Here is a 104,414-nt window from a genome sequence, read left to right as displayed (position 1 = left end):
TCTCTTCTAGTCACTCTGCCATATGCCCGCCTTCACTAGCTGCCTCCATTTCCCCCAGTCAACTGAAGAGGGTTTCCAGTTGATGTCACTGGACTTCATATCCTGCTTGCAGACATCTTTGTAGCAAAGGACAGGGTTTCCAACAGCCCTGGTTCCAGAAGCAAGCCCTCCGTACGGGATGTCTTTTGGAATGCGGGTGTCATTAAAAATATTAGTTTCAGCTCAAGTTATTGTTTTAAAATCTTGCTCGACTAAAAGTGCAGCTGAACACCCACAGAAAGCAGTTTTACGATAAAATCTATAAATGGTATATGCTCTTGCTTTACATGGTGCTTTATAATCACTGAGGTAGTCCCAAAGCAGCTAATTTATCTAGAACAGAGCTGCCATGCAAAGCACTGGTCAACTATTAGGAGCAACTTAGGGTTCAGTGTCTTCCTCAAGGACACTTTAGCCATTATGAGGGTCACATATGTTTTTACACATATGAAATTTGTCCTCTCCATTCGACCCATCCCCGAGGAGTAGTGGTCAGCCATGTTGTGGTGCCCGGGGAGTATTTGGGGTTAAGGGGCTTGCTCAGCATCCCACAGCAGTGGCTCAGGTGAGAGTCAAACCAACCCTCTATTTACAAGCCCAGCATCCTCAACCACTAGGCCACCACTCCCCTTAAATTAAACCCTCAACCTCTAGATCAGAAAGCAACCCCTCAACTACCTGAGCAACGGTCACCCAATAGAGCTTACTAGCTGCAATTTAGTCTTCACCACTGAAATTCACATGTCGACAAATCAAACTCCATTTTGCAAAAAAGAATTGTGACTATTGAAAATGTGTTTTCCCATTTCAGATATCGACTTTTTGGATACATTCAACATATCTGATCAAATGTTAAAGGGCTCTCCAGCAACCACTTTTAACATTCTATCAAATACGTAGCATAAGTCAGCATATACAGTAAATTGTGGAAATGTTTGATACATTTACAAATGCATTCTGGATATGTGTGATATCTGATTAAATGTTAAAATGGCTTGCCATAAAATAGTCCTGATATAAGGCTTACATAAAGACATTCAATGTTTGAGGGAAACAGTTGTGAAGTTGCTCTTTGGTCCATGATGACTTTAGTTGCCTGATGGTAAATAAAGCAGCGCTAACTCCACAGACAGAGCAGTGAGTGTGGGCTAATCAGGTGAAGTGCTAACAGCTGTGTAGATTTGAGCAGCTGGACTCTGATTGCTTGCTCAGGTCTCAGTGAATAAAAATGCTGCTCAGTCACTGACATACACATTGGTCTCAATCCAGCTTTCTCTAGTCATTGGGTCTTCATTGCGTGGCAGTGTTGTACAGACTGCTAGGCTTCAGGTTTTCAGAGATGGCTGCTGCTCTTTGTGTGAGGTAGGTGGCTGTTGGTTGGTTGGTTGGTTTGTCTGCCTTTGTGATGGTTGAGCAGATTGTTTCATTGACACATTGTGTTCTTTCAGAGTGCTGGTGCTCTCACTGTTTGCCCTTTGGCCGAAAGTGAATGGTAAGTCCTGCAACAAGCTTTCATGTGGCTTATTCTTTTTTAGAATAAATGTTTCTGTTCTGTAGGACTTGGTGGTGGTAAAAAGCCCTCTGCCGTTAGACACAATCATGAGCTGGGTCAGGTGTCTCCACGTGTCAGAGCTGCCTATTATATGTCTCGTGGATCTACTGGAGATGATGCGTCTGCCTCTGACCCCTCACACGCTAGACCAGTAGAAGGTTACCGTCGACCACGAAGTGTTCTTATTTCTGTACCTCGCTCCTATCATCAGGAAGAGCTCTATGGAGATAAACCAAGTGTGCTGCAAACAAAAGAGGGGATGTGGGACTTCCCTCAACTTCATTATGCCACAGTTGAGAGCCGAAAACCATGGCAACAGCTACCCAAGAAGCAGATGCCTCTGCCCAAAAAGGATGTTAAAGAAGATTGGTGGACTGGATTTGGTCTGCAACAAATATCTCCAACACACCAGGTGAACAAACCCCAGCTGCCCCCTTGGCCTACACTTCCAGGACAAAAGCAGCACCTGTCCCATTCCACTTACCCAGTGGACAAACCATTGCCCTCTTGGCACCTGCTTCCAGGACAGAAGCCAGTGCAGCACCCGTCTCATCCCACTTACCCAGTGGACAAACCTTGGCCCCTGCACCCAGGACAGAAGCCAGTGCAGCACCCGTCTCATCCCACTTACCCAGTGGACAAACCTTGGCCCCTGCATCCAGGACAGAAGCCAGTGCAGCACCCACCCCATCCCACTTACCCAGTAGACAAACCTTGGCCCCTGCATCCAGGACAGAAGCCAGTGCAGCACCCGTCTCATCCCACTTACCCAGTGGACAAACCTTGGCCCCTGCACCCAGGACAGACTCATCCCACTTACCCAGTGGACAAACCTTGGCCCCTGCATCCAGGACAGAAGCCAGTGCAGCACCCGTCTCATCCCACTTACCCAGTGGACAAACCTTGGCCCCTGCATCCAGGACAGAAGCCAGTGCAGCACCCGCCCCATCCCACTTACCCAGTGGACAAACCTTGGCCCCTGCACCCAGGACAGAAGCCAGTGCAGCACCCACCCCATCCCACTTACCCAGCAGACAAACCTTGGCCCCTGCATCCAGGACTGAAGCCAGTGCAGCACCCGTCTCATCCCACTTACCCAGCGGACAAACCTTGGCCCCTGCACCCAGGACAGACTCATCCCACTTACCCAGCGGACAAACCTTGGCCCCTGCACCCAGGACAGACTCATCCCACTTACCCAGCGGACAAACCTTGGCCCCTGCATCCAGGACTGAAGCCAGTGCAGCACCCGTCTCATCCCACTTACCCAGCGGACAAACCTTGGCCCCTGCACCCAGGACAGACTCATCCCACTTACCCAGCGGACAAACCTTGGCCCCTGCACCCAGGACAGACTCATCCCACTTACCCAGCGGACAAACCTTGGCCCCTGCACCCAGGACAGACTCATCCCACTTACCCAGCGGACAAACCTTGGCCCCTGCATCCAGGACAGAAGCCAGTGCAGCACCCGTCTCATCCCACTTACCCAGTGGACAAACCTTGGCCCCTGCATCCAGGACAGAAGCCAGTGCAGCACCCGTCTCATCCCACTTACCCAGTGGACAAACCTTGGCCCCTGCATCCAGGACAGAAGCCAGTGCAGCACCCGCCCCATCCCACTTACCCAGTGGACAAACCACTGCACCCTTGGACTATGCATCCAGGGCAGAGACCACCACATCCAGTATCCCATTTCACTTATCCAGTGGATAAGCCAAGCACTCAACAGCAGCTTTTGTTCACATACCCGGGGTACCTACCAAGTGTTCCTCAAAGCGAGTTAAAACACGTTGCAGTTTGCTTTCTATGTTAAAGACAAACCTTGCACTAATCGATCTGGATATCCCTTGCAGTTTCCCTGGCCAAAGCCTTGACAGTCCCAACATGTAGTCTTCTAAGCTCTCATGCAGAAGAGTATGTGCCAAGAAGTGAACCAGAATCACAGGTCTACAGTGCTGCTCAGAGACCGCATGTGTGGTGGCAACCAGGCTGTTTCCCAATGACTACATGATTCTTCAGCCTTTTCATTTGCAGGTTTCAAAGTGCTGGATGTTTTCACTGAATAAAATTATGACATTTCAGCTTTGTTTGTGTTGGTTTTTGAGGAAGACTAATGTTTAGGATACTATGTGGTATATTGAGCAGTAACTTAACTAGATGTTATTTCAAATCAGAATTGAAATAACATGGAGCAGTTATGGACTTGCAACCATTGACATTCCTATAACTTGAATGATTAATTAAGCTGTGAGCAAAAACAAAGTGTGGGAAATAACAAGTGCATGACATTGTGGGTGGTCAGGAGAACTGGTGATTGTGCGAAACAAAGAATTGAAAGCACGGTAACTTGTTACTGGGCCATTGTTGAATGTTGGGGGTAAAAACAAATTAATCAGTTACAAATTACACACCAAAAATTGTAATTCATATCCTTACATTGCACAACCTGAGTACTGTAATCTGATTACTTGGTGTACATTTAGGCGTAGGACTGCTATTGTAGAAGAGACTAAATACAACATTCTCTATAGGTGCTGATAATACACTTCACATTAATCTGTTTTAAATGTAATGTGTGAAGTCTACTAGTCTATTCAACAAACCATGGAGGACTTGGTTTGTAAGGAAACATCAGACAATAGCATTGCACTAACGTAGACAGTAGGCTGTCTGTAACTACACATTAATTGTAGTTTATTGACGAGTGACTTTATTACACAAGGTTTTTCTCAAACCGTTTAACTTAAGCACAAAAATAATCTACATCAAATCACTGTATTTAACAATGTATGTATTTATTTATCTGAAAACATCCTCTGTATAGCTAGTTATTAGTTTAAATACTAGTGAGATGTTCACACTGTGAGACGAGCAGCTGAACATCAAATTATCGCCTCAGGATGAATTAAAGGAAGCGAATCACACTGAAAACAAACCAATGAGCTCTGAAATCAATGTGTGCCATTTTCAAGCGTTTCTTAGTTTAAAGCTTACAAATATTTAGACAATAAACAGGCTTACAGGCAGAAACAATATTGATCAATAATCAATGTGATCAACAACTGCAATAAAATGGCAACTAAACAAACAAAACAAACCCTTAATAAATCAATGTCTCCCGTTCCACGTCTATCTGTTGCTGCTTGTTTTATGACATCATTAGATTGAGAGATCGACACAAATAGGTTTTTTTAATATTTATATTTGGGCTTCTGGGAAAAGCATAGCGTTGCCATGTTGGTAGTTAATAAACCTGCAAAACTGAGAAGTAACGTGTAATCCATTGATTTTATCAATGTACCTGTAATCCGATTACCAACTATTTAAACTGTAACTGTAACAGGTTACTGTTACTCATAATTTGTAATCTGATTACGTTACGCCGTTACTTCCCAGCACTGACTGCTGTAATGGTTATCTCATACAACTGCACCATAGACTGTTTGGTGCAAATTAGACGTTGCCTTCTGAATGCAAACCAAGGTGATAATATTTAGTCCAAGACTAAACCTGTGTGAAAGTAGTCTTACGGGGTAGTCATGTCTTTCAACGAAGAGGGACTGAGTAGGTCCATTTTTTTCATTACCTCACGTGCTTGGTGATTAAGGAGATGGAAAGTGATGCATATTATAGAAAAAATGATTCAGGATTTCTGAAAACTTCCACCTTTACTTTAGAAATTTCCTTCAAAACCTACTTATTGTGAGAGCTAAACTTTGAATTCCACACTGTTAATAACTGATCTCTTAGGTTTGTCATCATTGGAGAAAAATGTATGCATCCTGTCTTTCAATGTCCTTGGACAAATGTAAATCTACAAGATGTAGCAACAGTGCACGTTGACGAAGATGGCATTGAAAGAACTGGGGCATCAGGTGCTGGAGGAAGACTTTGAGTCAAGTCTAGGTTAAATTACAGAGCAAAGGGCTTTAACTGCTGCAAGTGTCCTGTGGTTCATTCATTAATTAATTAAATTAAATCGGGCTTTCGCCTTTAATTGGCCATGTAATGTTAGTACATTATTGGAATTTGTCTTCTGCATTTAACCCAGGAGCAGTCGGCAGCCATTTTGCGGCGCCTGGGGAGCAGTTCGGGGTTAAGGGACTTGCTCAACATCCCACAGTGACGGCCCCGGTGAGGCTTGAACCGGCAACCCTCCGATTACAAGCCCAGCGTCTTAACCACTAGGCCACCACTCCAAGTGTTTGTACATTTGTAGATAAGATTGCACTTTGCTCTGGGACATTTTCAGCTCACATTTTGGGATTCTATGAGGTAATCTTTCAATAGTGACGGATCTTCACTGTAGGATTACTGATAAGATATAATCAAGACTAACTCCTATTGGAACTATTTATCTCTGATTGGTAGTATCTAATTTTATTAAAATGTGGAAAAATAATCTTACAATTTCATTTAGCAGAAGCTGTTATCCACAGTGACCTACAGTACAAGCAGTTAGAGTTAAGGGACTTGATCAGCAACCAACAGTGATGGCTCAGGTTGGCTTTGAACCAGTGACCTTCTTGTTACGAACGTGCTTCCTTGACTGTTACACCACCAGCAGCACTTGTGGCCACTAGGGGCGCTATACCGGTAACTTTCATGCAAGCGCCCCTAGTGGCCACAAGTGCTGCTGGTGGTGTAACAGTTACCAACCAAAAGTTACACAGTGATCCTTTAAGCTATATCTGAGAAATTAAAATATTTATCAATTACAAACAATTCTATTTCATTTAGCAGACACTTTTATTAAAAAAGGACAGACAACACAAGAAGTAAGAGTTCAGGGACTTGATCAACATCCTACTGTGATGAACCAGGATAGATTTGAACCACTGACCCTCTGATTACACCATTAAAACAGTATAGTTGTGCATCTGTACATGGGCAACTGCACTTTTAAAATATATATATATATATATATATATATATATATATATATATATATATATATATATATAAATACAAAACTGTAAATAAGATACAATAATGTGTAATTAAATAAATACAAAACATATTTAGGATGATGTGAAGTTAAGTTAAGTGCGTACATTTCAACAAGTTTTAAAAAGGTGTTTTATCATGTGTTTATGTGTTAATGGGTTAAGTTTTGGTTCTGAAGTTGTAATTAATGAATTCTGTGACTTGTGTAAAAAATCAACACATTTTGTAAGTTGGACTTTATGTAAATAAAGCATTTATTTACATAAAGCAGTGGTTCTCAAATGTTTTAGGCTCTAGTCCCCCTTTCTCTTATTTCTGAATCCAAGCCCCCCCCTTTGTCCGACTACAACATTTTGTGTAGAAAACTATTTAAAAACATCTAATATTATGTCATAATGATGGAATGAATGAGTGATAAACATTTTAAAGAATCTTGTTTTGTAAATAAATGGAAATAAATAGTATTTATTGCAGTGGTTCTCTAGCTTTTTTGGATCGTGACCCCATTCTGATATCAACAATATCTGGTGACCCCAAACTAGATTTATATTTCACAAAGTGAAAGTATAGAAATACAGTTGTTTAGTATTGTGAGCTATTGTAATTAAGAATAATTACAAATTTCAAAAGGTTGAAACCTGACCCCAAGGTTGAAAAACACTGATTTAGTGGCTCCTCAATAGATTTAATTCTATAGTTTTTTATAATTTCCAGTCATATCACACCTGGTTTGGGACCAAGATTGACACTTTATTTGTTAATTTTCCTCTCTCTCTCTCTCTCTCTCTCTCTCTCTCTCATACCCCCTGTAGTGTCATTGCATACCCCGAAGGGTACACGTACCCCTATTTGAGAAACACTGACATAAATGATTACCCTGAAATATAAGATATAATTGACAAGACTCATTTGGGAACTGTTTTTGTTGTTGTTGTTGTTGAGGAGCTAGAAAAGAGAAAATGTAAGAGAATCTGAACATAAATAGTGATCAATGAGAGATAGTTCAGATAGTTCTTCCACTCAGGGTATCACATTGAGACAGATTTGAGAGCAGCACAATATTAATTATTTATTTTATTTTATTTATTGCTGAGATCAGGATCAGAGTTTATAGAACTCACACAGAACTCACTGTGAGACTTATTTCTCATATGAAAAACCATTGTGTCTCCATTAGTGCTCATTTATATCTAAGACAGGAATAATAATAATAATAATAATGCATCAGATTTTATATAGACTTTATCATAGACACTCAAAGTTGCTTTACAGAATTAAGGCATTATTCTTTCACTCCACAGTTAGTGGTGGTAAGCTACTATTATAGCCACAGCTGCCGTAGTGCGCCAGCGGCCCCTCCCACCACCACCAACACTCACTCACACACTACATTCATACTAGACAATGTGGGTGAAGTGCCTTGCCCAAGGACACAATGACAGATACCACAGCAGTGACTGTCCCCCACTGTGGTCTCCATCATCTACTGACCAGGACCAGACCTGCTTATCTTCACAGATCTAACCAGATCAGCCAATCAGAGGCTGGAATGGCGATCTCATCTTCAATTTTGCTTTGCTATGAGTTACTGATACTCAACTGTTGTATATTTTCCACTTTGTGCTGACACTCTTCTTACAGCTTCAGCGTAGCTTAAACTATTCTGAATGTTTCACCTTTTGAACCTTGGCCTGATGGTCAATAAACTCTACAAGCAGAGAGTGAGTGTGTGCTAATCAGGTGAAGTGCTAACACCTGTGTAGATCTGAGCAGCTGGACTCTGATCGCCTGCTGAATAAAAATGCTGCTCAGTCACTGATGCACACATTGTCTCAGTCCAGCTTCCTCTAGTCATTGCCATCACCTGTCAGCAGACTGCTGGGCGTCAGGTTTCCAGAGATGGTTGCTGCTTTTTGTGTGAGGTAGGATGGGTGGGTGGATGGATGGATGGATGGATGGATGGTTGGTTGGTTGGTTGGTTGGTTGGTTGGTTTCATCTCTGTGATAGTTGAGCTGCTTGTTTCATTGCCACATTGTGTTCTTTCAGAGTGCTGGTGCTCTCATTGTTTGCCCTTTGGCCAAATGTTAATGGTAAGTTCTACAAACATTCATGTGGCTGAAACTTTCAGTTTATAGTAACAAATGTTTCTGTTCTGTAGGACTTGCTGGTGGTGAAAAGCCCTCTGCCATTAGACGTCACCATGACCTGGGTCAGGTGTCCCCACGAACCAGAGCTGCCTTTTCTGTGTACCGTGGAGATGACGTGTCTGCCTCTAACCACTCTCAAGCTAGGCCAGTAGAAGGTTACAGTCGACCAAGAAGTGTTTTTAGTTCTGTGCCTCGCTCCCATCACCAGGAAGAGATCTATGGTGATGTACCTGAGAGGTCAGCTGTGCTCCAATCGAAAGAGGGGGTGTGGGACTTTCCTCAACTTCCTAAAGCCACATTTGAGACTTTAAGACCTTCGGATTGGGTACCCAAGAAGCAAATGCCTCTACCCAAAAAGGATGTTAAGGAAGATGGGTGGACTGACTTTGGTAAGAAACCACCCCAGCAACCATTCCGCCGTTTTTATTCAGGGCAAAAGCCGGCGCAACACCTGTCCCATCCCACTTACCCAGTGGACAAACCAGGCAAGCCACTGCCCAGTTGGCCCATGCTTCCAGGACAGAAGCCACCACAGCCAACCGCTCATCCCACCTACCCAGTGAACAGACCAGAACCACCCCAGCTGCCACCTTGGCCCATGCTTCCTGGGCAGAGGCAGCCACAGCACCCTTCTCACCCAGGGCAAAAGCCAGCACAGCAGCCCTCGTACCCTCAGCAAAAACTAGGACGTCCCACTTACCCAGTTGATAAACCTGGCAGACAAAACCTGCTCTTGTCCAAGCTTCCAGGCCTAAAACCACCACAGCAACCTTCTTACCCAAGGCAGGAGCTTTCCCGCCCCACCTACCCAGGGCAGAAGCCAGCACAGCAGCCTTCCAGGTTAACTTACCTGGTTGGCAAACCTGGCAATGAACAACCACTCATGCTTCCAGGACGGAAACCCCAACAAAAACCTTCCCATCCCAATTACCCAGCGCAGGAGCCTTCCCGACCCATTTATCCAGGTCAGAAGCCTGCACAACAGCCATCCCATCCCACCTACCCAGGTAACAAACGGCTACCTCCTTGGCCCATGCTTCCAGGACACAAGCAGGTACAGCATCCTTCTCGGCCGACTTATCCAGTGGACAGACAGGGCAACCAACAGGAGCCTTCATTAACCTACCCAGGACACCAACCGCCAAGTGTTCCTCAAAGCAAGGATAACACTTGGCTGTTTGCTGTTGACTCGGATGCCAAACCTCGTACTTCCATGATTCGCCGGTACCCTCATGGTTTTCCTGACCCAAGCCTTCAACGTCCCAACATGGTTTCTCCTCGCTCACATGCTGAAGTAAAAATTGAGCCAAGAAGTGGACCAGCATCACAAGACGGCCTTGTCCGCGGTTCTGCTCAAGGGCCTTACATGTGGTGGCAGCCAGGCCGTGTTAACCAACGACTACGTGGTTCTTCATCCTGAGTAAGTTTCACATTTTGACATTAAATCTTTTGAAAACCATATAATTGTGTTTGTTTGCAGGTTTCGGTATGATGGATAGTTTTGCTTTAAAATAAAGTATTAAAACCTATGAACTACAGATGTACTTGTCTGAATGTTTTTGGTGACCCTCAGCTTTTTCAAAACAAAAGCACTTCATCACATTCATTACCAAATGCTGATTTTGCTTATTAAGCAAACTAAAAATAAAATGTAATCTTCACTACTCCCTGTGTTTAGTCGCTTTGTTGCAAAGGCTTAATATTAGCATTTAATGTTAACTATAAGCAATAAAGTAGCAGCTTTGTTTTCAGCTTAGTAATATTTTTACTTTACTGTTAACTTTAAAGCTACTGACTATTCCACATTTATGAAACAAACTTGTTGTCGCAGTATCTGTCAATTTTTGCTCTATAGGAAAAAATTAACAATTTCTGAAAGTTTGATTCAGGAACTTAAAAAAAACACTGAATAAAGTTCCCTCTTGACTGCAACATTTTGCTCAATTCTAAAGAATCACCTTTTCTAAATGGAGTGATTTTTCTATTGCCTTCTGAATAGATTCCCCACCTAATGTGGGATTAAAATTTAATTTTTTTTTAAAATCCTTTCTGTTTTTTGGTCAAAGCTCAAACACACAGAGCTTACAATCAGTTAAAAATCCATGAAGAGTGATGTTGGTGTCGGTGCCTGATCCTTATAACTCCAATTTTTACCGACTTCATTTGTGTTGTGAAATTTGAATTTTGTGGGGTGTTGTCATCATTCTGTGTTGTAAGCCCTCAAACGTACCCCTGGAGTGCCATCACATACCCCCATTTGAGAAACATTGTTTTAGATATTACTGCACTTTAGGGTAATGTCACACACGTTAAAACGAACAGGGTGACAAAAAGCAAGTTCTATACCCCCCCCCCCCCCCCCCCACACACACACACACACAAAAAACTAGTATTTAGTTAAATGAGTGAATTTAATACTGTGTGATTTACTCTATGTTGTAGGAGTTATTTTTCTTAACTCCTCCTATGCTATTAATGCAGCGCTAATGACATGTACGTCATCTCATGGGGACAATGTCAAGGATGTACAGTCGACCTTTTTTTTTTTAAAGCCTCAAGGGTTAAAAACTAAAATTTTCTTTATCTATCGTAGAAGTTTGATGCTTAAATTTTATGAAAAGCTCATCTGAAATGGAGTTTTTTATTTTAACGGACCAAAGCTGTACGACCTACCAGTAAAAAGATCAGTAGGGGTCAAAGTTCACCAAACTTTATTCCTTGTAACTTGGCCACAAATTGAGACCCAGTGCTCAGACTGGTACCATTGAACAACATTTACTTTCAATGTGTTTTCTGTTTTTCCTGCATTTTTACTTTAAATTTAATTAGTAAAACAAACTTGTCAACAAATCAGATACAGGTCGTCATTTTTGCACATTTTTTTTTAAGTTGTATTTACAAGATGTTTAAACGGTACTTTTAATTCATGAAGTAAATTCATCAATCTTCTCTTTTCCAGTTTGTTTTTCTCGTTTATTCCCATCCCCAGCTCTGATAGCTGTTATTAAAGTGTCTCCTGGAGCTGTTTTGGTGTTGATGACTAACAGCCGTGCTCAGTGTGTTACATGATGCTTCTCCCTGTCATTAGTCACTGTCTCTGTCCTTAAACACAGCTCCAGCATCTGGTGTTAGAACATCTCCATTGAAATTACAGTGTGTCTCTACCAGCTGCTCTTCATCACTTTAATAAACTAAACTTTTTTTGTCCTCAGGATGAATCTGAAGATTTATTTACACCTTATTAATTATATTAAAGCTAATTAATGAATTTTGTTTTTCTTCATGTAGAACTCTAAGAACCACGTTTAAAACCATAATCACTGATTGTTTTATTGAAAAAAAGATTGATAAACAAAGCAGGATATTATCACCACAAACATTCATTATTTGTTAAATACATTTTTATGAAATTAAGAGATTGTTTATCATAAAATAACAGATAATGTTGAAGACTATTCCAGAAGGCGTTAAATACTTCACACTACAAGCAAGATTAGTAGTTAAACAAATACGTCTGTTCTAGGGTTAAATGGAGGATTTCTGTTGATAAAGAAATAAAAATTAGTGACTTTCAATTCTAAAAAAAAGTCATATTTTAGTTTTATGAAGCAGTAGAAATATTTGTTTAAATGTATTTAAAATCAGGTACATTTTACTTTTTTTTTTTTTTTTTTTTTTTTTTTTTTTTTTGCATTATTTGAAAAAAGCAACTAAAATCTAATGAAATGCTTGCATGTCATGTATTTATTATTGGAAAAGGTAACTTAGTTGAATTTTATGTTGGGCATGTCAGCATTTTTGCTTCTGCCTGTTTCAGTCTTTTATATATTTTTAAATTGTGATTTTTGTTTGAATAATTTTATTTATTTTTATTAGACAAACTGGAACACGTGAACTGACTGGTTTGTATTCACTCAAAACTTACTTATTTAACTTATAATTTATTTTAATCAAATAAACTGAGTAATAATTGTGTAAACATTGTTAATTATCAGATGATTTAATTATGTCTTTTTTTCTATTAATGAATTACTTGAAAATCAAAATTCCTTTTAGGAAACTTAGTCACTAGATGGCGTCATGGAGTTAAATAAAGGTAAAATAAGTGAGTAAACTCATTAAAAACGGTTTCAGTGTTTTATTCCCACAGGTTACACGTCAGGTAGGTTTGTGTCGTATTTAAAAGTTCATTGTTTAATTTGATTTGTAATTAAAGGTTCTTTGAGTGAAATCAGATTGATTTAATCTAAACTCTTTAAAACGTTTAATTCTATTTTATTTACTAAAATATGTTGATTTTAATTATATTAGTTGTTAATGTGTTATAATTTTCTTTTAATATTTCTATCTTTATATATTTCAACATGTAATACATAAGAAATGCCCAAATTAATAGAATAAAATGCAAAAAAAAAGTTGGTTTCTGTTTAGTTTTTTGGGGTAAAACATGTTTTTGTTTAAAATGTTTTTACTGACCTGATACTTTATTGCAAAGGTTCCAAACCATTTTCTCTAAAAAGTAGTTTTTAAATTATATTTGTTTTACTGTTACAAATACAAAGTGTCATTATGAATATAATTATTTAAGCTCTTTGAGCTTTTCCTGCACTCCTGTGATATTGTCACTATTTGTATATTTGCATTATTTTGCATATATTCTACTTATATTACTGGTGTTTTTCTATTTTTAATTATATACATTATGATATACAGGTGATGGTTTTCCTTCTTGGCATTTCTGCCCCACGCGCCGCCTCCAGCTGCAGGGTCATCAGCTGGTACCACCGTTCACGGACTCTTCACCCCCTTGCCAGTACTTCTCCCAGTGGGGGGGTAGTGGCTTACTGGAGACATCTCCCCGCCACCCCATGCAGCTGCCCTCATTGGGGTGTTGCACCCCAACTCTGATGATTCCTTCAAAGCCACAACCAATAACTCGCCTTCTCCGCCTCCTCCACCAGCTCCTTTATTGCTTTTTTCAGGCTTGTCCCCGACATTCCTGCGTGCCAGAGAAGATGGATGGCTGACTTCCCCACAAAACCCCTGCATCCAACTTCCATGGGGTGGATGGTTGTAGTCCGAACTTGCAGCAGAGTGCAGAGAGGGAGGTTGGAGTACTTGAGCTGCTTGAATTCATTGGCTGATGGTATTCCCACCTCCTATGGTACAGTGAGTTCAATGATGAAAACCCTTTTGACGGCTGCAGACCACATCACAATGTGGGGTCTTAAAGAGGTGTGTGTGATCACGGTTGGGAAGACAAGCTGCGTGTCCAGGTCGGCACGCATTTCCCATTCCTTCCCAGGAGTCAGTAAAGATGTCAATCTAACTGCCAGGGCTGTTGATTTTTGTCCCGCCTCTCCTGGTATGACAAACCTGATGTCTGCATGTTGTGAGTCTGGGGAGTTGTTTGCATCAACTCTACATCTCTCCAACTGCTCTGCCAGCTTCTTCAGCACCTGATTGTGCTGCCATCTAAGGCAGCATTGGTTCAGCGCAACGCTGCATCCCGCCAGTATGTGCTGGAGCCCTGCGCTGACCTTGTTGCACAGGGGACATTTCTCCTTGTGTCCAAAACATTGTGAGAGGTTTTGGGGACAAGGAAGCTTGTCATATGCTGCCCTGACAAGAAAGCTGAGCAGTGACTGTGGGGTCCGCCAGATGTCTGCCCAGGTCAGGACCCTGTCGATAGTGTCTTCCCAGCGAGTCCATGCTCCTTGTTTCCCTTGGGATACCACCTTGATGAGGTACCGGTCCTGCTCCACTTGCAAGACCTTTTCACCCATCGTTGTCTTTTTCTGCTCTCTTGTGGCTTTGGACCAAAACTCCACTGGCTCCCCATAGCCCAGTCCTGCTCAGTTATGTTGTACTCACCCCAGGACTTATATGTTCAAGTTTACTGATGGACTTGTCCACCTCTTCTGTGTGTCCATTTTTGCCCAGTGCGGACCTGCACCTCTCACTACCTCGTTCATGGACCCCCTCAGCTCAAATACACGTCGGGTCTTTTCCTGTTTATATCCAAAACGTATGGACTTCATAGGGAGCTGCAGGACTTTATTGCCAAAAAGACCTGTGTCTGAGAAGCATCGGGGAAGGCCAAACCACTTCCTGATGTAGGAGTTGGCAATGCTATCCATTTTGCTGGCTGAAGAAGAAGGTATCTCACTCACTTTTCACTTGTTGAAAGAGAGTGAACTGATAGCACCACACTTTCCGTTTACCAGGAAACTGGCTGCTGTCAATCTTTGTAAGCCCACCTCTCAGTTGCCTCTGGGACAACATTTCCACCTGCCAATCGGAGAGGTCGGCTATACACTCCCTGCCAAGGCTTCGGATAGGTTGTTGTTTTAACAGCGGTATCTTCTCCCCTCCAACTGTTCAATCAGTCCTGGCATTCCTCAACCCTCTTCTAATAGACAAGCTTCTGGACTTTGTAGGCTTGAACTTCATTCTTGCCCACATTATCAGCTCGTTAAGGGGCTTGAGGAGGTGTCGTGCATGGGGCGGTCTGTAGGATGGTTGTCACGTCATCCATGTACCCTCTCAGGGCGCGCAGTCTTCCTCCTGATGGTGACCTAATCCCTCTGGTGACTTGTCTTGCCCCGATCAGGATGACTATGAATGCCACTGGGGAGATTGAGCAGCCCATATCTATACCAACTTCCAACTGCTGCCAACCTGTCATCATTCCATCACAAGGGAAGCACACGTTGAAATTGCTGAAATACTCTGCGATGATGGAGGTGACGTAAGCTGGAATATGGAAGAATTCCAGTGAGAACTCGACCAGCTTGTGCGGTACTGAATCGTACACATTTGCCAGATCTAGCCACACTACATGCAGATCACGCTTCTCCCTTTTGGCACGTTGTATCTGCTCCCAGATCATGGCTGAATACCCAATGCATCCTGGGAGCTCCGCCTTTTGACAACTTGTGTCGATGTAGTTCTTGCTGCTCAAAAATCTGGCCGTTCTTCTTGCGAGGACTGAGAAGAAAACCTTCCCCTCCACGTTCAACAAGGCAATGCTTCTGAACTGGTCAATTGGTGGAATTCTGCTCCTTGGGAATGAAGGTTCCATATGCCTCCTGCCACTCCGCTGGTATGCATTTCTTTTTCCACACAACCCTCATTAACTTCCACAAGATCTTGGTCACCTGTGGACAGTTCTTGTACAACTTATAGTGGAGCCGATGCTGATCTGGCCTTTCTGAGCACATCTCTGAGCTCCCTTAACTGTGGTGGGAGGTGTCAAACAGGGTCCTTGGGGGGTTTGGACGTTATTATTTTACTCTATTCTTCAAGGGTTTAACGGGAACTTGACGTTTGTTCATACACATAATGATCAAAAATATTGAATTATGTATTTTTTTTAACCCTGTGCAAAATAAAGAAAAACATTTAAAAGATTAAAAATGTAAAAATATAATTTTATTAATATTACACATTTCAGAGTAGAGTAACTTTATTGATCCAGTATTTACTGTCATTACATTTGAGATAAAGTGAAGGAGAAAAAAAAACAGAAGGCAACACAAAATACCCAGAAGACACTGGGAAAATAGTGCAATGGAGATAAAATACGTCTACAATAATAAAGGCTATATAAAAAGAAAAATTATATAAAAATGTATTGTATATATAATATAAAGAATATATATACTGTGTTCTTATATAAGGATATATATATATTTTGAGGTGGGGGCAAGGAGAGATATACATATTTCCATACGTACATATTTTCAGGTTACCCCACATGGGGTCACGACCCCAAGGTTGAAAACCCCTGATTTATTGTAAGAAGGGACCAATTAAAAAAAAAAAAAAACATATGTAACTAAATATTGATCCAAACGTGGAAAAATGTTAAGATTCGTGAGTTATTGAGTAAAAAGATGGTGTATAAACACAAAATAATCACCGTAAGCATCAGGTGAAATAATCAAATGTTTCCTGAGGATTTATTTAAAGCCGTTTTTTAATTAAGAAGAATAAAAATCCTTTGGGGGCGGAGTCGCCTTTTACGCCCCGCCCCCTCCGGTGCTGCTACTCGGTGTGAGTACCGGAGGAGTCCACCGGTGACGTACAGTCCTCCACCCGCCATGCCGCGGACACAGCATCCACCCTCCGGGGGCGCGCACTGACCACTGGAAGCCCCGCAGCGCGTCCCCGCGGCACCGCCCGGTTCTCCCGGTAAATGAACCGGAGTCTATCCCGGTTCTCCTGGTTCCTCTGGTTCCTCTGGTTGATGGTCTGCAGCACAGGCCGCAGATGGAGACGGTGATGGAGAGAGAGAGCAGCAGCGCCCTGGGGGGGCTGTTCCAGACCACCATTGGAGACATGAAGGTAACACACACACACACACACACACACACACACACACACACACACACACACACTGGGTTGGAGGGGCGTGTCCTGCAGCTGTTGCACAAAAACCAGAGGAAAAAAAGACGCAATCACTGCTGTGCGCGACAAAAATAATGCTGATGATCATTAATGCTGATGATCAGGAGGAGGAGGGTGTGAGGATGAAGGTGCAGCTTTCTGTGGAAAACGATAAGAGATCAGATTAGATCAGATCCGATCAGAGGGAGCCTCAGAATGGAGCTGTGACCAGGGGCACGTCTAGGAAATCTTGGTTCGGGGGCCACTGCAGAATCACAGGCTGATTAAGGTGGTCCAGTAATAAAACAACCTGTTTACCTTAAATGATTTATTGATTTGCATCGTGTACATTTCCTTTATATGTTCAAACAATAAAACGTGATACATCAGAAATATGATATACAGTAAAATAGTATGTGTGAGTGGATCTAATGCTGCTGCTCATTGTAACATTAACTAAAAGAAAAAACATAAAACCTTATACATGTTTATAGTTAAATTATGTAAATCTACTGCCATGAAACTGTGATTAGGAAAGTGTAAAAAAGGAAAGAGTTCTGACCTGATTTGAAAATATTAGTTGCATCAGTAAAATAATACCACAATCACACAGAATATTACATTCTTTAGACTCATTTTGGTTCAGACTGACTTTAAATCAGAAACGTTTCATTGGCCAAGTACAGTATAAACAATATGAGGAACATGACTTAGTGGATGGTACGAAAACACAAAACAAACCCTATTTGTTCCCATGGAAACCATTACAGGACAAACTGTGTGATTAGTGATGATGGTGTGAATACCATTGGTTAAAGCTGCAGTACTCAAATTATTTTCTTTAATTAAAAAAAACATTGTTATTAGCATCATATAGTATATCGTGAAAGTAATGATATCTGAAAGAATCGTACGTCTCTGTGCTGTCTGTGCCTTATAATTAATTATTGTATTTAATAAAACCCCTCCAGCTCCAATCAGTGGATTTAGAGAAAGGAGGGGTGAGCAGAGCCCACCAAGGAGCCTCCTCATTGGCTGTCGCGATATATAGTGAAGCGTGTGCACGGTGCAGACTTGTTTTCAGTAAAGCATGGCTGCCAAACACCCACCAGCAAAGATGACTGTACCTGTGCTGCTGTTACTGTATTTACTGCTAAAAAACCCAAAAAGAGAAAATCAGAGGAAGAAAAGAAAGATGTTTGGATTCTTCAGACTGTCAGCGTTCAGCGCAACTTCATGCACTCAGAGGAGGAGACTGGGAGGGATTATCAGAGTGGGGGGCGGGATTTACCCAAATTCACCCATGTCCGTCTGTCATGGTTCAAGACTGAGCTCGTGTAACTTTTATCACTGTTTCAACAAAAAATGTATTTACAAGCTACACTTTAATTAGTCTGGAGTGAATCTGGACGGGGTGGACCCCTTGGCCCCGCCCATGGCGGTGACCGAATGGATCAATAAATAAAACATCCACTCATATTTACTAATTAATCATCTGTTCCAAAGCTTTTCATCCACAATTTAACAGTATTTATTATCAACAGACGTAATATGTTGTACTCAAGTAGAATTTTACTATTGATTGAACTTAAACTAAGAATATTCTCACAAATTTAAATTTAAAGCCTATTTTTACCATTTTTCTACAACTACACCAAACTCACCATATTTTAACCACTTTTTCTTGCCATGTTTTTGCTCCTTTTAATGTATTTTTACTACATTTCTCACATTTCTGACACTTCTACATCACATTTCCAGACATGTTCATCACTTATCAACCATTTCTACCACTTTTACACCTAATGTCACAGATGTTGATCCATTATTGTCACTTTTAACCTTTTTTCACCATTTTTCATACTCATTATTTACCAGTTTAAACTAATTGTTCCAATATTGACACTTTAAACTCTTTTCATCAATTTTTCTGTCTGTTTCTGTCCACTTTAATTTGCAACTGCGTGCGTGTAAAATAACTGCCTCCATCAGTGCACTGGTGTTATGGACGAACTGGTCTGTGTGATGTCATCAAACAAACGGTGACAAACAGGCCCCTGGTGCTGATGCTGCTGCTGCCTCCAGCTGTTGCCACGGTGACTGATGGATGCTGCGACCCTGTGTGTGTGTGAGATCCTCTGCAGCTGCTGCTGCGTTACCGTAGTAACAGTAACTAGGCAATGACGCTTAGCATCTCTGACAGGAAATGGAGGGACACGCCCACTGACCACACACAGGCACAGTTTGTGGTTATTATTGAAACACATTGTTTTTATTGTAGTTTTGTGTCATTTTTTCATCTTTTGTGTTTTTTTTTTTTCTTAACATTTTGTTTTATCTAGTTTGTGGATTCTCTGAGTTATTTTATTTATCATGTCAGGATATAAATCATTTTTTGAAGTTAGTTCACTGAAAAGTCCCCTCCAAAATAAAAGCATTGAATCATTTTCAAGCCTTTTGACTCTCAAGCTTTTCTGTCGACTAGGTTTAGATTGTTTTGTGAATTGTTTGTATTTCTTAAAAATCTATTTCTTTATCGAGTTTTTTATATTTAGAATTATGTATTTTTATATTTTTATTGAATTAATTGTTCACTTATTTGTGTCTCTACAGGGCAGTTATCCAGTGTGGGACGACTTCATCAGCAAAGCCAGCAAACTACAGTCACAGCTCAGGTAACATAGGTTAGCATTAGCATTAACATGACTACAGTCACAGCTCAGGTAACATAGGTTAGCATTAGCAATAGCATGACTGCAGTCACAGCTCAGGTAACATAGGTTAGCATTAGCATGACTACAGTCACAGCTCAGGTAACATAGGTTAGCATTAGCATTAGCATGACTACAGTCACAGCTCAGGTAACATAGGTTAGCATTAACATGACTACAGTCACAGCTCAGGTAACATAGGTTAGCATTAGCATTAACATGACTACAGTCACAGCTCAGGTAACATAGGTTAGCATTAGCATGACTACAGTCACAGCTCAGGTAACATAGGTTAGCATTAGCATGACTACAGTCAGCTCAGGTAACATAGGTTAGCATTAGCATGACTACAGTCACAGCTCAGATAACATAGGTTAGCATTAGCATGACTACAGTCACAGCTCAGATAACATAGATTAGCATTAGCATGACTACAGTGACAGCTCAGGTAACATAGGTTAGCATTAGCATATGACTACATTCACAGCTCAGTTAACATAGGTTAGCATTAGCATATGACTACAGTCACAGCTCAGGTAACATAGGTTAGCATTAGCATATGACTACATTCACAGCTCAGTTAACATAGCTTAGCATTAGCATATGACTACATTGACAGTTCAGTTAACATAGGTTAGCATTAGCATATGAATACAATCACAGCTCAGGTAACATAGGTTAGCATTAGCATATAACTACAATCAAAGCTCAGGTAACATAGGTTAGCATTAGCAATAACATATTACTACATTGACAGCTCAGGTAACATAGGTTAGCATTAGCATATAGTACAGTCACAGCTCAGGTAACGATCAGTTAGCATTAGCGTAGGACAGTGATGTACAAAAAGGATAAATGAAGGAACTTTAACGCGGCCAACAGTGATTGATAAGTTGTCATTAACGTGTCCGACAACATTTTTGAACGTAACACTGATTTAAAGATGTGAAATGGTTTTTGATGTTGTCTGCTGTGTTTCCAGGGCGACCGTTGTCACGGTAGCAGCGTTCCTTGATGCCTTTCAGAGGGTGGCAGACCTCGCAACCAACAGCCGAGGAAAGACTGAGCTTTAAACTAGTCAATGCTCAATGGCTTTGATTAAGAATCACTTTGTTTTGTGCTTTTGTTCTGATTTTGTAACATTGTTGTTGTTTTAATGTCATTTTGTTGCTGTTTTGTGGTTATTTCATTGTTTTGTGTCTTTTTGTCTTTTTTTGTATGTCATTCATTTGTGTTATTGCAACACATTGTGTACCTCATTTAATTCAGTATTTTTCTATGTTTTTGAGTTGCCAGTTGCAGTTTTGTGTGTTTTCGTTTCTAGCTTTTATTGTGGTTTTGTGGGTTTTTGGTGTTGTCTGTGTATTTTATTGTGAAGGGGATTAATTTCAGCAGCAGATTAGATTTCTGTTGGAAACAGGAAACAGTTTAGTTCTTTTTTTCCAAACAATAATTTTATTATTTTATAATGTTGGTCATATTTTTGTTGTTTTGTGTTCTGACATAATTAGTTAGTGTGTATTTCTACAGAGTTAGTGTGTATTTCTACAGGGTTAGTGTGTATTTCTACAGGGTTAGTGTGTATTTCTACAGTTAGTGTGTATTTCTACAGGGTTAGTGTGTATTTCTACAGGGTTAGTGTGTATTTCTACAGAGTTAGTGTGTATTTCTACAGGGTTAGTGTGTATTTCTACAGGGTTAGTGTGTATTTCTACAGGGTTAGTGTGTATTTAATTCATTAAAAAGAGGTGAAAGAACTATTTTTATCAGTGAGAGCTGATGTGTGTCCGACACAGAAGCTGTGAATTATTGATCAGTTGATCGACCTTTAGTGAATCCTCCGTCACCAACATGTGCAGAGACGGCAACTTTTATCACAGCAGGGCAACGGCAACGCTTAGTGTGAAGTTTCCTCAAGAACGGAGCTTTTATTCAAGTTATTTTGTTTGTTTTGTGTAATTTATTGTCATTTTGGATCATTTTGTTGTCGTTCTGTATATTGTTTTTCATTTTGTGTATTTTTGTTGGTGTTTTGCGTTTCATTTCAAATCATTTTCATGTAATTATTTTCTCCTTTCTTGTAATTTTTGTTTGTATTGTTTGTTTTTATTTTTGTTGGTGTTTTGCGTAATCTATTGTCATTTTGTGTGTATTGTTGTTTTGTGTGTTTTTAAGTCATTTAGTGTATTTTTGTTTGTTTTTTGCATAATTTAATGGAATTTTGTGTAATTATTTTCTCATTTTGTGTAATTTTGTTTTCATTATGTGTATTTCTGTTGTTTTGTACATTATCACTCATTTTGTGTGTGTTTGTTGTCATTTATTGTTTATTAATGTTCTAATTTCCACTGTTTTAGAAAGAATAGAAAATAATAATAAAGTATATGTATAATACATAATCTGAATGTATATAATAATGTGTTTTAGGAGGAACCAGAGATATCGGTTCATCTCTGACCAGGATGTGTTTGAGGCATCGCAGCATCGAGGCCAAGCTACGACAGTTCTCCATGTAAGTGTGTGTGTGTGTCTGTGTGTCTGTCTGTCTGTCTGTCTGTCTGACCCCTCGTCTCCATGGTAACCTTGTCTCCAGGGTGTTTCTGGACTGTCTGATCAACCCACTGCAGGAGCAGATGGAGGAGTGGAAGAGAGCGGTCAACGTGTTGGACAAGGAGCACGCTAAGGGTTAAACACATACACACACATACACACACAAATTCAAACACTTTCACTGCACAACTTATTCACTCATAGATTGTTGTCGTTGAACGTGTTTTGTCTCATTTTGTGTATTTTTGTGTATTTCTTTTGTGTTTTTGTTTTTGTGTTCTCATTCTGTCAGTTTTTTGCGTGATTTTGCACTTACTTTGTCTATTTTTTCATGATGTTTGTGTTATCATTTTGTTGTTTTTAAACTTATTTTGTGTATTTGTATGTTGTTTGTGTGTATTTTGTACACACACACGTGTTGTGGAACATATTTGTTGAAGTGCGTTTGTTTTTTTGTGGTCAGAGTATAAAAAAGCTCGTCATGAGATAAAGAAGAGGTCGTCAGATACGCTGAAGCTGCAGAAGAAGGCTAAGAAAGGTTAGCGTCTGCTAGCATGTTTCTGCTCCTGTTGATGACAAACGTTAACGTTGTTTTCCTCTCTTTGTTCTCACCACGATCGTCTCCAGCCGATGTTTTTGGTAAGTTTCGGTTCCTCCTGGATCCGCGTTGATCTGTCACTGAGTCACTAAACACCTTCTTCTTCTTCTTCTTCTTCTGTGGTGGTTTTAGGGCGGGGCGACCTACAGCCTCAGCTGGACGTGGCTCTGCAGGACGTGAGCGATAAAGTTGTGATGCTGGAGGAGATGGAGAAACAGGCTCTGAGGAAAGCTTTAGTGGAGGAGAGGAGTCGCTTCTGCTGCTTCGTTTCTCTGCTCAGGCCTGTAGTGGTCAGTAGATGTCAGTAGATGTTTGTGGGTGTGTCTGTAGATGTGTGTCTCACACTCACACACATGTTGTGTGTGTAGATATCTCACTTTTTTTCCTCCTTGCTCTCAGAGGAGCCTTGCTCTCCTTGTTTTTCCTGCTTGTTGCTCTTTGTCTTGTTTTTGTCTGGTCTTTAATCTAACAGGAGCCTCTATCTGCATCCTGATCCTAAATCTAAATCATGGAATTCACCTGCTGGCCAGGGGTGGTGAACTCCAGTCCTCAAAGGCTGGATTCCTGAGACTTTAGATGTGTCCCTGCTCCACCTCACCTTATTGGATATGAATGACCAGGAACAATAGGGCTGGTAGTCAATGTTGTGACTTATCTTCATTTGGCCTGAGATGAACAGCCTGTTGTCTAGGTCTGTTTTTTCTCCACACTCTTCCATGGATGGTATGTTGATTCCACGCTCTGAACTTTCCTTCACTTTCCCATGAACACCTGGGATCTTCGTCTTGATTAACGAAATCTCAAGGTCATTTCTACGGCAACGCCGTCCCACGTCATCGGCATTGGAGACAAACTGAGCGAGACTGCAGCAGAGTCTCAGAAAACAGGCACACGCTCACATGATCACTCCCACACTTTCAGCAGCAGGAGGCGAGGCCGTAAGGGCGGCTATGCGCCACCCTGTGACTGACCTGTGAACTACAGATCCTAAAGACCCCTCCCCCTGGTGCTAACGTGCTGTTGTATTAAATTGAATGTACGCTGAGGAGGTTTTTTTTCTAGTTTTATACTGTCCTCCTCAATAGGGAACCAGTTTAAAGCCTGCCTTTTCTCCTCCTGTTGTTCTGCCACTTTTCATCTAAAACACAGGGCGCCGCCCTTGTGGCGACCCACAGTTCTCCCGCTCCTGAATGAAATTTTGTGACTCTGTAACATGTCCAATGGCAAATAAAGATTCTGACTCCCACCCATGTTGTGCGTCCCCAGGAGGAGGAGATGTCTATGCTGGGTGAGATCACACACCTTCAGACTCTCACTGACGACCTGAGGATTCTGACCATGGACCCACACAAGCTGCCAGCCTCTAGTGAACAGGTTGATTCCCACGGTTTATCATCACTGGACTAACTTAACCAATCACCTAACTAGCTCTCTGTGTGTGTGTGTGTGTGTGTGTGTGTGTGTGTGTGTGTGTGTGTGTGTGTGTGTGTGTGTGTGTGTGTGTGTGTGTGTGTGTGTGTGTGTGTGTGTGTGTGTGTGTGTGTGTGTGTGTGTGTGTGGCGTGTGTGTGTGTCGTGTGTGTGTGTGTGTGTGTGTGGCGTGTGTGTGTGTGTGTGCGTGTGTGTTTCAGGTGATCGTAGATCTCAAAGGCTCTGAGTGTTGTTGGTCATTTCAAACTCCTCCTTCATCACCAAACTCCAGCGTGTGCAGGTAGTGATGATGATGATGATGATGATGATGTCACAGCGTGTAAACAGAGGCCGTGAGCATGTTCTTCCTCCTCTTCCTCAGCAGTCTGAACAGCGTGACCAGCAGTGACTCTCGCTCTAGCGGCTCTCTCTCTCTCTCCCACTCTCCTTCCTCTCACTTCCGTTTCCGCTGCTCTTCCTCCTCCTCTTCCTCGGCTCTTCCTCCTCAGACCAACACTCGTCTGTCGTCCGTCTCGTCCCACGATTCGGGTTTCATCTCCCACGACGCGTTCACCTCCAAACCCTCGCCGACCGCCACCATCCACGACCGACTGATGGTGAGCTGCGTTCAACGCACAACGTTATCCATTCAACGCACAACTTTATCCGTTTAACGCACAACTTTATCCATTCAACGCACAACTTTATCCATTCAACGCACAACTTTATCCGTTTAACGCACAACTTTATCCGTTTAACGCACAACTTTATCCATTCAACGCACAACTTTATCCATTCAACGCACAACTTTATCCGTTTAACGCACAACTTTATCCATTCAACGCACAACTTTATCCATTCAACGCACAACTTTATCCATTCAACGCACAACTTTATCCATTCAACGCACAACTTTATCCGTTTAACGCACAACTTTATCCATTCAACGCACAACTTTATCCGTTTAACGCACAACTTTATCCGTTTAACGCACAACTTTATCCATTCAACGCACAACTTTATCCGTTTAACACACAACTTTATCCATTCAACGCACAACTTTATCCATTCAACGCACAACTTTATCCATTCAACGCACAACTTTATCCATTCAACGCACAACTTTATCCGTTTAACGCACAACTTTATCCATTCAACGCACAACTTTATCCGTTTAACGCACAACTTTATCCGTTTAACGCACAACTTTATCCATTCAACGCACAACTTTATCCATTCAACGCACAACTTTATCCGTTTAACGCACAACTTTATCCATTCAACGCACAACTTTATCCGTTTAACGCACAACTTTATCCGTTTAACGCACAACTTTATCCATTCAACGCACAACTTTATCCGTTTAACGCACAACTTTATCCGTTTAACACACAACTTTATCCATTCAACGCACAACTTTATCCGTTTAACGCACAACTTTATTCATTCAATGCACAACTTTATTTGTTTAACGCACAACTTTATTTGTTTAACGCACTACGTTATCCGTTCAACGCACAACTTTATTTGTTTAATGCATAACTTTATTCATTCAACTAGCGATTGACCAATATAGGTTTTTAGGGCCGATGCCGATACCAATTTTTTTTCCATCAGCTTTCTGCCGATTTTCTTGAGCCGATATTCGGAGCCGATACTACTTTTGCTCGCTCAAATTACATCATAAAAATTACACAATGATAACAAATGGTACGAGTCTCAATTTTTAAAAAAGGAACATTTATTGAAATTAACAAAAATGACAAGTAAAAAATATTTAACAAATATTAAAAACAGGTGATGTAGAACAAGTAAACATAATACATTCTGAAAATATATATTTAAGCATAAATAAAATGACACACACTATTGACCACAGTAACAAAAATACACTATGATCAGATCTAACTTTTGAGTCTTTTCCACACACAGGGAGATTCATAGACATTATTAGTGATTTAGGAAAAGAGAAATGTAAATAATCACCAAATAACAAAAAAACTTTAAAGTGTCACTTATGATATTGAATGTATAAGAGTTTAGACTCCTGCTGATCAGTGTTACCACAACAGAGGGCGGTCATTTACACGCCCCTCACTGAAAGCTTATACAGTAGTCCCTCGCTATATCGCGGTTCCACTTTTTTACAGTGCAATTTTAGATGCATTTTTTACAGCGTATGAACGCGCATTGTGTTCTGCGTCCTGATTGGCTAATGCTGCGTTCACCCACCAGCGACACATCCAACACGGTGAGTTTCACTGGCTGCTGAAGCGAGAAGCTGAAGGTCATAGTGGAGGAAACCGACGCTCTGCATTTCCTACCGTCAGCCTGTTCCTCTTTTTTTCATATGTCTGACTGACCTCACTGATTACCCTCTCACTGGGAACAGAGGACAGTTTGTCAAAGCTCTCCTTCAGTCAGCGCAGTGCTCTCATGTATCTCCAGACAGGTCGTTAAATACAACTGCGACGCCGACAACACCACGAAACACCGTCGGTATTACTTAATCCTATGACCAGTGTTCGTAACAGCTACCGTATGAATACATGTAGCCACAATGACGAGCAGTTTTATAGACGAGGCATTCGACATTCCCGTTTACCATTTGGACCCAAAAACTTTCTTAGCGTATAGTTTCAAATAAAACACATGTAGAACATGTATTTGGTGTTCATGTTTCCACTTTTAAATTGTACGGTAATATTTCGTCTAAGTTAAACAGTTAAAGGAACGCTTTGAAAGTTTAAAACTTATCGTTGTGTTGGAGAGCTTCCTCCACCGTTCTCCTAGTGGGGGACGGGCTCTGCACTCTGCATTGCACAGCAGCCTCTCCAGCAGCAGCAGCAGCCTGTGGAGGTCTCTCTGTATATAATGGGTTCGGCCAACGAAGCAGCCAGCATCGGCCGATGCCGATACACGTAAAAAAATTGGCCGATTAATTGGTCGATCACTACATTCAACGCACAATTTATCCGTTTAATGCACAACTTTATTTATTCAATGCACTAATATTCAAACTAATAGTTTATCTGCTGTGGTTTGGTAGGACTGGACAAAAGCGGGTCCGTACGACCATCCTGTGCTGAGGAAAAACAAAGAGAGGAGAGAAACTACAGATCCCAGCAGCCACCTGGGCACTGCTGATGTCACAGCAGGGGTGGAGCCTCCAGGGGTCAAAGGTCACATGGTGACTTCACCAAAAGTCAGATCGGTTAGTTTTAAAGAAATCTACTGTCTAACTTTTAGGAATAGGAATATGTTATTTACTCATACATTAATAAAAAATAATGTCTGTGTGTGTGCGTGTGCATGATCCAGCAGGCGGAGCGTGACACTCACGAGGAGCTGGTCCGGGTCCTAGCTCGAGGTCTCCATCTGGACATCCATGACTCCAGCAGAGACTCCCTGCAGGGATCCAGTGGTTACAGCAGCCAGACCAACACGCCGTGCTGTTCTGAGGATGCCATTCCCTCACAGCGTACGCGCGCGCGCACACACACACACACACACACACACACACACACACACACACACACACTGAGAGTGGCTTTAGCATTGACAGCCTTCGGTTCAAAGTTCTGAACTGATTCCATGTTTCTGTTTCCAGTGTCTGACTGCGACAACTTCTCCGTCGTTGCGGATCAGGACGCGGAGCAGCAGCCATCGACGACGGACTTTAACAAGTCCTCCATCGTCCCCAGAAACAGTGACATTATCCAGTCCTACCGTCGCATGTTCTCATCAAAACGTCCCGCCTCCACGGTCGGTGCAACCCCCCACTCATCCGTTCCCGCCGCCACCCCCGGGGTCGCGACCATCCGGAGGACACCATCCTCCAAACCCAATCTGCGTCGCCCCAACCTCAGCCTCGGCCCCATTCCCATCAGGCCCCCCATGATTCCAGTCAAGACCCCCACCGTGCCAGAGCAGCCGGGGTTCCCCTACGGCGGACCTCGGACCCCGACCACGCCCTCGTCCCCGGGCGACGATCTCAAGCTGGTGTCATCCAGGTCCGCTCCGTGGGAGTTCCAGCATGAAGAGTCAGATCCTCCCACGCCTCCGCCACAGCCGGGCAGGTGGGGGTCGGAGCGGGAGATCCGTTTTCTCCCGGAGCTCCTGGAGGAGGCGGAGTACGGGCAGGTAGAGGACTATCTGGTGGCTATCCGGCGAGGAGTCAAACTGAAGAACACGACGACTAACGACCGGTCGGCCCCGATGATTCACTGAGGCTCCTCGGACTGAGAACCAGTTTGTTGGAGGGACACGGAACGGTTGAAAAACTGCAAGAAAAAGCTTTTGAATAAGTGCCATAAACTAAAGCACGTTATGATTTACTATGTTAGACAAACGAACGGCGTATTCCCAAACAAACATTCCGTTCCTTGACTGTATCAACCCCCAGGGGGGCGCAAGTGTCAGCCAATCCCACCCTACATGAACTCAACCTCAGCCTTGGCCCCATTGCTATCAAGCCCCCCACAATCCTGGTCAAGCCCACTAAAGAACAAGGGTTCCCCTACAGCAGTACTTAGTGTCCCTGGGTGGGTATGCCCCATCGCAGACCGGTGGGCGTGCGTCTGAATTAAGCTGAAGAAAGATGACGACTAACGATGGATTGTTCCCGACGTTTTACTGAGACCGCTGTTCGGACTGGGACCAGTCTGTTGGATGTACACGGAATAACACAAACACTGCTTAGAACAAGTGCCATAAACTAGAGGTAGTTAGAAGTTACTACGTTAGACGGGTTTGTTTTAGCAATCAGATGAGAAATGGAGGTCAAGAAGAGGAGTCACGACCAATCGGTCCAGATGATTCACTGAGACAGATGTTTGGACTGGGATCAGTTTGTCGGAAAGACACGGAACGCTCAGAATAAGTGCCATAAACTGGAGAAAGTTTTAAGATTCTCGAACAAATCTAAGTCAAGAAGACGAATACTGAGCTATTGCTAAAGCTTTTTAATTGAAAAGAAAACGTAATGATTGGAGACGTGCTCAGAAAGAGTGCCACGAGTGCCATAAACTAGAGACAGTTCATCACGATAACTATGTCCCACGTGAGTTTTTTGGCGATCCAGCCAGGAGTCAAACACAACATGATAACTACGTAATTTCCAGATTATAAGTCACGACTTCTTTCATTTAAAACTGAGGGTGCGACTAATAACAATGTGACTTATATTGGATCCAGTAGTGCCACCTAGTGAGTAAAATGTGAAATTAATGTAAGTGTTATATAACATAATGATGTGATTGGTAGTAACCGTGGCTCCTCTGATTGTCTGTGAGAAGAAAAACAGAATAACAGAAACAAAAAACAGAATGAACTTCCTGAGACATGAAAAAAATTATTATTCATTATTTTTAGACAAAATTGAGCAGAAATTACAATCTGACACTGAATATAGCCTGACATGTAAATATCTATGACACAGACCCCCATGTTTTAGGACAATATCACTCATTTCCACCATATTTTTTACTGTAGAACAGGTGGACTAATGTTAGCTTAATGTTAGCGAGTGTAGTTAACGAACGGACGTCAAATCTGGCGTGTGTTCCTGCTTTGTACAAATATGAAATTAATGACAATAGTTAACTCTATTTACCGTATTTATTAGCATGTTTGGAATGATTTGAGGAAGTTTAACTGCCTGTAATGAGTCTGTTTAGAGAAAGACGAGGAAACAGAAATGTGTGAACTGAGAGAGAACCACAGGTTGTGGAGCGTAGCTTTTACGTCCCTGGAAAGAAAGAAACTTGTATTCTGGAAATTACAGTAATTTGGCGCTGAGTCAGCTCAGCTGGAACCAGTAATGTCATGTTTAATGGTTGTAAAGCTGCTGTAAAAAGGCTTGGAATGAGTTTGCACTTTCTAACTTACTTACTTTGTGTGTGTGTGTGCGTGTGTGTGTCCTTTGTGTGTTAGCTGTCTGTCAATGTGTGTGTGTGTGTGTGTGTCTATGATTGTGCAGGTTTTTAACTGACGTGTGTAGCCGACGCCCCTCTGAGCGAATGACGCTGAATGTTGGAGCCTGAAGAGAGAGTGGTGTGTGTGTGTGTTGTGTGTGTGTGTGTGTGTGTGTGTGTGTGTGTGTGTGTGTGTGTGTGTGTGTGTGTGTGTGTGTGTGTGTGTGTGTGTGTGTGTGTGTGTGTGTGTGTGTGTGTGTGTGTGTGTGTGTGTGTGTGTGTGTGTGTGTGTGTGCGTGGGCGATTTTTTCTTCATGCTGTAGATGTTTGAACTAAAGAAATAAAAGATTTCAAAGCATTTTGTGTTTTTGTTGTTTTATTTTTTTAAACACTTTTTTTTACAGTTTTTCTTGATTGCTTTGATGCAGCGGTTGACTCAAACTTCACATACACACACACAGTAACACACACACACACACAGTAACACTCATGGTCAAAATGACATTTTTTTTTACAAAAAGCTCTAAAGCTAAAATATTTAAAATATGCAACTAAAGCAAATTTTGCCTTCAAACAACACATGTTGTAAACACGTGTGTGAGCTCTATAAATAAAATTATTTATTATTAGCTCTAATAATCAACCATTACAAAATAAAGTCACAAATGCTTTGATGAAAATTGTATTAATTCCACTGATTAATTGATTGATTTTCAAATTGTGGCTGAAAATGGAAATACTGTAATTATTACACAAAATACATGTAAACCAAAATAAAATATGAGAATATAAGAAGTTAATAAAATAAAATCAACGACAATACAGCATAGAAACCTATTACTGTAGAGCAGTACATATATTTATTTATTTATCTGAATAATATCCAGGAAGTTTACTATTGTTTAAAAAACACCACATCCAGGCAGGACACATTGAAAACATATTTATTATGTTTATACATATATAAAAATAGACATTAGATTTTTACAATGCACTTATGTACCAAGATTAATTAAATAAATATCTAAGAAAGTCAGAAACCATAAGTTGTCATACAGTTTGCTGTGCTGTATGGGGATGCTCCAATCGCTCTGAAAAAGGAGGTCAAATGTTTGGCTTCAGAGAGGATGTGATTAATGTTTAGCATTAATCAGCAGGAGAGATCTATATATAATAATAATAATAAACAGGATTATAACAATAAAGATATCTGTGAGGTGATCATATTCAATCAGTTCATTTGCACTTTTTCCACAAATAACACAATTGAAAAGCTTATTGTTTGATTAAAAAAAAGAATATATGTATCCTATTTGTGTAGATAAAACTGTGTGAAGTAAACACTGTGTATCTGATAATAATCCCTTCATTTTTTAAGAAGAATTTAGAAATTTTTTCTCTTTTTTCAACATGAAAACAACAGCAGTGGATCTCACAATGACAAAAAATTATAATAATAGTAGTAATAAAAAATGTAAAAAAAAATAAAATGTACTATTTTAGAGGGGGATAATGAACTAACATGCCTTAATGCACACGTTAACGGGTTTAGATGCACTGATAATAATAATAATAATAATAATAATAATAATAATAATAATAATGTCTTACTGTTCAAAAGTGCATCACAAACCGTCTAATCCGCTCGAGCTCCATTGACTACAATAGTAAACTGATCACTTCCGGGAACTATTGAGGCTCCATGAGCCGCCATTGTTGTAAAAAAAAAGAGTCATTGAAGTGAACGGAGTTGACGCTACTCTCTATATATACGGCTCTGGTGAGCTCCTCCCTCCTTCCTGCTAAGGGGAGGGGCCATGTGGAAGCCCCTCCCACTTGTAAGTGTGCACACCTGATTGTGTTAATGACTCTAACCTGTTATTGTGGAGCTAATGCAGTGGCAGCAGCTACATTAGGACCGAACTTTAATGAATAAAAACTGTTTTTATGTTTGATGAACATCTCATGGTAAGAATCTAACTAACTAATTGTTCCAATAATGACACTTTGAACCATTTTTTATCACTTTCTGTCTGTTTTTTTTTTTTTTTACTCTAATTTAGAACTTTTAACCGATTTCTGTGGTTTTCAAAATCCTATTTCACCACTTTCATTACTTTTTTTCTTGCCATATTTTTGCTCCTTTTAATGTATTTTTGCTAATTTACTCCCATTTTTCCATCGCATTTCAGTGACTTTTCTGCACAAGTAGTTGTTTAAATAGTAGTTATATACAATGATATATATATATATATACACAACTACGCACACATGTTAAAAATACCAATAATTCAATATAAATGTTTAAGATTTTAATTGAGAGAAAAAAATGGTGCTGATGTAAAACTGTAAAATAAAATGTAAGACTTGGGAAAAGGTTAAAATTTTAGTTTCAATGATTGTGATTCTAATTGTTCTTGCGTTGTTTTTTCCTTTTGAGATTTTTCACCTACAGACAATAATTTTCACAATTTTTTAAGTTAATCCATTTTTTAATGAAATTTGTAAAATCAACAAAACATTTATTATTTATATATATATATAAAGAAGTTTTTAAATGTATGTTTTTTTCTTTCTAGAAATAATATAATTCAGCCACTAAAATTATTTTTTCTTGCGTTATCGTATCTTTCAGTGTCTGATTCTTATAGATTTTTCCCTTTTTGTTTCTGTTTTATTGGTGGTAATTAGTGCAGCAGATTAATAAAAACAATAGTTCACTTTGGTATAAAAACATGACATTTGGCACAGATATTCTCTGAGTCACTATTTGGGATAAAAGGCGTTAGTCACTGAAAGATTCAATATGGCGGCCATGTTTCAAGATGGCCGCCATATTGAATCTTCCGTGGCCTCCAGTGGGCGCAATTCGGCCTCTAGTTAAAAACAAACCACATATTCGTACACGGGGGAATAAAACGCGTCCATTGGTGCCAGCAGCAATTTTTTTGCACCGCGATTGAGTGTTTTGCCTCTAGTGGGCGCCAACTTGAAAAATTGCCGCCATATATAATTTCATATACTCTCTTTCCCAAAGTCATGCTTTTATACCAAAGTGGGTCTCTTAAAATAAATGATTAATCCCCCAGACACAACAGGAACAGCAGCTACAGACACTTAAATTAATTCTCTGTAATTTTATTCAGTGTTTTAATCAAACCTACACACACACACACACACACACACACTAGATGGCAGCTTTGCAAAGCATTTCATTCACAACAGATTTAAACATCACCAAAAATAATTTACTAGTGTTTTTTTTATTTATTTAAAAATGCTTTTCTTTTTAATATCATTCTATTTTAAATTCACAACAAAACTATGAAAAATAGTTTTTTAAAAAAATATAAAAATATTCAATTACATTGGAAAAAATATATCATTTTTATAGTAATTTAAAAAATTTAATCATTGTCCTAATTTTGCTATTTAAAAAAATATAAAATAAATCCAACTGTTGAAATGATTGATCATTTCTTGTTTTCAGCTCAAAGTAAATGCTCGTGCTCAGAGTAATGTGTGTTTTAATGAACATAATAAATGATGCAGAGATGAAGGCACTGTTTGTTGTAAAATAATAAATAAATAGTGTTTAACAGAAACAGCTGCTGATCTCCTTTAAAGCTTTAAAATCAAAGACATTCATTAACAAATATTTAAAAATGTAACTATTTTTTTAATATATATATATATTAAAATAATGTTACTCTGACATTTAATTGACTAAAAAACACTAAAATAAAAATGTACGTTTTTAAAAAATTAACTTTTTTTTAAAATCACTTTTCTTTCATTACTTGAAAACATAAACACTGCCCTCTAGTGTTTGATATGTGATAGGGAAAAACAATCCCCTTCAAAATAAAAGCACCAAAAAAAAAACAAAACAAAAAAAGACCTGGGAGTGTAAAAGTACTGTATGTGTGACTTAATTATTATTATTATTATTATTTTTTAAATCTGTTTGGCTTCATTAAAACTCTTTAAATGAATTGTTGAAAAAAATGAATAATGTTTCTACTGTTGGTACGTAAACATTGTGAGCTCATAAATAAAAATCAAAGCGAATCTTTAAAACTTCATCAGAGGAACAAAAGCCTCCAGTGTGACAGCAGCAGGAGGTCAAACTGGGAACAAACCAGTGCACGTTCACCCTCAGCTCTGGTTCTGGTTCTCTGAGTCTGTGTCATCACCGAGAAAAAACAGAGGAAACATTCCCAGCAGGCAGCCGATGGACACCCCCAGGGCTTTACCCTGCAGGAGGACACACGTTACACACGTTAAACCTGATATATGGTTCTGTGTGTAATCAACGCAGTAGCGCTCTACGTAGACCCCCTCACCTACAACGTGACGGTTAACCATAGCGGTCAACAGTCTGCTAGATACACTTTTATACTTTATGTGTTGTATATGTTTATATTGAAAAATAAAGCACAGGTTTTTAAACAGTTGTTTTCATGTTTGTGTCCAACAATATATACGTATATATCAGGGTTCTCTCAGGAGCTGGTGACCGTAGGGACCCCCGTTGTTGTAATTTTATTATGGAGTGATGTCACCCCCTAAGTTCAGTTTTCAGCAGCACATGGGGGATTTTCTCTTTTTTCATTTTTCAATCGATACAGTCGTAATAATTGTTTCACTTGGACACACGAGTTGTTTTAACTCCTTTAATCTGATTCACTCAGAAACACACACACATCAGCCACAACGTCTATTTAATACAGGCCATCTGCTCAGATGATCCCATCATGTGCTACCTGTTTGGTAACCGTAATCACCGTCATTCTACATACGCGCACACACGTGTACACCAGCAACGTGTTGAGGGTTAAAAGACGTCAGATTAATTCTGGTCAGACGTGTTCAGGTCGTGTTCTCTTGAGTCAGGCCTTATGTTTTCAGCCTGATTAACGTTGTAATGTGTGTGTCCTCCGTGTGTGTGTGTTCCAATATTACTGCAGGTCACTCATTATATGGTAGAGGGGTCGTCCCTGATTGAGAGGTTGGGGGTTCTATGTCGGTCTATGTGTCGAAGTGTCCTTGGGCAAGACACTGAACCCCACGTTGCTCCTCGTGTGTGTGTGTGTGTGTGTGTGTGTGTGTGTGTGTGTGTGTGTGTGTGGATATGTAAAGCACTTTGTGACCTCTGTCTGTGAAAGGTGTTATAGAAATAAACATTACTTACTGTGTATTTATTAGTGGAGGATCTATATATAAATACATAAAACAAACCTGAGTAACTCTATAATACATTCATCATCACCTTCACCAATTCAATAAATAACAATTATCTTTATATTGAGGCTGGAACACAGATTAAAAAACCCAACCTTTACTTCACTACATTTCAACCTTTCCACTCCGGTGGCGCTCGCTCACGCCCCACGTGATCCCCCCATGCTGTGAAAAGTTCCTGGTGAGAACCCTGATACACAGTAGGTCAGGAATAACACAAATAAATTACATTTTAAAATGCTTAAAAACAAAAAGAAAATATTCAACATTGTTTTCTGTGACTGGAAGATAAAACACAAAACCCCCTAAACCGACCTCTGCATCACATTGACTACATAACTCCTGACGCACCAGGCTTTACACACGTTACAAACACACACACGCCGCTCAGAGGGGGCGGAGCTCACCATGTGGGCGCTGACTCTGGTCTGCCATTGGTCGGCCTGTTTAGGCGTCAAATCAGGAACCTGCATTCCTAATTTAGTCACTAAGGCCTCAACGTAACCTGCAAGACTACACACACACACACACACACATGTATTATTATTATTATTGTATTAAACAATCACCTGTAGAGGTAACAATGTTCACTATTGTGCCGTCTGTAGTTACACTAATAGTCCACAGGGGGGAGCACTGCACCAACACAGTAATAATCTCTCTATAAAAGTAAGTGTGTGTGTGTGTGTGTCATATCTGTGGTGTTCATGTGCTTGGTCCAAAGCTGTGCGAGGCATTATTTTGTTCTGTAATGCTACAGTTAATGAATAATTTCATAAAATTGTTAAACATGAGTGAAGCACAGCCACTAGAGTCACATGTTCTCCCAGAGCCAATCACTGAAGAGCTTGAGTAGCTACGTGAGCACCAGACGTCCACACACGCAGCCAATCAGACACAGGAGTGAGAGAGGAAGATAGTTTAAGGTTCTTTCACTAGTTTTCAGCTCCTGTGGAATTCTCTTTGGAGGAAACAGACTTTTTACTCTTCCTTATTTGGTGATTACGTTTCAAAACGTTTATTTTCATTTTAGTTTGAAATCATCATTTGAAAGCTCTCACGTCTCACACATTGGGCCTGATGTGAGTCACTGAGTGTGTGTGTGTGACTGAAACCACAGAGAATTAGTGAGTCACACACACACACACACACACAAGTTATTAGTCTGCTCGTTAAATTACATCTGTTTGTATATTAATTACTAAACTTGGATGATAATCACTCTGCACTAAGAAATGTTAAATACTAAATAAAGAGTTTTATTTGTACAAATTTGTGTCTTATCAGATTCTACCTAAACCACCACACTGGTACAAACTTTATTTATTAATTTATCATATTCATGTTTCATAGAATTAAACCAGATAAATCACACACACTTTTATTTTACACCTACAAATAAACCCTTTATAACACTACAGAGTACAGTATTTACACCTCTATGTACATACAACCTTCAAACACATACTCATTTGGACATAATTGACAACTCTACTTAAGCTCCTCCCACTATATGAATACATAATTCAGACAGGCACTGTACACGTTACTATAATGACGATGTGTATATATATATATATATATGTATATGAATAGATCAGTTAATGTTCTTACCCTAGTCCTGCAAGATCTGAGATCAGGTTTCCTAAAGCCGCAGCTGCACACACACACACACACACACACACACACACACACACACACACACACACACATTAGAAAGAAAACAAATTCATGTAAACACTTTTACTTACAACTTATCCACTTTTTTGTGTTTGTGTGCTTTTGTTCTATTTTTGTCCATTTCTCTCTTGTTTTTTTGTGTTTTCATTTTGTCTTTTATACTGTTTCTGTGTTTTTGTACTTATTTGTACTGTTTTTTTTTCTTGTTCCGTGTGTATTTTGTTGTGTGTTTGTGTTCTAATTTGGTCTATTTCTTTGTTGTTAGTGTGTTTTTCTTGTTCTGTATTTTGTTGTAGTTTTATGAATTGTAGTTGTATTTTTGTCGTCTATTTATTGTCATGTTGTGTTTCTATTTGATAGGAAATGTTTGGACACATCTCGAGTTCCAAACCTGCCATGGTGGAGATTCCCAGGGTGACTCCGATGGAGAGCTCGATCTGCGTTCCCTGTGAGGAAGAACAAACCATCATCATCATCATCATCATCATATTTATTTATATATGTGAAGTGAGACGTAGAAACACACTCACTGCACCGATCATTATGGCGTTGTCCAGGAAACCAAAGCCGACAAAGGGAAGAGCGTTGTGTAGTAACACTAGAGCAGGAGGAGAACATGCAAACTACGTCACACTGAACACATTAAAACAATCTTTTATTAATTTACACACCGTATCTGATCTGAGCTCCAGTCAGAGCTGTGACCTCCACCGTCTCTGAAACACACACACACACACACACACACACACACACACACACACAATATTTTAATAAAAACAATGATGTTAATAAACCCCACAAATGATTCTAAATGAAAAGAAAACCAAAGAAACAAACAAAATTTTTAATAGTTGGAAACTTTCCATGAGAATTTATTAAATTTAAGTTTAACCCTCATCATGAATGTTAGTGAAATATATATTTTAGTATAATCTAATATCTAAAATATCAATTCATTCCGGTTAATTCCATTAAATATTTATTGATTAAAACTTTAGATTTTAATATTCCCACAATTATCGATCTTAAATTGTATCAGAATGTTCCTGATGATATTTATTATTTTTTAAGATGTAATATTACTTTTTAAAGGCGTACTTTCCTTTAGCCCCGCCCCCTTCCATGTGACCTTTGACCTCACCCTGGGCGATGGCCATGGACTCAAACCTCTGGAGCTCCCGGAGCAAGAGGCTCCTCTCAGCGGGCTGCAGCTGGTAGATGAACTCCTTGGTCCGCTTGGAGGAGCTCAGCGGCTCCCGGGGCTCCTTCCGGCCGTGGGTGCCCATGGAGCAGCCCGGGGACCAGCCCAGGGAGGGCCGGGGCCCGGGGAGACGGAGCCCGGCGGCGGTGAGCGCCGCGCGGAGGCGAACCGTCAGCATGGTTCGGCTCTACTCGGTTTGTCCGTCTGAGCCTCAGCGGGAATCAAACCTGAGACTTTCTGCTCCAAACCGAGGCTAAAATCCTGCTTTTAATCCCAACTTTGTCTTATTTTCTCCGAACATGAAGTTCAACAAACGGCACCGGGAGCGGAAACGGGTCACAAGCACTTCCCATCGGACTTTCAAAATAAGACACTAAAATCACGTTTTATGATTTGAACGAGTTTACGAGTTTTCCTCAAATATTAAACGTCCATTGAATAATTACACATAAGAGGTTACAGATAAATATTAACATAAATGATCAATATCACATTTATATATATTTTTATGGCGGAAACCAGTCACAAGCATTTTTTCAACCGACTTTCAAAATAAGACACGAAAAAACACGTTTTATGTTTTAAACGAGTTTTCCTAAATAATTACAAATGAGAAGTTACAGATTAATTATTATCACATTTATATTTTTATATTGCTTTTTTTTTTTTGCAATGGTTAATACAACAATCTGTAAAAACTTTTTAACAAAAATGCAATTTTAATGGTAAAATTAAATTAGTATTGGTATCTGCAAACTTTAAAATTTAAAATAAGCACATTTTTTATTGATTAATATCTAAAATAATGCTTATTTACTTGCAATGTTGAACAGAAAAAAATGTTTGTAGTTTCATGTTGTTTGAATAATTTATCACTTAAATTTCTGTATTAAAAAAATGACTATTAATTGGTTTCAGTTTGAGTTTTAGCAAATAAATAGTAACATTATTTAGTTTTAAACAAGTTTTTGAAAGATTTCTAAAATATTAAGCAATGTTAACATCTAATCCTTTTCATAGGCAACTCAGATACTTGCTGACAGCAGTCCTCTTTTCATTGTTACCAAAGACAATCACCTCCATCTTGTCATGGTTTAGTTGAAGGAAGTTTTCACTCATCCATCAGTTTACTTTTTCTAAACAGTCACACAACACCTCAATGGGACCATAGTCATCTGGGTTCAGTGATAGATATAGTTGTGTGTCATCTGCGTAGCTCTGATAATCAACCTTACAGTTCTGTAAAATGTGTCCTAAAGGAAGCATATAAAGGCTAAACAGAAGAGGTCCAAGAACAGATCCCTGAGGAACCCCACAGGACATTGGTAATCTGTCAGATTCAAAGTTTACTATGTTTACAAAATAACTTTGATCCTCCAAGTAGAACTTAAACCATTACTTTAACATTTAGTCCAACCCATGTTTACAATCTGTGAAACAAAATTGTATGATCTACAGTGTCAAATGTAGACTTAGATCCAATAGAATGAGAACAGATACTTTTCCTGAATCAGTGTTCAACCTTATGTCATTGATCACTTTGATCAGATCAGTTTCTGTGCTGTGATGAGAACCAAAACCTGACTGAAATTTATCAAATATTTTGTTGAATGTTAAGAATTGACTCAGTTGGTTGAAGACCACCTTCTCAATGATCTTGGCCATGAATGGAAGGTTCTGATTGGTCTATAGTTAGCCAGTATAGAGGCATCCAGTGTTCTCTTTTTAACAGAGGTTTAACAGCAGCTACTTTCAGGGATTTTGGTACGGTGCCTGATTGGAATGATCAGTTAATTATCTGACACAAATCAGTGATAAATTACTTTACAACAGTTTTAAAGAAGTTTGAGGGTATTGTGTCAAGGCAACACGTTGATGGATTCAGCTGCTGAACAGTTTCCTCTATTGTTTTTGGGTTCACTGTAATAAACTCTAACATTGTAGTTGACTCCTCCCTCAGTGGTTGAAGCTGTTCAAGCTTTTTGTTATTTTGCTGGTTTGTTCTGATGTTTGACCTTATTGATTGTATTTTTTCATTGAACCAGCTGACAGTAATTCAGGGGCTATCTGATCTGGGGGGGTTGTGAGGTTTTCAATTACAGAAAACAATGGGCGAGAGTTGTTGACATTTTTGGCAATAATTTCAGAAAAGTATTGCTGCCTTGCTTTGAACAAGCCATCATTGAATTTACGCAGACTTATTTTGTATAGTTAGAGATTAATTTGGAGTTTTGTTGATCTCCATTTACGCTCAGCTCTTCTACAGTCAGATTTAAATTCTGCATTATCTCAGTCCTCCTCCAAGGTGTTTTCTGTGTTTGGTTTTCTCTTAGTTTTGATTGGAGCCACCACATCTATGACATTACAGACGTTTCTATTATACTCATCCAGAAGATCATCAACTGTCTCAGCACTCAATGTTGGTGTCATTGCTATGGCTTCCATAAACTGTGCACTTGTGTTCTCATTTATGTACCTTTTCTTTAAACACACATAACTAGGGGGAACAGATGTTACAGTCTCTAGGTCAAAAAAGACACAGAAATGATCAGATAGAGCTAAGTCTCTTACATCAACAGCAGAGATATCAACACCTTTAGAGATAACCAGATCCAAAGTGTGACCTTGAGTGTGTGTCGGACCAGTCACATGTTGTGTAAGACCAAAAGTATCCATTAAAGCATACAGTTCTTTGGCAGTATTGTCCATGTTATTGTCTACATGAATATTTAAGTCACCTGTTATTATTAAAAAGTTGTATTCAGTGCATACAACTGACAGCAGTTCAGCAAACTCATCCATGAATTCTCCAGAATGTAGAGCTAATAAAGCTAACATGTGCTAACACTGCAAACTAACATCACCAGGTTTGATGTTTGCTGATTAAAAGCCTTTAAAAAGAACGTTATCAGTTCAGTCGAGTACCAACGTGTCCAAATGCACAGAACGCTGCACTCACTTGTTTTTAATTCATTACTCGTGTTTATTCTGTGATTCAAACGTTTCTAATCAAAGTCTTTTTTTGTGACATTTTTTCCAGTTGTGGTGAAAGTAATGCAATAAGTTTCTCCTCAGTGTTTACTTAATGGTGTTGATGGTTTTTGGTGAAGTCTTCTCTAAGACGTGGAGAACCTGTATCTACGTCATTTAAAGTCACGTCTGTAAAACTACAGGACATTTGGTCTTAAATGTGTGTGTGCTCATTCTGTTTAGTTCTGAATATTTAATCACTCGTAGCGTTAAAAAACTTAAAATAAATGTTTATTTTTGTCACAAATCCTGCCCTATGCTCCTTTAAACTTAACTCATAGAATCAATGAACAGAATCTGACAAAATAAAGGTAAAAAAGTCATGATTAGCCTTATTGTCTTTTTTATTTAAGTATTTATTTATTTATTTTTAATAGAGGTTTTTCTTTTTCTCTGATGTTAAAATAAAAATGATAGTGATATGTGTTCATTCCTCACAGGAAAAACAGCTGAGGTCTGCGTAATATGAGCCACAAAGATACAAACAGGTAAACGTGTGTGTCAGCCATTTCAAAACAAAGCACAAAATGGAGGCATGTTATAATATTTAGGTGTGGAACATTATAATGTGTCAGGTTGACGTCAGTACAACAACACCTGAATCCTGTTAGTTCACTTCTTCTTCTTTAACACAAACACTTGTTTTAAAACATGATTTTAAAACTTTTACAAAGCTTTATTTCAATGTGTTTTATTTGTAATTTGTCTGAAAGTGTTTTAAAACAACAGAATCACTTTCACAAATTTATAATAATTACAACTTTTAAAGACTCAGGAGTATTTATATGTTCATGATAAAATAGAAATAAACTTGTTTTATTCTCTGATTAATTAATTGTCCACTTTACAGCAGGTTTAGGAGGAGTTTAACTAATTCATGGAGAAAAAAAAAACAACGCAAAATTATTTTTAACAATGGGAAAAAAATATGAACATAACTCACACACATACTGGATACAAGTACTTTTTATTACGTTGCATCTACTGCATATGTACATGACTTAGTTACCATGGAAACATGACGTGGGACACTAGTGTTGTGTTCAAGACCACACTATTCGAGACCAAGACTTGCCCGAGACCAGAATGCACCGAGACCAAGACAAGACCAAGACCGAGACAAACCGAGACCGAGACCAAGACCATAAACATTTTTTTTTCAATTTAAAAAATCTATAAATAAATAAAATGATGACAAGGTTCAACAGTTAAATAACATCTCTCTTTAATTTGAGTTTATTTTAAATACATTTGACGGACAAAAAAGGTGCCTGCAAAAAAATAACTAAAATATTAAAACTACTACTGCTACTGATAAATTCACAATTATTCTACATATTTGAAAACAATATTTTTATGTCAGCTGAATGTACAGTAAGTGTTTAAAAGTATTTCTGCCAAGAAATAATGATTCTTGATTCTGATTCTTTGAGTTGTTCAGGTTTAACAGGTCACAGATTTCATAAGATATTTTTTTAGTTTGAAAAAGCCTTTAACAGGTTATTTTTATTAATTCACTTAGTTGATATAGTTTAATATGGTTACTGTAATATAACTAGGATATTCATTAACAAAGGTTTCCAACTGTAACTGTAAAAGTGCAACTTTCTGAAATAAAACTACAAACAAGTTGTCATCAGTGTAAAAAACATAGATCTACAGGTAGATGTGAAACTAAATAATTGTTGAGAATTATTATTATTATTCTGGATACAGTGGAAACAGAAACTATAAAAATAATTATATTATGAACCTGTTTATATTGTGGGGAACATATTATAGACATAAATGTAATTAAAGTCTAAAGACACAAAAAACACCACTTTATAAATAAAATAGACTAATATAAAACCTCTTTACAGTTATTTGACTCATTCTGGGCTAGTGAAACTTGTGGTGATGACGCGCTGGTGACGACATAAACCAAGATGGCGGCGGCCTGGACTACAGCTGATATTATGTAATAAAGCCTTAAAAGACATGAATATAATGAAAAGAGTGAATGGACAGAGACATAAACATGTAGACTTTAACACAGACACACACAGACTTATTAAACACACACAGACTTATTAAACACACACAGATTTATTAAACACACACTGACTTATTAAACACACACAGACTTATTAAACACACACAGACTTATTAAACACACACAGACTTATTAAACACACACACACATCGGTAAACGGAACACGCTTCACCGCACGGCTGGCACTAGGACCCAGAAGCAGAGTAAGTGCGTCCCCTATCCAGCCTTCACAGGCTGTAATATCATCAGTTTATCATTTTACCAGTTATTAGAGCTACTGTCTTTACCAGGGAGATAATATTTATTACTGGTGATTGTTTTATGGAGTTTTACTGGGATTTTTACCGGTTATTAGTTCATATCTCCTTCTGCTCTGTGGTCCAAACTGACACCATAGCCACACACACACACACACACACACACACACACACGTCACTCAGTCACATTAAGGAAGGTTGTGGTCATTATAACAGGGTGGATTAAATAATGAATAAAGGATTGTTTTATCCTGTTCTTCTCTGTGTTATTATCACATTATAAAAAAGTTTAAAAATAGCAGGAATTAGTGCTGGTCTCTAACGGTCTTGACGGAAAATCCCGAGTCCGAGACAAGACCGAGTCAAAATGCTTCAGAGTCCGAGACATTTAAAATTTGGTCTCGAGACCAAGACCGGTCTCGACTACCACAACACTATGGGACACAGTTTTAGGAGCTGGGATAATTTAATTGTTAATTTTTGACAATTAAAAATAAGATTTGACTTTTGTTTTGTTAGAAATAAAAACAAAAACTATCTGACTGTAACATCCTAATCCTGTCCATGTAAAACGTTTTACATATTGTATTTATATTTTATTTATATCTATCATAATGTCTTATCTATCAGAGTTGGTTATTTAAACACTTATTTTAGGACATTCTTGTTGTTTTCACTACATTTTAGTTCTAGTTTAGTTTTACTTTCGTTTTACAACCTGAGATCCTTCCTCTCAGTTGGCAACAGATGACGCACCGCCCTCTGTGAAATCCTATTGGTGGAGAGAAACCATAAGCTCCTGTTTTTTCTCTGTTTTTTTATTCTCTCTCAGAGTTCTTCAGGAACAAGGAAACAATCGCTCCTGTTCTTCTGAACAAACGTTGAATCTTTAGAGAAATTTGAAGGAAAAAAAAGCTCCAAAATGCAGATTTCCTGTTGGTTTTGTTCACTTCTCTGCCTGAGTCTACAGTCTGTTCCTGGAACTTCAGGTAAGTTTGATTCAATCTGACATCGTTTCTACAATGATTTCTACTTTACAACCCGTGTGTAAACTCAGGACATTTGTTTTAACCACAAATCAGCACAAAAAAAGGATTTTAGAGTTGATAAAGAAACAGTGTTGGTCTACAAGTCCACACACAAACATTGACTTTGTGTTTAAATTCAAATGAGTCACAATGACACAAAAGCCTCTGCGTCATTAATTCCCAACAGGTTATTTACGGTAGTGTGACGTCACATTTACATTTTAGCTTTGACTGTTTTCTACTCAGAGTCAATCTGAGAGTTTGAAATAAATGTTTAAAAACATTACAAATTAATATACAATTATGATTGTAAAGTTTCTCATACTAAAAATATTTAGCAACAAACCACGTTTAAATAACGTATGTAAATTATTTCTGTTTTGACCAGATTTACAGCAGCAATATTTGTGGAATTTGTGACTTTTGTTTCTGGTAAATTCTCATCAATATTTTAAATCTAAATGTTAAATGTAAATGTGACACATTAAATCTACATCTAAATGTTACATTTAAATACAAATGTTAAATCTAAATGTTAAAATTAAATCTTTATATGAATGTTAAAACTAAATGTTAAATCTAAATCTAAATGACATGAGTGAAACTAAATATTTAGCTAATATGCTAATTCAAGGAAAGTACCCAAAAAAAAATTCCAGAATTTATATATATATTTATATTTATCATTTAAATTTACCATTGAAATTATATTTTCATAAGGGAAAAAATTTCACAAATGGTCAAAAGTAACATATAAAAATTCACATAATTTTTTTTAAACGTGGTTTGTTACTAAATGTTTATTTAATCATGCACAACTTTACAATGGGAGCCCCATACATTAGGGCCAGTTATAAACACTGACACATTCTGAGGAAAACATAATACACACTCCTCAACAGAATAACAACTCATTTAATGACAACTACATTCTTTATTTACTAATGCATTTACACCTTTGAAGGAATTTATACAACAAATAAAATGTTCATAAAATGATAAACACTTTATTGGTGTTTGGGTTGATTTTAATTAAAAATGTAATTTAAATATTTAAACTTATTTATTCAGACTTTTAAAAGTGTAAATGTTTTTTCTGTTCATTTAGTTGAATGTGTTTGTATCTTTTTAACATTGTTGTTTAACTAGTTGAGTCTCTTCAATAAAAACTTTCATTTTCATTTTAAAACTGAACATCATTCAACCACATTAACTGTGACTAAACTGTAGTTTCTCTGAAATTTATTCTATTAAAATATAAAGTTACAAGTTTGACACACATCTGATTTTAGTGTTTTAATATTTATACATGAATATCTACAGTAAATAAATCATTAGAAAATTGGCTTATTTCAAATCTTCCTATTTGAACTTTGTTTAAATAAATGAAATAAGATCATTTAACCACATTAACTGTGTTTAAAGTTCACTTTCTGCTCTCTCTTCTATTGGATTCTTTTTTAATGATAAACATTTGACTTACATCAGTTTTTATGTCTTTAAAGAATCTTTACAGTAAATAAATTATTAGAAAAGTGGAAAAATATTTAGTTTGTAAAAACCTGGGTTTATTATGTTTGTTGAATTTAGTTTCTTATTTCAAATACTTAAACAAAGACAATAAAAACAAGACAGTACCAACAAAATATAAATAAACATTGTAGGAGGAAAAAACAATGAAGAATAATTCATAATTTCTCACCACATGAAATAAAAAAGTAGGACGTCTTTCTTTTGGTGGACATTTCACTAGGTGGCGCTGTCCTATGTGATATTGACACCAATGAAGCCAATCAGCTTCCTGCTTTGCTACAATAAAATGTCTAATTACTCCTAATAGTCGTGAGAAAAGTGTCAGACACATAGTTTATAAAGTCAATGAGTTTAGTTTGATATGAATGTGTTTGTAACAGCAGAGATCACTGTGATGTGTGTGATTGTGTGGATACGTTCATGTTGTTGTTCAGTGTCTGAATTCATGACTCTGACCTTTTCTTACAGTGCTGCACACTCTGAGATATTTCTACACAGCTTCATCTAACGTACCAAACTTCCCAGAGTTTGTGGCTGTTGGTTATGTTGATGATGTTCAGATTGATCACTACGACAGTAACACCAGGAGAGACGTTCCTAAACAAGACTGGATGAAAGATGCAGTAGATGAACAGTACTGGGAGAGAAACACTGGTAAAAGAATGAATAAACAGCAGGTGTTCAAAGTCAACATTGAAATCTTAAAGCAGCGTTTCAACCAAACTGGAGGTTAGTTAAAGTTCTCTTGTTCTTTCTAATGCTGATGTGTGACAGTGTGTGTTAATGCTTGTTGTGTAGCTGTAAACACACGTGTGGACACACACTGAAAGCGTGTCCTTCAAACCCTGAATAGAAAGCACAGCATCACTAAGTGTGCTTAGATTCAACAAAATATTTGATAAATTTCAGTCAGGTTTTGGTTCTCATCACAGCACTGAAACTGCTCTTATCAAAGTGATCAATGACATAAGGTTGAACACTGATTCAGGAAAAGTATCTGTTCTCATTCTGTTGGATCTAAGTGCTGGATTTGACACTGTAGATCATACAATTTTGTTGCACAGATTGCAAACATGGGTTGGACTAAATGGAAAAGTAATGCAATGGTTTAAGTCATACTTGGAGGAGCGAAGCTATTTTGTAAGCATTGGAAACTTTGAATCTGACAGATTACCAATGTCCTGTGGGGTTCCTCAGGGATCTGTTCTTGGACCTCTTCTGTTTAACCTTTACATGCTTCCTTTAGGACAAATTTTACAGAACTGTAAGGTTGATTATCAGAGCTACGCAGATGATACACAACTATATCTATCACTGAACCCAGATGACTATGGTCCCATTGAGGTGTTGTGTGACTGTTTAGAAAAAGTAAACTGCTGGATGAGTGAAAACTTCCTTCAACTAAACCATGACAAGACGGAGGTGATTGTCTTTGGTAACAAGGAAAAGAGGACTGCTGTCAGCAAGTATCTGAGTCTGGATCTTTAGAAGATAAAGACCAAGTCAAAAACCTTGGTGTTCTGATTGACTCAGATCTTACATTCAGCATCAGATCAAATCTATCACAAAAACATCTTCTACCATCTAAAGAACATCTCCAGAGTGAAAGGTTTAATGGCTCAGAAAGATCAGGAGAAACTGGTCCATGCTTTTATCTCCAGCAGACTGGACTATTGTAATGGTCTTCTGACAGGAATCCCCCAAAAGAGCATCAAACAGCTACAGCTGGTTCAGAACGCTGCAGCTCGGGTCTTAACCAGAACAAAGAGGTCAGAGCACATTACTCCAGTTTTAAAGTCTTTACACTGGCTCCCAGTCAGCCTCAGAATAGACTTTAAAGTTCTGCTGCTGGTGTATAAATCTGTGAATGGTTTGGTCCAGAATACATCAGTGAGATGTTAGTCAGGTATGAACCCAGCAGGTCTCTCAGATCTATGGACACAGATCAGATAGTGGAGCCCAGAGCTCACAGTAAACATGGTGATGCTGCTTTTAGTTGTTATGCTGCAAAGAAGTGGAACAAACTGCCAGCAGAGCTGAAGTCAGCATCACATGTGAACATTTTTAAATCAAAGTTAAAGGAACTTTTTTTCTCTACTGCATATGATTGAGAGAGAGATTTTTTGCCATGTTGTTGATGTAATGATGATTTTACTGATGATTTTAATTGATTTTACTGATGATTTTGAATGTTCTTATTGATTTAAATGTTCTTATTGATTTTAAACAATTGAATGTTTTATCATGTAAAGCACATTGAGTTGCCTTGAGTATGAAATGCGCTATATAAATAAATTTGCCTTGCCTTGCCTCGCCTTGCCTAAGTGAATGCTGCAGGAACCATTCCCAAAGCTGGAAAAATGCTGATGTCAGCACTTCCTCCGTCGTCCCTCAGAGTCACTAGATTGTCATTGGACGCTGAAAGAAGCTCCATTGTTGTGGACGTTGGATGTGATGATGTTAAAGGTGTCAGTGAGAGACTTGAAGCTCTTCTGTTTCCAGTCACATGTAGTAGCGCCTCCTGTTGGTCACATAAAGTCATGCAGCTGTGCTTTGTGTTGCTCCTAAAACTGGATCCTACTTTCACATCTTTGTTCACATTCAGCCTTTAAAAGTCTGACTTTAGAGTTTAGAAACACCAGAGTTTGTGAGAGTGGAGCAAAGAAAATGTCACGGTTTGCTGTGGGTGTGGACCCAAATGCAAGGAGAGACGGAGGCAGGATAGACGCATAACGTTCTTGGAACCAGTCCATGTTTATTCTCAAAATCAAAATCAAAACTTAAATCCAAAAACAGGAGGGGAGCAGGAACAGGGAGCAAGACCAGACACACTGCACACAAGGGGAGACCACAAACCTGACAACATAATACAACGAACCAGCAACCACACTGTGACCAAGCACACATTTAAATAGTGAAGGAGGCCTGATTAGGAAGGGGCCACACCTGGGTGCAAACATGAGGGAGCTACTCAATCACCAAGCACTCACACAGACATCACTGAGGGGTGGAGCCACAAGCAGGAATCCCTGAAACACAGACAAGAGTTAACACCAGACGAGACTCAAAATAAACAAAGACACAGAATAACTGAACTTAACCAACAGAACATGACATAACCCCCCCTTTAAGGAGCGGGTTCCAAACGCTCTCAAAACAACAAAAAAAATCTAACCACCCAAACACCAACCTAGGGTGGGTGGACGGGGGACCCGGAGGGGGGTCAAGACAGTTCCGGCGGCCTCCCATGAGGCAGAGCCGGCGAAGCAGGGGACCAGGAGTCCGGCGGCCTCCCATGAGGCGGAGCTGGCGAGGCAGACAGTAAGACCGCCGGCGAAGAGCGCTCAGACGAGGCAGGCGGGAAGACCTCCGGCGAAGAGCGCTCAGACGGGACAGGCGGGAAGACCTCCGGCGAAGAGCGCTCAGACGGGACAGGCGGGAAGACCTCCGGCGAAGAGGGCTCAGACGGGACAGGCGGGAAGACCTCCGGCGAAGAGGTCTCAGACGAGGCAGACGGGAAGACCTCCGGCGAAGAGGGCTCAGACGGGACAGGCGGGAAGACCTCCGGCGAAGAGGGCTCAGACGGGACAGGCGGGAAGACCTCCGGCGAAGAGGGCTCAGACGGGACAGGCGGGGCTCAGACGGGACAGGCGGGAAGACCTCCGGCGAAGAGGGCTCAGACGGGACAGGCGGGAAGACCTCCGGCGAAGAGGGCTCAGACGGGACAGGCGGGAAGACCTCCGGCGAAGAGGGCTCAGACGGGACAGGCGGGAAGACCTCCGGCGAAGAGGGCTCAGACGGGCCGGGAAAGCTGGGAGTTGGCGGCCTGGTGCGGGGAGCCGGCACTGGCGGCGACGTTGGCGGCCTGGTGCGGGGAGCCGGCACTGGCGGCGACGTTGGCGGCCTGGTGCGGGGAGCCGGCACTGGCGGCGACGTTGGCGGCCTGGTGCGGGGAGCCGGCACTGGCGGCGACGTTGGCGGCCTGGTGCGGGGAGCCGGCACTGGCGGCGACGTTGGCGGCCTGGTGCGGGGAGCCGGCACTGGCGGCGACGTTGGCGGCCTGGTGCGGGGAGCCGGCACTGGCGGCTGGGCAGGCGGCGGCCTGGTGCGGGGAGCCGGGACTGGCGGCTGGCAGGCGGCGGCCTGGTGCGGGGAGCCGGACTGGCGGCTGGGCAGGCGGCGGCCTGGTGCGGGGAGCCGGGACTGGCGGCTGGGCAGGCGGCGGCCTGGTGCGGGGAGCCGGGACTGGCGGCTGGGCAGGCGGCGGCCGGTGCGGGGAGCCGGGACTGGCGGCTGGGCAGGCGGCGGCCGGGTGCGGGGAGCCGGGACTGGCGGCTGGGCAGGCGGCGGCCGGGTGCGGGGAGCCGGGACTGGCGGCTGGGCAGGCGGCGGCCGGGTGCGGGAGCCGGGACTGGCGGCTGGGCAGGCGGCGGCCGGGTGCGGGGAGCCGGGACTGGCGGCTGGGCAGGCGGCGGCCGGGTGCGGGGAGCCGGGACTGGCGGCTGGGCAGGCGGCGGCCGGGTGCGGGGAGCCGGGACTGGCGGCTGGGCAGGCGGCGGCCGGGTGCGGGGAGCCGGGACTGGCGGCTGGGCAGGCGGCGGCCGGGTGCGGGGAGCCGGGACTGGCGGCTGGGCAGGCGGCGGCCGGGTGCGGGGAGCCGGGACTGGCGGCTGGGCAGGCGGCGGCCGGGTGCGTGGAGCCGGGACTGGCGGCAGGGCAGGCGGCGGCCGGGTGCGTGGAGCCGGGACTGGCGGCAGGGCAGGCGGCGGCCGGGTGCGTGGAGCCGGGACTGGAACGCTAGCCTGACGGCTAGGGGACACAGGAACGCTAGCCTGGGAGCTAGGAGACACAGGAACGCTAGCCTGGGAGCTAGGAGACACAGGAACGCTAGCCTGGGAGCTAGGAGACACAGGAACGCTAGCCTGGGAGCTAGGAGACACAGGAACGCTAGCCTGGGAGCTAGGAGACACAGGAACGCTAGCCTGGGAGCTAGGAGACACAGGAACGCTAGCCTGGGAGCTAGGAGACACAGGAACGCTAGCCTGGGAGCTAGGAGACACAGGGACGCTAGCCTGGGAGCTAGGAGACACAGGGACGCTAGCCTGGGAGCTAGGAGAAACAGGAACGCTAGCCTGGGAGCTAGGAGAAACAGGAACGCTAGCCTGGGAGCTAGGTAAAACAGGGACGCTGGCCTGGGAGCTAGGAGACTGGCGGGGCTGACCCTTCCTTCTCGACCGACCTTTACCACGTTGTAGGCTCCGGGGTCCTCCCAAAGCCAGTCGAGTTCCCCAGTAGGGATCCCCTACAGGCTCGTCCTCCCATCCATACCACAGATCTTCCCTGGCCTCCAGTAGGTAGCTCTGCCAGTATGAAGTCCTTTCAGCCAGGTCCATCTCTGCCAAATCTATCTCCGCTGGATCCACTTGTGGCTGGTTCGTTCTGTCACGGTTTGCTGTGGGTGTGGACCCAAATGCAAGGAGAGACGGAGGCAGGATAGACGCATAACGTTCTTGGAACCAGTCCATGTTTATTCTCAAAATCAAAATCAAAACTTAAATCCAAAAACAGGAGGGGAGCAGGAACAGGGAGCAAGACCAGACACACTGCACACAAGGGGAGACCACAAACCTGACAACATAATACAACGAACCAGCAACCACACTGTGACCAAGCACACATTTAAATAGTGAAGGAGGCCTGATTAGGAAGGGGCCACACCTGGGTGCAAACATGAGGGAGCTACTCAATCACCAAGCACTCACACAGACATCACTGAGGGGTGGAGCCACAAGCAGGAATCCCTGAAACACAGACAAGAGTTAACACAAGACGAGACTCAAAATAAACAAAGACACAGAATAACTGAACTTAACCAACAGAACATGACAGAAAAGCAGTGGAAACAGTAAACCCAGATAAACAGAGCCCCAACACTAACTGGGAACCACTTCAACACCACAGATCTTTGTCTGCACCAGTTTGGAGCTCTTTGTCATGTTTGACTGAGATCACACATTTGGTGACGTTTGTTTTGGAGCATTTCTTTTCTTTCTGTTTGTATGAACACACTGATTGAAGTGAGACAAAGCACAGGCAGCATCCCAGTAAGATCACTGGTTTGTTAGAGTGGAATAAAGAGCAGGCTGGAATCAATGGTTTAAACCACTGGTTCTCAACCTTTTTTAGACCACCACCCCCAAAATAAAGGTCCCAGAGAGCGGGGACCCCCACTGTAGCTGAAGGTGGTTGAACACAGACATGAACATTGAAGAACAGTCATGTGGAGACAGGACCATCTATAAGGGGGAATAAAGGAGAGATTTTTGGGGTCCATCCATAAAGTCAGTAAAATGATGGTCTATTGTTCTATGAATCTGTGATAACCACATTTATTTATTCATCTGAATAATATCCACTGTTATCCAGGAACGTTTATTATTATTATTATAGTCATCTTAAAGATGGAAATCCTGGTTTTAATCACTAATAAAATGGTTCAAAGTGACCAAAAATGGTGGAAAAGGAGGTGAAATGGAATTTTAAAAACTACAGAAATTAGTTAAAAATTAAAAATTAGAGTGGATAAAAACAGACAGAAAAAGAGTTAAAAAGGGTTCAAAGTGTAAATATTGGAACATTTAGTTTAAACTGGTAAATAATAAACATGACAAATGGTGAATGTGGTTAAATTTGTAAAAATAATCATGAAAAAAAGGTTAAAAGTGACAATAATGGATCAATTTATGTGACATTAGGTGTAAAAGTGGTAGAAATGGTTTATAAGTGCTGAACATGTCTGGAAATGTGATGTAGAAGTGTCAGAAATGTGAGAAATGTAGTAAAAATATATTAAAAGAAGCAAAAATATGGAAAGAAAAAATGATAAAAATAGGTTAAAATATGGTGAGTTTGGTGAAGTTGTAGAAAAATGATAAAAATTAACAAAAATTGTCTTGAATTGTTAAAAAAAAAATCTAGTTTCTTGAAAGAATCTGACGACCTCCTCACAGTGTCTAGTGACCTCAAATGGGGTCCTGACCCCAAAGTTGAGAACCCCTGCTTTAAAGTGTGTGTGTGTGTGTGTGTGTGTGTGTGTGTGTGTGTGTGTGTGTGTGTGTGTGTGTGTGTGTGTGTGTGTGTGTGTGTTTAATATGATCTCTGTGTCTCTCAGGTGTTCACATTATCCAGGTGATGGAAGGCTGTGAATGGGACGATGAGACTGGAGATGTTGATGGTTGTAATCAACATGGTTATGATGGAGAAGACTTCATCAGTCTGAATCTGAAGGAACAGATATGGATTGCCCCCAACCAACAGGCTTTCATCACTAAACTCAAGTGGGACAATAACAAAGCTGATATGTCATACCGTAAACACTACCTTACTAAGGAATGTCCTGAGTGGTTGAAGAAGTACGTGAACGCTGGGCGGAGCTCCCTGATGAGAACAGGTAAACTCCTCTGAGACACATGAAGACAACAGTGTGTCTTTATCAGTGTGAATGAACAGTCAGATCACAGTGGTCCTCACTTATCAACCGTTGGTACGTTCAGATCTGAGCGTATACGCTACGATCAGATCTCACATCAGGTCTGAGCTCATGTACCATAATCTGATTGAGACTGAAAATAAAGTATTAAACAATCCTCAGCTTTAAGTCATTTAAACATAAGCACAAACACATTCAGAACAGATCAAAACACATTATTAAAAGCAGTTCAACTAAATAAAATGATTTGAAATAAACCCTGGCTGAAAACATCATAAATGATGAGTCATGTTTAAGGCTTTTTAATGCTTCATTTATTTAAATGTGATATTTATGACCTAAAGCGTGCAGACTGAGGCTGATAGAAACATTTGACTGATTTTTTTACTTCAACTCTTTTCTTTGTTTGTCCTGAAAGTGTTTTTAAAAGTTGTGATAAATGTTCACAGTGAACATGATGAAATGACCTCTAAACTGACCTCTCTTTACTCTCCAGTAGAGCTGCAGCTAAACACCACTTTAATAATCCACTGATCACATTATTAGTAGAATCAATAAATCCTCCTCCTCCTCTTCATCATTAAAGTTCACTGTTGCTCCTTGTGGTTCCTCTGCAGATCTTCCCTCCATCCAGCTCCTCCAGAGGACTCCCTCCTCTCCAGTCACCTGCCACGCTACAGGTTTCTACCCCCGCTATGCTGTGATGTTCTGGAGGAAAGACCAGGAGGAGGAGGTGTTGGAGGGCGTGGACCACGGAGAGATACTCCCCAACCATGATGGGAGCTTCCAGATGAGCGTTGACCTGAACATTTCTCTGATCAGAGCTGAAGACTGGAGCAGGTACGACTGTGTGTTCCAGATTAAAGGTGTGGAGGAAGATCTCACAGTCACTCTGGACAAAAGTGTGATTTTAAGCAACTGGAGAAAGTCTGATGGAGGTGAGAGACTCACTGAGTTCACCCTCAGAGCTCAGTGACACACACAGCATCACACTGTGTGTGTGTGTGTGTGTGTGTGTGTGTGTGTGTGTGTGTGTGTGTGTGTGTGTAGGTGTTGTTGCTGGTGCTGTTGTTGGAGGTCTTCTTCTTCTTCTTCTTCTGCTGGGGGCCGTCTCTGGATTCTTCCTGTGGAGGAAACGCTCTGGAGGTAATAAATTAAAGCTGTTTTTATGGATCTTAAAACACTTTTATTTCACTTTTGTTGAATTTCTTTGAATCCATTATTTTCCTTTTTTCTCTGTTTTTCTTTCATTCAGGGTTCAAACGTGCCAACAGTGAGTCCTTCTGATATTTACATTTTTACTGTGTTTATGAGTGACTTTTAATGATAATATCAATGATTTTTCTATGAATCCTTTGGTCTTTTGTTGAATTTCTTTGAACTTTCCTCTCAATCTAAATAATTAATTTCCTTTTTCTCTTTTTTGTTTCATTTCTGGGTCCAACGTACTATATTTGCAGAGACTCGTCATTTTCCTGGTGTTTATATCACATGATTTCAGTCATTTTTAATGTTAAACTGTTGGAAAAAACTCAAAATTCCAACAAAATCTTCTCATTTTCCTCAAATATTTGCAAAACACTTTCCTTAATGAAATAGAAATTGGGCAAAAATCTAGATAATTTAAAGTGAGGATCCTGTTGGGAATGAGGTGGAAAAGCACTCGTCGTCAGTTCTCAAGTAAAAGTATAGATATTTGAATAAAAAATGAGTGATAAAAGTAAAAGTATTGAAGTTGCTCCATTACTTTAGTAAAAGTAAAAAAGTAAATGCTACTAAATGTACTTAAGTAATAAAATAAAACAGGTTTTTAAAGCAGTAAATTTCATATCCTTTATTTTGTAGAATCTTGTAGAAACACATGGAAACAAGTTAAATCTGTTTCCTTTGAACACCTGGAGAATTTAGCTCTCATTATAAATAGTAATAAAAAGTACAAATGCTGAATTAAAGCCAAAGCAGCTTGAGTTTAACATTTTGAAGCTGTTCATAATGTTATGGCTGATATGTGTGTTACACCCAGTTAGGATTAGCGATACAATAAGCAGTCAAATAGGTAGAGAAATAAAATCTTTATTATTGAGACAATTTCATAATGATTAATAAGCCTCACCATACCAAACTCCCAGTTCAGCTCTCAACTGTGACAACAGGATTGGGGGGATAAAGTCTCACACACCAACACACTGCACTTCAAATATTCCTTTTTGCTTAAAGTTCACACACGTGAATATGCACAGCACCCTTACACCCTTAGGGCCCTATCTGTAGGCCTGACTGAGAGCTTACTAGGTATTGGTGGCAAGGGGGGGGGGGGGGGGGGGGAGCACAAGTTCAAATTAAAACACAAAAAAATGAATAAAGAAAAGAAAAAAATAAGAACTAGCCCACCCCAAGGGCAAAACCCAGCTATTTGCCCTCAACCAGCTCACGTGTCAGGGTGGACTAGAACAAAAAAACAGAACCCAACTAATGAACAAAACAAATCAATTATTCCCAGCAAGAGCAGCGTATGGACCCCGATGCTCTGCAAAGAAAACATTAATAACCATAAAAACACTTTAATACAGAAACATTAAAACATATCAATAAAAGATGAACTACAACAAACTTTAAAAATACCTGGCCCGTCGGTAGTCTACCAACAACCAGCCATTTTCACTCAAGCAGTAAATAAGCAGGGAAGCACATCTGAAATAATAAAATGGTAAATGTCATGTGCTAGACAATAACACTACACACCATATACACAACAAACAGCATTTCCTACCAGCTTTTTCCTGCATGCTCATGTGGAACAAGGTGTGCACATGCCCCATTCCACTGTCCTCCTACCCACAGCTGAACAACCTGTTCTTCCTCCTGCAGGTCACTATTTGTAGTGTTTTTAATTAGTGCACCTACCTAACACCTGTCACATATTACCCCCAAAAAAATGCATCGACGCCCCGACGATGAAATGATTCCAGAATAAAACCACTAACATACCATGTCATTAGTAATACAGTTATTATGAAACATTAATGTAATGATTCTAGTCCCACAGATTGCGGCAAACGATAGGGATTGGTATGTTTGCCTGCAGTAATCCTAGTAGATCTCCGAAGGCCCTCTGAGACTGGGGGGTCGTTTGGTTCTATACACCGTTCTTCTCCCACATCAACCTCAACCTCTGGGCAAGGTTCAGACTCAGACTCCTCACTGTATGATTCGGAAAATGGCAATTCTGAAGGTTCAGGATTTCCTTCCCCCTCACCTCCTACATCAACCCTCTCTTCAACTAAACCCTGGCCTGTGTTCGACCTCAGTCCACCTGTGGGCATACCTCTCAACTCAGTGCGATGCACTTGACGTACTGGACCATCGTGGACTGCAGGGGTGATAGAGTAAACAACACCACGCTCGGGTGGACACCGGACTACTTGGTAAAGGGTCGAGTCCCATACATCCTGTATTTTATTCCGGCCCTTCACCCCATGGTTACGGACATAGACAAGGTCTCCCTCACTTAATGATGGATCCCTTGTTTCATTTTCCTGTCTCTGGTCCCTGCATTGTTTCCTTGCAGCCAGCCGCTGTTGTACATGACTATATGCCTCCTCAAGTAACTCCTGATGTTCCTGCACCCAACTGTCCCCCTGGCCTTCATCAACCTCCTCTACATCGGTGCCCAGCAGAAAATCTACAGGCAAACGAGGCTGTCTGCCAAACATTAAAAAGTAGGGAGTCATGCCAGTGGACTGATGTACTGTAGTGTTATATGCATAAGTTAACTGGGGAAGGTGTCGTGGCCAGTATCTCTTCTGGTCTGGGGGCAGTGTACGTAACAAATCATGCAGCGTACGATTAAATCGTTCACATTGGCCATTACCCTGAGGATGGTATGGAGTAGTGCGGCTCTTCTGCACCTTGTATACTTTACACAGCCGTTGGATCAGATTACTCTCAAAGTTTCTTCCCTGGTCTGAATGGATGCGATCAGGGGGGCCAAACAAATGAAACCAATGCTTCACCAGCACATCCGCTACTGTACTGGCCCGTTGATCTTTGGTGGGAATTGCCTGGGTGTATTTAGAAAACACATCTGTTAGAACAAGTACATGTTCTCTACCATTTGAGGCTGGTTCTAAGACAGTAAAATCAATGGCCAGAATTTCATGTGGACGAGAAGCCTTTAAGCTACCCATAAAAGGCTTAACCTTGGGTTGCACAGCTTTAGCCAGAACACATCTTCCACATTGCTGGCACCATTTCTCTACATCTTTATACATGTTTGGCCAATAACAACGGGAACGCACTAATTGTAGTGTACGTTCCACCCCCTGATGCCCATGATTATCATGCAACTGGGTGAGAACATTCTCCATTAAACACTGAGGCAATACAAGCTGATAATTCGCCCTCCCCCCATCGGGAGAACTGAAACTACGGTATAGCACCTTACCATCTTCCTTTAAACGTCCCCACTGACGAGCGAGCTCTCTAGTGCCTTTGCTAAATCTCTCTCTCTCTCTCGGATCAGGTGGCCTGGCTTTTCTCCAACAGGCTAAAAACGGTCCTATGACTGGATCTTGCTCCTGCAGTTTAGCTAAACTCTCCTTAGAACAACCTGGAAGGACAGAAATGTCAGATTGGATAAAAAAACTCCCTTCCTCAAACTCCCTTTCCTCCAAGTCCTTGGCTGCACTGGGCTCACTATATTGGCGAGACAAAGCATCAGCATTCCCATTTCGGGCCCCTGGACGATATTTTAAAGTGAGATCAAAAGAAGCTTGCTGGGCTGCCCACCGCTGCTCCACAGCCCCAAGTTTTGCTGTATCAAGGTGCTTAAGGGGGTTGTTGTCAGTATACACAGTACAAGAGCCTCCCAACAAATACTCCCTGAACTTTTCCGACACTGCCCACTTAAGAGCAAGGAATTCTAACTTCATGGAGCTATAATTCTGCATGTTCTTCTCAGCTGTTCTAAGTGCCCTACTAGCATAAGCGACAGGCCTAAGCCTCCCTCCATGTTCCTGGGAAAGTACTGCTCCCAGCCCTGCATGACTTGCATCTATCTCCAATATAAATGGTCTGTGGAAGTCGGCGTAAGCCAACACTGGGGAAGAGACTAATGCATTCTTAAGCTGACTGAATTTCTCTTCACACTCTGCGGTCCAGACTGACGCTAATGGCTTTTTGGGAGTCCTACCCTTCTTTGCACCTGGGCTTAGCTGTGCCACCACGTGATGCAAAGGAGCAGCCATTTTTGCAAATCCTGCAATGAAACGCCTGTAATAACTGGCAAAACCTAAAAATGATCGCAGCTCGGCCAAATTAGTTGGGGTCTTCCAGCCTCTCACCACCTCTACCTTATCTGGGTCTGTTGCAACTCCATCAGCTGACACTACATGGCCCAGATATTTCACCTGCTTCTGAAAAAAATGACACTTTGAAAGTTTTACTTTAAGTCCTTGCTTCTGCAGCCTAGAAAAGACCTCCTCCAGCCTCCCCAAATGTTGCTGAATGGAGGAAGAGAACACAATGACATCATCAAGGTACAATAAGACAGATTGATAACGGCAGTCTCCAAACATCCGCTCCATGAGACGCTGAAAAGTACTGGGAGCATTGCACAATCCAAATGGCATCCTATTAAACTCAAATAACCCAAATGGGGTGCAAAATGCAGTTTTCACCCTGTCCTTTTCAGTAACCTCAACTTGGTTATAGCCACTGGCTAAATCCAAAGTAGAGAACCACTTAGCTCCTGCAAGCCCATCTAATGACTCTTCAATCCTCGGCAAAGGAAGCGCATCCTTCCTTGTTTTAGCATTTAGACGACGATAGTCCACACACAATCTAATTCCACCATCCTTCTTTTGGACCAGTACAATAGGGGATGCATACGGACAACAACTTTCACTAATTACCTGGCTGTCCAACAATTGTTTAATATGGGCTCTCGCCATCTCATACTGTGAGGGAAGGATGCGACGGTATGGCTGCCGTACAGGAGTGTCATCGAGCAGGGGGATTTCATGCTTAATCAAGTTAGTGCAACCCAAGTCAGCTTCATCTTTTGCAAACAAAGAGTGGCATTTATTTAACAATGCTGCAGCTTGCTGTTGCTCCGCACTGTTCAGTCCCTCGAAAATAGGCATGTCCCAGCCCTCCCCTTTCATGTCCTGAACGCCGATCGGAGACACAGAAGCTGTACACTCATTATTATGAGCACTGCTACCAAAGTTAACATGGGGGGTATGCTCAGATGATATAGTTGCCATACTTACTGTTGCTATAACCCTGCGTGGAATCAGCCAAATGTCAGAATATCCTACGTTAGTTACTGGTACATGTACTACTCCTCTTTCAGACACCACCAAGGCAGGTGAAACTAGCAGCCCCTCTGGAAGTGCACCCTCCTCTGGCCTTAATGGTTCTACTAAAAACTCCATGTTTTGCTTTGAGGGAGCCTTTGGACATGTAACTGGGATCATGGTTAATGTACCCGCAGCAACACAAAGTTTGCTCTTACCTTTCACTCTCACTTTGAATGGGTCCTGAGAATTTGCTATCGTCTCTTCCACTTGGCAATGTCTGAGAGCTCGTCTCCACTCTGGAACCTCTGTTATCATAGGGGCGTCAAAAAGAGTGGAGCCATACTGCACAAACAACTCATAGTAGAATCCTTTGATCACATTCATTCCCAGGACTCCTGGAGTCTGCATTTTCTTATACTGCATGTGAGAGTCTTCTGGATCTTTCACTACAAGGACCCCCCTGCGTGGAACACTTTTTCCAAGTATAGTAATGTCCAGCTCCAAATAGCCGAGATATGGCAATTCCAGGCCATTCCCAGCCCTAAGATCTAACCACCCACAATCCTGTAATTGTACATTAGTTAGATGGCCAAAATACTCATCAAAAAAACTCTTTGTAATAGTTGTAACCATCGATCCAGTATCCAACAATGATGGAACCACAATTTCCCCCATTTGGACTTTCACTACAGGGCACTTGCTCACCAGTGCAGACATAACAGTTGGATTGGGTTCTGAATCACACTTTGTCTCTAGATGTGTAAGACTTTGCTCACTAATGAGTTCTTGTTGTTCCAATTGTGTTGTTCTTTGTTCAGAGTGGGTCGCTTTAGGGAGGATGGCAGTACAGTAACGTGCTATGTGGCCCCTTTGATCACACCGAAAACACCGAGGCTTCCCATCAAAGGTTCTTTTAGCTTTCGATGGGGGCGGAGCCCCAAACTCTTGCTTTGAGGGTTGTAGTGCTTTCATTAGCACATCTAGCTGCCTCTGTTGAGCTTCAATAAGGGCTTTAAGCTCAGAATAACCAGGCTTACTTTCAACTGGCTCACGAGATGCTTCTGCCTGAACTTCATTGGAGAAAAGTGACTGGTTATTCTTTTGCTTAAAAGACTGCCCTTCACACTGTACTGTCCACTGAACACCCTCCCTACGTACATCACGAATTGTCCACTCCGGGTTCAAGCGAACCTTATCTCTCAACCTTACACTCAGACTGTAGTCTCTAACACCTTCACAAAATTGGTCACGCAGATCTCTCTGAGATTTGGGTTTAGTATGAATGTCTAATGCTACAATCTGATCCATTAGAGACATTAGCGCATGAGAATAGTCCAACAATGACTCTCCCTCACGCTGTTTACGATTAAAAAACCTGCGCTGAAGGGAGATTGCAGAGTGTGAACATCCATATACTTCTCTCAGAATAGTGAATATACCATTAACAGTCTCTCTTTCCTCTTTAGGAAGATATTTAACCTCTATGCGAGCTGTCCCTTCCAAATGGTTATACACACAATTAGCTTTTTCTTTTTCGGTAGGTTTCAATTGGATATGATTTTCAACCAGTTCAATCCAGTCTTCAAGCGTAGGAGAATCAGCTCTGTCCAGGTTGCCAGAAAACTTTGGTACCTTCTCACTTTGTTGAATGTAAACCACCCGAGTCCCCCCTTCAGTCTCAGCAGCAGTTGATTCAACCCTGTCCATTTCACTGCTCGATGGCCCAGGTGGAGACGCGGTTGAATGTAGCCTCCCCAGCTGCTGCTCCAGTTCTTGTATGTACTGCGCCAAGTCCTCTCTCTGAGTCACCTCCATGATGTGGGAGAGCTTAGACGACAACTGCGCCTATGGATCCTCACGTGGTTCTGGTCCACCGCTGCTCTTGCCGTTTCAAAAAAAAAAAAAAAAAAACCTCAATCTGACACTTTGCTCCCCCGACAACTAATTAATACTGCCTTGCTAAGTCCTGTCGACAACGCCAAAATGTTACACCCGGTTAGGATTAGCGATACAATAAGCAGTCAAATAGGTAGAGAAATAAAATCTTTATTATTGAGACAATTTCATAATGATTAATAAGCCTCACCATACCAAACTCCCAGTTCAGCTCTCAACTGTGACAACAGGATTGGGGGGATAAAGTCTCACACACCAACACACTGCACTTCAAATATTCCTTTTTGCTTAAAGTTCACACACGTGAATATGCACAGCACCCTTACACCCTTAGGGCCCTATCTGTAGGCCTGACTGAGAGCTTACTAGGTATTGGTGGCAAGGGGGGGGGGGGGGAGCACAAGTTCAAATTAAAACACAAAAAAATGAATAAAGAAAAGAAAAAAATAAGAACTAGCCCACCCCAAGGGCAAAACCCAGCTATTTGCCCTCAACCAGCTCACGTGTCAGGGTGGACTAGAACAAAAAAACAGAACCCAACTAATGAACAAAACAAATCAATTATTCCCAGCAAGAGCAGCGTATGGACCCCGATGCTCTGCAAAGAAAACATTAATAACCATAAAAACACTTTAATACAGAAACATTAAAACATATCAATAAAAGATGAACTACAACAAACTTTAAAAATACCTGGCCCGTCGGTAGTCTACCAACAACCAGCCGTTTTCACTCAAGCAGTAAATAAGCAGGGAAGCACATCTGAAATAATAAAATGGTAAATGTCATGTGCTAGACAATAACACAACACACCATATACACAACAAACAGCATTTCCTACCAGCTTTTTCCTGCATGCTCATGTGGAACAAGGTGTGCACATGCCCCATTCCACTGTCCTCCTACCCACAGCTGAACAACCTGTTCTTCCTCCTGCAGGTCACTATTTGTAGTGTTTTTAATTAGTGCACCTACCTAACACCTGTCACATGTGTAAATGTCCAAATGACTTTAACCTTAGATTTGATGTGTTTTTCAGCCTCTGACACGTCGTCTTCCTCAGCTGGAGAGTCAGAGATGAAAACTGTGAGTACATCATCAAATGGACAAAGTGATGAAATGATAAAAACATGATGAAAAGCTTGAGGTCAAACCAGAGCATCATATGATGTGTTAGATGGAGCTGAGCTTCTAAACATGACATTGATGTTTAATGCTAATAAAGCTGATAGATGTGATGATAAAGCTGTGTAATAATGTTTCTCTGTGTTTGCTCCTTCAGGGGACCAGTGAGGAGCAGAGAGGGATGATAATCTCAGCCAAGGAAGGGAGAAAGACGTGTTTTCAGAGCTCTCTCCGGGAAAGCTATACTCCCGTCTGATAACGCGACCTTGACTACCAGCGAGCAGCGACCAGCTGCATCTGAAAAGAGAAAACTGGGCCCAGACATGCCACCAAAAATGGAAGAGAACTTTAAGCTATTCAAAGAAGAGCTTAAAGAAATGATTAAGGAGATGAAACAGGAGATGAGACAGGATCTCATGTCCTTAAGACAAGAACTATCTACGAAGATGGAGAACATGACGAATGCCTTGGAGAAATCATTGAAAATACTGGAGAATGATGTCAAGGTACTGAAAGAAGAAAATGTAAAGAATGCAGAAAAGATAAAAACATTGGATGCGAGGGTTGAAGAACTGGAAAGAAAAGAAAGAGAAAAGGATGTCATCATCACGGGCCTAAAGATAAGGCCAAGGAGCTACGCCAGTGCAACAAGACAAACTGAGGATCAGACCAGCGAAGACGAAAAATCGATTGAAGAACAGGTGATTGATTACCTGGACTCGAAAGGCATTGAAGTGAACCCAGACAACATCAACTACTGCCAGCTGCTGCCAAAACGCAAAGACACCAGAGATGTGAAAATTACATTCACCAACGTGAAATATAAAGCTGAAATAATGAAACAAGGAAGAAAACTTGTGGGAACGATGGTGTTTATGAACGAGAACCTGATGAAGCAGAATGCAAGTATCGCATGGAAAGCACGCCAACTAAAGAAAGGAGGAAAAATTGTGAAAAACTGGACCAGAGGCTGCAGGATTTACATCACACCTCCAGGAGGAGAAAATGGAAAACCCGTTCTAGTCCAAAGGATGGAAGACCTGGAAAAATACGAATGAGGTGCCTAAAAGTCAAGAACACTGATAAAGGTCATGGATATGGACAGAATCACTAAAAATCATCCACAACATCATCAACATCAACAACGGGAGATTAATCAAGTAGACGAAGTGGACCCAAACAACTTTTCACATTGGAAACAATACACGAACAGCCATTACTACACAGAGAATGACTTCAAAGTGGAAAATAAGAACGAAAAAGGTCTGTCACTTGTTCACTGTAATTGTCGCAGTATGTATGCAAATTTTGAAGACATTAAGGATTACATCTCTACATTGTATAGATTTGACATAATAGCACTGTCAGAAACTTGGATGAATGAAAAAAAAGGCATGGATTTTATGATAAAAGGATATAAATTTGTCTATAAGAACAGATTACATAAGAGTCTTTGAGTTTAACTGTGGAAGAAGTAATGGAATGTATAACAGTGAAAATTACAAGTCCAGAGGGACGTAAGATAATAATCTGCTGTTTGTATCGTGCACCTGACTGTAAAATAGACATATTTAATGAGAAACTAACCAAAATGATAGAAGAAATCAAAAATAAGAGATTACTGATATGTGGAGACTTCAATATAAACATTTTAAATCCTTTAAAAAATACACACATTGAAGACTTTGCCAATTGCATGTACACAAATGGATTAAAACCTCTCATAACGCAACCAACCAGAATTAATAAACACAGCTCAACACTGATAGATAACATCTTCACAAACATACAAAACACAGATGTAAAGAGTGGTATATTAATAAATGACATCTCTGATCATTTACCAATATTTATGATACTAAACGCAAAAGAGAAGAAGAACAGTGAAAATCATAACACACAGACATACAGGAGACTGGAAGGAGAAAAACAATTACAAAACTTTAAACAACAGATAAAAAGACAGACGTGGGAAAGTGTCTTCAAGGAAGAAGACGTGAACGTAGCATATGACACATTTACAGACACAATAACGACAATATACGATAAATGCTGCCCTTTGAAACAAATAACAACCAAAAGTAAAATAAACAATGTACCATGGATTAATAAGAAAATAGCCAACGTATGCAAAAAGAAAAACATACTATATAAAAAATATATAACAGAAAAAACATTAAAAGCAGAAATACGTTATAAAAAAATACAGAAACAAAGTTAATAATTTACTTAGAGAAAAAAAAAGGGAATATTATGAAAAACAATTAAAAGAGAATAAAAACAAAAACAAAAAATTGTGGGCAGTTAGAAACACGCTTATGAACTAAGATATATTACATTAAAATACTGCCTTGCTTGTGAACTGGGATGTAGTGATGTGTTTATACAAGTTGGATCTGATCCCATCATCAGACAGTGGAGGATACAACACTGCCAATGGAACTAACAACAGCTGGATTACCCTTGATGTAGAGACAAAACAAGGTGACATTATGGATGAAAAGGGAAAAACCTTCCAAACACCTTCGAAAGAGGAACTATTCTTGAACTGGAGGAATGCTAACAATGTCTGGCAGGGAACAAGGCCAACAAAAACAAAGATAGAGAGGACAACACTGGCTACAGATGGACGTTCAGAAGAAATCAAGAATGTTTTGACCAGAGAGACATGTAAACCCATGTAAATTTGCGATGGTAAAACAGGGGACGGGACCCGGATAAGCAAACTGCTTCTCTCGTCTCCTTTTTCGGCATGTACAAAAAAAAGAAAAAAAAAAAAAGTGAATGTAACCATGTCGGAAATAAACTGAATAAAAAAATAAAATAAATAAATAACAGCACCCAGCTCCTGAGCGCACCACAACAAACATCACTTTGGACTGGACTTCAAGTCCAAGCTGTCAGAAGTGCAGACATTGATCCTCCAGATGTTCTGTTCATCACTTCAGGATGTTGGTGTTTCCAAAGCTCTGTCCTGTCCCATGGATCACTTCTTTCTTTGGACTTTTCATCACATTCACTGCTTTTTCATTTAAAGGGTTACACGTTGGTTCTGACAACATTTGATCAACTTTGGTGATCAATATGTTTATCACATGTTGGTTTGGTCTAGAATTAATAGTTGGATAATTAGACACAAACATATTCCAATGGCTCCTGAATTTAGTATTTTATGGTTAAAACGACAGTATAAAAATAGGAAAGAACCTCCTCAGCGTACATGCACCAAAACAAAACACAGTCACAACAAAACTGGAGAACAAAGCACGTGGGCGGGGGGGGTTTGGTCTGAAGGCGGGTGAGGGTGGGGTCCAGGGCGGAGAACATAGGCCATTGGCTTACTCTCAGAAAGTGTCTAGGAATTGACTTTTGTTCCAGAAATTAGGAAAAACTTTTTTAAACTATTTTTTATCAAGTATAATACTTAAACTTCTAACACAAAAAGTTCCACACACAGACTCTCTGCAGTTCATGAGAAATTAGCTCCTAAAGTTGAGAAGTTTGTGGAAAAAAATGGACATTTTAGTCTCTAGAAGCACTTTTGTCTCCAATTATCTTAGAAAATAATGAGGCCACAGAATTCAAATCAGATCCTTCTGATGCTTTGGAAGCTCTCTGAGGACCATGGATTGTTCTGAAAGATGTGGCTACAAAAATGTGAGGAAAATCAGAGACACTTTAAATGGTGACAGGTGTGTGATGACTCCAATTTAACATGAGTTTAAATGTGAGTGGTTCAAACCAAACACAGCCCCGCCCACAATTATAAGATGGTGTGAACACTTTTATAACCTCATTCTCTCAGTTTTTTATTTTTACTTGAAAAATTATTTATCTTGGTTTATGTTTTTACATCACAAAAACCTGGCATTTGAACAGGGGTGTGTAGACTATATATCTACTGTGTAGATGTATATATATATACTGTATATATATATATATATACTGTATATATGTGTGTTTATCACATGTTGGTTTAATAATAGAGAGTGTGAGTAGTTTTGGGGATCACAGATATTATAAAAGTGAAATAAAGGAATTCTGAAACTAAGTCAAGACTCTTAGAGTTTTTCTTTGTTTCACACAATATTCATTCTTTCACATGGGGGGGTTTATTAGACTATTTCTCGATATTTAATCAGCATTTAATCCCAGTATAAAATTTAGGGTATTGGAGGGCGTGGACCACGGAGAGATGCTCCCCAACCATGATGGGAGCTTCCAGATGAGCGTTGACCTGAACATTTCTCTGATCAGAGCTGAAGACTGGAGCAGGTACGACTGTGTGTTCCAGCATCACACTGTGTGTGTGTGTGTGTGTTTAGGTGTTGTTGCTGGTGCTGTTGTTGGAGGTCTTCTTCTTCTTCTTCTTCTGCTGGGGGCCGTCTCTGGATTCTTCCTGTGGAGGAAACGCTCTGGAGGTAATAAATTAAAGCTGTTTTTATGGATCTTAAAACACTTTTATTTCACTTTTGTTGAAAATGATTTTAACTTCTCTGTAAATTATCTTCATTTACACATACAGTATATATTTTGTTCTCCACATCAGAAGGGGAGAAAGGAAAGACCCCAAACTATCAGCCAGAAGTTAAATATATGAGCTTCATATCTTTGATTTTGTAGATTATTAACCATTGGATTTATATATATTTTTAATTTTTTCTCAGTGTCAGAGAAGACCAAACTCCCTGTGGAAACTTCCAACAAGCCACTGATGGATGGTTAGTCCATGTACCTCTGATACTGTTCTGTTTCTACGTTTGACCATTTGTGTGGTTTTACAGTCAAAACAAATTTTACGAAGACTTGTTTTTGTTGTAAATCTAAATCTTTGCAGAATGACTTCATGGGTCGTAGTTCATGTACATCCTCATCGTACTATAGCATACGATGGTACAATAATACACTATAATGTACTGGTCCATGTATGTCTTTGGTCATGGATTTTCAGTTCAGAAAAAGAAAGAAAAACAAAATGAGCAGTTGTTTATTTTTCCTTTTTAAATTCAAAAATTAAAATTCAAGGATTTTTTCTTTATCAGGGTTGAGAAGGGATAAACAAAACTTTAAAAAAAAAACAGTTGATTTCAATTTTCTATTTCTAAAAACAAAATGAGGACGGTGTTGTTTCTGGCAAGCAGTGTTAATTTTGACAAGAAATTTTAATTTAGTTTTCGTCTTTTTATAAAAATTCTTTTTAGTTTAAGTCAAGATTTAGTCATCTGATTTGTTTTAATTTTAGTTGACTAAAATACCAAACAGTTTTCGTCGACTAAATCAATAACAGATTTACTCAACAATTTTTTACCACTGGTATAGGAAACAAACTAAACCTACTGTAATTTATGTGTATATGTAATATATAAAACACATATTTAACTTTATTTCAACACAACTGTGTCTTTATTTCGAATCAAAAGCACTAATGAATAACACAGACTGTCAAGTTTAAATGGTATTTTTCTCCCATAATAATATAAACAAAAAGTGCAATAGTTGGTGGAGCCAATGAGAGCCAAACAGGAAGACACGTCATATCTCGTGCACAAAGCAGTATCAAAACAAACATGGCGGCCGACACAGACACGACCATCGCAGCTGTGCTCTGCTGTGTTTGAAAACATCTGGATATATTGTTGAAACTACAACAAGAAAAGACTTTAAACCCGTAAATCTGTACCGTACTACACACTGTTTTAGTCTGCTGGCTCCGTTTAGGGACAAAAAAAAAAAACTACCCTTGTCACGCTAATGTCGTCACATCCGCTCATTGTTTGATTGGTTCCTCTGCGTGTGTTTGTCCCGCCCCCGTTCAGCCACCAGAACTCAAACGCTGTGAGCGCTTCTAGAATAATGTCCTGTATGAATAACACAAGCAGATTAGGATGATTCCAGGATACATCTCTCCCTCATTTTGGTTTTTATTCGTTGACAATAATGTCCATCAATTTAGTCATAGTACTTCTTTTTTTAGTTTTCGTTTTGTTTTTGTCCGCAAAAATATATTTGTGACGAAAATATTTAGTCAGTGAAATTAACGCTGCTGGTAAGAGCACAAAAAAATGATTTATACCTGTGGTTTCTCACCCAGGATAAAATGTCTGGAATATTAATCTGAAGTGTTTTTTGACATCAGCAGAAATCTCTGCACATATTTTACTAAAGTGGAGCTGGAAGACGTTTTCTTGTAATAATGTTTTCTTCCTTGAGACACTGTAAAAAATTTTTTATAGTGCTTTAAGTTCCTTTAATGACCTGCTGTCAGTCTGTCATGGAAATATGAGGAAAAACCAAGTGTGATATTTATAATATATATCTGTCCATCAATCTATGTCTTAATAGTTTTATGATGCAGATTTTTTTTATTTTTTATGGTTCTTTGTGTCTATGTAGACGTTCGATTCAGTTTATTCAAGCTAAGCTAAATGTCTGGACGCAGGATATATAGAGAAAGTGTCTCGTCCAATTAGCATTGAACCACTCTGGACTTAGTTGATTTATTCCAAAGGAAGGACAAGGTCGATACGTTTGGGATCAACAATGTTACAGGAGCTGACAGTCGATGGCTTGGGTTTATTCTCCCCAACGACCGCCTCAGGGTCCCTCCCTCCTGATTTTCTGTTAGGGTTTAGTCCCTCAGCCTTTCATACTCTGGTATGAACCTACAAGGCAGTAGAAGAGCTGCAGGTTGTACCGTCTACTGTCATTATGGTAGCAGCACTTAGCTGACCTGACACAGTGCAGAAATGACAAAGAACAAAAGAACAAAGCCAGTTCTAAATCAAATGTACATGAGTCAAAGTGTCATGCAGCCACTTTTATTAACTTCAAGTCATTTAATGTGGACATTAAAAAAAACAAAGCTATAAAATAAAAGGATAGATGAAGGCTCCGCGGTGACGCTCTGTCCTGTCTCAGTCTGCTACTGAAGGAGCTGCTCAGAGCCTCCACAGTGTGGTGTAGTGGGTGAGAGGGGTTGTCCATGAAAAGCACCCAGTTTAACTAACATCCTCCTCCACTGAGCCCAGAGGTCTTATATGCCACGTGACTTATTGTCATCTGAGGACAAAATTACACTCAGATGACAAACTTTATGGAAGCGCAGCGTAAATTGTGGCGCTATTAGTGATTGGGCTCCATTCTTTGTGCACGTGGCCCTGAGTATCATAACTGGTGTAAACTGGATGGTTTCTACATGTTTGCTGAATTTAAAAAGTTATTAAAGAAGTAAAAAAGCATCATTGTATTTTTCTGAGAATCAGTTCTAATGATGCTTTTCCATTTGTCTTTTAACCACATTCTGTTTTCATTGTTTTACAGAGAACAAGGTTTCATCAGTCACTACCAGTTCATCTGAAGAGAGTCTCTCCAGTGATGGGAGCGACACAACGCTGATAAAACATCAGAAAATCTGTTAGATCAGGTCAATGAAAAGAGTTTCTGTCATCTTTAAAAACCCACGGGAGACTGTGGCTCAGGTCGTAGAGGGTCATCCTAGTTTTCCTGACCCTGACCCTAATACTAATCCTAACCCTAACCCTAATCCTAACCCTAACCCTAATCCTAATCCTAACCCTAATCCTAACCCTAATCCTAATCCTAACCCTAACCCTAATCCTAACCCTAATCCTAACCCTAACCCTAATCCTAACCCTAATCCTAATCCTAATCCTAATCCTAACCCTAATCCTAATCCTAATCCTACCACCAGTGGTTGACTAACACCTTGCATGGCTGCTCTGTCCCATTGGTGTGTGAATGTGAGTGTGAATAAGCTGATATGTAAACCACTGTGTGACCTCTGTCTGCAAAACGTGCTATAAATAAACATGGTAAAAATGGTAAATGGACATGATTTATATAGAGTTTTATCACCACGGAAACAGTCTCAAAGTGCTTTACATATCAGCTCATTCACCCAATCACTCTCACATTCACACACCAGTGGGACAGAACTACCATGCAAGGCACTAGTCGACCACTGGGAGCATCTTAGGGTTCAGTGTCTTGCCCAAGGACACTTCAACACATAGTCAGGTACTGAGATCGAACCCCCAACCTCTCGATCAGAAGACGACCCTCTACCACCTGAGCCACGGTCGCCCAACATGACTTACTTAATATTACTTACTTACTTTTTCTCATTCTGTGTCTAATCTGTAAAGCTGTAAATATTCATCCTCACAAACGAGGTTCATTCATCAGAAATGAGTGATTGATGATAAAGTCTGAGAAACCATCAGGAACTGAACCTGGTTAGAACGTTCAGTAGAACATTAACCAGCTTCATGAGACTAAAAAACCTCCTCACTGAGCAGAAAACCAGCTTTGGATAAAATCAAATTCATCTCAGAGTTTGTTTGTGGAAGAAAAACAAAAACAAAACCTGGATCTGGACTTTAGTGTTTGTAGAAATATTATGTGAATGTGTCAAACAGTTTTAGTTTAACGATAAAACAAAGACACATTTTGACCCTGTAGTTACAAAACTGTTTCACACATGGATGAAATATATAAAAAACAGTTGCTGATGTTATATTTGACTGTTACATTGTGCAATAATTAAAATTTCTAGCTTCAGTTTTTCTATTTACTTCTAATTCTACAAAAATAATAAATGAAAGAAAAACTGCTGTTACAGTAAAACATGTAATAATCTATATAAACTTCAAGGTTGTGGGAAGACTTCTTTAACAAATATGAATCATTTAATCAATAAGTTCATTAGTGTTATTAGTATTAATGATATGTCTGATGAAATAAAGTCATAAATGGACTAAAAGATCTTTTGTGCAGTGTATTGATCATTCATTGATTACTGACAGCTACACAGGTACAACATCAGTAAATAAATACACACCACCTGTGCTTTAGGTTATTACATCATTACAAACCATAGAAACATTCTGGTTTAGTTGATCAGACGCTGAACAACAGGTAAAGACTAAAAACTAGAAGCTAAATACAATTATCACTAGTTATTGTGATAAATCACAAGCACCATGATAGGTAGGTTCATCTTAGTATGTACAGTATGACATATAATGACTTGGATTTATATATAGAGCTTTTTTTTAAGCAGACTCAAAGCGTGTTACTGAAACCATTATTCATTCACACCAGTCATACCGGTGGTGGTAAGCTACATTATAGCCACAGTGGCCCCTCTGACCACCACCAACATTCATACGATGCAATGTGGGTGAAGTGCCTTGCCCAACGACACAACCAACAATGACTTGGATAGAATAGGATTTGAACCCCCAACCCTTCAGATATTGGACTACCCACTACCACTGACCTACAGTCACATGATCATAGAATCACAGCCCAGAGTAATGATAAGTTTCCCTCTCAGAGACATTAACCACGGTGTGTGTGATGAGGAGCACCAGGAACGGGTCTAGCCACCGTTTGGATTTCCAGGTTTTCCTGTGAACATCTTTGACCACCACGTAGTGTCCAATAGGAACAGGAATAGGAAGGGTTGGTGCAACCTGCTTTCTAACGCTAGCTAAAATAGACAACAGGCTAACAGTAGTTCAGCATGTTATTCTCACACACTGTGCTACAGAAAGCAGAGGTTAGATTGTTTACTAGCTTTATTAGTTTATTATTTAGCCTTTGTGGCTAATGGCTAGCTGTAGTCTACGGCCAGTTGTACGTCAGCAACCTGAAATGTATGGAGAGAGATTTGTCTGAAAAATATTCACAAATAGATCTACAATTTTTATGTATTTTTTTAGATTTGAACAAGTGTTTTTCAGATCCACAAATACATCCATGATTTACACGTGTTTTCTCATTTATGTGTGTGTATTCATCATGAATTATCATGTGTAAATCTTCACTAGTGCTTGTGGATTGAGCAAAGTGTGTTTGTGGATCGGCCCACGTGTTAATGTCTTTTTTAGACAAACGTTAACGCAGCTGATCCACATGTGTAGAGCACCACTATCCACTAGGGGGCAGTAATGAGACATTAACGACACAAAAACACATGCTACAACAATGTCTATTAACGTTAATGTTATTCACTGCAGTGTCACCACAATCACTGCAGCCTTCACTTGACTTCTGCTGATCATAGTATAACAAATATACTTTTTTAATTAATGCGTAAGGATTTTTATTAATAATGAAATGTAATAATATTATCACTCTAACGTACTGTATACTAATGACATAACTCTATCCAACCATCAAAGGAGTTCTGTTGATGTCAGAAAGTCTTTGTGTTTCCAGTTCTTTTATTCTGAAGCTGCTTGGTAGTGATGTCACTTCCTGTTTGAGCGCCTCCATCTCCAGTAGTAACACTATGTTCTAAAGGATGAGGGTTCTCTGTGTGCGTGACTAAGTTAAAGTAAGTTTATTGTTTTCCAAGACTTCACTATCATTATCTGACTAGTTTAGCATTGTTTACTCCCACTTGTTCTGCTTTCCTGTGTGTTGTAGTGAGGTTTACACATCGTTTATTTGTTGCTAGGTTTCATTAGCTTCTGTGTGACGTCAGATGAGATGCTCTCTGCTCATGCGCACTTCAGGTGATTGGTCCAAGTGGTGCAGTTGCGCATTTCTCCACCAGAGGGCGACAAAGACCATAGAATCCATCTACAACACTTTCATGAACCCATGTCTGCACTTTGGCTGTTTTGCTGTTTATTTGGGTTTTTTGACCAAGTTAATATATTTTAGGTGATTTGATTTAATGTTTGTTCTCAAACAACATATTTTATACATCTGTACGTATTGATGGTGTTAATATTATCATTTGTATATGATTGGTGATATTAATGATGTTATTATTTTTCCTTTAAAGAACCACACACACATACCTACAAAGATTTGTACCATCACCCTCATCCCTGCCAGTTCACCCACTACAATAATAAATACACTGGTAACAACTTCTCCCTGACTTTGTCTCTGACCAGAGTCCTGTCAAAGAAAAGTGTCAGACCAGTATTATTCCTTTAAAGTGTCCCATTCTGGGCGACCGTGGCTCAGGTGGTAGAGGGTGGTCTTCTGATTGAGAGGTTGGGGGTTCGATCCCAGTACCTGACTATGTGTCGAAGTGTCCTTGGGCAAGACACTGAACCCTAAGTTGCTCCCAGTGTTCGACTAGTGCCTTGCATGTCAGTCCTGTCCCACTGGTGTGTGAATGTGAGAGTGATTGGGTGAATGAGCTGATATGTAAAGCACTTTGAGACTGTTTCCGTGGTGATAAAGCTCTATATAAATCATGTCTATTTACCATTTTATCACTGTTGATCACACTATAACACTTGATTTGTCAAAAAAATACTTTTTCATCATTTTAATGGGTTTTTATTAAAAATGGAAAAAATAGTAAAAAATCTATTTCATCAATGTAAACATTGTGGTTTAAATAATCAATTAACACTAAAATAGTTTTAATAATTATATTAATAATAGATCAAATTTGTATAGGGCTTTTTTGGACACTCAAAGACACTTTACATGGAGAATAAGACAAAACAAAACAAAAAAACTAAAGGTGTTTATGAAAAAGCCAGTTTAACAGGTGGGTTTTGTAATGATTTGAAGTTTGAGAAATTATTCTATTTTTATTTCCTCTAATTTGTCATACATGAGATGCAGAATGAATAGTTTATTAATGTCTGACTCTGTGTGGTGAGGATTATAAGTTTAATTATTAAACACTATCATTTATTTGTTTAACTGTTGCCATGGGGACTTATACCATATTTACTGTTATATAAAATGTAGCATCACATACATTTAGAGAAGTGTCATCAAAAACATTTTTACTAATAAAAATCCATTAAAATTATGATGAAATATTTTTGTTAAACCAAGTGATTGTGACGTTATTAGATATTGTTGTGTTGGTAAATGGAATTAATATTCAGCAGATAGTGTGTGTGTGTGCGTGTGTGTGTGTGTGTGCGTATGTTCTCACATAAATGAGAAAACACGTGTAAATTGTAAATATATGTGTAAATCATGGATGTATTTGTGAATATTTTCTTTCCTCATAGAATTGCATAATAAAAAGTTGAAATAAATAAATGACATTACATTTGTAATTACAGAAGGCCTCAGCACAAAGAAGAGATGGTGTTTCCACACTGACGTGGGGAGGAGCTACATGTTGGTTCTGTTTCTTTTACACATCTGCATGTATTAAAATATAGATAAAGCTTTTGTTCACAGGAGTCGTGTCTCATCACAGCATTTGTCTAGTTTGGCATTAATCCGTGTACCCAGAGCATAGACTGTGAGAACTGTGCATTAATAATGTTTCTATTCACCAGTTCATCAGTAATATGACGTATGTTTTGATTTTTATTTGTCTGAGAGTAAAAGTCCGCCCCCGTCTGAGGGTCCCCTCTGTGTGGTGAGATTAAAACATGAAGCTCTCGTCCATAGTTTCTCCTTAAATATCCAAATATCTCACAAACAGAACAAGATTTAATTTAAAGACATAAAAACGCTGCTTGTCTGATTTTTTAATATTTCTGTATTTATGTTTTGGTTTTAAGTCAGAAAAACAAAATAACCACTGTTTATTTGTTATTTTGATTTGGTTTGAAAACAAAATAACCAAAGAACAAAGGATACATGGATTGACCTTTAATGTACTATTTTTATTTTCATCAATACCAGGTAAGCGTTGACCTGTTGGATGGATTCATTTACATAATGAGTACAGTGATGTTTTCTGTTCTAGTAAAATGACTTTAATAATAAATCTATGTTTTAAGTTCTTTAGACCTGCTTAGTTTAGTGGCCTGGAATCTAAAAGTAGTTATACAGTATATGAATAAAGTTCTGCTATTAATAAATGTATATTTCAAAGCCAAACGTGTATAAACCTCTAGAGACACTGCACCTTCAACTAAATAATAATAATAATAATAATGCTAAAGCTTTTCATCCAAACTCTGTTCAGTCAAAGTGAACACAAACACACATTAATAACACACATACTGTAGATGTGAGTGTGAATATAAAGTGTTTTACGTCAACGTTCTCATTAGTTCAGTGTTTTTTTCTTATTTATTTGAACAGTTTGATGTTGTTTGTCACTTTTAAATATTATTTATTTATGTCACTAAACTCTGTGTTTAATGTGGAAATGGATTTGAAAGAGTCGATATGTGACAGTGAATGAGTTTTAAAGCTGCTAATGTCACAGAATTATTAGAACTTTTTTCATGTATTTTTTTACGCTATGGTTTTGTTGAACAGGGTGGAATTAATTCAAGCATTATTAAAGGTCAAATTAATTCAGTTAAGATCCAAATTAAAATACAATCAGAATCTTTATCGTCCTTATTTCAGTTTAATTAAATTATATTCAGACTTATACCAAGAAAAAATACAATAGAAGAATTTTGTGAAATGACAATAATGAGACTATGATTAATAATAAAATGTTTTTACATGTGAACAAAAACTATATATATTTATATTTCAGTCAACCAATTAAAAAATAAACATAGTTTAATCACATTGAACATTAATATGATCCCAGATCAGAGTTGGTTATTTAAACACTTATTTTAGGACATTCTTGTTGTTTTCACTACATTTTAGTTCTAGTTTAGTTTTACTTTCGTTTTACAACCTGAGATCCTTCCTCTCAGTTGGCAACAGATGACGCACCGCCCTCTGTGAAATCCTATTGGTGGAGAGAAACCATAAGCTCCTGTTTTTTCTCTGTTTTTTTATTCTCTCTCAGAGTTCTTCAGGAACAAGGAAACAATCGCTCCTGTTCTTCTGAACAAACGTTGAATCTTTAGAGAAATTTGAAGGAAAAAAAAGCTCCAAAATGCAGATTTCCTGTTGGTTTTGTTCACTTCTCTGCCTGAGTCTACAGTCTGTTCCTGGAACTTCAGGTAAGTTTGATTCAATCTGACATCGTTTCTACAATGATTTCTACTTTACAACCCGTGTGTAAACTCAGGACATTTGTTTTAACCACAAATCAGCACAAAAAAAGGATTTTAGAGTTGATAAAGAAACAGTGTTGGTCTACAAGTCCACACACAAACATTGACTTTGTGTTTAAATTCAAATGAGTCACAATGACACAAAAGCCTCTGCGTCATTAATTCCCAACAGGTTATTTACGGTAGTGTGACGTCACATTTACATTTTAGCTTTGACTGTTTTCTACTCAGAGTCAATCTGAGAGTTTGAAATAAATGTTTAAAAACATTACAAATTAATATACAATTATGATTGTAAAGTTTCTCATACTAAAAATATTTAGCAACAAACCACGTTTAAATAACGTATGTAAATTATTTCTGTTTTGACCAGATTTACAGCAGCAATATTTGTGAAATTTGTGACAATTTGTTTTCTCGTAAATTTCTCGTCAATATTGAATTTAAATGTTAAATTTAAATGTGAAATATTAAATCTAAATGTTACTTTAAATCCAAATGGTAAATCTAAATGCTAAATGTTAAATCTAAATGTTAAATCTAAACGTTAAATCTAAATGTTAAAAGTAAATCTAAATCTGAATGTTAAAACTAAATGTCAAGTGTAAATCTTAAATGTTAAATCTTAATCTAAATGTTAAATCTAAATGTGAAAATGTGAAATCTAAATGTTACGGGTGAAACAAAATATTTAGCTAATATGCAAATTCAAGGAAAGTACCAAAATGAAAGCTCAAGATTTAACATTTAGATTTAGGACCTTTGAAGGAATTTATACAACAAATAAAATGTTCATAAAATGATAAACACTTTATTGGTGTTTGGGTTGATTTTAATTAAAAATGTATTTTAAATATTTAAACTTATTTATTCAGACTTTTAAAAGTGTAAATGTTTTTTCTGTTCATTTAGTTGAATGTGTTTGTATCTTTTTAACATTGTTGTTTAACTAGTTGAGTCTCTTCAATAAAAACTTTCATTTTCATTTTAAAACTGAACATCATTCAACCACATTAACTGTGACTAAACTGTAGTTTCTCTGAAATTTATTCTATTAAAATATAAAGTTACAAGTTTGACACACATCTGATTTTAGTGTTTTAATATTTATACATGAATATCTACAGTAAATAAATCATTAGAAAATTGGCTTATTTCAAATCTTCCTATTTTAACTTTGTTTAAATAAATGAAATAAGATCATTTAACCACATTAACTGTGTTTAAAGTTCACTTTCTGCTCTCTCTTCTATTGGATTCTTTTTTAATGATAAACATTTGACTTACATCAGTTTTTATGTCTTTAAAGAATCTTTACAGTAAATAAATTATTAGAAAAGTGGAAAAATATTTAGTTTGTAAAAACCTGGGTTTATTATGTTTGTTGAATTTAGTTTCTTATTTCAAATACTTAAACAAAGACAATAAAAACAAGACAGTACCAACAAAATATAAATAAACATTGTAGGAGGAAAAAACAATGAAGAATAATTCATAATTTCTCACCACATGAAATAAAAAAGTAGGACGTCTTTCTTTTGGTGGACATTTCACTAGGTGGCGCTGTCCTATGTGATATTGACACCAATGAAGCCAATCAGCTTCCTGCTTTGCTACAATAAAATGTCTAATTACTCCTAATAGTCGTGAGAAAAGTGTCAGACACATAGTTTATAAAGTCAATGAGTTTAGTTTGATATGAATGTGTTTGTAACAGCAGAGATCACTGTGATGTGTGTGATTGTGTGGATACGTTCATGTTGTTGTTCAGTGTCTGAATTCATGACTCTGACCTTTTCTTACAGTGCTGCACACTCTGAGATATTTCTACACAGCTTCATCTGACGTACCAAACTTCCCAGAGTTTGTGTCTGTTGGTTATGTTGATGATGTTCAGATTAATCACTATGACAGTAACACCAGGAGAGACGTTCCTAAACAAGACTGGATGAAAGACATAACAGATGAACAGTACTGGGAGAGAAGCACTGGTAAAAGAATAAATCATCAGCAGGCGTTCAAAGTCAACATTGAAATCGTAAAGCAGCGTTTCAACCAAACTGGAGGTTAGTTAAAGTTCTCTTGTTCTTTCTAATGCTGATGTGTGACAGTGTGTGTTAATGCTTGTTGTGTAGCTGTAAACACACGTGTGGACACACACTGAAAGCGTGTCCTTCAAACCCTGAATAGAAAGCACAGCATCACTAAGTGAATGCTGCAGGAACCATTCCCAAAGCTGGAAAAATGCTGACTATGTCTGGAAATGTGATGTAGACGTGTCAGAAATGTGAGAAATGTAGTAAAAATATATTAAAAAGAGCAAAAATATGGCAAAAAAAAGTTTAAAGAGGCTCCTGTTGTGTGTGTGTGTGTGTGTGCGTGTGTGTGTGCGTTTAATATGATCTCTGTGTCTCTCAGGTGTTCACATTGTCCAGGTTATGTACGGCTGTGAATGGGACGATGAGACTGGAGATGTTGATGGTTATGAACAACATGGTTATGATGGAGAAGACTTCATCAGTCTGAATCTGAAGGAACAGATATGGATTGCCCCCAACCAACAGGCTTTCATCACTAAACTCAAGTGGGACAATAACAAAGCGTGGATGTCAAACCGTAAACACTACTATACTGAGGAATGTCCTGAGTGGTTGAAGAAGTACGTGAACGCTGGGCGGAGCTCCCTGATGAGAACAGGTAAACTCCTCTGAGACACATGAAGACAACAGTGTGTCTTTATCAGTGTGAATGAACAGTCAGATCACAGTGGTCCTCACTTATCAACCGTTGGTACGTTCAGATCTGAGCGTATACGCTACGATCAGATCTCACATCAGGTCTGAGCTCATGTACCATAATCTGATTGAGACTGAAAATAAAGTATTAAACAATCCTCAGCTTTAAGTCATTTAAACATAAGCACAAACACATTCAGAACAGATCAAAACACATTATTAAAAGCAGTTCAACTAAATAAAATGATTTGAAATAAACCCTGGCTGAAAACATCATAAATGATGAGTCATGTTTAAGGCTTTTTAATGCTTCATTTATTTAAATGTGATATTTATGACCTAAAGCGTGCAGACTGAGGCTGATAGAAACATTTGACTGATTTTTTTACTTCAACTCTTTTCTTTGTTTGTCCTGAAAGTGTTTTTAAAAGTTGTGATAAATGTTCACAGTGAACATGATGAAATGACCTCTAAACTGACCTCTCTTTACTCTCCAGTAGAGCTGCAGCTAAACACCACTTTAATAATCCACTGATCACATTATTAGTAGAATCAATAAATCCTCCTCCTCCTCTTCATCATTAAAGTTCACTGTTGCTCCTTGTGGTTCCTCTGCAGATCTTCCCTCCATCCAGCTCCTCCAGAGGACTCCCTCCTCTCCAGTCACCTGCCACGCTACAGGTTTCTACCCCCGCTATGCTGTGATGTTCTGGAGGAAAGACCAGGAGGAGGTGTTGGAGGGCGTGGACCACGGAGAGATGCTCCCCAACCATGATGGGAGCTTCCAGATGAGCGTTGACCTGAACATTTCTCTGATCAGAGCTGAAGACTGGAGCAGGTACGACTGTGTGTTCCAGATTAAAGGTGTGGAGGAAGATCTCACAGTCACTCTGGACAAAAGTGTGATTTTAAGCAACTGGAGAAAGTCTGATGGAGGTGAGAGACTCACTGAGTTCACCCTCAGAGCTCAGTGACACACACAGCATCACACTGTGTGTGTGTGTGTGTGTGTGTGTGTGTGTGTGTGTGTGTGTGTGTGTGTGTGTGTGTGTGTGTGTGTGTGTGTGTGTGTGTGTGTGTGTGTGTGTGTGTGTGTGTGTGTGTGTAGGTGTTGTTGCTGGTGCTGTTGTTGGAGGTCTTCTTCTTCTTCTTCTTCTGCTGGGGGCCGTCTCTGGATTCTTCCTGTGGAGGAAACGCTCTGGAGGTAATAAATTAAAGCTGTTTTTATGGATCTTAAAACACTTTTATTTCACTTTTGTTGAATCCATTATTTTCCTTTTTTCTCTGTTTTTCTTTCATTCAGGGTTCAAACGTGCCAACAGTGAGTCCTTCTGATATTTACATTTTTACTGTGTTTATGAGTGACTTTTAATGATAATATCAATGATTTTTCTATGAATCCTTTGGTCTTTTGTTGAATTTCTTTGAACTTTCCTCTCAATCTAAATAATTAATTTCCTTTTTCTCTTTTTTGTTTCATTTCTGGGTCCAACGTACTATATTTGCAGAGACTCGTCATTTTCCTGGTGTTTATATCACATGATTTCAGTCATTTTTAATGTTGAACGTTTGGAAAAAACTCAAAATTCCAACAAAATCTTCTAATTTTCCTGAAATTATTGCAAAACACTTTCCTTAATTAAATAGAAATTGGGCAAAAATCTAGATAATTTAAAGTGAGGATCCTGTTGGGAATGAGGTGGAAAAGCACTCGTCGTCAGTTCTCAAGTAAAAGTATAGATATTTGAATAAAAAATGACTGATAAAAGTAAAAGTATTGAAGTTGCTCCATTACTTTAGTAAAAGTAAAAAAGTAAATGCTACTAAATGTACTTAAGTAATAAAATAAAACAGGTTTTTAAAGCAGTAAATTTCATCTCCTTTATTTTGTAGAATCTTGTAGAAACACATGGAAACAAGTTAAATCTGTTTCCTTTGAACACCTGGAGAATTTAGCTCTCATTATAAATAGTAATAAAAGTGCAAATGCTGAATTAAAGCCAAAGCAGCTTGAGTTTAACATTTTGAAGCTGTTCATAATGTTATGGCTGATATGTGTAAATGTCCAAATGACTTTAACCTTAGATTTGATGTGTTTTTCAGCCTCTGACACGTCGTCTTCCTCAGCTGGAGAGTCAGAGATGAAAACTGTGAGTACATCATCAAATGGACAAAGTGATGAAATGATAAAAACATGATGAAAAGCTTGAGGTCAAACCAGAGCATCACATGATGTGTTAGATGGAGCTGAGCTTCTAAACATGACATTGATGTTTAATGCTAATAAAGCTGATAGATGTGATGATAAAGCTGTGTAATAATGTTTCTCTGTGTTTGCTCCTTCAGGGGACCAGTCAATCAATCAATCTTTATTTGTATAGCGCCAAATCATAACCAATGGTATCTCAAGGCACTTTACAGTAGAGCAGTCTTAAGGACGGACTCTTCATTTTATGGATACACACATATGCATATATACGTATATACACATACATATGTATCCCACACCCAACATGAATTCATCATGGCGGCAAGGAAAACCTTCTGTTAAGCAGCAGGAACCTTGTGTGGATCCCATTCCTATGATGAACAGCCATCCACGTTATGCTGTGTTGGGTGTGTGCAGAGGAAAGGGTGGAGACAGAGTTGTTGAGACTCTGTAACTCCACACTGAGGATCCCACGGACCTGCAAGACAAAAGCCAGAAGGAGTACAGGAGCAAACACACAAGGGAAGAAGCAGACATAGAGGGAGTGTTTGAAAGAGGAATGGGACCCTCTCCGGTCCCTCTCTAACCTAAATGACCTCTCTCTTAACGCCCTCTCCAACCTCTCTCCAACCGAGCATGCCAAACCCCCCCCCCCCCGGCAGTCTATGCCTATTGCATCTTAATTATGAGCTATGAGCTGGTTCCTAACTAAAAGCTTTATCAAAGAGGAATGTTTTGAGCCTAACCTTAAAGGTAGAGAGGGTGTCTGCCCCCCGAACCGTGGTTGGTAGATGGTTCCAGAGAAGTGGGGCCTGATAACTGAAAGCTCTTCCTCCTATACTACTTTTAGAGATGAATGGAACAACGAGTAGTCCAGCATTTTGAGAGCGTAGTGTTCTGGGGGGATTGTATGGCACTACAAGCTCCTTGAGATAGACTGGTGCCTGTCCATTTAGGGCTTTATAAGTGAGAAGAAGAATCTTGAATTCTATTCTATATTTTATGGGAAGCCAATGCAGAGAGGCTAATACAGGAGTAATGTGATCTCTTCTCCTAGTTTTAGTCAGTACACGTGCTGCAGCATTTTGAACCAGCTGAAGTGTCTTAAGCGACTTGCTTGGGCAGCCTGCTAAAAGAGAATTACAATAATCCAGTCTAGAGGTAACAAAAGCATGGACTAGTTTTTCGGCGTCGCCCTGAGACAGGATAGATCTGATTTTAGCAATGTTACGGAGATGAAAGAAGGCAGTTCTTGAAGTTTGTTTTATGTGAGAGTTGAAGGATAAGTCCTGATCAAATAGAACCCCAAGGTTTCTAACAGTTGTGCTTTGTGCCAGAGTAATGCTATCTAGGGCAGTTAGGCTAGCATAGGTTTCTCTAAGGTGTCGTGGGCCCAGTACAATGACCTCAGTCTTGTCTGAGTTGAGAAGAAGAAAATTTTGGTCCATCCAGGCCCTAATGTCCTTTAGACAGGCCTCAAGTTTAGATAGCTGATTTGTCTCACCTGGCTTCATTGATACATACAGTTGGGTATCATCAGCATAGCAGTGAAAGTTAACAGAGTATTTTCTCATAACATTACCAAGGGGGATCATATAGATACAGAAGAGGATTGGACCTAGCACAGAGCCCTGAGGAACCCCGTAGCTTACTTTAGTGTACACAGAAGACTTATTATTCACGTGTACAAACTGGTACCTATCAGATAGGTAGGACTTAAACCAGTTTAGGGCAGTCCCTGTGATTCCAAGTAATTTCTCTAATCTCTCTAGTAGAATATAGTGATCTATAGTGTCAAAAGCTGCACTAAGATCTAATAAAACCAGCACTGAGAGTCGTCCTTCATCTGAAGCCCAGAGTAGATCATTAGTTACTTTAACTAAAGCAGTCTCTGTGCTGTGTTGAGCTCTAAAACCTGACTGGAAGTCCTCGAACAGGCTGTTGTTTTGAAGAAATTCACAGAGCTGAGCTGCCACAACTTTCTCAAGAATCTTTGAAATAAAAGGAAGATTAGATATAGGCCTGTAGTTTGCTAAAGTGCTGGAATCAAGAGTAGGTTTTTTGAGAAGGGGTTTGATTACAGCTACTTTAAAGGACTGTGGCACGTAGCCTATTGATAGGGATATATTTATTGTCTCCAACAAAGATGGGCAGACCAGGGGAACAACTTCTTTAAACAGCTTAGTTGGGATCGGATCTGAAAGGCAGGTCGATGGTTTGGAGGATGAAATAATAGAGTTAAGTTCCTGAAGTCCTATATGTGTGAAACAGTTTAGGTTAGGCCTGTTTACATTTAATGGTACAGCAGGCCCAGGTGAAGGCAGGGAGTGGCTAATTTTATCTCTAATCTTGTGAATTTTATGGTTAAAAAATGTCATAAAGTCCTCACAGCTGAGGGCTAGAGGAATCATGGGCTCAATAGAGCTCTGACTTTGTGTTAGCCTAGCTACAGTGCTGAAAAGGTACCTCGGATTATTTTTATTTTCTTCAATTAGTGAGGAGTAGTATGTAGATCGACTATGTCGTAAGGCTGTCATGTATTTACTATGGCTTTCTTGCCAAAGTATTCGTGACTCCTCTGTTTTATTGGAGCGCCACATTCTCTCTAATTTACGGGTTGTTTGTTTGAGTGTGTGAGTTTCAGAGCTAAACCACGGAGCTTTCCTCTGACGTTTAATAGTTTTTTCCCTCAATGGGGCAATTGAGTCCAAGGTGGATTTTAGTAGACTAGCAGAGCTATCGACAAGCAGATCCAGTTGAGAGGGGTTATAATTAATATCATAGTTATTTATTGGATGGTGCACTGAGTTTAAGGCAGCAGGAATGGCCTCTTTAAATTTAGCCACAGCACTGTTGGACAGATTTCTACTCCTAACTATTTTATTGCACAGTGCGAGATCCTCTAGGATAATGTTAAAAGATATTAAAAAGTGATCTGATAGCAGAGGATTTTCAGGGTAGACTTTTAGTTCATTAATATCAAGGCCATATGTTAGAACAAGATCAAGGGTATGATTTAAATGATGAGTAGCTTCATTAATAGTTTGAAAAAAGCCAACTGAGTCTATTAGGGACATAAAGGCTGAGCTCAGGCTATCACTATCTTTGTCCACATGGATATTAAAATCTCCTACTATCAGTATTTTATCAGAACTGAGGACTAAGTTTGATATAAACTCAGAGAATTCTGATAGAAATTCAGAATAAGGGCCTGGAGGACGGTAAATTATCACAAATAAGACTGGCTGGTAGGTTTTTGATTCAGTATGAGATAAATTTAGAACCAGGCTTTCAAAGGAAGTGTAATTGGCCTTTGGTTTAGGATAGATTAGGAGAGAGGAATGATAAATAGCTGCTACACCACCTCCACGGCCTATGTCTCGTGGCATATGAGTATTTAAATGACTGGGAGGAGTGGCTTCATTTAAACTAACATATTCATCTTGATACAGCCATGTTTCAGTTAAACAGAATAAATCAAAGTTATTTTCTGAGATAAGGTCATTTACTAGTAGAGATTTGGATCTCAGTGATCTAATATTTAATAGAGCACATCTAATGCTTTTATGTTTTGGTGTTTCTAGATTTGAGATTTTAATTTTTTTCAGATTTTTATAATTGATAGCTCTTTTATTTGATTTTATGTTAAAATCATTGTGAAATATGGGTCGGGGGACTGACACCGTCTCCATAAAATAATATTCATCACCATCACAACAGTTGTCATGGCGATGAACACAGCTATCATAATAGCAATGGGAGGGAAACTGTCCTAAGGCAAGCGCAGAGGGGCTTGGAGGACTCCGCCTCTGTAACATGGTCTCATTCATGAGATGTCATAACAGTGACTGTGCCATGTTTTCTGATAGTAGAGATGCTCCCTCCAAAGTAGGATGGATTCCATCTCTTCCTATCAGGTTCGGTTTTCCCCAGAAGGATCTCCAATTATCAATGAAGCCCACCTCGTTTTCTGGACACCACCTCGATAGCCAGCGGTTAAATGATGACATGCGGCTATGCCAGTGAGGAGCAGAGAGGGATGATAACAGCACCCAGCTCCTGAACGCACCACAACAAACATCACTTTGGACTGGACTTCAAGTCCAAGCTGTCAGAAGTGCAGACATTGATCCTCCAGATGTTCTGTTCATCACTTCAGGATGTTGGTGTTTCCAAAGCTCTGTCCTGTCCCATGGATCACTTCTTTCTTTGGACTTTTCATCACATTCACTGCTTTTTCATTTAAAGGGTTACACGTTGGTTCTGACAACATTTGATCAACTTTGGTGATCAATATGTTTATCACATGTTGGTTTGGTCTAGAATTAATAGTTGGATAATTAGACACAAACATATTCCAATGGCTCCTGAATTTAGTATTTTATGGTTCAAATAAACAATAATGATAAACATGTGTTTCCTACAGGACAAAATAATAACAGTTTAAATAATCATCATCGGTGATTCTAATCTGGCCCGCATCACACCATTCTCCCATTCACAAATTCAGATTGACAGCTTCCCAGGAGCCACCAGCTATCACATCACTTACGTCCTCCGAAAACTCACCCCTGCAAAAAATGTAAAAAAAAGTAATCATAGCATTAGGACTCAACGACTGTTTAAAGGATGTAAAAAATGAATCAATGACCAAAGCATACGACTTCTGTATCAACACCGTAAAAAAAACATTTCCTAACGCCACCCACTACACCACTCTAATCAACTTTAGCAACAGACTCCAAACCAATCAAAAACACAGATTCATTCACTTAAACCGCCACATCACCCATAAACATCAATATCTCAATGACATTAATAACCTCCTTTTCAAAACAGAACCCACAGATCCGGTACATTGGACAAGAGACACAGCAGATAAAATCCTCACCTCATGGCTGGACCAATTAAACTTTTAATACAGGAAGGCATCAGCCCATTCACCCCCACCAACTCCAACGTCTTAAATTTATCAGATTACACCTTAAACAGATCAGAATACGAAATACTAGAAAAAGGCCTCACATTCCTGCGGGATCTGTTGGTGCACTCACGCTTCCGCCCATCCAACACCGCTGTCAGCAACGTCATCCATGACCAGTTTTAAATGAAGCGACTGACAGCGGGGGTCCCGTGGGCAAAACCTGGTCTCCCCGATAAAAATATTGTGTATCTAATAAAGTGTACACATTGCAGCAAAATGTACGTGGGGGAGACCAGGAACAGCCTCGGGACCAGGATAGGGCAACACAAAAGTAGGGTGAGGACCGGAACTGGAGTTAGCCCCCTCCACATACACTTTAGCACAGTGGGTCTTAATAATTTAACTTACCGGGTCCTCCAGAGAAACCCCTACTGGTCCACTGGACAGAGACGGTATGCGGAGAGATAGTGGATCGGTAGGCTGGCCACGAGGATACCGGGGGGGTTCAATCTCAGAGACACCCCGGTTCCGGTCCTCCCTTTAAATAGTTGACCGGAAGTGGGGACCCGAGGGGGTTATGGTCCTACACGCAGTAGTTTTTTAAAATTTTTTAAATTTCTTTACTTAGATCGAAGTTCTTTTAGACTACTCTTTAAACTTCTTAAAGCTTTTAATACAGCATTTTAAACTTTTTTATTGACTCCTCCCCTTTATAGGATACTCGGGTTTTAATATTGATCCTTTTTTTTAAAATACAATGACAGCATACCTCTATCCTGTTATTACAGACATTCCTTCTTTCTTATTTTAATAAAAAGAAAAAATTAGATTGGACTGGGACAGAAGCGGCCCTATTCTGGTTGGTTTTTTATTTGAAATGGTTTTAGGGTGGAACTGGGACATGCATGTGTGTATTGCTCTTTTATAATTTACTGACTTGTATATTAATTTTATGACTTGTATATACCTTTTTATATAATGTGTATTTGTGAAAAAATGTTTTTGAAAATAATTTTTTCAAACCCACCCACTTCCACCCTCAATACTTACCCGACGACCACCGCTCCCTCCTCCCACGAATTTTATCAATAAACACAAATAATGTTAATCCGGTCCTGTAATTGTGGAGCAGTTAATTTTTAACCGTAACATAATCCAATAAATAAACGAATAATATATCATTTTCTAGAGCACCTATGAGAGTGTGCACTTATGTGCATATGGGTGTGTATGTGTATATGTGTGCGTATGTATATATATATATATATATATATATATATATATATATATATGTATGTGTACCTATTTATCTATCTTTTTATTTATTTATCATTTTAATTCTATACACGCCTTATCATTGCACTCCTTTAATTATTTAATTTCTTAATACATGAATTCAAGTTTTAATTTTTTTAACTTTTATAACAATTAATGGGATGGAGGGGGGCGGGGAATGCCATCCAATAGGAGCAGGACCACGAGAGAGGAAGGGAGCAGGATTCTCTCCCAAATATGCTTTGTTGTAAATATGATTTGTCTTTGGTTTTATTGTATTGAAAAATTGTGTGTGGTTTTAATTCCTCCCTCATGATGTACCTCGGCATTCCCCTGACACCCTTCCTTACCTTGTTCCAAATTCCTTCCCTAACCCTAACCCCTTAACTACCCTTCCCTTACCCTAACCCTTCCCCCCTTCCCTAACCCTAACCCTTCCTCCCCTACCTTCCTAAACCCTCCCCCACCGCCCTTCCTAAACCTAACCCTAACCTCCTGACCTAACCCTAACCTTTCCTCCCTTACCTAATCCTAACCCTCCCCTACCATTACCCCAAAACCCCCCTCCTAATCCTAACCTTAAACCTCCCAACCTATACCTAACCCCTCCTCCCTTACCTTAATCCTAACCCTAACCCCCTAACCCTAATCCTTACCTTAATCCTAACCCTAACCCTAACCCCTTTCCTTATCCCAACCCCCTAACCCGAAGCCTAACCCTTCCTCCTTCACCTAACCCTAACCTTCCTCCCTTACTGAACCCTACCTTCACCCTGACCCTATCCATTCCCCACCCCCTCCCCAAATATAATCTTAAACTCTCTTTTATCTTAAATAATTTTATGAATTCTTACCTGGCTTTTGGAAGTTTTTAGGTTGTTTTCTTGTAACTTTTTTAAAAATTCGATTGTGTTTAAACTGCTGCGTTTGGACCTGGCCTTTCTCTTCCCCTCTTCTCATGGAGATCCTTACCTCCGTTCATCATCTTTTTTATGGGTGTCCGATTGTTTGAATTGTTTAAAACATGTTTTTATTTTTTTATCCTTTTAATTCTTTTATTGAATTTTTTTTTTATTATTTTATTTTATTTTTTTATTATTTTATTTTATTTTTTTATTATTTTATTTTTTTAATTTTTTATGATTAAAGGAAAACTCCTTCTTAAGACTCCATTAAAATAATAAATGGGATGTTTTAATTGGGGGCTGAAAGGATATCCTGAGCCCGTGCTACTTTTAGTAACCCTGACCCTGACCCTAACCCTAATCCTAACCCTAATCCTAATCCTAACCCTAATCCTAATCCTAATCCTACCACCAGTGGTTGACTAACACCTTACATGGCTGCTCTGTCCCATTGGTGTGTGAATGTGAGTGTGAATAAGCTGATATGTAAACCACTGTGTGACCTCTGTCTGCAAAACGTGCTATAAATAAACATGGTAAAAATGGTAAATGAACATGATTTATATAGAGCTTTATCACCACTGAAACAGTCTCAAAGTGCTTTACATATCAGCTCATTCACCCAATCACTCTCACATTCACACACCAGTGGGACAGAACTACCATGCAAGGCACTAGTCGACCACTGGGAGCATCTTAGGGTTCAGTGTCTTGCCCAAGGACACTTTGACACATATTCAGGTACTGAGATCGAACCCCCAACCTCTCAATCAGAAGACAACCCTCTACCACCTGAGCCACGGTCGCCCAACATGACTTACTTAATATTACTTACTTACTTTTTCTCATTCTGTGTCTAATCTGTAAAGCTGTAAATATTCATCCTCACAAACGAGGTTCATTCATCAGAAATGAGTGATTGATGATAAAGTCTGAGAAACCATCAGGAACTGAACCTGGTTAGAACGTTCAGTAGAACATTAACCAGCTTCATGAGACTAAAAAACCTCCTCACTGAGCAGAAAACCAGCTTTGGATAAAATCAAATTCATCTCAGAGTTTGTTTGTGGAAGAAAAACAAAAACAAAACCTGGATCTGGACTTTAGTGTTTGTAGAAATATTATGTGAATGTGTCAAACAGTTTTAGTTTAACGATAAAACAAAGGCACATTTTGACCCTGTAGTTACAAAACTGTTTCACACATGGATGAAATATATAAAAAACAGTTGCTGATATTATATTTGACTGTTACATTGTGCAATAATTAAAATTTCTAGCTTCAGTTTTTCTATTTACTTCTAATTCTACAAAAATAATAAATGAAAGAAAAACTGCTGTTACAGTAAAACATGTAATAATCTATATAAACTTCAAGGTTGTGGGAAGACTTCTTTAACAAATATGAATCATTTAATCAATAAGTTCATTAGTGTTATTAGTATTAATGATATGTCTGATGAAATAAAGTCATAAATGGACTAAAAGATCTTTTGTGCAGTTTATTGATCATTCATTGATTACTGACAGCTACACAGGTACAACATCAGTAAATAAATACACACCACCTGTGCTTTAGGTTATTACATCATTACAAACCATAGAAACATTCTGGTTTAGTTGATCAGACGCTGAACAACAGGTAAAGACTAAAAACTAGAAGCTAAATACAATTATCACTAGTTATTGTGATAAATCACAAGCACCATGATAGGTAGGTTCATCTTAGTATGTACAGTATGACATATAATGACTTGGATTTATATATAGAGCTTTTTTTTAAGCAGACTCAAAGCGTGTTACTGAAACCATTATTCATTCACACCAGTCATACCGGTGGTGGTAAGCTACATTATAGCCACAGTGGCCCCTCTGACCACCACCAACATTCATACGATGCAATGTGGGTGAAGTGCCTTGCCCAACGACACAACCAACAATGACTTGGATAGAATAGGATTTGAACCCCCAACCCTTCAGATATTGGACTACCCACTACCACTGACCTACAGTCACATGATCATAGAATCACAGCCCAGAGTAATGATAAGTTTCCCTCTCAGAGACATTAACCACGGTGTGTGTGATGAGGAGCACCAGGAACGGGTCTAGCCACCGTTTGGATTTCCAGGTTTTCCTGTGAACATCTTTGACCACCACGTAGTGTCCAATAGGAACAGGAATAGGAAGGGTTGGTGCAACCTGCTTTCTAACGCTAGCTAAAATAGACAACAGGCTAACAGTAGTTCAGCATGTTATTCTCACACACTGTGCTACAGAAAGCAGAGGTTAGATTGTTTACTAGCTTTATTAGTTTATTATTTAGCCTTTGTGGCTAATGGCTAGCTGTAGTCTACGGCCAGTTGTACGTCAGCAACCTGAAATGTATGGAGAGAGATTTGTCTGAAAAATATTCACAAATAGATCTACAATTTTTATGTATTTTTTTAGATTTGAACAAGTGTTTTTCAGATCCACAAATACATCCATGATTTACACGTGTTTTCTCATTTATGTGTGTGTATTCATCATGAATTATCATGTGTAAATCTTCACTAGTGCTTGTGGATTGAGCAAAGTGTGTTTGTGGATCGGCCCACGTGTTAATGTCTTTTTTAGACAAACGTTAACGCAGCTGATCCACATGTGTAGAGCACCACTATCCACTAGGGGGCAGTAATGAGACATTAACGACACAAAAACACATGCTACAACAATGTCTATTAACGTTAATGTTATTCACTGCAGTGTCACCACAATCACTGCAGCCTTCACTTGACTTCTGCTGATCATAGTATAACAAATATACTTTTTTAATTAATGTCTATGGATTTTTATTAATAATGAAATGTAATAATATTATCACTCTAACGTACTGTATACTAATGACATAACTCTATCCAACCATCAAAGGAGTTCTGTTGATGTCAGAAAGTCTTTGTGTTTACAGTTCTTTTATTCTGAAGCTGCTTGGTAGTGATGTCACTTCCTGTTTGAGCGCCTCCATCTCCAGTAGTAACACTATGTTCTAAAGGATGAGGGTCCTCTGTGTGCGTGACTAAGTTAAAGTAAGTTTATTGTTTTCCAAGACTTCACTATCATTATCTGACTAGTTTAGCATTGTTTACTCCCACTTGTTCTGCTTTCCTGTGTGTTGTAGTGAGGTTTACACATCGTTTATTTGTTGCTAGGTTTCATTAGCTTCTGTGTGACGTCAGATGAGATGCTCTCTGCTCATGCGCACTTCAGGTGATTGGTCCATGTGGTGCAGTTGCGCATGTCTCCACCAGAGGGCGACAAAGACCATAGAATCCATCTACAACACTTTCATGAACCCATGTCTGCACTTTGGCTGTTTTGCTGTTTATTTGGGTTTTTTGACCAAGTTAATATATTTGAGGTGATTTGATTTAATGTTTATTCTCAAACAACATATTTTATACATCTGTACGTATTGATGGTGTTAATATTATCATTTGTATATGATTGGTGATATTAATGTTATTATTTTTCCTTTAAAGAACCACACACACATACCTACAAAGATTTGTACCATCACCCTCATCCCTGCCAGTTCACCCACTACAATAATAAATACACTGGTAACAACTTCTCCCTGACTTTGTCTCTGACCAGAGTCCTGTCAAAGAAAAGTGTCAGACCAGTATTATTCCTTTAAAGTGTCCCATTCTGGGTGACCGTGGCTCAGGTGGTAGTGGGTCGTCTTCTGATTGAGAGGTTGGGGGTTCGATCCCAGTACCTGACTATGTGTCGAAGTGTCCTTGGGCAAGACACTGAACCCTAAGTTGCTCCCAGTGGTCGACTAGTGCCTTGCATGTCAGTCCTGTCCCACTGGTGTGTGAATGTGAGAGTGATTGGGTGAATGAGCTGATATGTAAAGCACTTTGAGACTGTTTCCGTGGTGATAAAGCTCTATATAAATCATGTCTATTTACCATTTTATCACTGTTGATCACACTATAACACTTGATTTGTCAAAAAAATACTTTTTCATCATTTTAATGGGTTTTTATTAAAAATGGAAAAAATAGTAAAAATCTATTTCATCAATGTAAACATTGTGGTTTAAATAATCAATTAACACTAAAATAGTTTTAATAATTATATTAATAATAGATCAAATTTGTATAGTGCTTTTTTGGACACTCAAAGACACTTTACATGGAGAATAAGACAAAACAAAACAAAAAAACAAAAGGTGTTTATGAAAAAGCCAGTTTAACAGGTGGGTTTTGTAATGATTTGAAGTTTTAGAAATTATTCTATTTTTATTTCCTCTAATTTGTCATACATGAGATGCAGAATGAATAGTTTATTAATGTCTGACTCTGTGTGGTGAGGATTATAAGTTTAATTATTAAACACTATCATTTATTTGTTTAACTGTTGCCATGGGGACTTATACCATATTTACTGTTATATAAAATGTAGCATCACATACATTTAGAGAAGTGTCATCAAAAACATTTTTACTAATAAAAATCCATTAAAATTATGATGAAATATTTTTGTTAAACCAAGTGATTGTGACGTTATTAGATATTGTTGTGTTGGTAAATGGAATTAATATTCAGCAGATAGTGTGTGTGTGTGTGTGTGTGTGTGTGTGTGCGTATGTTCTCACATAAATGAGAAAACACGTGTAAATTGTAAATATATTTGTGAATCTGAAAAACAAATGTGTAAATCATGGATGTATTTGTGAATATTTTCTTTCCTCATAGAATTGCATAATAAAAAGTTGAAATAAATAAATGACATTACATTTGTAATTACAGAAGGCCTAAGCACAAAGAAGAGATGGTGTTTCCACACTGACGTGGGGAGGAGCTACATGTTGGTTCTGTTTCTTTTACACATCTGCATGTATTAAAATATAGATAAAGCTTTTGTTCACAGGAGTCGTGTCTCATCACAGCATTTGTCTAGTTTGGCATTAATCCGTGTACCCAGAGCATAGACTGTGAGAACTGTGCATTAATAATGTTTCTATTCACCAGTTCATCAGTAATATGACGTATGTTTTGATTTTTATTTGTCTGAGAGTAAAAGTCCGCCCCCGTCTGAGGGTCCCCTCTGTGTGGTGAGATTAAAACATGAAGCTCTCGTCCATAGTTTCTCCTTAAATATCCAAATATCTCACAAACAGAACAAGATTTAATTTAAAGACATAAAAACGCTGCTTGTCTGATTTTTTTATATTTCTGTATTTATGTTTTGGTTTTAAGTCAGAAAAACAAAATAACCACTGTTTATTTGTTATTTTGATTTGGTTTGAAAACAAAATAACCAAAGAACAAAGGATACATGGATTGACCTTTAATGTACTATTTTTATTTTCATCAATACCAGGTAAGCGTTGACCTGTTGGATGGATTCATTTACATAATGAGTACAGTGAGGTTTTCTGTTCTAGTAAAATGACTTTAATAATAAATCTATGTTTTAAGTTCTTTAGACCTGCTTAGTTTAGTGGCCTGGAATCTAAAAGTAGTTATACAGTATATGAATAAAGTTCTGCTATTAATAAATGTATATTTCAAAGCCAAACGTGTATAAACCTCTAGAGACACTGCACCTTCAACTAAATAATAATAATAATAATAATGCTAAAGCTTTTCATCCAAACTCTGTTCAGTCAAAGTGAACACAAACACACATTAATAACACACATACTGTAGATGTGAGTGTGAATATAAAGTGTTTTACGTCAACGTTCTCATTAGTTCAGTGTTTTTTTCTTATTTATTTGAACAGTTTGATGTTGTTTGTCACTTTTAAATATTATTTATTTATGTCACTAAACTCTGTGTTTAATGTGGAAATGGATTTGAAAGAGTCGATATGTGACAGTGAATGAGTTTTAAAGCTGCTAATGTCACAGAATTATTAGAACTTTTTTCATGTATTTTTTTATGCTATGGTTTTGTTGAACAGGGTGGAATTAATTCAAGCATTATTAAAGGTCAAATTAATTCAGTTAAGGTCCAAATTAAAATACAATCAGAATCTTTATCGTCCTTATTTCAGTTTAATTAAATTATATTCAGACTTATACCAAGAAAAAATACAATAGAAGAATTTTGTGAAATGACAATAATGAGACTATGATTAATAATAAAATGTTTTTACATGTGAACAAAAACTATATATATTTATATTTCAGTCAACCAATTAAAAAATAAACATAGTTTAATCACATTGAACATTAATATGATCCCAGATCAGAGTTGGTTATTTAAACACTTATTTTAGGACATTCTTGTTGTTTTCACTACATTTTAGTTCTAGTTTAGTTTTACTTTCGTTTTACAACCTGAGATCCTTCCTCTCAGTTGGCAACAGATGACGCACCGCCCTCTGTGAAATCCTATTGGTGGAGAGAAACCATAAGCTCCTGTTTTTTCTCTGTTTTTTTATTCTCTCTCAGAGTTCTTCAGGAACAAGGAAACAATCGCTCCTGTTCTTCTGAACAAACGTTGAATCTTTAGAGAAATTTGAAGGAAAAAAAAGCTCCAAAATGCAGATTTATTGATGAACGACTCATTATTTTCTTTTTTTATTCCTCGTTAAAAATCAGAAACGTGTTCGTTTTCATTCCTGAAAGGATCAAAATATTTATGTTTTATTTTAATTTTACCGTCACTGATTTTTCTGTTTGCTGAACCACTATTATCTCTGAAAACAAGCCACACATTCAGTATTTTAAGGAAGAATTTGTTCTGCAGATGAACATTCTGTGCATTTCTTCACATTTAAAACCAACAAAGTTCAACAAACTCAACTGTTGATAAAAGTGCTTTCTGTTTTAGAAACATTTAACATTGTAGAGCTAATAAAGCTAACATGTGCTAACACTGCAAACTAACATCACCAGGTTTGATGTTTGCTGATTAAAAGCCTTTAAAAAGAACGTTATCAGTTCAGTCGAGTACCAACGTGTCCAAATGCACAGAACGCTGCACTCACTTGTTTTTAATTCATTACTCGTGTTTATTCTGTGATTCAAACGTTTCTAATCAAAGTCTTTTTTTGTGACATTTTTTCCAGTTGTGGTGAAAGTAATGCAATAAGTTTCTCCTCAGTGTTTACTTAATGGTGTTGATGGTTTTCAGATGGACTCACGTCAGTGCATGTTTTATATCCTAATCCTTCATCTTTAGTAGAGAAACAATGTTATTTTCAATAATAAATGGATAACATTCAGATACTAAAGAACACCAGTCTGTCTTCTTCTTCTTCTTCTTCTTCTTCTTCTTCTTCTTCTTCTTCTTCTTCTTCTTCTTCTTCTTCTTCTTCTTCTTCTTCTTCTTCTTCTTCTTCTTCTTCTTCTTCTTCTTCTTCTTCTTCTTCTTCTTCTTCTCCAAGAATCTGTATCTACGTCATTTAAAGTCACGTCTGTAAAACTACAGGACATTTGGTCTTAAATGTGTGTGTGCTCATTCTGTTTAGTTCTGAATATTTAATCACTCGTAGCGTTAAAAAACTTAAAATAAATGTTTATTTTTGTCACAAATCCTGCCCTATGCTCCTTTAAACTGAACTCATAGAATCAATGAACAGAATCTGACAAAATAAAGGTAAAAAAGTCATGATTAGCCTTATTGTCTTTTTTATTTAAGTATTTATTTATTTATTTTTAATAGAGGTTTTTCTTTTTCTCTGATGTTAAAATAAAAATGATAGTGATATGTGTTCATTCCTCACAGGAAAAACAGCTGAGGTCTGCGTAATATGAGCCACAAAGATACAAACAGGTAAACGTGTGTGTCAGCCATTTCAAAACAAAGCACAAAATGGAGGCATGTTATAATATTTAGGTGTGGAACATTATAATGTGTCAGGTTGACGTCAGTACAACAACACCTGAATCCTGTTAGTTCACTTCTTCTTCTTTAACACAAACACTTGTTTTAAAACATGATTTTAAAACTTTTACAAAGCTTTATTTCAATGTGTTTTATTTGTAATTTGTCTGAAAGTGTTTTAAAACAACAGAATCACTTTCACAAATTTATAATAATTACAACTTTTAAAGACTCAGGAGTATTTATATGTTTATGATAAAATAGAAATAAACTTGTTTTATTCTCTGATTAATTAATTGTCCACTTTACAGCAGGTTTAGGAGGAGTTTAACTAATTCATGGAGAAAAAAAAAAAACAACGCAGAATTATTTTAACAATGGGAAAAAAATATGAACATAACTCACACACATACTGGATACAAGTACTTTTTATTACGTTGCATCTACTGCATATGTACATGACTTAGTTACCATGGAAACATGACGTGGGACAGTTTTAGGAGCTGGGATAATTTAATTGTTAATTTTTGACAATTAAAAAATAAGATTTGACTTTTGTTTTGTTAGAAATAAAAACAAAAACTATCTGACTGTAATATCCTAATCCTGTCCATGTAAAACGTTTTACATATTGTATTTATATTTTATTTATATCTATCATAATGTCTTATCTATCAGAGTTGGTTATTTAAACACTTATTTTAGGACATTCTTGTTGTTTTCACTACATTTTAGTTCTAGTTTAGTTTTACTTTCGTTTTACAACCTGAGATCCTTCCTCTCAGTTGGCAACAGATGACGCACCGCCCTCTGTGAAATCCTATTGGTGGAGAGAAACCATAAGCTCCTGTTTTTTCTCTGTTTTTTTATTCTCTCTCAGAGTTCTTCAGGAACAAGGAAACAATCGCTCCTGTTCTTCTGAACAAACGTTGAATCTTTAGAGAAATTTGAAGGAAAAAAAAGCTCCAAAATGCAGATTTCCTGTTGGTTTTGTTCACTTCTCTGCCTGAGTCTACAGTCTGTTCCTGGAACTTCAGGTAAGTTTGATTCAATCTGACATCGTTTCTACAATGATTTCTACTTTACAACCCGTGTGTAAACTCAGGACATTTGTTTTAACCACAAATCAGCACAAAAAAAGGATTTTAGAGTTGATAAAGAAACAGTGTTGGTCTACAAGTCCACACACAAACATTGACTTTGTGTTTAAATTCAAATGAGTCACAATGACACAAAAGCCTCTGCGTCATTAATTCCCAACAGGTTATTTACGGTAGTGTGACGTCACATTTACATTTTAGCTTTGACTGTTTTCTACTCAGAGTCAATCTGAGAGTTTGAAATAAATGTTTAAAAACATTACAAATTAATATACAATTATGATTGTAAAGTTTCTCATACTAAAAATATTTAGCAACAAACCACGTTTAAATAACGTATGTAAATTATTTCTGTTTTGACCAGATTTACAGCAGCAATATTTGTGGAATTTGTGACAATTTGTTTTCTCGTAAATTTCTCGTCAATATTGAATTTAAATGTTAAATTTAAATGTTAAATATTAAATCTAAATGTTACTTTAAATCCAAATGGTAAATCTAAATAATGAATGTTAAATCTAAATGTTAAATCTAAACGTTAAATCTAAATGTTAAAAGTAAATCTAAATCTGAATGTTAAAACTAAATGTCAAATGTAAATCTTAAATGTTAAATCTTAATCTAAATGTTAAATCTAAATGTGAAAATGTCAAATCTAAATGTTACGGGTGAAACAAAATATTTAGCTAATATGCAAATTCAAGGAAAGTACCAAAATGAAAGCTCAAGATTTAACATTTAGATTTCGGACCTTTGAAGGAATTTATACAACAAATAAAATGTTCATAAAATGATAAACACTTTATTGGTGTTTGGGTTGATTTGAATTAAAAATGTATTTTAAATATTTAAACTTATTTATTCAGACTTTTAAAAGTGTAAATGTTTTTTCTGTTCATTTAGTTGAATGTGTTTGTATCTTTTTAACATTGTTGTTTAACTAGTTGAGTCTCTTCAATAAAAACTTTCATTTTCATTTTAAAACTGAACATCATTCAACCACATTAACTGTGACTAAACTGTAGTTTCTCTGAAATTTATTCTATTAAAATATAAAGTTACAAGTTTGACACACATCTGATTTTAGTGTTTTAATATTTATACATGAATATCTACAGTAAATAAATCATTAGAAAATCTTCCTATTTTAACTTTGTTTAAATAAATGAAATAAGATCATTTAACCACATTAACTGTGTTTAAAGTTCACTTTCTGCTCTCTCTTCTATTGGATTCTTTTTTAATGATAAACATTTGACTTACATCAGTTTTTATGTCTTTAAAGAATCTTTACAGTAAATAAATTATTAGAAAAGTGGAAAAATATTTAGTTTGTAAAAACCTGGGTTTATTATGTTTGTTGAATTTAGTTTCTTATTTCAAATACTTAAACAAAGACAATAAAAACAAGACAGTACCAACAAAATATAAATAAACATTGTAGGAGGAAAAAACAATGAAGAATAATTCATAATTTCTCACCACATGAAATAAAAAAGTAGGACGTCTTTCTTTTGGTGGACATTTCACTAGGTGGCGCTGTCCTATGTGATATTGACACCAATGAAGCCAATCAGCTTCCTGCTTTGCTACAATAAAATGTCTAATTACTCCTAATAGTCGTGAGAAAAGTGTCAGACACATAGTTTATAAAGTCAATGAGTTTAGTTTGATATGAATGTGTTTGTAACAGCAGAGATCACTGTGATGTGTGTGATTGTGTGGATACGTTCATGTTGTTGTTCAGTGTCTGAATTCATGACTCTGACCTTTTCTTACAGTGCTGCACACTCTGAGATATTTCTACACAGCTTCATCTGACGTACCAAACTTCCCAGAGTTTGTGGCTGTTGGTTATGTTGATGATGTTCAGATTGATCATTATGACAGTAACACCAGGAGAGAAGTTCCTAAACAAGACTGGATGAAAGATGCAGTAGATGAACAGTACTGGGAGAGAAAGACTGGTAACAGAATAAATGCTCAGCAGACGTTCAAAGTCAACATTGAAATCTTAAAGCAGCGTTTCAACCAAACTGGAGGTTAGTTAAAGTTCTCTTGTTCTTTCTAATGCTGATGTGTGACAGTGTGTGTTAATGCTTGTTGTGTAGCTGTAAACACACGTGTGGACACACACTGAAAGCGTGTCCTTCAAACCCTGAATAGAAAGCACAGCATCACTAAGTGAATGCTGCAGGAACCATTCCCAAAGCTGGAAAAATGCTGACGTCAGCACTTCCTCCGTCGTCCCTCGGAGTCACTAGATTGTCATTGGACGCTGAAAAGAAGCTCCATTGTTGTGGACGTTGGATGTGTGATGATGTTAAGGTGTCAGTGAGAGACTTGAAGCTCTTCTGTTTCCAGTCACATGTAGTAGCGCCTCCTGTTGGTCACATAAAGTCATGCAGCTGTGCTTTGTGTTGCTCCTAAAACTGGATCCTACTTTCACATCTTTGTTCACATTCAGCCTTTAAAAGTCTGACTTTAGAGTTTAGAAACACCAGAGTTTGTGGAGTGGAGCAAAGAAGAAGCAGTGGACACAGTAAAACCCAGATAAACAGAGCCCCAACACTAACTGGGAACCACTTCAACACCACAGATCTTTGTCTGCACCAGTTTGGAGCTCTTGTCATGTTTGACTGAGATCACACATTTGGTGACGTTTGTTTTGGAGCATTCTTTTCTTTCTGTTTGTATGAACACACTGATTGAAGTGAGACAAAGCACAGGCAGCATCCCAGTAAGATCACTGGTTTGTTAGAGTGGAATAAAGAGCAGGCTGGAATCAATGGTTTAAACCACTGGTTCTCAACCTTTTTTAGACCACCACCCCCAAAATAAAGGTCCCAGAGAGCGGGGACCCCCACTGTAGCTGAAGGTGGTTGAACACAGACATGAACATTGAAGAACAGTCATGTGGAGACAGGACCATCTATAAGGGGGAATAAAGGAGAGATTTTTGGGGTCCATCCATAAAGTCAGTAAAATGATGGTCCATTGTTCTATGAATCTGTGATAACCACATTTATTTATTCATCTGAATAATATCCACTGTTATCCAGGAACGTTTATTATTATTATTATAGTCATCTTAAAGATGGAAATCCTGCTTTTAATCACTAATAAAATGGTTCAAAATGACCAAAAATGGTGGAAAAGTTGGTGAAATGGGATTTTAAAAACTACAGAAATTAGTTAAAAATTAAAAATTAGAGTGGATAAAAACAGACAGAAAAAAGTGTAAAAAGGGTTCAAAGTGTAAATATTGGAACATTTAGTTTAAACTGGTAAATAATGGACATGACAAATGGTGAATGTGGTTAAATTTGTAAAAATAATCATGAAAAAAAGGTTAAAAGTGACAATAATGGATCAATATATGTGAGATTAGGTGTAAAAAAGTGTAGAAATGGTTTATAAGTGTGAACATGTCTGGAAATGTGATGTAGAAGTGTCAGAAATGTGAGAAATGTAGTAAAAATATATTAAAAGAAGCAAAAATATGGCAAGAAAAAAGTAATAAAAATAGGTTAAAATATGGTGAGTTTGGTGAAGTTGAGAAAAATGATAAAAATTACAAAAATTGCTTGAATTGTTTAAAAAAAAATCTAGTTTCTTGAAAGAATCTGACGACCTCCTCACAGTGTCTAGTGACCTCAAATGGGGTCCTGACCCCAAAGATGTGTGTGTGTGTGTGTGTGTGTGTGTGTGTGTGTGTGTGTGTGTGTGTGTGTGTGTGTGTGTGTTTAATATGATCTCTGTGTCTCTCAGGTGTTCATATTGTCCAGTTGATGTACGGCTGTGAATGGGACGATGAGACTGGAGATGTTGATGGTTATGAACAATATGGTTATGATGGAGAAGACTTCATCAGTCTGAATCTGAAGGAACAGATATGGATTGCCCCCAACCAACAGGCTTTCATCACTAAACTCAAGTGGGACAATGACAAAGCGTGGATGTCAAACCAGAAACACTACTATACTGAGGAATGTCCTGAGTGGTTGAAGAAGTACGTGAACGCTGGGCGGAGCTCCCTGATGAGAACAGGTAAACTCCTCTGAGACACATGAAGACAACAGTGTGTCTTTATCAGTGTGAATGAACAGTCAGATCACAGTGGTCCTCATTTATCAACCGTTGGTACGTTCAGATCTGAGCGTATACGCTACGATCAGATCTCACATCAGGTCTGAGCTCATGTACCATAATCTGATTGAGACTGAAAATAAAGTATTAAACAATCCTCAGCTTGAAGTCATTTAAACATAAGCACAAACACATTCAGAACAGATCAAAACACATTATTAAAAGCAGTTCAACTAAATAAAATGATTTGAAATAAACCCTGGCTGAAAACATCATAAATGATGAGTCATGTTTAAGGCTTTTTAATGCTTCATTTATTTAAATGTGATATTTATGACCTAAAGCGTGCAGACTGAGGCTGATAGAAACATTTGACTGATTTTTTTACTTCAACTCTTTTCTTTGTTTGTCCTGAAAGTGTTTTTAAAAGTTGTGATAAATGTTCACAGTGAACATGATGAAATGACCTCTAAACTGACCTCTCTTTACTCTCCAGTAGAGCTGCAGCTAAACACCACTTTAATAATCCACTGATCACATTATTAGTAGAATCAATAAATCCTCCTCCTCCTCTTCATCATTAAAGTTCACTGTTGCTCCTTGTGGTTCCTCTGCAGATCTTCCCTCCATCCAGCTCCTCCAGAGGACTCCCTCCTCTCCAGTCACCTGCCACGCTACAGGTTTCTACCCCCGCTATGCTGTGATGTTCTGGAGGAAAGACCAGGAGGAGGAGGTGTTGGAGGGCGTGGACCACGGAGAGATGCTCCCCAACCATGATGGGAGCTTCCAGATGAGCGTTGACCTGAACATTTCTCTGATCAGAGCTGAAGACTGGAGCAGGTACGACTGTGTGTTCCAGATTAAAGGTGTGGAGGAAGATCTCACAGTCACTCTGGACAAAAGTGTGATTTTAAGCAACTGGAGAAAGTCTGATGGAGGTGAGAGACTCACTGAGTTCACCCTCAGAGCTCAGTGACACACACAGCATCACACTGTGTGTGTGTGTGTGTGTGTGTGTGTGTGTGTGTGTGTGTGTGTGTGTGTGTGTGTGTGTGTGTGTGTGTGTGTGTGTGTGTGTGTGTGTGTGTGTGTGTGTGTGTGTGTAGGTGTTGTTGCTGGTGCTGTTGTTGGAGGTCTTCTTCTTCTTCTTCTTCTGCTGGGGGCCGTCTCTGGATTCTTCCTGTGGAGGAAACGCTCTGGAGGTAATAAATTAAAGCTGTTTTTATGGATCTTAAAACACTTTTATTTCACTTTTGTTGAATTTCTTTGAATCCATTATTTTCCTTTTTTCTCTGTTTTTCTTTCATTCAGGGTTCAAACGTACCAACAGTGAGTCCTTCTGATATTTACATTTTTACTGTGTTTATGAGTGACTTTTAATGATAATATCAATGATTTTTCTATGAATCCTTTGGTCTTTTGTTGAATTTCTTTGAACTTTCCTCTCAATCTAAATAATTAATTTCCTTTTTCTCTTTTTTGTTTCATTTCTGGGTCCAACGTACTATATTTGCAGAGACTCGTCATTTTCCTGGTGTTTATATCACATGATTTCAGTCATTTTTAATGTTAAACTGTTGGAAAAAACTCAAAATTCCAACAAAATCTTCTAATTTTCCTGAAATTATTGCAAAACACTTTCCTTAATGAAATAGAAATTGGGCAAAAATCTAGATAATTTAAAGTGAGGATCCTGTTGGGAATGAGGTGGAAAAGCACTCGTCGTCAGTTCTCAAGTAAAAGTATAGATATTTGAATAAAAAATGAGTGATAAAAGTAAAAGTATTGAAGTTGCTCCATTACTTTAGTAAAAGTAAAAAAGTAAATGCTACTAAATGTACTTAAGTAATAAAATAAAACAGGTTTTTAAAGCAGTAAATTTCATATCCTTTATTTTGTAGAATCTTGTAGAAACACATGGAAACAAGTTAAATCTGTTTCCTTTGAACACCTGGAGAATTTAGCTCTCATTATAAATAGTAATAAAAAGTGCAAATGCTGAATTAAAGCCAAAGCAGCTTGAGTTTAACATTTTGAAGCTGTTCATAATGTTATGGCTGATATGTGTAAATGTCCAAATGACTTTAACCTTAGATTTGATGTGTTTTTCAGCCTCTGACACGTCGTCTTCCTCAGCTGGAGAGTCAGAGATGAAAACTGTGAGTACATCATCAAATGGACAAAGTGATGAAATGATAAAAACATGATGAAAAGCTTGAGGTCAAACCAGAGCATCACATGATGTGTTAGATGGAGCTGAGCTTCTAAACATGACATTGATGTTTAATGCTAATAAAGCTGATAGATGTGATGATAAAGCTGTGTA

At 38.9% G+C, this 104,414-nt stretch overlaps 5 protein-coding genes and 1 long non-coding RNA gene across 11 annotated transcripts in view; 5 read left to right on the top strand and 1 right to left on the bottom strand.

The window, feature by feature from the left end:
* The first annotated feature begins 16,725 nt into the window (after nucleotides 1-16,725).
* Nucleotides 16,726-30,385, top strand: LOC114460963 (metastasis suppressor protein 1-like). 3 transcript variants are annotated; one of them, XM_028442871.1, is made up of 14 exons: nucleotides 16,726-17,038; nucleotides 19,694-19,755; nucleotides 20,774-20,847; nucleotides 22,219-22,303; nucleotides 22,385-22,476; nucleotides 22,805-22,879; nucleotides 22,969-22,980; nucleotides 23,072-23,229; nucleotides 24,206-24,313; nucleotides 24,570-24,649; nucleotides 24,734-24,965; nucleotides 27,398-27,562; nucleotides 27,670-27,829; nucleotides 27,959-30,385. In XM_028442871.1, the coding sequence occupies exons 1-14, from the start codon at nucleotides 16,964-16,966 to the stop codon at nucleotides 28,576-28,578; spliced, it is 1,998 nt and encodes a 665-aa protein (XP_028298672.1). In that variant the 5' UTR covers nucleotides 16,726-16,963; the 3' UTR covers nucleotides 28,579-30,385. The 3 variants fall into 3 exon arrangements, with proteins under 3 accessions (XP_028298672.1, XP_028298671.1, XP_028298670.1); XM_028442870.1 differs by having other exon boundaries at nucleotides 24,731-24,965; nucleotides 27,673-27,829; XM_028442869.1 differs by having other exon boundaries at nucleotides 24,731-24,965.
* Nucleotides 30,386-34,410: 4,025 nt separating this feature from the next.
* On the bottom strand, nucleotides 34,411-38,718 carry LOC114460966 (transmembrane protein 65-like). Its single transcript, XM_028442874.1, has 7 exons — nucleotides 38,329-38,718; nucleotides 37,859-37,903; nucleotides 37,718-37,785; nucleotides 37,579-37,633; nucleotides 37,122-37,164; nucleotides 35,915-36,020; nucleotides 34,411-34,520 (listed from the first exon to the last, which is right to left on the bottom strand). Exons 1-7 carry the CDS (start codon nucleotides 38,564-38,566, stop codon nucleotides 34,422-34,424), a joined length of 654 nt encoding a protein of 217 aa, XP_028298675.1. The 5' UTR covers nucleotides 38,567-38,718; the 3' UTR covers nucleotides 34,411-34,421.
* Nucleotides 38,719-44,513: 5,795 nt separating this feature from the next.
* LOC114460973 (major histocompatibility complex class I-related gene protein-like) lies at nucleotides 44,514-67,698 on the top strand. 2 transcript variants are annotated; one of them, XM_028442883.1, is made up of 9 exons: nucleotides 44,514-44,699; nucleotides 46,740-47,000; nucleotides 53,443-53,721; nucleotides 54,378-54,698; nucleotides 54,811-54,906; nucleotides 55,016-55,033; nucleotides 62,998-63,044; nucleotides 63,241-63,267; nucleotides 65,915-66,265. In XM_028442883.1, exons 1-9 carry the CDS (start codon nucleotides 44,633-44,635, stop codon nucleotides 65,933-65,935), a joined length of 1,137 nt encoding a protein of 378 aa, XP_028298684.1. In that variant the 5' UTR covers nucleotides 44,514-44,632; the 3' UTR covers nucleotides 65,936-66,265. The 2 variants fall into 2 exon arrangements, with proteins under 2 accessions (XP_028298684.1, XP_028298683.1); XM_028442882.1 differs by lacking the exons at nucleotides 54,811-54,906; nucleotides 55,016-55,033; nucleotides 62,998-63,044; nucleotides 63,241-63,267; nucleotides 65,915-66,265 and adding an exon at nucleotides 67,409-67,698.
* Nucleotides 67,699-76,783: 9,085 nt separating this feature from the next.
* On the top strand, nucleotides 76,784-86,559 carry LOC114460976 (major histocompatibility complex class I-related gene protein-like). Its single transcript, XM_028442888.1, has 8 exons — nucleotides 76,784-76,969; nucleotides 78,829-79,089; nucleotides 79,442-79,720; nucleotides 80,377-80,694; nucleotides 80,867-80,962; nucleotides 81,062-81,079; nucleotides 81,862-81,912; nucleotides 85,987-86,559. The coding sequence occupies exons 1-8, from the start codon at nucleotides 76,903-76,905 to the stop codon at nucleotides 86,028-86,030; spliced, it is 1,134 nt and encodes a 377-aa protein (XP_028298689.1). The 5' UTR covers nucleotides 76,784-76,902; the 3' UTR covers nucleotides 86,031-86,559.
* Nucleotides 86,560-91,537: 4,978 nt separating this feature from the next.
* Nucleotides 91,538-94,158, top strand: LOC114460978 (uncharacterized). Its single transcript, XR_003673781.1, has 3 exons — nucleotides 91,538-92,138; nucleotides 92,262-92,470; nucleotides 93,870-94,158. It is a non-coding gene; the product is annotated as an uncharacterized LOC114460978 (long non-coding RNA).
* A 1,306-nt stretch (nucleotides 94,159-95,464) lies between these two features.
* LOC114460975 (major histocompatibility complex class I-related gene protein-like) overlaps nucleotides 95,465-104,414 on the top strand; it is a 9,767-nt gene continuing 817 nt past the window's right edge. The window contains exons 1-8 of one of the 3 annotated variants that reach the window (XM_028442885.1): nucleotides 95,465-95,617; nucleotides 97,876-97,936; nucleotides 99,781-100,041; nucleotides 101,771-102,049; nucleotides 102,706-103,026; nucleotides 103,195-103,290; nucleotides 103,400-103,417; nucleotides 104,201-104,247. In XM_028442885.1, coding sequence (XP_028298686.1) covers nucleotides 95,612-95,617; nucleotides 97,876-97,936; nucleotides 99,781-100,041; nucleotides 101,771-102,049; nucleotides 102,706-103,026; nucleotides 103,195-103,290; nucleotides 103,400-103,417; nucleotides 104,201-104,247 — 1,089 coding nt within the window. In that variant the 5' untranslated portion in view covers nucleotides 95,465-95,611. Of the gene's footprint in view, nucleotides 95,618-97,750; nucleotides 97,937-99,780; nucleotides 100,042-101,770; nucleotides 102,050-102,705; nucleotides 103,027-103,194; nucleotides 103,291-103,399; nucleotides 103,418-104,200; nucleotides 104,248-104,414 lie in introns of those variants that run through there. The other 2 variants (XM_028442884.1, XM_028442886.1) reach the window with 2 other exon arrangements.

This window comes from Gouania willdenowi, unplaced genomic scaffold (assembly GCF_900634775.1).
Source record: "Gouania willdenowi unplaced genomic scaffold, fGouWil2.1 scaffold_85_arrow_ctg1, whole genome shotgun sequence".
Classification (NCBI taxonomy): Eukaryota; Metazoa; Chordata; class Actinopteri; order Blenniiformes; family Gobiesocidae; genus Gouania; species Gouania willdenowi.
The sequence above is the reverse complement of the archived record's forward strand: the minus strand, read 5'-3'. Positions and strand labels throughout refer to the sequence as shown.

Coding starts and splice junctions, on each gene's coding strand:
- LOC114460963 (XM_028442869.1), top strand. CDS start 16,964: ATGGAGACGGTGATGGAGAGAGAGAGCAGCAGCGCCCTGGGGGGGCTG. Junction 19,756..20,773: donor AAACTACAGTCACAGCTCAG/GTAACATAGGTT, acceptor CTGTGTTTCCAG/GGCGACCGTTGTCACGGTAG. Junction 20,848..22,218: donor CCTCGCAACCAACAGCCGAG/GAAAGACTGAGC, acceptor AATGTGTTTTAG/GAGGAACCAGAGATATCGGT.
- LOC114460966 (XM_028442874.1), bottom strand. CDS start 38,566: ATGCTGACGGTTCGCCTCCGCGCGGCGCTCACCGCCGCCGGGCTCCGT. Junction 37,786..37,858: donor TGGAGCTCAGATCAGATACG/GTGTGTAAATTA, acceptor CTCCTGCTCTAG/TGTTACTACACAACGCTCTT. Junction 36,021..37,121: donor TCAGATCTTGCAGGACTAGG/GTAAGAACATTA, acceptor GTGTGTGTGTAG/TCTTGCAGGTTACGTTGAGG.
- LOC114460973 (XM_028442882.1), top strand. CDS start 44,633: ATGCAGATTTCCTGTTGGTTTTGTTCACTTCTCTGCCTGAGTCTACAG. Junction 44,700..46,739: donor GTCTGTTCCTGGAACTTCAG/GTAAGTTTGATT, acceptor CTTTTCTTACAG/TGCTGCACACTCTGAGATAT. Junction 47,001..53,442: donor GCGTTTCAACCAAACTGGAG/GTTAGTTAAAGT, acceptor TGTGTCTCTCAG/GTGTTCACATTATCCAGGTG.
- LOC114460976 (XM_028442888.1), top strand. CDS start 76,903: ATGCAGATTTCCTGTTGGTTTTGTTCACTTCTCTGCCTGAGTCTACAG. Junction 76,970..78,828: donor GTCTGTTCCTGGAACTTCAG/GTAAGTTTGATT, acceptor CTTTTCTTACAG/TGCTGCACACTCTGAGATAT. Junction 81,913..85,986: donor GTCAGAGATGAAAACTGTGA/GTACATCATCAA, acceptor CATGCGGCTATG/CCAGTGAGGAGCAGAGAGGG.